Here is a 144,179-nt window from a genome sequence, read left to right on the forward strand (position 1 = left end):
GAGTTAATTAGAAAGGATCATGAAGCAGAGAATGAAGGTATAGTATAGACAAAGGTTGGATAATGAAGACAGTGAGAGAATTCTTTGAAAAGTGCCATTTTACCATCTGACACATTCAAAAAATAAAAGTATAAACTAGGAAGTTATACTGATAATAGGACTTGGAGACAACAAACTATCAGTAATAATTGCTCTAAAGGCTGAGTTTGAAGAAACAATATACCAAAGTTTCTTGGGTGTAGCTATAAATCAGTCTTCAAAGGAAAATGAATATTTTAATAAACATATATTAAGAAAATAGAAAAGATTAATGAAGTAAATAATCATTTTTAAAAATTATAAAACTAATACATAAACCTAAAGTAAGTACAAAGGCTTTTTTTAAAATTTGGAAATAAATCAGGAAAGCAGAAGCTGGTTATTTGGAAAGATTAATAAAATTAAGAAACCCTAGTCAATCTGATTTAAGAGCAGAAACTCAATTCAATAAAATAACACAAGGAAGATTAAATTACATTTTAAACCAGAAGAAATAAAAAGAATAATTAGAACATTATGCAGTTATGTGCTAACAAAGATGAATACACAAATAGAGGAATATCTTCAAAAGTATAATAATGCCCAAATTATCAGATTACATAGATACCTTACCAATCTCAGAAAAGGAAATGGATCTAATGGTAAAGGAACTAACAGAAGATAAAAACAGGTCCTAATGGATTCCAGGGTGAATTCTACCAAAACATTAAAAAACAGTATCCAAACTTAATATATTATTCTTAAAAATAAAGATGAAGGGCAGAGCTAAGGTGGCAGAGAAGACCAACCCTTCATTCTGAGCTCCTTCACTTCCCTCAACCTATTTATGAAATTCAGCCTCTGATTTAGTGCTGGACTGACAGAACCCACGAATATTGGGAGTACGACACATTACCCACAGAAGATAATCTCGAGTTCACCAGAAAAGGTCTGTTTTGGGTGGGCATGGAAGGAGTCTGGACCAGGCATAGGTAGGCAGAGCAGGGATGACAGCTCACACTGAACAGAGGGTAGGGTGTGGTCTCCAGGGGCAGAAAATCTTTGGGGAGGACTCTACCACAGTGCTGGCTACCTTTCTCTGGCAGCAAGCCAGTAGGTCAGCAGAGAAGTTATAAAACATCTAAAGAGTGTACCCCAAAGTGCCTGAGAGTCAGGTCCTGGCCACACTCACAACACCAGGAGTACTCAGCATGATCCCAGCAGATCGCAGCACAGCCGCTGCCACTTCTGTTGTCTGTTGAGGAAGCTGGGTAACCCCTCTCATTGCCCCCAAAGCAGACTTCAATGTTGTGTTTTGTTTTTCTGTTTTATTTTACTTTTTTGTTAAAATGAGTAAAAAAGCAAAGCAGGAGAGCAGATTTCCAGCCCTGAGGAGACTAAAAATAGATTGTCTTTGGATGAAAACCCCAAAGGGGAATATTATCTGGTCCCCATCACAAGAGGCTCTTATAGAAGAAATTAAAAAGGATCTTAAAAGAGCTAGAAGTAGAATGGGGAAAGGAAAGGAAAACTTTGCAAAAGGGCCTTGGATAAAGCATATAACTCATTAAAACATAGAATGGAAAAAGAAAACTCCCTGAAAAACAAAATATATGAATTGGAAAAGTTAAACTATTTGCAGGAAAACAAAATTTGTGAATTGGAAAAAGAAAATAACTCTTTAAAAAAAATTGGTGAAATGGAAAAAATTCTATAGAACAAAAGAACTCATTTAAAAACTCAATTGGACAAATATGAAATTTTAAAATTGGAGAAAATAATTCATTAAAAATCAGAAACAAATGGAAATGAATGACTCAGAGCCTTCAAGAATCAATCAAGTAAAACCAAAAAAAAAAAGAAAAAACATAGAAAAAAATGTTAAATACCTTACTTGGGAAAACAGTGGACCTGGAAAATAGATCTAGGAGAGATAACTTAAGGATTATTGAACTCCCTAAAAAATTATGATGATAAAAAGAGCCTAGACACTATTTTTTTTCAGGAAATCATCAAAGGGAACTGCCCAGCTGTCATAGAATCAGAAGGCAAAATAGCCATTGAAAGAATTTATTGATCACCTACTGAAAGAGACCCTCAAAATTAATACTCTAAGGAATATTGTGGCTAAATTCCAGAACTATCAGACCAAGGAAAAAGTACTATACAAGAAGCCAGAAAAAAAAACAATTCAAAAACCAGAGAACCACAATAAGGATTACTCAGGATCTAACAGCATCCACACTAAAGGATCAAAGGGCCTGGAATCTGATATTCTGAAAGACAAAGGAACTTGGAATGCAGCCAAGAATAAATTACTCAGCTAAACTGAGAATTTTCTTCCAGGGAAGAAGATGGACATTCAATAAAACAGGTAAATTCCATTTATTTCTGATGGAAAAAAAAAAAACCAAAAACAGAACTAAACAAAAAATTTGACCTCCAAATATAGGACTCAAGAGAAGCATAAAAAGATTAAAGGAACTCTTGAGAACTGCATTTCTGTTATAAGTATACATAAAGAGTACATGTATAATTTGGTGTTTACTGTTATAATATAAAAAAGAAACTAGGGGTGGAAAGGATATTGTACCATAAATTACAATGATTTACAATGAGTAAAACTTATAAATTGGTTTTATGGAGGGGAAACAAAATTAATAAACCTTTGGTTAATTTGATTAGAAAAAAGAAGAAAAACCAAATGACAAGTATCAAAAAAGGGCGAATTCACCACCATTGAAGAGAAAATAAAAAGAAAGAAATAGGAGCTATTTTTGCCCAACTATGTGCCAATAAATCTAATATTCGAAGCGAAAAGGATGCACATTTACAAAAGTATAAATTTCCCAGATTAACAGAAGAAAAAATGTTTAACCCCATTTTAGAAAAAAAAATTAAACAAATCATCAATGAACCTCCCTTAAAACAAAATCTCTAGCCATATGGATTCTACTAAACATTTAAAGAACAATTTAATTTCATTAATACAATACTGACTGACTGGGACACTAATGCATTGTTGGTGGAGTTGTGAACTGATCCAACCATTCTGGAAAGTAATTTGGAGCTATGCTAAGGGCTCTAAAATTCTGCATACCCTTTGATCTACCAGTGTCACTATTGGGTCTGTATACCAAAGAGATTTTATGGATAGGGATACACATATGTAATAGCTTTTTGTGGTGGCAAGGAACTAGAAATTGAGGAGATGCTCATTAATTGGAGAATGGCTGAACAAATTATGGTATATGAATGTAATGGAATATTATTGTTCAATAAGAAAAGACCAGGCTGATTTTAGAAAAGTTTGTAAGGACTTAGATGAACTGATACTAAGTGAACTAAGCAGAATCAGGAGAACATTGTACACAGCAATAGCAAGATTATGTGATGATCAGCTAGGATAGATTTACTCTTCTCGGGAATATAATGATTCAATACTGTTACAATAGACTTGTTTTAGAAAATGAAGTGTGGAGACTGAATGCAGAGCAAAATATATTTTTTTCACTTTTTTGTTTGCTTTTTCTTTCTCTTGATTTTTCCTTTTTGTTCTGATTTTCTTCCATAACATGATTAATATGGAGATATATTTAATATAATTGTCATAGTTCTCAATTTACAACAATGTTAGGAGTTTCTATTCATGGATATGAATTCTATTTATAGTTAAGGAATGAGGCAGAGATTATGTGTCATGTCCAAGGTTACATAGCTAGTGTCTGAGGCTGCATTTATCATCAGTTTTTCCTGACTCTATGCCCAATGTTCTATTCACTGCTCTATATAGTTGCCTCAAGAAAATAGAGGATAAATAAATAGAAAAAAATGTTTTTGCATCACATATTTCTAATGAAAAATTAACTTACTAAGTTTACATCTAAAATGCAAAAGAGACTAGTTATATGAGGAAGAATCATTCTCCAACAAGCAGTAACAGTGCATGAACATGAAACCCTCAAAAGAGATGTCATAAAAGTCATAAAAATATTTAAAACTACTAATTAAATGCAAATTTAAACAATTCTGACATTCTGATACCTATTAAATTGGTAACAACAAAATAAAATTGAAAACTCCAGTGTTTATATGAATGTGCTCTAACAATTACTAATGGAATTGTGAAATGGTCCAAACTTTTGGGAATATAATATGGGGAATTTGGGAATTTGGGAAGGTAATTCTTATTACCCAATGAGAATTATAAAACTGCCTAGACTTAGTATTCATCCTATTAGGACTAATCAATTAAATAATAAATATTAAGCATCTACATTGTGCTAGCCACTTTGCTAAGTTCTGAGAATAAGTCATAAGACAGTTCCTAGAATCAAGAAACTCCCAATCTAATGGTGGGGGGGAGACAACATGTAAGCAATTATATATAGGGAAAAGTATATATGTGAAGGCAAATTAGGTCTTCTTTTGCTGCAATTCTTATCTAACCTTTGATCACTGAATGTGTTATCTCAGACAAACTAAGACCTAAGAAAGAATGTAGCTTTAAAAAGCCAAGGTCTTCCCCTACATTCAAGGCCATCACCGGTTGTCCTGACCTATGTATTGAGCACTGTGACTCTTGGTAAGAGACCATGGCTAATGACTTTGCACAGCTCTACCTTATTTCATTTCACTTATAATTTAAGACCTCACCTTCCTGATGTCATTGAGAATAAAGGATAAACAACAATCTGTCGGGTGTAGAGAGCCCAGGACGTCTACGATTAGTGGGTGTGATCTAAATCTAGCAAAGGAGAGAAAAGGAGTGGTTAGATAAGTGGGATAAGAACCAGAAAAGTAGTGTCCCAAAAATCTAGAGTACCAAGGCGGAGAGGGTGATCAATAGAGTGAAGGACCAGCAAGCAACAGAGGATTTGAGGATAGGCCATTAGATTTGACCATTAAAAGATCATTAGTAACTATGGAGAAAACATTTCAGATGGAATGAGGATTGGAAGCTGGATTGCAAGGTTTAAGAAGAGATCAAGAGCAATGATGGACAGAAACAACTACACCCAGAGAAGTAACACTGGCAAGCGAATGTAAATTGTTAGCACTACTGTCTATGTACCCAGGTTACTTATACCTTCGGAAGCTAATAATTAATGTGCAACAAGAAAATGGTATTTATACACATATATTGTATCTAGGTTATATTGTAACACATGCAAAATGTATGGGATTGCCGGTCATCGGGGGGAGGGAGTGGAGGGAGGGAGGGGATAATTTAGAAAAATGAATACAAGGGATAATATTATAAAAAAATTATTCATGCATATATACTGTGAAAAAAATTATAAATAAATAAAAAAACAAAACAAAAAAAAAAAAAAAAGAAGAGATCAAGAGGACAATAGAGGCACCTTTTTTCTCTACAAAGCACAGAAGTTAGGGATGGGAGGACCAAGTGAGGTTCCTTCGGGATTGGGAAGACATGGGCATGTTTACAGTTAGTAATGAATTGTTGAGGCAGGTATGGCCGAACAAGCCACAAGAGCCACAAATGTGTAGTGAATCCAGTCAGAATAATTGTGTACTTTTTTGTATTTTCATTCAGTAACACGTATGTAGCCATAAAAATGACAAATGATGGGAATGAGCCAAGAATGAAACTTCCTGGACATAGTTGGTGATATATGGGTCGTAGGGATTCAAGAGAGGACAGTGTAGAGTACTGAACGGCAGGTTTGTGGGAAACTTTGTAGTGAATCATTTACATGATTCCAGAGTCAGAATTTGTACAAAATATAGTTGCTATCTCACTACAATCTTACTGAAAGTTAACCCTAAACTTTAAAAAAAAATTATTTTGTATTTTATTTTCCTCCAGTTACATGTAAAACAACTTTTATTTGTTTTTAAAATTTTGAGTTCCAGATTTTTCCCTTCCTTCCTCTCAACCTTTTTGAGAATGCAAGCAATTCAATATAGATTATACATGTGCAGTCATGCATACTTCCATAGTCATGTTATAAAAGAAAACAGAACAAAATAACCCTTCAAAAATTAAATTTAAAAAAACTTCAATCTACATTTAGATATCATCAGTTTTCTCTGAGGATAAATAACATTTTTTATCATAAATCCTTCAGATTTGTTTTGGATCATTGTATTGCTGAGAATGGCTAAGTCCTGCTAAAATCACAGCTGATCATCTTACAATATTACTGTTACTTTGTTCCCAGTACATTTTCCTTTGCATCAGCTCATGGAAGTCTTTCCATAACTTTAAACTTCTAATCAGAAGTTCTAAAGGCTTCCTCACACTAGAAATCACCAAGTAAAATTTGAATGATTGGTAGACATATTATAGAGAGGATTAGTGTTTAGATATTTTGATGTTGGATGACCTCAGAGATATTGACAATTCACATTTTGTGACATTGAACAGAGCAGAATTTCCTGCCTTATTATGCATTTTATTTTTTGGTGGTTCTATTATTTCATTACTATGGATATATATATATTATATATATTATGTATATATAATATATATATACATTATACATATCCCTATAATATGTGTAAAGAAGGCATTATCCTCTTCATTTTATAGATTCGTAGTAAAGCCAAGATAGTGAAGCAGATGTATAAAATGCAAGAGTTAAAAAGTAATTCTGACATATCACTGTTCTTCCCCTTTTAAGGACAAGATTATGAGAAAGAAACAAGTTTGAAAGAGCTATTTAAAAGTACTTAGGATGGCTAGATCCCACAGTGTGACTGCCTGGATTCAAGCAGCCCACTGGCTTCCTATGGGCAAAATCACAGGTTCAGAGGAAACCCCTCCATCTGCCAGATAGAAGGGGTCAGAATGAGAATCCACTAATTGGTTCTAACAGGTGGGTGATATGCTGCTGAGGAAGCAGAGCAGATGAGGGTGTAGGCTTCTGATGTGATTTGCAGTATAGTCTCAAGCTTCTTGAAGAGAGCTGAATGCATCTCTTCCATCAATAGGGAAGTGTGGAAATGTAGAATGAGGCATATGGTGCTGGAATTGATCAATGTTGTTTTGTTTATTTGTATTTTTTCATGAGAGAATTTTCTTGGCAAGGTGAGGCGGGACTGAGAAATGACATGTAAAAAACCTTAACAAACCACTACCTTTATAAAGTATTTACAAAAGAAACCTTTAATAAACACGAAGGCCAGTTGGCATTCACAGTTTCAAATCTGGCTGCTCTTGGTGTTTATAAGTTTTCATGAATCTATTTGCCAATTATTTGGGGGAAAGAAGGGATTTTAATGTGCTTTAGGAAACTTGTCACTTTAATAACTGAAAACTGTATAATTAACATAAAGACATTATTTACTCCAAAAGTATTCTCTTTTGCAACATTGTGGTATGGAAAAGAGAGATGGCAGAACATTCAGATCAAAGAGCTTGGAAGTGGGAGGATCCAAGTTTTTATCTTGGTTATTTAAGCTCTTTGGATCTCAAGTCCTCATCTGTAAAATGAAAGAGGTTGGATTAGTCCATTTCTAAGCTTACAGTTCAAATTCTATCATCCTATGATTTATGATTAAATAAAAGCCAAGTTTTTTCTCCTTTTGATAAAAACCCACTCATACATGTGCTGTTATATATAACATACGGATCTTTATTAGGAAGTAAAGTGCTCAGAGTTAGAAAATGATTAAAATTCTTGACTGCTGTAGAAAACCTCAAATAATGAATTTCTTACTAAGACCAATAAAGAGTAGGAGTTAGAAAGAAAAGGAGATGGAAGCAAGATTACATTCTTCAAAGACCAAGGAAAAGGATGGCAATTGCAGTGTAGAAAAAATGACAGCTATTTCAAATTTTTACATTTAAAATACAAATAACATAATATAAAAGTATTATAAAAGTTTACTATTGGCCATGATTACTTTTTGGCACATGGCCAACATACATACATGGATATTCCATGAAATTTATTGCACTTCAAGATGAAGTTTGTTCATAAGTAACATATTATTCTACACACACATACACATACACTCACCATAGTGATACAAATGCATTGATTTCTTATTTACTAAATAGGTTTTTTTGTGGTGATATAGCATATAAAAAAAGTATAACATTAGAAGGAAAATATGTGCAAAAGTCAGGTAAAAGAAGTATTTTGAAGAAATTTTCTCTAGAAACTAATCTGAGGGACCATATTTGCTTATGTTTTCAATTAATGGATGACCAACATGGTAATTCACATAAACAATTTCCATACTCCAAAAATTCTAAATTTCTTTCAACTCTTGATGTTATGATCAAGCCCTGAAATATTTTGCTCTCCTCTTGCTGTTTAGTGATTTTCAGTCATGTCTGACTTTCTGACTCCACAAAATCTTTTTGACAAAGATACTTGGAGTGGTTCGCCACTTCCTTCTCCTTGAAGAAATGGAGACAAACAGGGTAAAGTGCCTTGCTCAGGGTTATAGATAATAAGTCATAGGTACTAAGTGACTGAGATCAGATTTGAATTCAGAGATAAGTCTTTCTAAAACTTCAGGCCTGGCACCTGTCAGAATTTTTTTCTTCAAATATACCATCTCTTCTTCAAAACATAAAGTTCTAAAATTTAGAAACAACAAATTCAGAATAATCCAATCTTTCAGCGATGATATAACTTTCAATATCAAAACTTCCTTTCCAAAAAACTGGTATGTTCTGGCTATATGCTATCCTAATATTAACATTTTAATAAAGTAATTCTTACAAAATTTGAATCTCATAGTAGATTTAGTAAATTAGTCCTGATTTCCTCATATGGTTATATCTTGTTTTGAAACATGTAAAGATCTTTTTCTTTTTCTCACCCAAGTGTACTGAAAATTTTAGTTTGATTTAATTTAGGGAACAACCAGTACTCCACATCCTTTCTAATCTTATTTCATAACTTTGTGGTACAGAAGAGACCACTGTGGGATCTTTATCTGTCCCCATGAATTCAAATCAATGTTCATGTAACTGCTAGACTATGGTTTTAGTTCTATTCATAGATTAATAAACAACACATTAAATGGACGGTGAATATAAATGCTAAATGTGTTAATCAAGCAAAGAAATTCCAAGCAGGACTATTCATCCTTTGGTTTAAGAGTCCCTTTCTCTCTTATCTTTCACATACATTTCATATTGGTCACTGTTGAGACGAAGGCTTTAAAAAAAAAAAAAAGTTAAAAGTAAACCTGAGAACTAAGCTTGATGTGACACAAAATATTCAGATAAATCTGAACTGAAATTAATACTGCTATGTTCCCTCAACCATTCTGCAAAGATGACACAATATTGTTTTTTGGGGGATATGGAAACAATTCTATTTTTTTCTCAAAGCATTATTGCTGCTGGCATAAAAGGCTAATTTATCATCAACTGAAGCGATATAGTAAGATTCACAACAGCAACCTAATAATGCTTTCAATATTCTACAAAAAGATCTGGCCGTTTCTATAGTCAACAAAGAGAAAAAGAAAAAAATATATCTTCCTTTATCTATGAGAAAAATTTTATACAATAAATTAAAGTGCAGTGGGAAAGAAAAAAGACAAATGGTCAAAGGAACCACCAACATCAGACTGTGGCCATGAAATATAAATAGTATATTCATAACTTCAATTTAGCATTTGCTGGTTTCTCTTTAGAAAGGCATAGACTATCCGTGGATACTGGCACCTCCATTTCCTCCTCCACCTTCTACTCCTTCTGTAGACTGAGAGGATGAAGGGCGGGAACTTCTTGGACGTGGCTGACCATTTGGTCCCACAGGAGTTCCTAACCGCTGACTGACTTGAGAAGCTGCATCATCCGATTCCCAGCGTTCCAATTCTTCCCGCACTAGGCGCTCCATCTGCTCCCTGTGGATTTCATTATCACGACCAAGCCTTTCATCCTAAGGGTGAGGAAGAAACAAAGGTGATGATAGGGGATACAGAACCTAGAAGTTATAGGAAGGATGAGTGCTTTCTGAAACATGGAAAAATGTGAATGAGGCTTAGGGAAGCTGGGTGGGATTAAGATTAAGAACAGTCTTATGGCACATCTATAAAATGAAGGTATTCCTTTAAGATCTCTTCTAGCTCTAAATTTATGATTTCATGAATTTATTTGTAGACATTTAATTTATAATATAATTTATTGTTAGGATCACAAAGTGAGAACTCAGGTTGTCTAAACAATTCTCCCTTTCTTTTGATTTCCTTGTAGGATCAAATCAATTGTCTCTATTCATTCCAGTGACTTAGCACCTTGTAAAAATCCTAATATCTCCCCCTTTCTTTTGATTTAGAACATAGGGTGGTCATGGCCTTGAAACATAAATCCATCAATATGGGAGGTATTACACATAATTATATAAATTACATAAAGACATAGTAACATAACACATGCTAGAAGTATGTAACAAATAACATGATCAAATAATCATAAATTGAGAATTTATACATGTCCATAAGTCCATTGTCCATTAGTCTCATCTTGTGTTAGGAAATTCAATGATTCCTGCTGGTTTTAAAGTTCTTTAACAGTCTTCTTATTAGCCATGCTCTTTCAGTGTCAGATGTTTCTTAGATCTTCTCCTTTGTTTTGAGGTCTTTCTCTTTTTCTGTCTCTCTCTGATGGACAAGGCAAATATGACTCGTTTGACACCCATCTGATTCCTTCTCCATCTGAAGAAATACAAGCAAACCCTCTCCCCCAAACAGTTAACCTATCTGCTCCCTTCCATTCACCACTTTCTGGGTCTCTCCACATCACCTGGTGATTATCTAAGGACAGTGGAGCTGCTCGCACTGGACACTGCCCTTCTGGTGGGTTATAAAACCTGTCTGCCGGAGCCAGTGCATATTTGTCAAAAATTAGAAAATTAATGGTATAGAGAACTAAATTTAGAAGTTCTCTAGGGTTACCTGTGGCCTCAGAATTCCAAAGGTGTAAACTCCCTTTAAAGACCCGAACCAAAGGTGTGAATTCTGAGCTAGAGAATTGTTTAGACAACCTGAGTTCTCACTTTGTGATCTTAACAATTTATAAACATTTAATTATGTTTAAAAGATACTATGAAAGACAAATGAAATAAATGATTAAAAATAAATCACATAAATTCTCATTTCTTATATGAAAAAAATTGGATCCATTATTAGAAGTTTTAGTCAATGAATACAGTAATGTTTTATGTGTTATTACACCATTGAACAGATAGAAAATAGGTGACATTTCTATAAAAGAGAAAGAAGTTTTCATAGTTAATTTTCAAACCAAATTTCTTCATATACAAAGATGATTCTACTCATTAATGAGGTGCATTGAGTCAGCAAGTTTGCCACTCTAATAACACGATGGATTTGTGCTAGTCCATTCATAGACTCATACTGTTCTTTCTTTTACCAACAGCACACTATTAGCAAGATAATAACTAGATGTAGGAATGTAAATTATAGCTCTAGAACAGACCTAAGTGAAATAAATGATCCACTAGGACTAAAGTACAGACCTGTACTCTGGGATGGATGCCATAGTGTGACAATTATGATTCCCTGCTTCTCTCTGTGAGCCTATGAAAAATCCACTTTTGGCTTTGTTCTTACATTACCCTGGTGCTATTGGAATTAATACCTGGCCTCCATACTAGGTAGGACCAGTACTAATATTACAGCTATTGAAGAAATGTGATAATGTCACAATTTTTATGCTACTTTAGTTACATCACAGAACCTCTTACCTCTGCTACTCCATCTAGAAGTCTTCCTAATACTTCTCGTCTTTTCAGTTTGGCCCTTTCCATGATTTCCAGTTTCACAATGACAGCATCGATTTTGGAGACCATATCTGCCAATGGAGTGTTCCATCCGGTCTACTCGTCTAACAAGTCTGCAGGAAACCAATGATTATAAGAAGGTGCAGCCATTATCTTCCAACATTTTCTCTAAATTTAGCCTAGTCAATCTAGGGGTGAAGGAGAGGAATGGAAAGGGCAAGAAATATAATAATTGAAAGAAATATTTTATCAGACTTCTCAAATGGTAGTGATGGGAGGCAGTATTTACAGCTGGTAAATAATAAATTTACAAAATAAAATAATAAATATAAATAAAATAAAAAGTAATAAATAATAAATAATCCAAGAATGGATTATCCCATTAAGATTCTCATTAATAAAAACTAAGGCAAACAAAATAAGTTTACACTTGAAATTCTTCATAAGAAACTCCACTAGAGCTGCTACCCCTCCTTCGAGAGCTATGTCCACTGTCCTCATCATCATCCTCTTCAGAATCATCCAGGTTTCGTGGGAAGCTTCGAATGCTCATAGGTCGGGGCAAAGAACTATGATCCAAATCCAGATCCTCCTGCAGAATGGACAAAAATACTGGTAAGTATAAGGAAGCTCGTGGCTTTCTTCAACAATGAGATGATTCAAGGCCAGTTCCAATGATCTTGTGAGGAAAAGAACCATCTGCACCTAGAGAGAGGACTCTGGGAACCGAATGTGGATCACAACATAGCATTTTCACTCTTTTTGAGGTTGTTTATTTGCATTTTGTTTTTTTTTTCCTTTTTGATCTGATTTTTCTTGTGCAGCAAGATAATTGTATGAATATATATGTATATATATATGTATTAGATTCAACATATTTTAGCATATTTAACATATATTGGATTACTTGCCATTTAGGAGAGGGGGTGGGGGAAAAGGAAGGAAAATTTGGAACACAAGGTTTTGCAAGGGTCAATGTTGAAAAATTATTAATGCATATGTTTTGAAAATAAAAGCTTTAATAAAAAAAAAAGAATAAGGAGGCTGAAAAAAGCTAACAAATCAATAAGCATTTATTTAATGCCAATGATAAGCCAGGCACTATATTTAGGCCAAAGATACAAAGTTAAGGCAACAGTCCCAAAATCCTCAAGGAGTCAAATCTAATCTAATTTATTTACTGCCATTGGTAAACCAGGCAATATACTTAGGACAAAGATACAAAAGAAGGGAACAATCCCTGAATCCCCAAGGAGTCACAATCTAATAATGGTGACATGGTCAGACATTCATTGCACTTTAGGAAAATCACTTTGATAATTGAATGGAATATGGACTGGGGTGATGAAACTAATGGCAGCAATTAAAATAAAATAGCCCCCCAAAATAATATCTAATAGCCTAGGGGTGAAGTGATAGGGTCCTGCATCATGGATACTTCAGTGTCAAGAAAGAAAGGCTGTATATGAGAGACATTTGAAAAGGAAAACCAACAGAACTTGGCAAGAGATTGGAGTCAAGAAGTTAGAAAGAGCAAGAATTTGAAGATATCTAGATTGCCCCAGATCAAGTGAGGGGTAATGGCTATTTATGACAATTTCTACTACTGACCTTGCTTGTTTATGGAAACTTTTCTTTTAAATGAAAAAGGCTTCCCAAATAACCAATTTAAATAAACTTCTCAACTCATGGGTACTAAGAGAACATATTTCATCCAATAAGCACTTATTAAATACCCGCTGTATCCCAGGCACATATGATACAAAGGAGACTAGTCTCAGAGATAGAAGAACTTGTCTGATATCTATCACCTACTGGCTATATGTGTGACTCTTGGTATGTCAATTAAGACTATAATTATGGAGCAAGTGCAGTTCTACATTTGAAAACTTTCTTGATGTAGCGTTCCCTATGCTGGTGAAATTGTCTGTTTCTGTGCCTGAATTCTCTCCTTCCATCTTTTTCAATGTTCCTAGTGTGTTAGTTTTTAATATATAAAGACAAAAAAAAAGCTCTCAAAAATTTACATGTTATCAAGGGAGAAAACAAAATTCTATGATTTCGCCAGTAAAGATAAGCTTATTCACCAATACAAATAACCTCTGGATTCATCACTCAATATAAATCTTCTTGTGTGAACATTTCTAAATTTAGCCAGACAAAAGGATATTGAGACAATCAGCGAGTCTATATTTGAAGGCTTTTGAATCTGATAAGATTGGGCTATGCTGCACAGCTTGTGAGAACCTGGGGTCACTTAAACACCACAACGAATTTCATTGTAAGCTTAAGTAATATATATTAATGGTAATCATAATTTAAAAAATAGAATTAGAAAGATTAATCAACAGGGCATATACAAAGAAAAACACATATTCTATAGTCAAATGCACAGAACTTTTAGATTCTCTGCAACAATGCTACCAGAATGAAATGCTCTAGGAAGTTATCCAGTGTCTCAAACTAGACATACCCTCTCTTTTTCTAAGTCATCTCTCATCTGCTGGTGTTCATGTTCAGTCAATTCTTGGTCACCATCCTGATCGTATTTTGTGAATATTGCCTCAATCTCTGCATCTGTGTGGCCCTTCCTAAAAAGAGAAAGCAGAGGTATATTTATTGAGATCAGTGGTCTAGAAAAAGGAAGACACAAAGGAGATGAAGTGAATTACTTAAATAAAGCCAGACATTTTCATAGTAATCACTATAGTAAGATACTGTCCCTGACTCGTTACATGTGCATTTAGACATCACCAGGAACACCATAAAACAAAAATTCACTTCTGGCATTTACTGGAGCTTAGGTCTCAGGATTCTTACCCTTTGAGATCTTGGCGAAGTTCATCAAAGTTTAGCTTGCCACCGCTTTGCTGCAGACTCTCTGAGATGTCATCCACAGTGTTTTTCCTAAGTTTCAGTTTGATCATAGCTTTATGACAGCCCTAAAAAAGTAAGACATAATTGATTTTATCCTGATTTGTCATTTTATTCACTTTCACTACCATGATTCCATAGAGTAAGAGGGCAAAGCAGATAATGGAATGTTACTACCCTGTAACATAACCCTGCAGTAAAGGGTTAAATTCAGAACAGCCTGGGAAGATTTGCACTAATTGATGGGTAATGAAGGGAGCAGGACCAAGAGAACAAAGTAAACAACAGAGTTGTGAAAGTAGTGCAACTTTGAAAGATTTAAGAACTTTAAATAATGTAATGACCAAGTATTCTAGAGGCCGGAGAATGAAATATGCTTCTCACAGAGGAGTGATGAACTCAAAGGGCAAATAAGATATTTTCAGATGTGGTCAAGGCAATGAGAATATTTTACTTGACTACATCTTTTTTACACAGGTTTTGTTTTTCTTTTTCTTCAATGGGATTTGGGGGAAGGAGAACAAAAAAAAGTAAGAGAACAGAATAGGAAAAACAGGGGGATTTTAAAAATGCATGGAAGAGAACAAAAAAAGTCAGAAGGAAACACACACAGGACATCTGAAATTTTTATGTTGATATGTAACCTATATTTAATTACTTATAGTCTAGGAGAGTTGATAGGTGAGGATGAAGGGAGAAAAATTTGGAACACAAGGTTTTGCATGGGTGAATGTTGAAAACTATCTTTGTATATATATTTGTTGAGGCAATTGAGGTTAACTGACTTGCCCAGGGTCACACAGCTAGGATGTGTTAAGTGTCTGAGGCCAGATTTGAACTCAGGTCCTCCTGATGTTTTATTGCCCCACCTAGCTGCCCTACCTTGCATGTATTTTGAAAAATAAAAGGCTATTATTTTTTTTAATTATGTGGAATTTATTATATATTTAATAAGCAAAAGTAAGCTTTATATAATATTCATAGTTTAATATAACATTTTATTTTTTTCTATATTGTAGTAAAAATCACTACTTTTTTGTTATTTCAGAATAAGAAACAAGAAAAAAACAATGATATGGGGAATTCAGAGAAACACAGGAAAAATTATATCAACTGATTCAGGTCAAAATAAACAGAAAAGGGAGCACAAAATATCTTAACTATAATAACAATTCAAGTAAAATGAGCTCTCAAAAAAAGCTGAACTCTGAAGAGTAATGATTAATTTGAGAACAAGCAAGGCACATGGATAGGGACTGTAGCTGGGGAATGTGGTATCTCCTATCAGATGCTATTACTGTACTTGGATTGTTTGTAACAGGAACATGTGTATACGTGTGCCTATGTGTGTTTACAAGGAAGTGATTATGGTATAAAAAACAAAGGCACGTATAAAAACTTAAAAAAAAAATTCCCAATCAGTAGTTCCACAGGCAGTCATTCCCACAAGGTAATATTTAAACTATAGAAAAAGTATTACATAATTTTTATTTCGAAGAATCTCCACTGATCAAACAGTTTAAATAAAAAATTTTAGAAAAAAATTTATAAATGTCTTTTGATTTAGGAATCCAGTCAAAAAGGAAGCATTAAAAAAATTACTACCTTTCTGATGAGATCTGACAGTTCCATTTCAGTCTTCTGCTGAGCCATATCAGATTTAACTTCAGAGTATGTGTCATTGATGATGGCCAAAAACATATTCTATTTTAAAGAAAACAAAGGAAGATATAGCTTAAAGATCATTTTCAAGTAATAATCAGGAAACCCATATGGGCCTTTTTTGTCTTTTTTTTTTTTTTTGCTGTAATCTCGCAAGTATCTGAGAATAGTTTCTGATAGTTTTAGTATCAAATGTTGTAAAGTATTTTCAACTAATCAGTCAGGCAACAAGCATTTAGAAGCACCTACTAAGTACTAGGTGCTAGGGCTAAAGATATTCAAAGTGGGACACTTATACCCCAACCAGTTTTCTATCTACAATAATATGGCTCTCTTTTAAATAAAGCTTAACAACAACACTTTCTGAACAAATGCTGTAAAGCAGATATATAGAATTATCTGTTTTTCCAGACTGTTTTTACAGTCCCTTCAAGTAACATAGAACTTAAAATTTTTTTCTTAAATATTTTTAAGTCTGAATTTTTAATAACTAATAAGGATAAGGAAATACTTTAGCATCTTTAGCATCAAGATTGATTCAGAGAATTAAAGCTGAATTTGATTGAAAACAGCAGGAACACAATAAAGCCTTTGCTAATGATTGGGACGTCCAGTGTTCTTTATGTTGGATATATGGTTTTTTTTTAAACTGTTTTTTAAAAACTGATTTTCACTAAAATATAAGGAAATTAATTACAGCAATTAATATTAGTAACTAATCATTCAGATTAATAATTACAATGAGAGCTATCATGTTCAAGTAGTTTCCTCACAATTTTATGAGATATAAGTATTATATCTATATGTAAGGAAACAGAAGCTGAAAGAAATAAAGTGATTTGCTCATAGCCATCTAGTTTGAAAGTTCAGAGCAAGAAGCCCTGGATTTAAATCTCACTTCTGTTATATACTGGCTGTATGGCTGTTTAACTTCTTAGGGTCCTAGGCAATTAAGATTATAAGTTATAGAGATGGTTTTATGAGTTTTTCATTAATTCTAGCAGTTTCTTGGCTTCTTTTTCATAATCTGTCATGACTATCATGTCCATGCCAGATATGTGGAAAAAGTGGGGTGGCATTCTTTCTTTTAGAAAAAAAATTGATTTTTCCTTTGCAAAATAAATTGATTTCCAAATAATTTGGCTTGACAGACTGCTCTCCTTAGTAAACTATCAAAATGTTTTCTATATATCATTAGTGTTTTCTAAACCTATGCCTACATTGCTATACTAACCAAGGCTTTATCGATCTACTGTGAGGACTTACAGACTTATAGCTTTATTTATTATTTTAAAAATAGTTTCTTTAGGATATTCAGAAGTGTATGTTTCTAAATTTTTGACTGGAATTTTCTAAAATTTTGAGGGGAGTTTGAATGTTACCAGTATAACTCAGTAAAGTTCTTTAGATTTATCTTCCTCCTAATCCAATTACAGAAAATTCCAAGACAATTGTATGTATATTGTCCCAAAATTATATAGGAATCCTTTTAACTATTTTATTTTTAAATGTTTAACAAATCTAATTTCTTATTCTAGTGAATATATCACCTAATTTAAAAGAAGAAAAAAAGGCCCTGAGCAATTTTCTTCATAGTGGTTCCATTATTTGCTTGGCTGAGTAAGTGTCATATTTTGAGATTTTAAAAATACCTATTTTTATTTATTTTAAAAAAAACACTCTTTGTGGATGGTCAGAATTGTCTGGTATGTCTCTTAATTAATTCTAGAATGGTGTGTTTGTGTGGATGCGGTGGGAAAATGAATCAACAGTAGTAGATCTGTAACATACAGCAGCCAAAATAATTTCTTTGGGGGGGAGTTTCCTACACCAATGATATATCCATGATAGATACATAAATCCTTCTCCCTATATCTACCTATCCTATGGTTTAAAAAACCCCCAAAAACCTAAGTTACAAAGGGTTAACTTGCTCCAGTCATACTATAAAATAATTGGCATATCTGGAACTCTTGATTCTTAATCCAATGCAACATCCAGAGGTAAGTCTTGTCCTTTAAATAACTCCTGTTAAAGTGTCAACTACTGATTAAAGGCTTTAAGTAGAGTCCTTTATGGACATTTTATTTTATTTTATTTTATTTTTTTAAATCTTCCCCCCCCCCCCCCGCTGGAGTTAAGTGACTTGCCCAGGGTCACACAGCTAGGAAGTGTTAAGTGTCTGAGACCAGATTTGAACTCGGGTCCTCCTGAATTCAAGGCTGGCGCTCTATCCACTGTGCCACCTAGCTGCCCCCTTTACAGACATTTTAAAAGAAGAATCTTGAAGACTGGAAAAAGTTATAGAGCAAAGAATACCTGAAGTAACTATAAATAGGGAGGAATTCCCTCACCCATTCCCTCCTCCCAACCTTCATTCCATTCACATGACTGTAAAAAATCCAAGATAAGAAAGAGACTCTAAGATGTCTACACTTGGACTTCTGTCTGTTGAAGATGGAGGAGTAACTTGAGGATGGCCCTTCCCCTCATTTCAGTGGAGTAAATACACAATATGTGCTTCGGAAAGAGCATCCTACATGTTGTCTCCCTAAGGATCTTTTTATTAAAAACAAGGAAATACTTCTATTTCTGGTCATATATATACATGTAAAAAAATAGAATTTAGGACCATAACTTGAGGGTTCTTTAAGTCTTTTGTCACCAATCTAATAAAACAAATACAAAACTGGATTAAAAAAAGAAGGTTAGAATCTTTAAGATACTGTCTATTAAATAATGACAGACTTTACAAATGATGATTTTAGAATGATATGTTATAACATATGCATATTATCTGTTGATCTCTAAAATTTTAACTTTGTAGATGGGAAAACCTAAAAGAATTCAAGTACCTGGTCTAAGATTAATTGACAAGTTAACAACAGCACCTGTTCCCTTGAGTCTGAGACAAAAACCAACCATCTGGACCCCTTTTCCCTTTCCCAGGAATAGCCATTCTCGTTTAGCAATTTATTCTAGGTAGGCCTATCATACCTCTTAAGGATTTGTTCTATTCTTATTACTAATTAAAACTAAGTTTTTTTTGACAGTAAAATAAATCCCCGTGATAATGGTTCCAGAAGAGTTGAGAAAATGAACTTTCCATTTATCTTTTTCAGAAACAGAGAACTATGTATGGGAATGGAATATTGCTTATTTGTCAGAAAAGATGAGTAAAAAGCATTTCAACAAAAGTTATCAATACATTAATCTTGTTTTCTATGGCAAACTCTGGAGAATGATCAAATGTTACATATAAAATGATGGATGGTTTATTGGTTACAATTAATCATTGACTCTGAAGAAGTAAAAGTTCCCAAAGAGCAAACAGTCACAGAGGGTAGAGGTATGAAGTTATCTGAACATACTGAAGACCAGTCCTCAACAATTTCATCTCTTTATCCATTTCAATAATAGTACAGTATCTCTGGAATTTTCCTCAGAATTGTTGCTGTTAAAAGGCTACATTTACACTAGTCATATCTCAAAAGTAAAGCGCAAAGTAAAAGAAAAAGCAGGGATAAGAAAACAAATAAACACAAACTACTTCATCAAAAACATAAATGTACATACATACCAAAAGAATGAAGAATGTAAAGAACACAAAGGTAGTGAAATAAATGGGTCCCAAAACTCGATTAGCTTCCTCAAGTTGTGTGAAGTTGAAATCTCCCAAAATGATACGGAATTGAGTGAAGCTACAAAAACAAAACAAATGTCTAGCAGTTGACTTAATATTTCTTAATTATGATTTCACTTATCAGCAATATCAACAACTGACAAACAGCAAAAACAACACATCTTTTGTCTGCTTTGAAAATTATTAGGCACTTTTAAAGGAACCTTACTATTTTATAACAGCAGATTTTTGGAAATAAATTTTTGTAACAAATATGCCACTATATAGTTGGATAATTAAGGAGGAAACTTCACAGATTAACTAACCATAAAGGAGATTGCAAAGTGACATGTACTAAGAATTCAATGGATACCTCTGATAAAGAAATTCTAATAATCACAAAAATCAGGGTAGATTCCATTAGAAAATCTGTTTGAAAACAAACTAAAAATTTTTTATTAAAGGATACCAACACAATGCTAAGTTCCCAAACATCTAAGTGATGAGCTTGAAGATTTACTTCAGTGTTGGCAGTGTGGATCTTAATGAAATCTAACAAGTACTTCCTCTTATCAGTCAGCAATATTAATAGATAACTATTATGGACAAGAAACTTCCTTATTCTTTTCCCATTTCCTAATTATTTGATATGGCTTACTTTTTTCCAGAGCTTGCTCTTTTTGGGGGGCGAGGGGGGAAACTTAGGTGGAACATTCCAAGACTCAAAATACCATCTGAATGCTCTTTTGAAAAATAGCGGTCACAGATAGTTTTATTCACAGAATGATTTGAAAATAAAAAGTAAAGCCACAACTTTCAATGAAAATAAGGAACAGGATTAGCAATCCTATAAAGGATAGCATTTACATTTTGGTGCTAAAAAGTCCTGAGGGTCAAGACTATTTTAGTAGAGAGAGTTTATGGAATTAAAAGCTAATGTTCATTGAGCAATTAATGGAATGAATTAAATATAAATATAAAAAGACTTAGTAATCCTCTTAAAAAAAGATTACTGAAATAAGTGCCAACATGTTAGAGATAATCATCATCTTTCTAATGCTATACTAATACTTCTGTAAAAATCAATTACATCATTACTTAAATTTTTTTAAAAATTTTGGTCACCAAGGAACAATTCTTTCACACAGTCCCCAGGACATAAAGATCATGGTGCACAAAGCCTTTCTGAAAATTGCAGATGTACTTACATACACTCCTGGAACGTGCTAAAGTCATCAACCTGGGTGCCAAAGACAAGGTAGGCTAACTGAGCATATGCAAGAAAAATAATCAAAAACATAATTGCAAAGCCAACAAGATCCTTGGCACAGCGAGACATGGTGGTGGACAGCTGACTCATGGTTCTGTTGAAGTTGATGAATTTAAAAAGCTGTAAAAGAAATATGAATTGGATTTAAGAATTCTATGAATCATCAACTTCCTATGAGTATAACCAAGCTTCATTAAATTTCACTTCAAGTGAAAAAGTATTCCTTCCCAGGGGCAGCTAGGTGGAGCAGTGGATAGAGTATCTGCCCTCAATTCAGGAGGACCTGAGTTCAAATCAGATCTCAGACACTTCCTAGCTGTGTGACCCTGGGCAAGTCACTTAACCCCAGCCTCAGGAAAAAAAGAAAAAGAAAAAGAAAAAGTATTCCTTCCCCTCACAAAGATTAGAAAAGATAAGAATATAAAAAACCTGCTCCTCTTTTCACCATTTGAAATAGTACCTTCAAGCTGGATCACCAAAAAATATTACCCATCTCTTTCACATCCAAGAGTTTAAAGGAGCTAATGCCCTCATATTTGAAACTTCCTATGGAATAATCTTGACCAAGTAACTGAGAGCAAACTCAACTGGCTCACTTCTCCCTTGACTATATACTCTTCATCTTTTGCATCTCTCATGTTGTAAAGGGCTAGAACTGAGAAAATGCACTTGGATAATGGAGCACGTGAGACTAATTGCCAATTAGACAATTCTCTATTAACATGTTTGAAGGTTGACCCTCCCCAACTATTCTGGGACAAAGAAGGGGAAGTGACGTGTGTGGGTAGAGTAGGAGGAGGAAATTGAGGCATTCTCCTGGTGGTGGAGAGAGAGGAAAGTGGTGTGGAGATTGCTAGATTTAATCCCCAAAAGTCCAAGAATAAAGATTTTTGGTGATCCTGACTCCTGCTGATTTCTGGGAAGACAGAGTTCCAGCATTATGTAACAGTGATTTCCATTCCCCTCGGCCTTTTCCTCCCCAATTTCCTGTTCTTCACATTTTGGCCTTCTCCTAAGACCATTCATTATGACAGAACAAAACCATTTAAAGACCTTCATTCATTTTAGTTTTTCTCTATGATCTTTTAGACTTCTGAATATTAAGATTTGAAAAGACATTTGTGTCTAATGCTCCTATTACCATTAAAGAAAAATTAATTTCCATATAATCCCTTTCAATTAAACAAATATAGATACAAATATTTCTTTTGAAGCTTGTATTTCCATTTCTAAATATCCAATTCTGGTCTTTTCATCAGGAATCCTTGGAAATCCTTTGTCCTGTTAAAGGCACATTTCCCTCTTCTTCTTACTTTTGTTCCTAAGGATTACATTCAATTGTGCCAAATAAATAACACTTTCAGAGTTAGCAGCAACCGTATAACCTCCATGACTCTCTAGTCATTTATTGACACATTTATCCCTTGTCTTCAAAAATGTAACATTCCAAGGTCTCCTCTCCTCTTTTGTGGGAGCTGCTAAATCTTGTATAATTCTTATTGTGACTACTTGGTTTTTGAACTCTTTGTTGGCTTTTTGTAGCATTTCTTTTGACCTAGGTGCTCTAGATTTCAGTTATGATATCTCTATAAGTTTTCATTTTAAGGTGTCTTTCTGGAAGTGACTAGATAGTATCTATTTTCACTCTGCTCTCTAATTATGGTTCTGGGTATATTTAATTGAAATAAGATATCCAGGTGTTTTTTCTGATCAGTTTTCAGAAGTTTGATAATTCTTTTGCAAATTTTAAAGCGATATATGTGGGCTTATAATTATTATTGTTGTTATTATTACTTCATCTTGACCTGTTTTCCTTTTTGGTATTGTATTTCTTAGATTTTTTTTCCTTTCTAATCTTTTTATTTTGCTTAAATATTTCTTGTTGTCCTATTATATTATTATTTCCTGTCTGGCCCATTTTAACATTTGGAGCCTGAGTTAGTTTTCCACCATATGTCGAAGGTGTCACTTTTCCTTATTACTCTTTCCTTCCCAGTTTTTCTATTCTGTATCTTTAGTTTAATTTCCTCCAAATACTCAACAGATTCTCTTGCTAGAGTATTACTATCCTCTTCAGGGTTTATTATCCTTTGGGTGTCTTTCAAATCAATCATTTTTTCTTATGGAATTTAGAGTTTTCCATAGTTTGCTCAAGGAGGTTTAGGGTTTAGTTTAGGGACTATTCAGACTGGACTTTTGCCTTTCTTCCACAACTGGGCTTAAGTTACTGATGATCCTTCTTGGTATACAGAAAGGCTGTGCTCTGTGTTAGGCTCAATATGTGTTTAGGTCATGTTCAAAATAGTTCTAAGCCAAATATTTTGGCCTTGTCCTGTTAAAGGCTCTCAAATGTGGCTCTCCCAAAGCCACAGCTTCAGGGAAGGGTGGACTTAGTTTGGGTATTGCTGAACTCAGGCAGGGAAAGTTGGAACTGCTTTCTTCTTCCCACCCAGTATGTCTCTTAATACAGGATCCTTGTAGGACTTTATGGATTTCTGGATTTGGTTGGAAATTGTAGAGGTGATCTTTTCTATCTCTTAGAAGAGTTTAAGCTATGATGGAGTATTTTAGAGTCTGAAATCCTCTGCATCCCAGCAAACTGCCACAATTCTCTTGGTATGCTAAGTGAAGTAATCAGTATGCTATACTTCACTTCCAAATTACCTTGTATTTGTTATGAATATACTTAGATACATGTTGTATGCCCAGATAAGAGTATATCAATCAATCAAGGATCCTTGATTGTAGATATTATTTCTCTTTTCTCTTTGCTTCCCTGGTGCATGATACATAGTGGTTAATCAATAAATACTGATTGATTGATTGAAATTTTAAGTATAGTATAAAATGCTGGATCCCATGATTTGGAACTCTAAATAGGAACTCAGGCTGTAAAACCCCACAGAATATTTTACTACACAGTGAACACAATGGAAAGAATATTGACTCTGGAGTAAAAGATTAAAATCCTGCCACTAATGCTTACCATGTGACCATAAATTACTAAAGATGACGGTATACCTAGTGAGGGCTGCACTAGATAGACTCAGAGGTCCCTTTAAAATTTACATAGCATGCACTCCAAATTAAATTTGGAATAAGATCCTGTAGAATCTAGATGAAAAAGATTTGCTTGTGATCATGTATAGTTTTCTCCTGTTCTCTGCTCCATCATCCTTTTCTGTTCAGCAAGACTAAATCACTTTCTACTTGCATTCCCTGGCCAAAATGGGTCCTCTTCCAACTTTCGCAATCTGGAGAACTTGTATGTTTACTCTAGATAGGGACTGTAGAGTTCCTCATATAGAACAAGACTGCAAGTTTCATTTATTAACAAACACTAAAACCTGCAAGCGTTTAAACTACAACATTAAAATAAACTAGGATGACTGATAATTATCTATCTCCTAATCCCACTGTTTAACTTTATGCTTCAGAATATGTGACACACACAAATTACCTTAATCCAGACAAAGAAGACCATTACAGCTGCCACATTATTAAACTGTATCTGCCAATATGCCAGAGGCTCCAAGTTGGGGAAAGTATTTTGATCTTCAAGGTATTTCAGCAGCAATTCCACATTGGATTTTCTGTAGATGTCAATTCCAATAGCTACAACTGACAGCTAGGAAAAGAAATGTGAGCACTGTTTACCAATTCCGTTGTCTTAAGATCATAAATTTAAAAAAAACCCATTGCTATCTTTTGTTTTTATATCAATTCATTTGCCAATATGTGGCTCTCCATGTCCTTGCTGAGAGTCATACCTTCCAACAATGAATAAAAAAAGAATATAGAGAAGGAAGAAAGTGATTTAGCTACCAATTGAGTTGGACAAATATGGAAACATTCTCCAATTATCATACTCCATTTCTGCAAAGAAGGGAAGGAGGTAGGTGCATTTGTTCTTCCTTCAAATGAGATATTTAAAAAGAACTTAGGACAATGCTTAACACATGGTAGGCACTTAATGCTTGTCCCTTTCTCTCCCTGCCTCCCCATTTTCTTTAGGGCCAAAATTATTCATTATAATTCATACTGTTACATGGCTATCACTCAAAATAAGGCTGAGATAAGGTTTAGTTAGAAAGCCAGATGAGTACTAATCCAAAGAATGTCTCTCTGTGTGTGTGTATGTGTGTGTGTGACATAAACCCTAAAGAATAAATATCTTCAAATGTTCTAAGAATTAAAAAAAAAATTCTAAGACCTCTTCCTAACAATCACATTGGCCAAAACTACAAGTTATTTGCATTTTTCTACTTTGGAAGTTGTATATTCTATGATCATTATAATATCATCTGCTTATTTTGAAGCCAATATGGATGTGTCTATATCTATTTGTCTATGTAAATATAGATATGTGAAAAGCGTGTGTCAACATGTTTAAGATCTGTGGTTTCATTATGAATGTCCACAATGTAGACCACAACCTCTACAATACAGTTGAATCAATCCAGTCTATGAGTTGCTGTAGCAAAGTTATTACCCAGGAGTCAATCTGGTAATAAGCTTCTCTGACTTATTCAAGCTGGCTCTGGAATATCATCATTAGTTGATTACGAAACTTAGAAAGACCCATTAGAGCTTAAACCATGCTGTCACAGGCTTCAAAAAGCTGATCCTCCACACAATGAAGAGGTTCAGGAAGGCTTAGTTTTGATTTTGTACTAAGACTTTATAAACTTAATTTAACTTTAAAAACTTAATAATTACCAGTGTGTGAACAATTTAAAGAAATTTCAAGTGGTAACACATTGCATGTAAGCAAGACACCTGTAAGAGTTTTCTATTTGGAGAAATGTATTATGGCCACTATTGTTTCTTAATCTCTTTCTCTCATAGAACTAAATCTGGGTAGGTAGATGAGATTCACAAGTTTTAGAACTTATAGAAAGAGAGATATTTAGCTCAAAAGAGATATTTAGGTTAATTACAGTTTTAAAAATTTATAAATTAAAAAATATATATATATACATACCAGATACATGTATATAATATAGATTCTATGTTTTAGGCTAAGAGCAGGGGTACAGAAACTTTCTTCTGCTAAGGGCCATTTGGATATTTATAACAATTTGCAGCCCATACAAAATCATCAACTTATAGAACTCAAACAGTGGGAAGTTGTTCTACCTAACTTTCGGATTATAATGACCTTTAATTATATTTATAATTTTTATTATATGTATAATTATAATTACCTTTCAGGTTGATTATGCAAATTATTTGGGAGGTCTTATACGGTCTATAGGCTAGTGGGATCTAGAGCCTGAAGACCTGCTACTCTACTACTTGGTCTTGGGCAAATTTTTTCACCCAAAATGGTTTCAGTTCATTTCTGAACTTTAAATCTATTATTCTATTAAATGTGGAGGCTCTTATATTCTCTACAAGAAGGTGCTAGAAAATCTTTTAATTGATATTTAAAAAGTGAAAAAAAAACCCACGAGTATGATTTATATAGCAACAAGAATTCTTATCGATACAATGACTAACTACAACTCCAAAGGACTAATGATGAAGCATATTATTATGTACTGAAGAGGGTGAATGGACCATGGCAGAGAAACAAGCATTCATTCTGGGCTTTGGAAATTGTGGATTTTGTTTTGCTTTATTATGTTAATTTCTGAAAAGGACTTTGCATTTTCTGTTTTTATGAAGAGGAAAAGAGATCATGATACTGTTGCCAAAGAAAACAAGAAAAGAGGGCTATTGAAAAAATTTAAATTAATAGAAAGGAACTGAAGGACATTCAGAGGGCAATAGACAAGCAGGAAGGTTATGGAAGAAAGTACATATTAAATTTATTTGTACTTTTTAAAAAGGAAACCAAACTGCATAATAGAACTTGTGATTTAAAATATAACGCTCTTTTTCTATTTTGCATATAAAACATGGTCCTCTTTTTTTTTCTTTATGAATTCTGTAAATTCCGAATTAAAAAATAAGTAAATAAGGTTTATGATTATCGTATCCAAACTTACCGCAATAATCATGATATCCAGACAGTTCCAGAAACTTCTGAAATAATGCAATTTGTGAATACGAATTTCCAAAACCTCTTCCACTATATAGTAAAGGATAAAGAAACAAAAGATGATCTCACAGGTCGCCAGAAAGAAATCAAATGTTGAGATGTAGTGAATCAGCTTCACGGGTTGAAACTGCCAAGATGTAATCACTCCACCAGTGGCTGGGAACTCAACCAATAATCTATGTTGCAATAAAAGAAAAAGTCATAAGTGAACATTTTTGAATGAAAATGGCAGCCTATTCTTATCCAGCATATATAGAAAGCATCATAAAAAGTAATGAACTAGATTTCACAAAACACACCCAAAACTGCCTTGTTCATTGCAAGGTCACCCTTGGAATAATACTAACATTGCAAGGTCACTCTTGGAATAATACTAACTTGCTTAATGAATATCTGGAATGCACTCTAGCTCCATAGAGGAACTTTTCAGAATCCCTAGTTTTTTTCAAGCTTAGCTCAAATACCACCTCCCACTCCCAATCCCTCCACCCATAGCAGTCTCCCTTCATAATTACTTCAAATTTATTCACATTTATATATTCTGGCCTCTTGGTATACACAAAGTTATTGAAAGAAAGAAACTGTTTAGTTTTTGTTTTTGTTTTTGTTTCTTCTCTGCCTCTTCTTCCTAGTGTCTGAAACTTATTAGTATTTAATAAAAACTTATTTCATTGACTTGTATCTTTAGGGGCTCAAAAAATATCTCATTATTTGCATGAAGAAAATTTAACTAATTGAGATACTAATGAAAAAATATTTTCTAGAAGTTGATTCTTAATTGCATTAATAGAATCATATGTTTAGATTTGGGAAAGTCTTTTGGAGAAGCATTAAGAAATGATAACTCCATCCATGGCAGTAGACTTTTGTTATCAATCTTCCCAAGCATGAGCTAGTAGAACATACACTTGGTGCAGAAGGATTTGTTTTTTCCTTTCACTGGAATTAAAATTACATAGAAAGATTGGCTTATAGATTGGCCAAACATTGGATCTAATTCCAAATCTGGCAGAACAATTATTAGCACACACAAACAAGCAATGACTGGAACAGTCACCTACCTAGCTATAAATGCCAAGAGTCATCTAATAGCACTGAATCCTTTAATTATCCATTCTGCAAGGACTCATTAAAAGGCTATTTTTGACACTTGTGTACTCAATGTTTCTGATGATGTAAATGAGAATTTGCTAAAGATCTTTCTGATCAGCTTCAAACTACACAAAGTTCATTGCACTAGTGATATGAATGGATGTTGAAGAAAAGAAATCTATTTCAGTAAGAGAAAAAGCAAATAATAAAATAAATATAAATAATAACATTATAAATAATAATAATAATAATAATAAATAAAATAATAAAATAAAAACCATGAACCTGGGATGTAGGTCAGTTTCTCTGGCTACATGCTAAGAGCTCTGAAGAATTTTCACATCTCAGGCTGCTAGGAAAGTTAAAGGCAGCTTCTTCTCTGATTAGCTCTTCCAAACAGTAAAGTTGTTCCTAAAATTAGCTCTTAAAACAACAGGTATAACTGTTCTCTGACCCATTGAAAGGCCTGGTCTTGACCAAAGCTACTGCAGTCAAGCAGGGTCTCTTATATGAGATGAATCATTATATGTACCATTATCTGAATTATGGGTCCCTCTCCCTTTCTTAATTCTTTTAATATTCACTGTCTGTAACACTAATTTAATAACTTAAGATATATGTTATTATTCATTTTCTAAATCCCTACAATGTGCTTGGTTAGATATAATGGCACATAATAAGATGAAGTCATTCTTTTCTTTCCTAATTAAGACTTCAGAGCAAGAATGATGTCTCATTCACTCAACACATATTGATGGCCTCATCTGTATAAGATGCTGTGTTCAGTATCCCTGTACTACAATTATAATATCAATATCTGTAATATCTCTACATATAATTTGAGTGGGGATTTTGATCATTAAACTTCTGATATAAATTAGTCTTATCTTACTTTTGTCAGTGAAAAATAATAGAAATAATAAATAAAATAATAGAAATAATAAATAAAATAAATAATAAAATAATGAAAATAATATAAAATTATTTAATGATGTAGAATCATTAAAAGCTAGAACCAAAACTGACCTAACAAGTCTCTTACTTTCAATGCTATTACTCTGTATCAAAACAGTTTTTCTCTGCATTTGGGACAGAGTTGGGATGGCAGTCTGGAATCTCTGCATTTGCTTTTCACTGATCCTCTATAGTCAGAACCATAATTTAACAGAGAAAAGAAGATGAGGCTTGGATTAAACTGAGACTAAAAAACATGGGGAAACTCTTCCACTCCTTTCATTTTTACCTTTTTTTCTTTTTAACATGATAACATTTTCAGGATGCGTGAGTATGGCGCCTCAATGGAATAGTGTGAATAGCTTCTGTGTATATATGTCCAGAAAAGACACACTCCTCATTTAGTTCCCTCACCTATCCCCTTACCTGGGACATTCTGATCTAGCATCTCTAAAGTGCTTTGAGATCCTGAGATGGCAGTGTCATCATTCATAATCAAAATATGGGAAGGAAAGTTCAAGGGTAGCTTTTATTTAAACACAGACAGTCAATAACAAAGAATACAGATGGAACTATTTGGCTGCTTTTGCCTTTCCTGTCTTCAAAGAAGCCACATACCACTTCCCATTTAGGCATATTCTAAACAGAATTCGGCAGTAATTACAATCAATTCTTTTTTTTTCTTTTCTAAGTAAGTATTATAAGATTTAACATGATATTATTTTTTTCCAAAAAAGATCTAAAAATGTTCAAATTTAGGGATGAAAAAAATTTAGTTGGGCACATCAAAGATGAATCTTACAAATGATGTTATTAAATTTTTAGCACAGTTCTTTGGGATTAGCAACTAAAAATAGCACTTCTGTATCATTCTATCTGGATGCCTGCTGAAGGTAATTGGAGATTATTGATTCCCTGAGTCCTACAATAATCCTGGGTTCATGGACTTTTCTAATCCCCATCTGGCTATCATTTCCTTCCCATGCAGCCTCAGTCTTGAGGAATTCCTTACAATTTTTAAGACAGCTGACAGAACTATCTGTTTATAGCCAATTAATATTTCCCCCCTCCAACTACATATGATTAAAATAACTTTGCAGACACATATGAACTCACATTTTTTCTATAATTTAACTGTTCTTTCAAATAATTAAATAGTTTTTTGAATTTTTGATGATGGATTACCTGGTTGTCAATCTACTGTTGTGTCTTTGAACAGAATAATCATAATACCTTAAAGATAATCTAGTCAATCCCTCATTTCACAAAAGAGCAAATAGAAAACTAGCAAAATTAAGTGATAAGCATTAGTATTAAAATGGACAGTGGGAAAGTCAGAGCATCTTTTCTTGCTTTTAATGAGAAGCACTATTCTTATCCAAAGTTGACCTGTCCTCTGAAATATAGAAGTTGCAAAATGCATTTAGTCTACCTTTAGTCTTTATTTAGCATGAGCTGTAACCTTTGTTGTTTACAGAATATTTACTACAATCCCCATCCTACCTGAGCTCATATGTTAAATGGGAAAGATGCCAGCAGAGGATGACAAACTTAGGGAAGGAAGTACAGACTAAAGGTCAGCGTCATGAGACATGTCTATGGCAAAGAGATGACATTCTCTTAAAGACAGCTGATAGAAAAACACATTTTCCCCCCAGGGTATTACACTAGATAAACATTCCTACTTTTAAGGTTCTAACATTTAATACTTTTAATCCACATAGCCAAAAAACATTCAGTATACCATGAAATCATTCTGTCTTTTCTTTATCAGTATCACAACCCATTCTTTGCTACACATTTTGAATATTATGACTCTTGTTTAATAAAATAAAGTACATTTTTTTACTTGTGAATATACTAAGAATATTATCATCACATACATCCATACACAAAACATAAGTAAACCAAGATTTACAATATGATCACAAAAATACATACCTGACTACACAAAAGAGATTAATGTTGGCATTGTATACTGAGAAGTCAATAAAAGTTGCTCTGGTCCCTCTGTCTAACCAGATGTTTTTCTTGAGACTAGCAATCTGTGCTGCAGTTTCCTCTCTGGTTCTTGACAAGTCCAGATAATAGCCTGCCCCACTGTACGTTGCAATCAATCCCCAGTGACTACTCCCATTTAAGTCTTTTTCACTTGTGTAAGTCCAACTAAGTAAAAAAACAAAATGAAAAAGCAACATCACAGTCAATACTTATTAGCAACTACAAAGACTGACAGAAAATATGTAATAAACCAAAGTCAGTGACAAGAGTACCCAGGAGAAAGCTCAAGCTCCACAGACAAGATCAGTATACTTAACAAAAATTGAGCATAAAGAATTAGCTCTCTCAAAGTTTTTCCATAAGTAGCCCATCATACAAAATTATGTAAAGATAACTTACTGATAAAATTTACAGTTCAGGAAATAGCCATCCTAATGTATAATCAATATAAGATACACTAAAAAAGGTAAACTCATTTTCTTCTTAGTTGATTTATGTAGAATACTCTTCATAATTATGTTCATTTAAAACTTGTGATTTATAATTCCCAATCCTGCACTACATTGTAATTATCACATGCTTTTCTCTTTGCATCATATGCACCATTTATTATAGCGCAATGACATTTTACTAGCTGTATGTACCACAGTTTACTTGTAATGGACTTCTATTGTGTTTCCATTTCTTAGTTATCACAAAAAGTTCTAGTGCAGATATTTTGGCATATGTGAAGACTTTCTTCATAACAAGGACAATCTTGAGGTATAAGTTCAATAATGGAGTCTCTAATTTACAGGGAATGGACATTTTGGTCCTCTGGTCTTCTCGAATAAGCTTTGACTTTTGGTGTACATATATAATATTAATTGTCTATGGTAGCTTTTAACAAAAATATAGTCTTCCTGTTTCTCTCTTTTATTAGCTTTATATTTGCTTTTGCTTTGTTTAAGAACATGATTATTGCCCTTGCTCTTTTTAAATTAAAAAGTATAATAGATTCTGCTCCAGCCTCCTATTTTAATTGTGTTCATCTTTTTGCTTCATGTGTGTTTTTTGTAAACAATATATTTTTATATTTTGGTTTCTAATCCATTTTTCTCTCTTCTATTTCAAGGGTGAGTTCATTTCAGTCATATTCATAATTATAATCGCTAATTGTGAATTTCCCTCCATCTTGTTGTCTTATAATTTTCCTTCCCTCTCCTCCGTTCCCTCTTTAAGAATTTGTTTTGCCAAAAGTATTTCCTAATCCCTTAACTTGTCCCCCTCTTATTCTCCTCTTTCTCTCTGGGGTCCCTGAAGTAGTGTGTGTGTGTGTGTGTGTGTGTGTGTGTGTGTGTGTGTGTGTGTGTGTGTGTGTGTGTATTCTTTCATCCTCTGACTAGTAGATATGAAATTCAAATGTTGCCAATCCCCCTACTCCTGACTTTTTCCTCATTATATAAACTTTCCCTTATCTACCCTATTTCTATGAGATAATTTTCTCCTTTTCCCTTTCACTTCCTCCTTTAGTATACTTTTCTTCCTCACCCATTTTATTCTTCTTTTAAGATAATCAAAACAAAACAGAATCCCTTCCAGGCACTCTCTCTATGACCTCCAATGCTGACAGAGCTATATGTATCATTTCTGCATATGAGAATGTAAAACATAATAATTTAACCTTATGATTTCTTGGTCAGGTTTACTTTTTAATGTTTCTCTTTATTTTTGTATATGTACACCAAATTTTGTATGCAGCTCTAGTCTTTTTATCAGGAAAGCTTGCAAATCCTCTGTTTCACTAAAACTCTATTCCCTCTCCCCACCATAGAAATGTTCGGTTTTGCTGGCTTAGTTGTTCTTAGTTGTAAGCCAACATCTTTTGCCATGTTGAATATCAAATTCCAAGGTTTTTCTCCTTTTATATTAATGGCTACTAAATTTTTGTGACATGACTATGGCTCTTTAATACTTGAATTCTTTCTTTCTGAATGCTTGCATTTTTTTCCCCTTTGACCTGAAAGCTCTAGATTTGGGATATGATATTCCTAGTCATTTTGAGGTTTCTTTCACAAGGTTATTTGTAGACTGCTACTTTGCCCTTTGGTCCTAAAAAAATTGAGCAGTTTTGTGATTTCTTCAAATATACTGTCTTTTGGTTCAGGTAATCCAATGATATTTAAATTATCTTTCCTCAAAATATTTTCCAATCAGATGTTTTTACCGCTCATTTTCTTCTGTTTTTTCCCCCGACTTTGGACTTTAAATATTTCTTTATTTTTCAAGCTTCAATGTGGTCAATTCTAATTTTCCGGAAGTTATTTTCCTGACAAAGTTTTGTCTCTTACTTCTAGCTGTTAATTCTCTTTTAATATATTTCCTCCATAGCTACCATTTCCTTTCATGTTTATTGGGTTTTATACTTATTTTTAGCTCTTTAAAAAATAATTTTAACTCTTCCAGAAATTCTTGCTGGGTTTGTGTCTAAGCTGCATTTTTCTTTGAGGCTCTGGTTCTAGATGTTTTAGAGAATTCTCTTCGAAGTCTGTGTTGTAAATTTCCATGTCACCATAATAGCTCTTTGGGGTGGGATTCTGTTTCTGCTTGCTAATTCTCTATGCCTGTTTCTTGTAATGTGAGTATAGGATTCTCTGTGAGTCTAGGGGGAATGGCTAGGCTAGCTTCTGTTCTTTTGTGTATTGCTGCTTTCACAGGCTGGGGACCTGCAAGTTCTCAGAGCTCGCAAATTAAAGTCATGCAGGGCTAAGCCCACTCACTATTCCTCTTGTTTGAGCTCAGCAAGTTCCTCACTCATGTTTAAGTCTATTGGTTTGTACTTGGTTGGGGACTTTAGCAGACTGCTAATGGATTCAGCCACTATTCATTCATTGAGAGATTTTGCAGGTTCAGAGGAACTCAACTACAAGTTGCCCTTTGGTCTGGGACTCCTGCCATGGTTATTTCACTGCAGGCTTCCTGGCTTTTACTAGGGGTACAAAGAAGTTCCTGCTCTGTTCTTGGAAGCATATTCTCACAGCTACTGTTTTCTTCAGTTTTTGTTCCTCGCTCAGTAGACCAGACCTGACACTGACCACTCTTTTCTACTATTTCTACTTTTGTGCAGATCCTCACTTTAGTCTAATCTGGAACTAAATTGTGAGTGACAGAGTTGCCAAATGACAACTACTCCTGCATTCAATGCTAGTTCAAAGATTCCCTTGGAACTTATCCTGTCGCATTCCTCAGTTTAAAATTTCTGTTCCTGGGCGCTATCATCCTCTTATTTGGCCAGACCATTTCTTCTTAATGTTTGTGGTCCCCTCTATCTCCCTTAGTCCCCCTAAGGCTATAAAAATGACTTACTCTGACTTTTCTTGGATTTCCCAATCAGAATTTTCTTGGGTTTTTGTTAAGTTTTAACACCTTTGTGGAGGAGGTTTCTTGGACGAACAATCTGTACTTCTTCCCATAATGGGAAGAATTCATCTCGTCTCTATCCCTACATGATATTATTTAAAAAGCTGCCACACAAAAGAGGAATTAGAATTCTCCTGTTTGGTCCAAAAGGGCAGCACTACCAGTGATGTAATAATGTATCAAAGCAAGAAAAGTTGAACTTAGCATAAATGCAATGGCAATAAGTGCAAATGCAATCCTATTATTAGAAGTTTTCAAGCATCAGTTGGATGACCACTTGTCTGTTATATTGTAGAGAGGATTCTTTGGTCATTCCATCCTATTTGGGAATTCTATGATTCGATGATTGAATGGGCAACATACAAATTAATCTTGTGAGTGGATGCATTCTGAAAAAAAAAAGTAAGGATTACAAGCACTGGAAAATTACTGACAACATTTTCTAGCTGCTGAAAGAATGTATGGAAATATAGAAGAAACAGGAGAGAAAGCACAAATGCCAGTGAGGAAAATGTACATACGCTGTTCCATGTCGGAGACCAAATGGAGCTCTTTCTTCATTGCTGACAGAATAGACATCATAGCATTCTTTAATCTCCTCTCTAAGGTCTGGGGGGATAGAGCAAGACCCATTTCTGACTTTTAGCTGACGGATTCGGGGCACACCCAAAAGGAGGTTCTCGTAGTAAATGAAACTCCGGTTTTCAGCTACTGTTCTGTTGCTATACCACATCTCCCAATAGAGGCCATCCAACAAGGAGCCCTCTGTGAACTGAAAGGAAAAGAAAAGTCTGATAAGCCAAAATAAGAGTAAATACATTTTCTGCTGCCAAAAATGTCCACATGGCTACCAGAGTACCTGAAGGTCCCCCTTCCTAATACAGAGTGCATTAGAGAGGCACTGAAATAAATCTATGGTAATAATGATTCTCCCATTATTTTTATTTCTGGCCAGTTTAGATCTGCCTCATGTTTCCTATTCTCATCCTAACCAGTTATGGTTCTGACAGTTTGTCTTAGGGGAATAATAACATAGATATGTTTGAGTCTCTTGGTTATGCAGGTGATTTTGTTATGGATATCAGTACTTTTCAAAGTGGGGCAGCTAAGTGGTTTAGTTAATAGGACAATGGACCTGGACACTGAGAAAAGTCCATACGATTCATTTCCTTTTTTTTTCCATTTCCTTTTTTTTTCCCCCCCCTGAGGCTGGGGTTAAGTGACTTGCCCAGGGTCACACAGCTAGGAAGTGTTAAGTGTCTGAGACTAGATTTGAACTCGGGTCCTCCTGAATTCAAGGCTGGTGCTCTATTCACTGCGCCACCTAGCTGCCCCCCGAAAAGTCCATATAATTAAAGCTATGGTTTTGCCAGTAGCAATGCATGGCTGTGAGAGTTGGACTATAAGTAAAATGAATACTTTCAAATTATGGTGCTGGAGAAGATTTTTGAAAGTCCCTTGGACAGCAAAGATATCACATTTGTCACTACTTAAAGAAAATAATTCAAACTATTCACAGGTCAAACACTGAAGCTGAAGATGAAATAATTTGTCCACATAATGAGAAGATGGAACTTAATGGACAAGACTCTGATATTGGGAAAGATTGAAGGCAAAAAGGAAAAGAGGATGGCAAGAGGATGAAATATACAGATACTATCATGGAAACAACAACATGAACTTGGACAAACTTTGAGAAACAGTATTTGAGAAATACATATCAACAGTGATTTCCTTACATACATTGGGATCACTCTTCCTAGTGCCAATACTCATGAATTTGTTCCTCATGCCCTTGTTAGGATTTGAATCTCAAAAGCTAGACTTCCATTAGTTCCCTTGCAATTCTCGACCTTTTATTCTTCCATATGAATTTTGTTGTTATTTTTTCTAGGTCATTAAAATAGTTTCTTGGGAGTCTGATTGGTATAGCACTAAATAAATAGATTAGTTTGGGGAGTATTGTCATCTTTATTATATTCGCTCGGCCTATCCAAGAGCACTGAATGTCTTTCCAATTATTTAAATCTGACTTTATTTTTGTGGCAAGTGTTTTGTAATTTTTCTCATATAATTCGTGACTATTCTTTGGTAGATGGATTCCCAAATACTTTATACTCTCAACATTTGTTTGGAATGGAATTTCTCTTTGTATCTCTTGCTGTTGCATTTTGTTGGTGATATATAAAAATGCTGAGGATTTATGTGGATTTATTTTGTATCCTGCCACTTTGCTAAAATTCTGAATTATTTCTGATAGCTTTTTAGCAGAGTCTTTGGGGTTCTCTAAGTATACCATCATGTCATCTGCAAAGAGTGATAGTTTGATTTCCTCATTTCCTACTCTAATTCCTTGAATCTCTTTCTCGGCTCTTATTGCCAAGGCTAGCGTTTCTAGTACTATATTGAATAGTAATGGTGATAGTGGGTAACCTTGTTTCACTCCTGATCTTACTGGGAAAGGTTGCAGTTTATTTCTATTGCATATTATGCTTACTGACGGTTGTAAATATATGCTCCTGATTATTCTAAGGAATAGTCCATTTATTCCTATACTCTCAAGCGTTTTTAGTAGGAATGGATGTTGGATTTTGTCAAATGAAAAGCTAGACTTCTAAAACTCATTCCTGAGTTTGAGAAAATATGCAATGGGTCATCCACCTAACTCTCCAAGACTCAACTCAGGCTAAATATTTCATTTCAAATACATATCTTTTCTTGACTCTTAAATTCTCTAGTTAAGGAGGTTTCATTTTTCCCAAGTCTTTGGACCAGCAACCATGGGTTTGAGCAGTCACTGACAGAATAGCAATAGAGGATTTGAACCTCCAACATATTTTCTCCTGGGATTATGAAATTGGATTTATGAGAGAGTTCTTGGGTTAATGGAAAACCCAGGCAAAATAAAAAAAAAAATTAATTTCTCTACAAGATCAACAATTCTGATCCCAAGTATTAACAGGGTGTTTGCTTATGGAAAAATAAACATTTTTATGACTTTGAAAAACAATCACAGATTCAAAAAATTTGTTTGAATTTCACATTCTTGTCTTATCTTTTTTCTATGCACCATAATCTTGTTAATTCAAAGTCTTATTTAAACATCTATGATAATTTTGACAAAGCTGAATTTAGCTTTATCTTTGAAAAATGTTTTTGTAAAAACTTTGTTAAACACATTTATCGAAAATAGTTTATAAGGCGAAGATTGGAAAATGCTTGAAGAGGAAAAAAACATTTTAATGCACCTAAAAACAAATATGCTCATTTCAGCAAAGCTTTTACTGTTACCCAGAAAACCTTGGTTTTCAACCTTTGTAGACTTTCTGGTGCATTTTGAATAGCAGTTATTCCAAAAAATTTTATACTAATAAAATCCTTAATTCCCTTCTGGACCTAAGCAAGTAACTGGTTTTTTATTGGGGTCAAGGTCATCCAATGAGACTTCATCTTGCCTGATCTTTACGTTACCAGACTTTCTCCTCATAGTTTTCCTATTGCTCCTCACAAGGAAACACTCCATATGATAAATAATATCTCAAAAAGAATAAAAAAAGAATCAACAAAATTAATAAATATACAAAAAGCCTAAAAACATGCACTGCATCAACCCACAGATCTTGCAAAGGGAAGGGAGCGATGGCAAGAGTATTTTCTCATTTCTCTTATTTGGAGACCATATTTATTTTTTGTAATTTTGCAATATTCATTTTTGTGATTGTTCTTTCCACTTATGTTGTTATGGTCATTGTATGTTTTATTTTCTTGCATCTATTTCACTATGTATTAAGTTATATAAATCTTTCCATATTTCTCTATTCATCGTGTTCAACATTTCTGACAACAATATTCCATTTCTTTCATGTAAAATTTATTAACCAATCCTCAATCAATGCTGATCTATTTTGTTTCTAATTCTTTGCTGTCACAAAAAGGCTGCTCTAAATATGTGGAGTTATACAGAAATTCTTATCAATGACCTCTTGGGGATATAAACCTGAATCTCTGAATTTGGACATTTTAGTCATTCTATTTGCAAACTGCTTTCCAAAATGGCTGTACTGATTCACAACTCCACAAACAATGCATTAAGGTACCTATCTTTTCACAGACCCTCCAACGTTTACAGTTTCTATCTTTGTCATTGTTAATTTTCTGGATATAGAGTAAAACTTCTGGGTTATTCTGATTTGATATTAATGATTTTGAGCATTCTTTCATGTGTTGCAAATACTACTCTGAAATTCTTCTTTTGAGAACTATTTGTTCATATCATCTGACTACTTATTTATTGAGGGTGTGGTTATTACTCCTAATTGTTTGTTATTTATGTTATTTGTTTATATATCAAGGATATCAAACTTTTATTAGAGACATTTTAGAAAAAAAAAATTTTTTCTCATTTGCCTACTTCCCTTCTCATCCAAGATGAATTCATTTTGCCTATGGAGAAGACTTTTGGTTTCAAGTAACCAAAGTTACTTATTTTATCTATCTCTTTTTTGATTAAGAATATATGTAGAACACATAGCTATGAGAGGTATATGTTTCTTTTCTAATTTTTTAAATATTATGATCTTTAAAATAAAGGTCTCATATGTATTAGAATGTATTTTGGAATATAATGTAATATGTTGATCTAAGTTTAATATCTACTAGATTACTTTTCAATTTTCCCAGCAGTTTTTAATCAATTTGTCTATTTAATCAAAATGTCTTTCAGAATCAGACAGATTGCTGTTCTTAGACTGAGAATGTGAGAAGTCCCTGAGGCAGACTCCTAAGCCAGAAGATTTAGGATTACAGACTTATTGTTAGAACAGAAGTCCCCCTAAAATCATATTATATCACTTGCACTTGAGTCAGGATGTTAATTAACTATAAAGGTAAAATACTTTTTCAAAGATAACAGTATCTAGTCCTAATGATTATATCAACTGTTAGGTTCTCATCTTTCATTACAGAAACTACCATTCCCAACACCAAGATGTTCTTCAATGGGACTTTCTCTCACCACTGGCCTGACATTTCTCCTTTTCTCTCTTTTATTTCAAGCCTTTCTTTTGTGACCTCACTTTCTCTTCTCAGCCTTCTTTTACTAAAAGACAAAAATTATTTTCCTTCACTGTTTACACTGACTTGATGAGGGCATGTTACACATTTCATTGTATTTATATCATCCTCTTTCTTCTTTTATATATTCTCCCATTCTGCAATTAAATCTCTGAAAAAATATTGATTCACTTGCACATGATGTACTATGAAGTATAGTCCAGGGTATTATAAGCCTTATCATGGGTTCTTTTATTTGTTATGCTTTTATCCAAGTTTCTTTTTGTACTTTTATAAGAAAATCTTTTTATGTGTTGGTTGTACATTTCTAAATGTCATGGTGTTTTTCTCTTTCTAGGTTTCCTTACCATTTTTTCCTGGTATAATTTATTTCATTACTTATTCATTCCTCAACTGTCATACTTATTTGTCTGTCTGGTGTTTCTGTTAAAGGGATAGGGGGAATACCAAAAAAAAACACCCAAAAACAAAAACAAATGTTCATATATGATTTCTTCATAGAAATGCTTTCAATATCTACTTTATTCAATGTCCCCCTTCTTATTAACAACTTAATAAAAGTTTGCAGAGTATACTATCTTAGAATGTAAAGCTCCTTTTTTCTTCAGAACACTATTCCATTTCCTTCTGAAGTTTACAGTGGGTGTTAACTTTAGCCAGTGGGTGTTTTGTAGTTTACAGTATAAGGTTGTTTCTTTTGTTTTTGTTTTTCCTTGGAGAAAATCTGGTATTCTTTTGATAAACACTGTGTGTGTGTGTGTGTGTGTGTGTGTGTGTGTGTGTGTGTGTGTTCCTAAGTTCTAAGTAGTTTTTCTTGTACAATTTCCTACATTAAGGAATTCAAGTTTTTTTGATATTTCATATCTTCTGGTAGACTTATAATCTTAATTTGTATCTTCAAGATCAATATGTTTTACTTGCATAGAGATTATATATTATTTTACTTCAATATTATCTTCATTTCTCTATATTTGTATCTCCAATCATTTGTGCTCTCTTTTGCTTATATCTGTGATTTGCTATGATGGATTAATTTTATTTCATTCTGCCAATAATTTCTGCTATGAAGGTTAGAAATTCTGTTTATGAAAGCATGAAAGAAATTTTTTCTTGAAACTTTCAGAATCTTGAACATTCTGCTGTGTCGCTCTCTTAGGAATCCCCAGACTCTTTTGCTTTATCAGGTGTTAGTTTAATTTCCTTTGTCTTGAAACACTGAATCAGACATGTGCAGACTCCTTTAAATGTTCTGATAATCCTCTTTCTCATTGTTATTATCTTTCCTGGTGATTTTTCTGCTTGTGTTCAAAATTAACTGAGTTTTCTTCTAAGATCATTAGCAAATTTTCTTTCCCCCCCTTTATATCTCCTTATAATTCAATTTCTTTTTTTTCTTTCTTTTTTTAAGCAAAGTTTTACTTTTATTTTATTTTTTATTAGTTTTATAATTATAAATTTTTGACAGTATATATGCATGAGTAATTTTTTATAACATTAACCCTTGTATTCATTTTTCCAAATTTTCCCCTCCCTCCCTCCCTCTACTCCCTCTCCCTAGATCACAGGGCAATCCCATACATATTAATTGTGTTATAGTATAACCTAGATACAATATATGTGTGTAAATTTAATTTTCTTGTTGCACGTTAAGTATTGGATTCTGAAGGTATAAGTAACCTGGGTAGATAGACAGTAGTGCTAATATTTTACATTCAATTCCCAGTGTTCCTTCTCTGAGTGTAGTTGTTTCTGTCCATCATTGATCAGCTGGAAGTGAGTTGGATCTTCTTTATGTTGAAGATGTCCACTTCCATCAGAATACATCCTCATACAGTATTGTTGTTGAAGTGTACAGTGATCTTCTGGTTCTGCTCATTTCACTCAGCATCAGTTGATTTAAGTCTCTCCAGGCCTCTCTATATTCCTCCTGCTGGTCATTTCTTACCGAGCAATAATATTCCATAACATTCATATACCATAATTTACCCAACCATTCTCCAACTGATGGACATCCATTCATCTTCCAGTTTCTAGCCACTACAAAAAGAGCTGCCACAAACATTTTGGCACATACAGGCCCCTTTCCCTTCTTTAGTATTTCTTTGGGATATAAGCCCAGTAGTAGTATGGCTGGGTCAAAGGGTATCCACAGTTTGATAACTTTTTGGGGATAGTTCCAGAATGGCTGGATTCTTTCACAACTCCACCAGCAATGTATTAGTGTCCCAGTTTTCCCACATCCCCTCCAACATTCATCATTATTTGTTCCTGTCATCTTAGCCAATCTGTGTGTAGTGGTATCTCAGAGTTGTCTTAATTTGCATTTCTCTGATCAGTAGTGATTTGAAACACTCTTTCATATGAGTGGATATAGTTTCAATTTCATCATCTGAGAATTGTCTGTTCATATCCTTTGACCATTTATCAATTGGAGAATGGTTCGGTTCCTTATAAATTAGGGTCAGTTCTCTATATATTTTGGAAATGAGACCTTTGTCAGAACCTTTACTTTTAAAAATATTTTCCCAATTTGTTACTTCCCTTCTAATCTTGTTTGCATTAGTATTGTTTGTACAGAAACTTTTTAGTTTGATGTAATCAAAATCTTCTATTTTGTGATCAATAATGATCTCTAATTCTCCTCTGGTCATAAATTTCTTCCTCCTCCACAGGTCTGAGAGGTAGACTATCCTCTGTTCCTCTAATCTATTTATTATCTCATTCTTTATGCCTAAATCATGGACCCATTTTGATCTTATCTTGGTATGTGGTGTTAAGTGTGGATCCATATCTAATTTCTGCCATACTAATTTCCAGTTTTCCCAACAGTTTTTTTCAAATAATGAATTTTTATCCCTAATGTTGGTATCTTTGGGTTTATCAAACACTAGATTGCTATAGTTGTACCCTTTTTTGTTCTTTGTACCTAATCTGTTCCACTGATCGACCACTCTATTTCTTAGCCAATACCAAATGGTTTGGGTTACTGCTGCTATATAATTTAGCTTTAGATCAGGTATACCTAGACCACCTTCATCTGACTTTTTTTTTTTCATTACTTCCCTTGAAATTCTCGACCTTTTATTCTTCCATATGAACTTTGTTGTTATTTTTTCTAGGTCACTAAAATAGTTTCTTGGGAGTCTGATTGGTATAGCACTAAGTAAATAGATTAGTTTGGGGAGTATTGTCATCTTTATTATATTCGCTCGGCCTATCCAAGAGCACTCAATTTCTTATTCCTTTTCCTTTAGTGGAGATTCCAGCTAAGGTTGGCCCTTAAAACTATCTTAGCCTCCTTCCAAGTTGGGGAAATCCCTTTTTACTAGCCTTAATTCCTGCTCCACATGAGTTCTATGGGTTCAGAACTGGCTCCTGATACATGCCTCCTTTCCTTCAGGCTTGATGCAGCCTCCAAATACCCAATGGTATACCCATTGTCCCTGTTCTCTCTGAACTCTGCTTTCCCAGCAGATTTCTGCTTTACTATACCTCTTCAGCCAAGTTAGTGATAAGGGGCAGAATAGAGATCTGTTGCTTTCATGGAGTGTGATGTTTCATGGAGTGATGATGATGCTCCAGAATCATGGGATATGAGTATGAATGTTAGAGCAATGACAAACAATACAGTATTAGGAAAGGAATTTGAGTGAATTGAAGAGGCTACTATAGTAAAAGGCTGGGGTAATTAATTACAAGAGGAAAAAGTGACCCTTAGACAAGTTTCTCCAGAAAGTAAGTGAAGGGTAAAGTTATAAAGGCAATTTAGATAAAGGAGTTTAGTTTGTAAAAGAATGTAGTTAACCTAAGTCAGCTTGACTATGTCTTAGAATTAAAACCAATTTACAATTTTAGATCTCATTAAGCTGTTATGGGCCAGAACTCTGAACTTGAAACAAGGATTCTTACAAGGTACTAAGTGGAATTGATGAGATAATGGTTATCTAGTTTAGCATGATGCTTAATAGTTCTCTAAGTTCAGTATGATTGATTTAATCTTAAAACAAATAATGGTTTCCTAGTGATATCCTAGTGATATAATGATTAGTTTATACTCAGTGTAGAACATATAAGCTAGGCGACTCAGCCAGGTTCATTCAGGAGAGAGCTAGAGAAGACAAGCAAACTGGAGGTGGAAGCACAACTCCTCGGACTCAGATTCATTCATCCCATCTCACACCACCTTGGTGGTAGGCTCTTTTTCCTTCATTTTCTCCACTGAAACCAAACCTCTGGAAAGCCTTTAAGAAAATTAACTGGGCCCCAGAAAAGGAGACAAGATTTTGAAAGAGATAATAAAGGATTTGGACTTCAACCCCTGACTATTCTTGTGGTGATTACTGAACTAAAATGAAGGCTGCTCCAGAGACCCCAAGAAAATCGAACAGAGAACATTACATTTTGGCACCTAAACATGAGACCAAGGACCTACATTTGTGACCCAGAAGTTAGAGTGAGTACAAGAAGGAAACTTTGTAAAGAGCTAAACCAGTGCTTCAGCTAAAATGGGACAGATGTTTAGAAAGGAGCCTTCTTTTCCACTTCAAGGAAAATGTGTAGACAGCATTGTCAGACTTATAAAAATCCAAGGTTTGATTGTAACTTAGGAGCAGATCATTGAACTTTTAGAAACATAACAGTACACATCTCCTTGGTTCTCTAAGGAAAAAGAATTAGATCCTGATGAGTGGAAATTATTAAGGAGAACAACTATGTGAATACTACAATGATAATGGATCTGACTCAATTTCTAAAGAAACATTTTATACATATAACTTAATACAACTGGTTTTAAGAAATTATATAAGTATTAAGAGTAAGAAAAAAGAAGAAAAAGTAGGAGGGGCGATACAGACAAACTAGGTGAAAAGTATGAAGAATTAGGTAAGAATTGAGTTAAGTATAATTCTGATGAAATTAAGGAGTGTAGTGTTTCACAGCAGGAACTATTAAGGCATTCTCCAACCCCTGACCTACCCCCCCTCAATTAAGGGGAGGAGGGAGAATGAGGGAGCAGGGGCAGTGACACAATCAGCACCACCTATGGAGCAGCCTATGACAAGATTACAAAAGGCATTCGTTAAAGCTAAAAAAGAACAGGATATATCTGATTTAAAAATAAATGCATACCCTGTGATTGAAGAATTTGATTCTTCAGGTCAAGCCAGGAGAAGATACACTCCTTTTGATCTGGAAAAAATTAAGGATTTGAAAAAGGGTTGCACTCTAAATTTATGGGGCAACATCATCTTATGTTAAGATGTTACTAGAGAATTTGGCTTATGAAATCTTAACTTGTTGTGGCTTTAGGAGTATAGTGAACTCTGCAGGATACAAGCCCAAGATACAAGCCCAAAGCAATAAGCAAACTGAAGTTAATATATGAATCACCTTTGACCAACTAGAAGGTAAAGGCCAGTATGCAGACAATTCAGCACAGATTAATTACCCTTTGATAGCATATGAGAAAATTGCTGCTGCTATAAAAGCTTGGGGTTCCCTCCCAAGAAAAGATCAAGGAAACCTTCACAAAAATAGAGCAAGGTCCCAAATGAACCCTTTGTAGATTTTGTGGGACATCTGCAAACAGCTGTCATATGAATGATTGGAGAAAATGCTGCAACAACAATAATGATCAGACAACTGGCTAAGGAAAATGCCAATGAGGTTTAGAGAAGAATTATATGGGGACTACACAAAAATGCTCCGTTGAAGATCATAAAACACTGTGCCACAGTGGGCACAAATGCTTATGATACCCAGACTATGATGAACATGAGAAGACAGGGTCCCTCTTGGCAAGGGACTTCCAGAGAGATTTATCTATGCTTTCAATGTGGAAAAATAGGACATCTGAGAGCTCAATGTAGGCAAAGAGATAGAGTGAGAGGACAGAGTGAGAGAATATGACCCAAAACCCTATATCCAAAATGCAACTGAGGTTTCCATTGGGCCTTAGAATATAGATTAACCCAGGGAAATGAGAGGAGGGGCCCAGCTCCAAGACCTCAAACAAAAAACAGGTGGGGCATGATGGCAGCCCAGGTTACACCCAGAGAGTCTTTAGAAGTTCAGGACTCTGATATGATCAATCAGCAGAGAAGCAATTAGATGGGAGAAAGGGATTACAATTGGGAAGAATACAGGCTTTTTAACCTGACAGAAGGGCAGTGTCCAGTGCAAGCAGCTCCAATGTAATTGCCATGTGATGAGGAGAAATCCCAAAAGTGGTAAATGGAAGGGACTAGATAGGTTAATTGCTTGGGGGAAAGGGTTTGCTTGTATCTCCACAGATAGAGAAGGAATCAGATGAGTGCCAACAAGCACATGGAGAGAGACAGAAAAAGAGAAAAACCTCAAAACAAAGGATAAGACCTAAAAAACATCTGATACTGAAAGAGTATGGCTGATAATGAGAGTGTTACAGAACTTTAAAACCTGCAGGAATCATTGGATTTCCTGAGATGAAATTATTGGTAAGATTGTTGTAGAACTTCAAAACCAGCAGAAATCATTGGATTCCCTGAGATATGATAAGACTATTGCAGGACTTCAAAATCTGCAGGAATTACTGGATTCCTAGCACATGAAATAATGGACAATAGATTGGTTTTGGACTATTTCTAGGATTTATGGACATGTATAATTCCTCATGTTGATTCATGTTATTTATTACTTCATTACTAGCTTGTGTTACTATGTGTTTGTGGTAATGACTCCCATGTTGATGGATTTATGTATACCTATTTCAAGTGAGACCCTTCAGAAACCCGCTAATTTGGTTTCATTCCCCATTTCCTTTGGTGTTTTCATCTCCTTTCCTGAGATGTCAGGGAGGGTGTGACCACCTCCTTTTATGGTGTTTTCAACCCTTTTTTGAGGAGTCAGGGAAGGTGTGATCACTTCCTTTTTGGGGTTCTCACTTCCTTGAGAAATCAGGGAGAGTGATGTTCTAAAACAAAAGAAAGCAGGAGATGTTATGGGCCAGAACTCTGAACTTGAAACAAGGATTCTTACAAGGTACTAAGTGGAATTGATGAGACAGTGTTTATCTAGTTTAGCATGGTGCTTAATAGTTCTCTAAGTGCAGTATGATTGATTTAATCTTACAACAAATAATGGTTTCCTAGTGATATCCTAGTGATATAATGATTGGTTTATACTCAGTGTAGAACATATAAGCTAGGCGACTCAGCCAGGTTCATTCAGAAGAGAGCTAGAGAAGGCAAGCAAACTAGAGGCTGAAGCATAAGCCCTTGGGCTCAGATTCATTCATCCTATCTTACACTACCTTGGTGGTAGGCTCTCTTCGTTCATTTTCTCCACTGAAACCAAGACTCTGGAAGGCCTTTAAAAAAGCTAACTGGGCCCCAGGAAAGGAGACAAGATTTTGAAAGAGATAATAAAGGATTTGGACTTTACTACCTTGCTACTCTTATGGTGATTACTGAACTGAAAAGAAGGCTGCTCCAGAGACCCCAAGAAAACCGAACAGAGAATATTGCATTTAGCTTCTTGGTGTCTTTAGCCACTAGAGACCACTGCAATGAGTTCATCTTTTGTGCACAGCTCTGATATTTGACAGAATATTGAGAAACTACTTAGACTTCCAGCTTCTTCTATAACTTCTCTTTAACCATATTTTTTTAACTTCAGATTTATTTCATATTTTTGCCCATCATCTCTTCCTGACTTCAGTTAACAGAGATTACTAATTTCATTAAAAAATGGTAACCCTAAACATTTTTATATCCAAAGGATCTGATAAAGGCCTCATTTCTAAAATATATAGAGAATTGACTCAAATTTAAAATAGTTCCATTCTGCAATTGATAAATGGTCAAAGGATATGAATAGACAATTTTCAGATGAAGAAATTGAAACTATTTGTAGCTACATGGAAAGGTGCTCCAAATCACTATTGATCAGAGAAATGCAAATTAAGACAACTCTGAGATACCACTACACACCTGTCAGATTTGCTAAGGTGACAGAAAAAGATAATGATGAATGTTGGAGGGGATGTGGGAAAACTGGTGCACTGATACATCGTTGGTGGAGTTGTGAATGAATCCAAGCATTCTGGAGAGCAATTTAGAACTATACTCAAAAAGTTGTCAAACTGTGCATACCCTTTGATCCAGCAGTGTTATATCCCAAAGAGATCTTAAAGGAAGACATACAAGTGGCAAAACTATTTGTGGTAGCCCTTTTTGTAGTGGCAAGAAACCGGAAACTAAGTGGTTGCCCCTCAATTGGATGGGTGAATAAATTATGGCATATGAATGCTTTGGAATACTATTGTTTTGTAAGAAAAGACTTGGTCTTCACTGTACTTAAAGTACAGCGAAACCCCTGGGGCCTGAAAGGAAAAACTGCTATTTCACCATAGCCTGTATGACTTAACTCACCTGCCCTTAAGGACAACACAAGACATTTTCTTGACCCTATGCAAAAACCCCAATAGTGCCACTTCAACATTTATTTATTATTTTTTTTTTTTGCTAAAGTTAAGTGACTTGCCCAGGGTCACACAGCTAGGAAGTGTCAAGTGTCCAGGACTATATTTGAATTCAGGTCCTCCTGACTTCAGGGCTGATGCTCTATCCACAGTGCCACCTACCTGCCCCTCCCCCAATATCTTAATCTAACTCTATAAAGTACAGTGAAACTCCTGGGGCCAGAAAGGAAAAATTCCTATTTCACCATAGCTTACATGCCTTAACCCACCTGCCCTCAAGGACAACCCGAGACTTGACCCCATTCAAAAACCCTGATAGGTCTCACCCCCTCATGCACAACAGATAAGCACAAATTTAGCAGACCCTTCTCAAAGCCCCTGTAGACCTACCCTGTTGCCCCATTTCAGAGAAATTACAATAAGCTCCCTCTTCTCTTAGGCCACTAGAGATTCCTTATCAATCAGCCTCTTCCTTTGTTAACTTCTGAGAACATCTTAAAACCTAAGGCCATCCCCAGATAAGGAAATAATGGTTAGCTTTTTGCTTCGATATAACTATTGCTTAAGAACCCTCTCCTTCATGGTTCTTTGCTCCTTATAAGCATGACTCTCCCTCCATTCAACCTGCTCAATCTGGGACTTGAGTTCCCCTTACAGCAGCCCATTACAATAAATCTTCATATAAAATTTCCGTTTTATCTCATATCTGTTTTAGCCTCTTTCAGTTTCAGGGGAGCCGGCCCTGTTTTCAGGACCCTGGAACTGAACAGTTCTAGTCTTAGTATACATTCTCTCCTGACTCAGTTCCCCAATTGGCGGCCATGGAGTTGGGTAAAATCCTCTGGAGGTAAATACAATCTTTGGTTCTGTTTCTGGTTTAGACTTCTGGTGAGAGTGGGGAGGGAACTTCAGATATGATAGTGACCCCGCTTTCAGGGTGCTCCTGAGACATCAGTGGGCACATTTGTGTTTAGGACAATGGAAATAATACCTTCTGCTCTTCCTCCTTAGGCTGCCTTTTGAGCCATTTTTCAGGAAGATTTTAAAGATGGTATTGACTATGGAGTCAGACTGGCTAAGTCTAAATTGATCCTGTTCTGTCAAAAAGAGTGGCCAACTTTTGGTGTAGGCTGGCACTTGCAGGGATCTTTTAGCAGAGAGATGGTGACTTCTGTCTGGTGGATAAGTTACTGGGAGACTCTGGACATCCAGACCAGTTCCCTTCTATTGATATCTGGCTGGATCTGGTCCGCTAATCCCTACCTGGCTTAGAGCTTGTTCTTTGAAATGGGGAATTTGTATCCTTGTGCCACAAACTGCACCCTTGTCAAAGAAAAAGACTCAATCACCCCAATCTAAAAACAAAAATAAAACTTGTCCTGTTCTACAAAATCCCCTGGAGGATACTCCCAACCTTACCCTCCCTTGGGTCGCCTCTGCCTTGAGCTACCACTACCCTACCTGCATTGCCTCCATTGCCACTCCCTGATGCCTTAAGACTTGCTCCCTCCTCTATGGCCCCTCCCCCATACTAGGGGAAGCACTCATTATGGGGGGAGGAAAGGACTCCTGCGCTGGTCCATCCACATCAGCAATTCTTCTCCTCAGGGAAACTGTTAACCCCAAAGGCAGGACCCCTTTGCTAATCTATGTCCCCTTATCTATTAGTGACCTATGTAATTAATTGGAAGGCCCCAAATCCTCCCTTCTCAGAACCTCAAGCCCTAATTAGCTTTTAGAGTCTGTTTTCCACACTTATTGCCCACATGGGATGAATGCCAGCAGATCTTTACCACTCTCTTTAATACTGAGGAGTGTGATCAGATCAAATGGGAGGCCTGGAAAGCTGTTCTGGGCACACTGAGGATCAAAGGGGTCAGGTGGAAGGTTTATTCCCCTCAGTTTGCCGGCAATAGGATTCTCAATTCTCAACAGGACCGAACTTCTTTAGATATGTACCACCGATTTCTCCTCCTTGGTTAAAGCCGGTGTATACCAACTTGTCCTAAGTCTCTTTAGTCCCACAGAGCCCCCAGGAATCCCCCCGGTGCTTTCCTCAAGAAGCTCTAAGAAGGCATACTGTATCTGTACTCTCATAGACCCTGAGACCCCTATGCAAGGGCCCTGAACATTGAGTTCAGGCTGATCATCCAATCTGCCCCAGATATTAGAAAAAAATTGCAAGGAAGGATTTGAAGGCATGGTTATATCTCAGTTACTCAAGATAGCCCAGAAGGTTTTTCCATACTAGGCATACTCCTGATAAATAGGCAAGGAGGTGGCTAAAGTCCTTGTGGTGGCCCTAAGAGACTCCTTGCAAAAATCCAGGCCACCCTTGTGTAAGGACTACTGCGTCTACTGCAAAGAGACTGGCTATTATTCCCCAGAATTCCCCAGAAGAGAAAGGGGAAGGAGCTCTGACTCAAATCACCCCCAAATATTTTCTCTTGAGGATTGAAGGGCCCTGGGTAAAACTTAAAGTTGAGGATTATCCTGTGGATTTCCTAGTTAATATGGGTGCTCCTTATTCAGTCTTCAAGAAACCTTTGAATCACCTCTCATCCAAAGTCTCTCCTATCCACGGAGCTACAGGCAACCCTGCCATGTATCCTTGGACGTATGAACACCTGGTGTTTTTGGGTTCTAGTACCATCATCCATTCCTTCCTGGTCATGCTGGAATGCCCTTATCCCCTTCTAGGCAGAGATCTTCTCCATAAGCTCCAAGCCATCATTTGCTACCCTAGGTATTCCCCCTCATTCATTCCCTGTAATGGTTACTCTTCCTCTGGTCTCCAGATATGTCTTGACTGATTCTCATGCTATGCTTTTCTCCTCAGTCTCCCTATCTGACCACCTTTTTAACTGACTTCCTCTCCAACTGGGTAGAATCAAATCCTCCTGGACTGACCTCTCACCATCCCTCACAGTTGTACAGCTCCTGGCCACTGCTTCCCCTGTCTCTGTTAGACAATATCCTATGTCTGACCAGGCCAAGGAAGGGATCTTATTCCACATTAAGTGTCTCTGAGACGCCGGCATCCTAGTCACTTGTCAACTGGGAACACCCCTCTCCTCCATGTTTGCAAACCTGGCTGCCAGGATTTTAGGCCTGTTTAAGATCTACATGAAGTCAATTAGCACGTAGAGATTATTCACTCTACAACACCCAATTCATACACTCTCTTAAGCCTCTTGCCCTCTGACCATATCTTTTATACAGTTTTAGATCTGAAAGATTTTTTTTCCCCTCTATTCTTCTGTCCCTGAAGTCAACCCTTGTTTGCCTTTCAGTGGAATAGACCCTAATGACTGTTTCTTGAGCCAGTTTACCTGGACCTGATTTGCCTCAAAGGTTCAAGAACTCTCCCACTTTATTTGATGAGGCTCTTCACAAAGATTTATGACCTTTTTGCTCCTCTAACCCTGGTTGCTTGCTTGTTCAGTATGTTGATGAAATCCTGTTGACCTCATCTTCTTAATCTACCTGTCTCCTGGTCACCTGCTCATTCCTGTCTCTTGCAATCCCTAGGATACTGGTTATACAGCAAAAAAAGCCCAGCTATGCTTATCATGAGTTACTTATCTAGAATATCTCCTAGAGATATTCTTTCCCTGGCCAGAATCAACTATTCTTGCTATTCCCACCCTGATTACTAAGAAACAAGTTAGGGAATTTTGGAGGACATTGGGCTATTGCAAATTGTGGATTCTAAGTTTTGCTGAAATCACTAAGTTACGGTGGACAGGGGAGAAAACATTAGGCATATACAAGACATATCTAGAGTATATTAAAGGTAATCTCAAAGGAAAAGGCAGCTGTGGGAGATGGAGAAAGGTTTCCTGAAGAATGGGGGATTCAGACTGAGTCTTGTAGGTTTTCTCTTGGTTTCTGCTTTATCATACATATGTCATCCACTTTCATACCTCTAACTTGTATGTAAATGACTAGTACATTTTAATTTCTAGCTCTGATATCTCTTTCCCCACAATCAGCTCTTTCCCTTCAGATTTCCCTATTCTTATCAATAGTACCACTGAATTCAATGCATGTTTGCTTCTCTAAACACTTATTTACTTAAAGGAAGATTATAATCTGTCAATTCTTCCAAGTGCATATCCAGCAATTTACAAACATTGTCATTTTCTAGTTAAAGCCAAATTTTCCTTGCAATACTTGTAACAGTCTGCATGTGAGAAGAACTTTCAAAATTACTATTTGTATAATTTGTACAATGTAGCAAAATGTGCTTCTATATACACAAGCAAATGTTGATTACAATAATTGTTACCATTTGCAGTGAATGTTTTTGATTGTATCTTTGAAGCTATAATTGTTCTATAAGTTACTTAAGGAAATTGAATAGATGCCTCTAATTTTAGCACTTGTTTCTTCAAAAGTTTTCCTAAAGTAGTAGATCTTAAGTTGCAATGACTCTAAGGATTGCAAAAGATGCTGTATTTAGTGGCAAAAAAAATATTTTTACATTCTCACTCAGTGAACCATGTGTAGTTGGGTGTCTTGGACATAATCTAAAATCAGTAATACTTGTAAAATACAATAACACTGTCCTTGTATTTTTAACAGCTGTACTAAAATAAAACTTCAAAAACTTTTAAAAAGTTTCAAAAACAGTTTTGTCATACTTGCTTTCTTATGTGGCCATGAAAGAACTGAGTTCAAGAATTTTTAAGGCCAACAAAACAAGCACTGGTTAAATTTGAAAACCTACTCTCTGGTACTTTCCAATAAAATCATTAGGTGGATCTAATACTTTACACCCACATTTACTATTTTCTTTCTGAGAAATATAAGTTCTAGAAGACATCTTTTCCCAGAATAAGTCTGTTTCATTAAAAATTTATTGGTCAATATAACTACCACCTTCAATTATTTTCTTAGAAACATCAGGATATTTAGCTTGTGTCCTTGACTGCACTAACCACTTGTTCAGGAATTTCAACATTTTGTTACTGAAGTGTTTCAAGTGAAAAAGAAAAAAAAAAAAAAAAAACACAATGCTTGCAATAAGATCTTAACTTTCCATTTCACTTCACATTTTCATTCACTGCCTTAAATAAACTTGAAGCTTTTGTCTGAATGACTGATCTGCTAAAAAACAAAACAAAACAAACAAAAAAAAAACAACGAAAAAACAAAACCCTGCATTTTTGATTGCCATATTTAATCCATATAGCTAAAATACATGCTATTTCTCTCACTGTAACACTATGTTCCTTGCAAATTGTTTGCATATCACAAAAAACTGATGAGATTTTGAATCTGAATGGCAGAAACTAGGCATGGACCCACATTTAACACCACATACTAAGATAAGATCAAAATGGATACAAGATTTAGGCATAAAGAATGAGATCATAAATAAATTAGAGGAACATGGGATGGTTTACCTCTCAGACTTGTGGAGAAGGAAGGAATTTGTGTCCAAAGGAGAACTAGAGATCATTATTGATCACAAAATAGAAAATTTTGATTACACCAAATTAAAAGTTTCTGCACAAACAAAACTAATCCAAACAAGATTAGAAGGGAAGTAACAAATTGGGAAGACATTTTTACAGTTAAAGGTTCTGATAAAGGCCTCATCTCCAAAATATACAGAGAATTGACTTTAATTTATAAGAAATCAAGCCATTCTCCAATTGATAAATGGTCAAAGGATATGAACAGACAATTTTCAGATGATGAAATTGAAACTATTTCCACTCATATGAAAGAGTGTTCCAAATCACTATTGATCAGAGAAATGCAAATTAAGACAACTCTGAGATATCATTACACATCTGTTAGATTGGCTAAGATGACAGGAACAAATAACGATGAATGTTGGAGGGGCTGTGGGAAAACTGGGACACTGATGTATTGTTGGTGGAGTTGTGAAAGAATCCAACCATTCTGGAGAGCAATTTGGAACTATGCCCAAAAAGTTATCAAAATGTGCATACCCTTTGACCCAGCAGTGCTACTACTGGGCTTACATCCCAAGGAAATACTAAAGAAGGGAAAGGGACCTGTATGTGCCAAAATGTTTGTGGCAACCTTTTTGTAGTGGCTAGAAACTGGAAAATGAATGGATGCCCATCAATTGAAGAATGGTTGGGTAAATTATGATATATGAATGTTATGGAATATTTTTGTTCTTTAAGAAATGACCAGCAGGAGGAATACAGAGAGGCTTGGAGAGACTTACATCAACTGATGCTGAGTGAAACGAGCAGAACTAGGAGATCATTATACACTTCAACAATGATACGGTATGAGGATGTATTCTGATGGAAGTGGATATCTTCAACATAGAGAAGAGCTAATCCAATTCCAATTGATCAATGATGGACAGAATCAGCTACACCCAGAGAAGGAACACTGGGAAATGAGTGTAAACTGTGAGCTTTTTTTTTGTTTGTTTTTCTTCCCAGATTATTTTTATCCTCCGAATACAATTCTTCCTTTGCAACAACAACAATAAAATTCGGTTCTGCACATATATATTGTACCAAGCATATACTATAAGATATTTAATATGTATGGGAATGGCTGCCATCTAGGGGAGGGGGTGGAGGGAAAGGGGGAAAAATTCGGAACAGAAGGGAGTACAAGGGATAATGTTGTAAAAAACATTACCTGTGCATATGTACTGTCAAAAAAAGTTATAATTATAAAAATTAATAATAATAAAGAGATTTTGAATTTGAAAAAAAAATCTATTTTATTTTTTCCCAATTACATTTAAAAAATTTTAATTTGTTTTTTAAAAAAATATTGAGTTCCAAATTCTATCCTTTCTTATTTAAAAAATGCCTGCATGTTTAATAATATTCCATGTTATATATTCCAACATTTCATCCTATTTTAGTGTTATAATATGTGATAATAAACAAATGCAGCCTGATGACATAGCAACATATTAAAACCCTCAACTAATTCACATATTTCATTAATTGAATTTTGCCTTATATTAAATGTGTTCTGATATCATTTTATAATTTACACTAAATCTAATTTTGCATTATTTGAAACATATTAATTACAACTCAGTTATATCTTGTTCCAATATGTCAGTAAACCTGGCTTTGATTCCTGGAAAAAATTCTAGAATATATTATTTAAGAAATGGTATGTGAGCAGCTAGTTAAGAAAATTACTATTAGCATGGCTACAGGAAATATTTTAAAAGCTCATACCAGACTAATTTCACTTTCTTTTGTACCAAGTTACCAGACTACTGGGGAAAACTAGCTGGTGCAAGTGCTCAGAGTATTGGCCCTGGAGTCAGCAGGACCTGAGTTCAAATCACTTAACCTTGTTTGCCTTAGTTTCCTCATTTAGAAAATGATTTGGAGAAGGAAATGATACTCCAATATCTTTGTAAAGAAAACTCCGAATGGGGTCATAAAGTATTGGATGTGACTGGAAAATGATTGAATTTAAAGTCCCATATTGGTTAATTGTGACATGGCAGCCAAAGATACTTGTTTGATCTCTATCTGGCTGCATTGTAAGGTTACATATCCAAAACAAGGAACTTTTTTTATAGTCCCTTTCATAGGATTGTATTTTTAAACCATGAGAAACTTTTAAAAAAGTCATCTATTTTTATTTCTTCTTTTTAAAGATAAAGAAATGAGCTTCAGAAAAGTTAAAATACTTATTCAATGCTGTGTGGACCTCTAGAGAGATTTTTGACAAAGCTGAGATTGAATGCTGGTCCTCTGACTTCAAATCAAGTTCTTTCTACCTTACCATCTACCTCAATGAACTTTTCAGTGACAAAGAGAATACTTTTCAAATACCTTCCAAAAGTCTTCCATTGTGGAGAGTGTCTTGAAATTCGTTTTCTCCATTTTAGACACAGGTGTTTCTAAAAAAAGCTGTGACATCACCCTTGTGTAGTAGTACATGCTGGAGCTCACCATCCCGTAGGTCACTGCAAGACACAAAGGAAATGGTATTATAAATAAACAAGCAAATACTATCCAATCATCCAGATTAATTATCTACCTTGTGGTATTCTGAAAAATTTTCACTCCATATTTTGGGACCACTTATGGTTATAGGAAATATTAATTTCCTGGCTGGCAGAAAAAAAGATAATGAATACATGGCTTGCTTGTTGATGTGACCACCCTCAAAGTCACTTACAATCATCTCTAGCAGTTGTTCCACAAGCACATGACTTGTTTCCCTAATGAGAATGTTAAGTTTCCCAAGGACAAGGTTCATGCTTTATACATTATACATTCAAACCTATCTAGAAGCCAAAGGCATAGGTATATGTATATATACTTTTTTCCCTTGAGGCAATTGTGGTTAAGTGACTTGCCCAGGGTCATACAGCTAGGAAGTGTTAAGTGTCTGAGATCACATTTGAACTCAGGTCCTCCTGACTTCAGGGCTGGTGCTCTATCTATTGTGCCTGTGTATATACTTTTGACATAAATAACATCTCTTTGGATAGAATTTTAAGTGCTTTGAGGACAACTTTTCCGTCTTGCTTTCTAATCTTTCTATCATCAGCATTTAGTGCCTGCCACATAATAGGGGCTCAATAACTCATAAAGCCAAAGAATTGAAGTAGAAGTTGAAGGGACTTTAAAAGGCATTTTTGTCCAATTTTATTATTAAAAATAAAAATTTTATTTTTCAAATGAGGAAACTTAGATCCAAAAAAGTAAGTTATTTGTCCAAGGTCACACAGGTAGTAAGTATTAAGACTTAGGTTTTTGAACCTAGATGTTGACTCCATATCTAGTGCAGCTATATTATGCTGGTGGTTTAGATGATAGCTCAGTCTGATTTTAGAATCTTTTTAAAAGAGGTATTCATGACTTTTTTATTAAAAAATGTATGATTTAGTTACTTAAAGAATTCAATGTACTGTCAAACGTATAAAGAAAGTATACAGAGAAAGGTCACTACAGCACACATATGGCAGGTAATGACACAGGGGGCTGATGGACCTACTTTTACCAACTACTTAATGACCATATAAGACAAGGAATATTCAGAATCAGTATAAAAACAAGACTTTAACAAACAGAAGGAGGCACTTGACCATTTCTCATTTCTATTTTCTCAAAGAGACAAACATTTTAAAGTTATAATTTGGTAAAGCAAATCCAGCAAATTGTTGATAATTCCTGTCTTGGCTCTGAAGAGAGCCCGTGTTTAAAGAAGTGGCTAGTCAGGCTCTGAATGGCTTTGAGATGTGAAACTACTACTCTAGGACTCATATCTTAAATGAGAAGTTATCTCAACCTAGTTCTTAACTAACATAATGTTAGTTGTTACAATAATATCTTGCATTCAATGAACAATATTTGAAGATGATCAAAAAAGGTCAGAGTGTTGAAAAATAGGAAAGACCCCAAAATAAGGAAGGAAGAGAAGAAAAGATGCAATCTAGAAGGGAAAAAAGGATTTGAAATAGAAGAAAGGAATTATCAAACTTAGAATACATCTAGATTCTATGAAAAAAAAAATTCCACTAAACAGGCAATTTCGACTACAAAAAAGAAGTCTCTGAAAATTCTTCCCTCTACAACTCACCTTATTGGGCTCTATTGTCCATAATAAAGGAGAATATTCAGACAAATAAACCCTCACTTATAAGAATGCCAATTTGCAGATGAACCTTCAGCTGCTCTTTAGTGGAGTGAAAGGAAGAAAACATGCATTTATTAAGCACCTATTTTGTGCCATCCACTGTGCCCAAATACTTTACAAATTATATCATTTGATCTTCCCAATGACCCTGAGAGGCAGATGGTATTATCACCATCATTTCACAAGTGAGTAAACTGAACAGGCAAAGGTTAAATGACTTGCTTAGAGTAACACATCTACTAAGTATCTGAACTTATGTAAAAAGTAACCATCCAAGAAGAAAAAGAATATACTTCTGAGACTAAATAATGTTACATTTCATATATAAATTTTATATTATGATCTGCTATTGATATGGGAAATAATTTGAGAAACTTTTCCAATTGTGGATATGGATTTTGGCCCCTCTGCTTCTTAGGCTGAAAAGAAATTGATAAAAGGAAAGATCCTGAGATGATTATGTCCATTTCCTATTGAAGTTTAACCAATATAAAGCAGCTGCCATAATGAACAGGCTTAAAAAAACCAGAAAACACATTAGTTAGCAAATCCAGATTCTTTTTGTTAAACTGAGAAACACAGCAGCCAAAGGTAATAAAAATTTATATCTTAATTCCATTTGCAAATTATTAAAGTGAAGAATGGAAGAATATTATAACCACTATTGCCTCACAAAACATTGAAAATGAGTTTGCAGAAAACTTGCCAAATCATCCAAGAGCATTCACAGATGGAACTAGAAGGGGAAAAAATAGATGGAAAGCTCAACTTAATTCAATAAAACAAATATTTTTAAGCCCTTAAAATGTGGTAAGACACTAGGATACAAAAACAAAAAAATTAAATTGACCATCTTCAAAGACACATTTTCTTGGAGGTGGGGGTGGAGAGGGAGGAGAATGATGTGGAAAAGCTAAGACAAAATAAATCCAGAGGAGAGACATAAGTGGAGAAATAATAATTGCTCAGGGGTAAATAGAGCCAATATAACACAAAAGACCAAATGACTGAAATTAATTTACTTATTCAGTGAAATCACAATAGAACTACTAAAAGATTTAAAGTTGAAAAAATAATAAAATTCATCTGGAGAACAAAAGGTCAAGAATCTCAAAGGAAATAATGAAAAGGAGTGGTAAGGAAGGGAACTTAGCAGCACTACAGCCATGGTACAAAGAAATAATTATTAAAACAATTTGGTACTGGTTTTTAAAAATACGTTGGATACACAATGTGCAGAAGCAAGAGAATACATCAGCTTCATGAAAGAGAAACCCAAAGATACCAATTACTGAGGTAAGGACTTAATTACTTGACAAAAATGGCTGGAAATAATGAAAAGTGATCTGGCAAAAATTCGATATACATGTCACATCATATACCAAGATAAAATCCAAATGAATACATAACTTGACATTAAGGATGACACCATCAATAAATCAGAGGAACAAGAAATCTTTTTTAGAAGCAGTATCAGACAGGATAACAGTTTGTGACTAAAGTGATAGCAGGTGTCAGAAAATAAAAGACAATTTTGGTTATACAGAATTGAAAAAAATTTGCACAAAGATAATCTAGAAAAATTAGAAGGGAAATAGATGTTGGGGATACAAATCCTCGCAATATATTTTTTAAAAGTGTCTCATATCCAATATTCATAAGGAACTCATTCAAATAAAAGCCACTCACAACAGATAAATGATGAAAGGATATGAAGAAGTTACCACTAATCATATGAAAAAAAGTTCCAAATCACTAATAATTAGAGTAATTCAGATTAAAACAAGAGGTCCCATGAAAAAAAGAGAAAAATAACAAATGTTAGGAGAATTTCAGGAAAAAGAAACACAAGAATTCATTATTGGTGGGGATATGAATTAATTCATGCATTCTGGAAAGTAATCTGAAATTATGCATACTCTTCAATCCAATTATACTACAATTAAATGTATAGCCAAAAAGATCAAAGAAGGAGGAAAAGGACCCACATGTACCAGAATATTTATAATTGCTCTTTTTATAGAAATCCCAAAATGGAAACTAGGGATTTGCTAACTTAATGGAGACTCTCTGCATAAATTATCATTTATGAATAGAATAGAATATCACATCATAAGAAAAAACAAAATGGGTAATTTCAAAGGGAATTGGAAAAAGCAGTATGATCTGAAACAGTATCAGTACTAGTTTTAAAAAGTATACAAGGTGACAGTACTATGAAAAAACAACTTCAAAGACTTTAGAACGCTGATGAATATATTTATAATTATGAGTCCAGAGGACTTTAGATGAAACCAGCCCTTCACCATTTTTCTTTTTTGTTTTTATCACTAGGAACACTCTTTATTCTAGTGTTGCATATATATGTCCAACTTAAAAGAAACCATTTAGTCTTTTTCTGGATCTAAAAAATTAAGTACAAATAATATAACTTTTTGCTCTTTGTTAATACAGTAAGAGTTTAATTTTTGCTCCTTTTTAATAATATTAATAAAATTTTAATATAATTATCATGATCCAGTAAAGCAGAAGCACAAAGAGATATTACATGGTTGCTGTTACCTCATTGCTGTGCTTATTTAATAATTTTTAAAATGAAATAAAGTTGAATTTGTATACTGTACTATAAGTATAGTATAGTGCCTCAGTAAAATTTTCTTTGATACTCTTCCATTTCATCAGATTTTATACATATATCTACATACACACACACATTATACTATACTTGTTCAGTTGTTTCTGACCATGTGACTTCATGGACTTTTGCCCATGGGATTTTCTTGGCAAAGATACTGGAGTAATTTGCCATTTCCTTCTCCAGTGTGTCCCCATTTTACAGATGAGAAGCTAAGGCAAATAGGGATTAAGTGACTTGCCCCGAGTCTTAGCTAACAAGTGACTAAAACTGGATTTGAACTCAGATTTTTCTGACTAGAGTCTTGACTGGCACTTTATCTACTGAGCCATTCTAGCTACCAATCAACAATATTAAAAAAGGCATAATATAAATTGTCACATATAAATCAACAAGCACAAAAATAAAGTCATTTTATTGATATGGAAATTCTTTTCACCAATACAGATTGACAAGCTATCTATAAAAGGATGTCCTTGAGTTAACTGGCCTTGAGGGAGCTGGGTGGCTAAAGAACTGGCCCCTATACATACAGATACTATGTTAGAGAAATACCTTGAACTCTTATCTTGCTGAATTCAAGGTCACTCTTGTTCTGCTGTTTCAGCCATACAAGATATCACCCAGGAAACATACAGTAGGACTGAAAAAGGAGATGTTCAAGGACCCATTCATGGATTGAAGAAAGGAAATTCACTTGTATTTATTCATAAAGACTTCTTTGTTTTTTCTTTTGGATCATGGCTTTCAGGGAGTTCAATAATTCTTAAAAGATCTCTCCTCAATCTAATTTTCAGGTCAGTTGTTTTTCCAATAAGATATTTCACATTTTCTTCTATTTTTTTCATTCTTGATTTTGTTGGCTTAATTCTTGATGTTTCACAGAGTTATTATCTTCCACTTGCCCAATTCTAATTTTTAAGGATTTATTTTCTGCAGTTAGCTTTTGTTCTTCCTTTTCCATTTGGCCAATTTCTGCTTCTTAATAAGTTGTTTTCTTCATTGAATTTTTATACATATTTTCCCACTGTTTGTACTTCCCTTATCAAGCTGATGACTTTTTGATTCTCTTGTATAACTCTCATTCCCATCTACCCCCCCACAAGTTTTCTTCTCTCTTATTAGATTTTTTAAATTCTCAAGCTCTAGTTGGTTTTTTTGTTTTGTTTTGTTTTGTTTTGTGGGTTTTTTTTATCCTTGAGACCAATTTATATTTCTCTTAGAGGCTTCACTTTCATAATATTGTTGTCTTCCTCTAAATTTGTGTTTTGATCTTCTCTGCTACCATAGTAGTCTTCTATGGTCAGGATTTTTCTTTATTTTTTGCTCATTTTCTAGCTTATTTCATGACTTTTAAAAGTGAGCTCTGTCCCTGAGATACAGGGGGTACTGTCACAAGCTTCTTGAATGGGGTGCCAGAGCCTGACCACTGGTCTCTTGCACCAGGATCTCTCAACCTCGCTTCTCATCTGCTGCACTGGAAGTTCTACAGCTGGCCCAGTGGTCTGCTATGATGGAGCTACAAAGCCTTAGCTACTGATCTGTGCTAGGTGAGGGGCCTTCTGCTGGTTCACCTGCACTAAGCTCCTCTTTTATCCAGAGAAACCTTTCCTATAATCCTATTAAATTATCTTGAGCTGGAAAATTATTTCTGCTACTCACATAATTAATTTTAAGGCATGGTTTAAAGTTATTTGGAGAGAAATCTGGGAGAATTCAGGCAAGTTCCTGCCTCTTCCCCTCCATCATGACTTGGATATCAAATTCAAACTTTCTAATCTAGTTCTTCTTACAAATTGAGACCATGGAGATAAATCTGAGGTATTCTATACAAAAAACAAGGAGAACCTAACTGAAGTCATACTGCTCAAACCCAGTGTCCATGCTGCATCAAAATAGTGCTCTGGCCAACTGAATTGGCCACATTTATGGCTATTTACATAATGCAGTAAAAGCTAAAAAGTCCAGTATAACTCAAGACCAACTTTTACAAAAGTAACTTTTCTATGGAACTATATGTGAATACTAAAGAAAAGAATTATATATATATATATATATATATATATATATATATATATATATATATATATATAATAGTATAAATTATACTATTAAATGAAAGGATACTAAAAGTATATGTTAAAAAACCATAGTAGAAAAAGTAAAGCATAACTTAGCCAAAATTTTGAGCTTCTGAAATTTAAAAAATGTAACATTTAAAAATGCATTTTAAAATAATCCCAAACAGATACATTCATAATGAGATATATGACTTTGGTTAAGCCATTAATCTCATTGAACTTCAGTTTTTCTTTTTTTTTTAATTTTATTTTTAAGGTATTTTTTAAGATTTTCAATTTTATAACTTCACCAAAAAGAAATTGAAAAGAAGGAAATTTTAAGTGGATAACACTTTTTATGTCCATATTCTAAGGCATACATCCTTTTGCTTGAAAACTGTCTAATGGGAATTTTAATCTGGTTGTTCAGCTGAGTGATCTGTACGAAAAGGGCTGCCACAAACATTTTCATGCATAGGGGTCCCTTTCCCTTCTTTAAGATCTCTTTGGGATATAATCCCAGTAGAAAGACTGCTGGATAACCAAATATGTATTGTTAACTTGAATACCTAAAAGTAAGCTAAGACTTTTATGTATGCTTGAGGGATTCTGAACATGATTTATACCCAAAGCTATCTGGAAGAAATTGTAGATTGAGCAAAATGGATCAAAGAGAAATGACTTTTTGAAAGGTCCCCAAACTGGACAGGTACAGGATTGACCAGATATTTTTAGGGTAAGAAAAAGCTATGATTATCTCTATGATTGTCATTGGACACTGCTAGAATGCACTTCAAAATGTTGTACCATGCCATATCCATACTAACACTGTTTCCCTGCAGTTCACCAACAGTGATTTTTTTTTGAAGGAAAGCATTTTTGCCATTAAAGCGGATATAAAGTGATATCTTATGATTATCTTGATCTAAATATCTATGCCTATTAAATAGTTTGTACATATTTTTAATGTGGTTACTGTGTTTCCTTATTCAAAAATTATCTGTTTGTATTTTTTGGCCATTTCGCCAATGGAGTGTGAATATCTTCAAGATATTAAGATCACAATCTAAGAAAGAAAGGAAACTTTAAAAGATGCTCTAGTACAACCTTTGTTATTTTATAACTGAGGAAACAGAAGGCTGGGGAGGCTGAATCACCTACCTAAAGTCACACAGGGAGTCAATTCAAAAGTGAGATTTGAATCCAAGATCTCAGAATTCAGTACTAGGATCCCTTCTACTTTCTCTAAGTGCCTATTTTGTTCTTTGTTGTTCAGTAATTTTTTCAGTCATGCCTTACTCTTCATGACCCCTTTTGGAATTTCTTGGTAAAGATATTGGGGTTACTTGTCATTTCCTTCTCCAGCTCATTTGACAGATGAGGAAATGGAGGCAAACAGGATTAAATAACTTGCTCAGGGACACAATAATAATAATAAATTATTAACTTACTAATAAATACCTGAGGCAGAATTTGAGCTCAAGTTCTTTTCTCCAAGCCTATCACACCTCAGAGCTATCCTGCCTAAATTTTTTTTATTAGAAAAAAGGTTTAATATAAGATTTCATTTTACAGTGTATGTTTTTCTGATTATTTGCTGTATTGCTATTAATTAAATTTATAACTGCCAAACTAAATAAATTATTTGTGCTTTAAGTTATGTTTACAATAATTCTTTTTAGTTTTTCTTTTTGTTCAGTTCTGTGATTTAATCTGTGAGGAAATTCTCTCCATGGAGGCAAATGGGCAACTCTTGTATAACTTAAGAGTTTTAGAGATATATTTGGGGTACCATTAAGTCACTTGCCAGTAATCACACAGCTAGTATAAATGGGAATCAGAATTTAAAAACTAGGTTATTATAGCTCATGGCTGGATCATACCAATCTACTTCTTATAGTAGCTAATAAAAATTTTTATCTCTGCAGGTTTTATAAAGACTACAATTATCATTATGGCAGGCTTACTTGATTTAATTAGCATGCACTAGTCAATCAGAAAAAGCCAAAATATTACTTAATGTTTAATAATGACCAGTCCCTGAATAAATTTTGAATCATAGTGAAAAAAATGACTAATTAGAAAGCACTTTTACTCTGACCCTTTGAGTGCAAGCATATACTTTTTTAACCATGCTTTTGAGGGAGCATATAAACTTTTTTAATGGAAAGAAGTGGTCTACTTACAGATACACAGAACCACAAGAAAGAAGAAGTAGGTAACCAATTCTCGCAAAACACTTTTTAGATATTTTTCTCGGCTTGTATTACTTTCTTCCATCAGTCTTGTTCCCCAGAGACCTTAAATATTAAAAAAGGAAAGAAAAAAATAATGTCAATTTGTTTCATTCACATTTTGAAAATAACATATTTGACAAAGGAAAAAAAAAACCTAGAAAATCTTAAAACTACCATTAATGTCATTAACTATTTTTCATTACAAAATCTGCTAAAAATTATATAACTAACATGTTTCAAAATTTTTCAACTTAAAGATTCATAAAATTGAAATTTATAATGTTAAATGTATTGGTCAAGATAAAAATCATTTAAATTACTAATATGGTATTTAATACAAATATACTAAATACTACCACCATCACTTGGTTTAAAGCTTTTTTCGGATAAGCTAAAAGTGTTTTGAAGGCATCTTTTAATCAATCCAACAAGCTTTTATCAGGTGCTTTGTGTATGCTGAACAAAGTTTCTTAAACTGGGTTGCAACCTTATGTGGAGTTGTGAAAAATCTAGCAACAGTAAAAGATGTCAAATATTCCACCAATATTTAATTCTTTATGTAAAAATAGACAAGCATATCTATCTCACTTGCCTGCAAATTTAATTTCTAATAAATAGTAAAATTATGTGCATACCAAAGAATTGTTTTAAAATTACTTTCTTTATGATTTATTATCAACAAATGTTTGATATCTATATTTATATGTACCTACCTATTGGGTGAAAAAGAAAAAGTTTAAGAAGCTCTGATGTAGAATATGAGGTAAAATAGAGAAATAAACTTGAGGAAGGGAAACTAATCAAGATAATAAGTGGGTGATTAACATTTAAACTAGGATGGTGACTGTGTGAGTGAAAGTTTTTAAGAACATTGTAGAGGAAATGAATTTGAATATGAAAGGGCTGGATTGTAAAGTTAAATGGAGAAATTATCAGCAGAGAGATTATAATTGAAACCAGGACAACTAATGAGATCTCCAAATGAGATAATGTGGATAGAAAAAAAGAGCTCAGGACAGAGCTCTGTAGAGACATCCATGGTTCTGGCTACAACAGAAATGAACTGGTCAAGGAGACTGAGGAGTTATTAGAAAGAATGGGGGACAAGAAAGACTAGTGGAGAAAGGAAGAAAGGAATTTCTGGTAAAAGAAAGGCTACTGAATGTCAAAAAGGAGGAAGAAAAGGATGGAGAGGAGGAAGAGGCCATTAAATTAAGCAACTGGTTCACTTGGTAACTCTGGAGAAAGTAGCTTTTGTTAAATAAGATTAGAAGCAAGATTGAAGAATATTTAGAAAAGAATGAGAGGAGAACAAGAAGAGGTACTTGTAGGGCAGTTTTTTTCAAGGAGCTTAGCTGAAGGCAAAGACTGACAGCAAGCAAAGATGGTTGGATCAATTGGAAGATTTTTTTGTTTAAGAATGAAGAACATACTATTGTTCTATAAGAAATAAGGAATTCTATAATTCTATAAGAAATATAGGAAGGATACTCTCAAAAAAACTTTGAAATTCCTATACCCTAATACACCCCTAATCCCTATACTAATCATTATTGAAACAATTAGCCTGCTTATTCAACCACTTACCTTAGCAGTAAGACTAACAGCTAATTCACCTAATTGGCTTAGCTGCCTTAGCATTCATCTCCATGAGCTCATGCAAAGTACAATGTATTGCATACAATGTTAACAGCAATATTGTAAGATGATCAGCTGTGAATGACTTTACTATTCTCAGCAATACGATACAAGTCTATGCTGAAGGACTTAATGATAAAAACATTATTCATAACCAGAGAAAGAACTGATGGTATCTGGATACACATTGAGACATACTTAATTTTTTACTTTGTTTTTCTGGGGGGGGGGGGGGTTGTGGGGAAGAGGGAATTTAAGTTTTCTTCCACAACATGACTTCTATGGAAATGTTATGCATAACTTCACAAGTGCCTTCTCAAAGGAGGGGAAAGAAAGGAAGGGAGAAACTCAAAGTTTTAAAAACAAATGTTAAAAATTGTTTTACATGTAACTGGAGAAAACTATTAAATAATTTGGAAAAAAACAAACAAAGAGTGGGGAAGATATATGCCTATTTGTAAACAACAGGGAAGTAGCCAGAAAAGAGAAATGTTGAGTGGTATTGAGAAAATAGAGATAATATCAGAGGCAATTTGTTGTAGAAATCAGAAAGCAATGAAATCAATGGTCTTGGAAAGTGCGTTTCCCCCCCACTTCTACATGGCATCTTCACAAAAATTGGCCATATGTTATGGCATTAAAAATTTCACAAACAAATGCAGAAATTGTACTTTACAGATTATGATGAAGTAAAATCACATTTAATAAAGAGTCTTGGAAATATAGATTAAAAATTGATTTCAAAGCAAATAATCTTATCCAAAGAATGAGTGGATTAATGAACAAATCATAGAAACAATCAATAATTTTATTAAAAAGAATAATAAGACAACATTCCAAAATTTGTAGGATACAACCAGAGTAGTACTGAGGGGAAATTTTTTTCTCTCTAAATGCTTACATCATAAAGAAGAGAAAGAGTAGATAAATGAATTGGATATGCAATTTAAAAAACTACAAACTTTTAAAATCCCTGATTAAACACCAAAATAAGAATTCTGGAAATCTGTAAAGGGTTAGAACTGAGCAGATGCACTTAACTGAGATAACCTATCACTTAAGGCTAATTACCAATTGGACAATGCTCTATTAACATGCTTGGAGGATGACCCTACTCAACTCTGTCCTCAAGGACAGGCAATAGTAGAGAGGAGAAACAGAGACCTCAAGACACTCCTCCAAAAACAAAAGAAAGGGGGAGCCACAGGTAACCCTAGAGAATTTCTAAATCTAGCCCTTTATACTATTAACTTCTTGATCTTTGACAAAGATGCACTGGCTCTGGCAGACAGGTTTTATAACCCACTGGAAGGGCAGTGTCCAGTGCGAGCAGCTCCACTGTCTTTAGATAATCGCCATGTCATGTGGAGAGACCCAAAAAGTATTGAATGGAGGGGACCAAGATAGGTTAACTGCTTGGGGGAGAGGGTTTGCTTGTATCTCTACAGATGGAGAAGGAATCAGATGGGTGCCGATGAGACATATTCCATGTCCATCGGAGAGCAGACCCTTGAAACGAAGGAGAAGACCCAAAAAACATCAGGTGGTTCAGTTGTTGATTGTGCCCACCACTGAAAGAGTCTGGCAGGTATGGTGTTTGACTCATGGACATCAAAAATTGTTGGACTTGAAAATCCTCAGGAATCATTGGATTCTCTGAGACATCATAAACTGTTGTAGGACTTGAAAGCCCTCAGGAATCATTGGATTTTTCTGAGACATGATAAGACTATTGTAGGACTTGAAAGCCCTCAGGAATCACTGGATTCCCTGAGACATAAAACTGTTGCAGGACTTCAAAACCTGTAGGAATCATTGGATTCCCTGACACGTGAAGCAATGGAGAATAGATTGGTTTTGGACTATCTCTTGGTTGCTGAAGAAGGCATATGTGTGACTGATGTTTACATACCCTCCTTCTAAGACTTCTGGAAATCTTTTACAGGACCATATTGATTGATATTGTTTGTTATATCACTACTTGCATGTACAATTCATGTTTGTTATCCTCATCAAGACTGCACTGACTATGGGGAGAGTCATCTGTGCCTGTGCATTATTGCTATGTGCTTGTGTAATACCTCCCATGCTGATGGGTTTGTGCACACCTGTCTCTAATAAGACCCTTCATCCCAGAAACCCGCTAGCAATCCCCACTTCCCTTTAGTGCTTTTCATTTTCCTTCCTGAGATGTCAGGGAGGGTGTAATTATCACCTTTTTAGTGCTTTCATCTCCCTTCCTGAGAAGTCAGGGGGGGGAGGGTGATCACCTCCTTTTTGGGGTTCTCATCTCCCTGAGAAGTCAGGGATGGCGTGACCACCTGTGTTCTAAAACAAAAGAAAGTGAGAGATGTAAAGGGCTAGAATTGAGCAGATGCACTTAACTGAGATAACCTATCACTTAAGGCTAATTACCAATTGGACAATTCTCTATTAACATGCTTGGAGGATGACCCTACTCAACTCTGTGCTGGCTGGATCTGTGGGTGTGGACAAAGAAGGGGAAGAGAGATCAGAGGGTAGAAGAGGACAAGCAGGATCATTCTTTGGCAGTAGAGAGAGAAAAAGGAGGTGTGGAGATTCCTATATCTAATCCCCTGACAGCGACCCCAAAAGACCATACAGACTTTTGCTTATCCTGACTCTGGCTGATTCTAAGATATCCAGGGTACTTATGTGGGCACAACAGAAATCAAAGGTGAGATTTAAAAAATTCAAAATAAAATAATTTAAGCTAATAAATAAAACTCAGATCCAGTTTTATAAGAAAACCCCCCAATAAAACAAACCATTGATAGTGACATTATTAAAAATGAAAAATGTGACACAAAAACAAGTATTAGGAACTATTTTGGCCAATTAATGTAATGCTGGAGAAACTGAGGCAAGATGGAATTGTTTTTGTTGTTGTTGTTTTTAATATTTTATTTGGGTTTCTGAGAGGGAGAGAGCAGTATCCATTCTGCTTCCAGGACTGAAATGGACTTTCATCTCAAAGAATCCAAAATGAAATGTGAGATTCCAAGGATTTTTATATTGTGGTTCTAAGATCAGGGGAAGCAAAGGCAAGGGGTGGAGTATGAGCATTGGTGAGCACGGGGATTTCCAGAAATGGACCATTAATCCCATTCTGACAGGGTGTGGGGTGAGGACCATACATGTTAACTTAGGAGGATTTAGGAGCCTAGAATAGCCAGTCCTAAATTATATCAGTCCTAATGGTCAGGAAGGAGTGGGGGTTGCCACCAGAGGGATTGAGGCAGAAAAATTTAAGGAAATGAGACAAAACAATTAAAGAAACTGAGGTAGAGCAATTTAGGGAAACTGTGGCACAACATCACATGCCAACTAAACTGAGAATCTAAATGAATATTTACAACAATATGAATTGACCAGATTATCAGTTGAGGAAATAGAACACAAATCATTCTATCTTAGAAAAAGAAATTGACCAAGCCATAAAGGAACCCCTTTAAAAAAAAATCCCCAGGGTCAGATGGATTTATAAATGAATTCTAAACATTTAAAGAATACTTATATCCAAAACTACATTATTTGAAAAAAAAAGAGGTAAAAAAGGATTTCTACCAAATTCCTTTTATGATACAAAAATGGAATTAATACCTAAATTGAGGGCAGGAGAAAAAAAAAGTGCAGATCAATTCTCCTTTTGAATGTTGATGTAAAAATTTAAAAAAAAAAAGCTAGCAAAGAGATTACAGAAATATATCATGATATACATATATATACATATATATACATATATATATATATATATATAATGAGCAGATGGGATTTATACTAGGAATGAAAAACTACTTCAACACTAGAAAAACTGTAAGCATAACTGTCAATAACAAAAACAATAAAAATACAATTATCTCTATAAAAGAAGAAAAAGCCTCTGACAATACAATACTCTTTCCTATTAAAAACATTAGAAAATATAGAAATAAATGGAGTTTCCTTAAAATAGTAAGTAGCAACTAACTAAAACAAAGAGCAAGCATTATTTCTGACTTTGATTTTGAACTAGAAACCTTTCCAATAATATCAGGGATCAAATAAGGATATCTATTATCACCATTATTATTTAATATTTTACCAGAAATGTTAGTTACAGCAACAAGACAATAAAAAAGAACTAAAAGAAATTGAAGACTTAAGAATAAGCAATGAAGAAACAAAATTATTACTCTTTGCAGATGATATGACAGTATACTTAGACAACCCTAGAGAATGAATGAAAAAACTTGAAACAAATTTTAGCAAAGTTGCAGGACATAAAACAACTCATATAAATGATTGGCATTTCTATGTATCATCAACAAAGCTTGGCAGCAAGGGACAGAAAAAGAAATCCCATTAAAAAGGACTGTAGAGAATAAAAAGTTCTTTGGCATCTACTTGCTAAGACAATCTCAAGACTATATGGACACAATTACAAAACACTTCTCATACAAGTTAAATCATCTAACCAATTGGAAAAATATTAATTGCTCATGACTATAATAGAGCCATTATAACAAAACTGACAATTCTTTCCAAACTAATTTGCTATATAAATCTATATAAATCAAACTACCAAAGAATTATTTTATAGAGCTAGAAAAAATAATAACAAAACTATCTTGAGAAACAACACATAAAGAATATAAAGATATTAATGAAAAATATGAAAGATGATAGTCTAGCAGTACCTAATCTCAAACTGTATTACAGTAATCATCAAAACAATCTAGTAATAGGTAAGAAATAGTGATAGATCAGTGAACAGATTAGGTACATGATACTAGTATTAAATGACCATAGATATTGACTGTTTGATAAACTCAACGGTCTAAGCTTTGGGGGAGGGGAGAGAATTCTTCATCTGACAAAAATTTTGAGAAAAACTACAAAGTAGTTTGGCAGAACTGCAACTGGACTATAAATTTATAAATGAATTTTACCAAATATCTAAAGAATAATTAATTCTAATATTATACAGACTGTTAAAAAAATGAAGAAGCCCTATTATATTCCTTCTACAACACAAATACGGTTTTGATACTTACACTACAAATCAAAAAACAGAAAAAGATAAACATAGAACAATTTCTCTAATGAAAATAGATGCAAAAATTTTAAGTAAAATATTTACAAGGTGATTACAACAACATACCACAAAATTCACATACTTTGGCTGGGATTTAAACCAAAAACACATAACTGAAAGAACATAATATTGTTTCAATATTAAGGAAACTATAATTATAATTGAGCATATCAATAATAACAAAAATCCTGATTGTCTCAATAATGCAGATAAAAACTTTTTTCAAAATACAATGTCCATGCCGATTAAAGACACGAGAAACAAAGGAATTTAAACTTTTTTTAAAAAAAGATTAGTATCTACCTAAAACCAAGAGCAAACATTATAATGTAGTGGAAATAGTCTAGAAACCTTTCTGAATAAAATAAAAATGAAGTAAGAATATCACCATTATTGTTCAACATCATCTTAGAAATGCTGGCTATGGAAAAGACAAAAAAAAAAAGAAGTGAAGGAAGGAGCATAGATATAGAAATAGAATTAATAGCTTTTTAATAGATGCTACACTTCCAGAACCATTGAGAAAGCATCTGAAAAACTAGTTTAAACAATAACTCTAGCAAAATTGCAGGATATAAAATAAACTCACACAAATCATCAGCATTTCTATGTTACCAATAAAATCATCAGTGTGATAGATTAGGTATACAATATAGAGAAGTAAATAAATACAGTGGACTAATAATGTTAGATAAACCCAAAGATCCTGGAATTCATTATTTGACAAAACAAAAACAAAAACAAAAACAAAAACAAAAACAAAAACAAAAAAACAAACCCTGAGAAAACTGGAAAGCAGTCTGGCAAAAACTAAGCATAGGCTGACATTTCACAAACTATGCAAATGAAAGCTCAAAATGGATACATGATTTCAAAACATAAAGGGTAATATAAGCAAATAAGGGGAGCATGGATAAATGTGTCAGATTTATGGACTAGGAAAAATTCATAACTGTACAAGAGACAGTGGGGATAGAAGACAAAATGAGGGATTTTTCATGATGTTTTTATGGAATGAAGCAATATAAGAGAGAAAAGTTTGAAAATAAGTGAGAATGGGGATGATAGATAGGGCAAACTATTGGGAGAGATGAGATAAATTGAGATTGCTTAAACAAGTGGTTGGATTAGCCTTGACAAGGATAAAAATCACTTATTCAAGTAAAATAAGGATAAATGAGAAGACAGGAGCAGAAGGCAAATAAAAAAGGGAAGTGAAAGGAGATAAGGAAGAGGAGAGAAGAAGCTCATTACATATATTCTCAATTTTTTTATGTAAATAGGAGTCAAGGTTCTTAGTTGGGGGAAAGCCATGAGTCATTTGAAGATGAATGAAAAGGTTTGGAAGAGCCTGTAATAACAGGCATTGTTTTAGTAGTGAAGCACAATGGAAAAGAGGAATCAAGAGGGCAAGCTACAAAAGAGAGTAACAAAAAGTACTTAAAGGGGATAGCCTAGAATGTATTGGATACCCTAGAATTTTGATTGCATGAGCAATACAGAGAAAGAAGAGAAACTAGATAATTATAAGGATCATGAATCAGAGAATGAAAGCCTAGAAATAGACAGAAAGAGATGGTGGCTAATGAAGAGGGTTTTTGGAAAAGGTTGCAAAATTAAAGAAAAAAAAAAAACAACCACTAAGGAATAGGGCTAGTTGAAGGGAAACAAAGAAAGGGGGAATTGAGTTAACCAACTAAAAAAAGAGGGGAAAAAGAATTATTTAAATAGGAAAAAAATCAAGAGAAAAGAAGGAACCAATAATAACTATAAAGGGAAGGAACTGAGAAAACAAAAGTAATAGAAAAATAACTTCAAATATATAAAATACCTTACCTATCAAAAGACTAAATAGGTAAATTAAATAATCCAATCTCCAAAAAAGGAAAACAAATCTAGCAGTAAATTAACCATTAATGGGGGTGGGGGGAGAACCATCTTTGAATCCTGAAGAATTGAGAATTCTATCATATTTTAAAAAAATAATTCATATCCATAATTTACAGATTATCCTCAAAAACGGAAAAAAAAAACCCAACAACTCCACACCCTTATGAAACAAATAGTTTTAAGACCTAAAATTAAACAGAAAGAAAACTATAGGCCATTATCTTTCATTAATATCAACTCAAAAACTCTAAATATAATCCTATTACAAGATATGCCACTAGATATAGACTAGATATAGTGACATATCTCTAAAAAAAAAGTTTCATATGAATCAAGAATTGTTCAATATTAGGAAAATAAGCAGGCCCAGAAGCTGCAGACTGCATAAGAATTAAGCCTTGGCAGCGGCAGCCAGAACAGTGGGAGCTGGCAAGATAGGTTCTATTTTGGACTACATCTTAGAACAAGAGGACTAAGACTAGGGCTACCACAGCAAATCTTCTCTAAATATCTGCAGGGCTGGGCCCTGGGGCCATTTGTTCTCAATCAGTATAAAACCCAGTGCCACACCAACTTTCCTTTTGGAACCTGAGTTCAGCAAAATCTCCAAAAAAAGAAAAGAAAAGAAAAGAAAAGAAAAGAAAAGAAATCAGTATGTGGAATGGATGGGAATAAATGGGAATATAAGGATTCCTATTTCATTTTCAATGCTGAATTGATTAGGGAAAGAAACCTTCTTACTGGCATATTTCTTACCAACTTTTAAAGAATGGTTACAAAAACCTCTTGGACTAAATGTGAATTATGTCTAAAACATGTGTAAATGCTAGTGATCTATCTCCTGTTATAAAATAATTTTTTTCTAGGTGGAGCCAAGATGGCAGAGAGTAAATAGGACTTTCCTGCCTTCCCTCAGAATCAACACTAGATCAAGTCTCTGAATAGATTTTGGAGTGACAGAACCCACAAATATTTGGAGTATAACAAATTTCTAGCAAAAGATATTTTGGAAGGACTTGAGGAAAGATCTGTCTCAATTGGACAGGGGGGAGGCAGTATAACACAAGTCCAGGGAAGGGATGGATGCCCAGGGCAGAGAGGCCTCATGGAAATAATCTGCCAAAATATAGCAGTGTTGGCTACTCTGTCCTGGTTCAGAAGGCCAGTATATCAACAGACTAGCTTTGAGATCTTCAACACAACTACAGAAGGCAAATAGTGAGCCCCTGAATCCCACCATAACAAGTGGGACTTGGTCAGGCCCCCACAGTGCAATGGGGAAACCTGCAGCAGCATTGCCCCAGAGCAGTGTGAAGTTCCTGTTGTCCTGTAGAGAAAGCTTGAAACACTCTCCCCTGTGCCCTAGGAACCGACCTCAAACTTTTAAAATGGGCAAAAAGCAAAAAGAACCCTGAACATAGGTAGCTATTATGGAAAAGGGGAAGAACAAAACTCAAATGCTGAGGACATTAAAAGTAAAATTCCTCTAGATGAAACCTCAAAGGGGAATATGAATTGATCTCCAACTCAAAAAGCTTTCTTGAAAGAAAAATGTCTTGATATCCTTAAAGAAAGTAGTATGTCATATTCACAAAAAAAGACGATAAATATTCAGAGCACCTGGTCATAAACATTTTTGCTCAAGAAGTGAATATTGAATTCCTTACAGTATTATGGATACAATGTTATGAGGATGAAGACTGTAATTATAATCTTTGTATCATCCCAATTGGTGGAAGAACAAATGTTCATATGGACTGATATGTCTTGTAGATGAGGAAAGAATAATTACTGCATTGGACATTTCACAAATGACTCAAATTCTCTGGGTTGATAAAAATTGGGGAAAAAAAACTGACTTCTCATGTAGGTGACATAACAGGACAAGAACCCTAGAAACAGCTTAAACAAAGTTATCACAAGGATCTCTAACCAGATTCCTTGGAGTTTAGCACCATGGGAGTATAGGAATCAACTTGAGCAATAGGCATAAGAAAAATCTATGTCAACGAAATTGTTATTTTTGTTTTGTATTAAAACTAATTATTGAATCAAGACCAAAGTTTTTCCCTTTTCTACTTTCTCATCCTCAACCAACTAAGGTGGGAAAACTTGGGCAAAGACTTAAGGAGGTTAAGATATAATTAAAGACAGTTTAAAAAATTCTAAACTTTGGTGAATTAAAAGATTCCTGCTCATTGTGTTTATTTACATAGGTTTGGATTTTCCCTCTTTTCAGACAAGTGATATGGAAATTGTTAAGCCTTTTTAACTAAGACTTAAGAGATTCAAGTCTCCTAACCCCAAACTCTCATTGTAATATAGCCTACTTCTTATTATAATATCCATTCTCTATTATTACTTAACCAATCAGAGTTATTATCATTCTTAGGCACATCCCTTTTTTCAAAAGACTTTATAGGTTACTTAAGATTTGACAGGTTCAATTTCTTAGCTACAAAGGGGATGATGAGCCTATCTTGTTGACTGCCTTCTACAGGTAGTCAGTAAAATTGATTTTAACTTTCCTAGAAATTATTGTGTCTTGGAAATTTTCAATTATCACAGCAATATTAAAGACTTGTCAGCAGTCACCAAAACCATTTGGTATTGGCTAAGAAATAGACTAGTCGATCAGTGGGACAGATTAGATACACAGGACAAAATAGGGTACAATTGTAGTAATCTAGTGTTTGACAAACCCAAAGATACCAACATTAGGGATAAAAATTCATTATTTGGAAAAAACTGTTGGGAAAACTGGAAATTAGTATGGCAGAAATGAGATATGGATCCACACTTAACACCATATACTAAGATAAGATCAAAATGGGTCCATGATTTAGGCATAAAGAATGAGATCATAAATAGATTAGAGGAACAGAGGACAGTCTACCTCTCAGACCTGTGGAGGAGGAAGCAATTTATGACCAGAGGAGAACTAGAGATCATTATCGATCACAAAATAGAAGACTTTGATTACATCAAACTAAAAAGTTTCTGTACAAACAATACTAATGCAAACAAGATTAAAAGGGAAGTAACAAATTGGGAAGACATTTTTACAGTTAAAGGTTCTGATAAAGACCTCATTTCCAAAATATATAGAGAACTGACTCTAATTTATAAGAAATCAAGCCATTCTCCAATTGATAAATGGTCAAAGGATATAACAGACAATTTTCAGATGATGAAATTGAAACTATATCCACTCATATGAAAGAGTGTTCCAAATCACTACTGATCAGAGAAATGCAAATTAAGACAACTCTGAGATACCACTACACACCTGTCAGATTGGCTAAGATAACAGGAACAAATAATGATGAATGTTGGAGGGGATGTGGGAAAACTGGGACACTGATACATTGTTGGTGGAGTTGTGAAAGAATCCAGCCATTCTGGAGAGCAATTTGGAACTATGCCCAAAAAGTTATCAAACTATGCATACCCTTTGATCCAGCATTGCTGCTATTGGGCTTATATCCCAAAGAAATACTAAAGAGGGGAAAGGGACCTGTATGTGCCAAAATGTTTGTGGCAGCTCTTTTTGTTGTAGCTAGAAACTGGAAGTTGAATGGATGTCCATCAATTGGAGAATGGTTGGGTAAATTGTGGTATATGAAGGTTATGGAATATTATTGTTCTATAAGAAGTAACCAGCAGGATGAATTCAGAAAGGCTTGGAGAGACTTGCATGAACTGATGCTGAGTAAAATGAGCAGAACCAGAAGATCACTGTACACTTCAACAACAATACTGTATGAGGATGTATTCTGATGGAAGTGGATATCTTCAACATAAAGAAGATCCAACTCACTTCCAGTTGATCAATGATGGACAGAGGTAGCTACACCCAGAGAAGGAACACTGGGAAGTGAATGTAAACTGTTAGCACTACTGTCTTTCTACCCAGGTTACTTATACCTTCAGAATCCAATTCTTAACGTGCAATAAGAAAATTGGATTTACACACATGTATTGTATCTAGGTTATACTGTAACACATGTAAAATGTATGGGATTGCCTGTCATCTAGGGCAGGGAGTAAAGGGAGGGAGGGGAAAATTTGGAAAAATGAATACAAGGGATAATGTTATTTTAAAAATTACTCATGCATATATACTGTGAAAAAAATTTTATAATTATAAAATTAATAAAAAAATATTAAAGACTTGTTAGCTTATACAAAAATGACAACACCAAGAATCATAACAGAAAAACAGCTGTCAAGGACCTCATGTCAACACACCCTAATATTTAACTCTTGGTGCAGTTACAGAAGCTACATATAAAATCAGACTAGTCCCTGGATTCCAAAAATATAGCTTAATAGGTTTCTTTAATTTTGAGCAAGCCTGCTTAAGAAAAGTGTGGAAGTATAAAAGGATGTGTAGATTAATAGGAATGGGATATAGAGGGAGGGAAAAGGTGGAGAAACAGAATAAGCGAAAGACACTGGAGATGGGAAGGATAGGTTAAGTCAAGAGAAGTCAGCAAAAACAGGAAATTTTTTTTCTTTTGCATTTAAGTTTTACGTAATTAAAAAAAAGTGAATGTAACAAAATTATAAAGATCAAACAGGACAAAAATAAAGAGCTATGAAAGACTACTCTTAACTCAACCCTTTGTGGAAACAGGAGGTCAATAGGTATTTCTCTGCACATCAACAAGATATAGTATTGTTCCATCATCCTTATTAGCCAATTAGCAAATTTTCAGAGAGCTCAGACAAGTAGATGAGAAAAATTTCTAACTAGATTTCTTCAGGCAATAAATTACAATGAAAGAACCAATGTTCTGTTTTATACAAAGTGTTCATAAGAACTTATATTTTTTAAATCCATTTTTGATCATAAGAAGAGAGAAATGTCGACAGGGTCTAGACCTATAATTTGATTGGTAAAGAGAACCCTAAGTTGAGGAAACTCCCTTTACCAACATAACTGGCGACTTTCTAGGTCATCTAGATAAAAGAATTGTCTAGAGCACTGAGACCTTAAGTGCTTGGACAGAGTCACAAAGCCAAGATGTGTCAGAGGTGGGACATAAGCCCAGAATTCCTGGTTTTGAGGCTGGTTCTCCAGCCACTATCCCTGGCTGCATTTTATAATAAAATACATCATTCCTCAAATCATTACTGTCTTTAATCACTGAATTCTCCTCCATGGAAATGGTAGGTGGACTGAAGGGCAGATAGGGATGACTAAGTATCTTTGCATGTAGAAGGAATGGAAAATTATCTCCTCCGGAATTTTTACATTACAACATATGATCCGTGTTTAGCCAACTTGAGCAACACTAAAATCCTGAAAATATTTCATAAGTGCTAGCCTGAATTTAAAGCACAGCCTTCAGGCTAGAAAGAAACACTTTTCAGAACACAAAATCTCCTGCGTTTCTCAGCTGAACTCCTTGAAAAAAGCTGTCTATATAAGCAACTTAGTAATATTTAATAATCTGATACCCACAATTACCAAAGGATATATGCTATCCAATACCTTATAGAGAAAGGTGATTAGCTCTACATATAGACTAAAGAATAAACATTTTGAGAACAGTCAATAGAGGCATTGATTTGGCTAAGTAATGTACAATGTAGAAGAGTTTTCTTTTTTTCAGAAAAAGTTAAGTGAGAGGAAAAGAAAATATATTTTTAATTGAAATACATATATATATATATGTATGTATATATATATATATACATATACATATATATATTGACCAAACTTGGACCTAAGGAAGAGATAATGAAAAGGCATCTCTTTCCCTCTTCTTTATGTAGTAAACAATTGATGTGAAACACTTAATTATTCCAAACTTTAAAAAAATAAAAACATAAAATTTGTTATCAGGAGGGATGGGTCTCTGGTACCACTGGAGGGAAACACTGGGAATTGGAGATGATAAAAAACATATCAATAAAAAAAATTTTTATAAAGAAAAAGTTGTCTGCAGTCAGCATCTTCCATCCTTCTTGCAAACTCTTTAGCTCTCTGTAATCTGGCTTCTGACTTCATCACTCAATCAAAAGCCTGTTTTCTCTAAAATTACCAGTTTCTTAGTGGCCAAACGTGGTAATGTTTTCTTTAGTCCTTGTCTCAGATGGGGAAGGGGGGAGAGCGGGGGAAGAAGAACTCACTGTAATTTCTAAGTCCAGATTCCTTTGGATGGTCTTTGGCAAACATTTTCTGTTCATTTCCACCTGAACCTTTCTTCCTGTCACATTTTTGTATACTAAAAAATTAGGCCTGAGTTCTAGAATCATTGAACTCAAAGCAAATGACAAATGTTCATTTTATTTCCCCCAAAAGTACAGCTTCTGATTTCCAAATTTAATTTGATTTCTAAGTTGGAAGTAAAATAACTCATGAATATTCAGCAAGAGAAATATAAGAATTCCTTATGCATGTGAGTGATTTAGGACCAAGCAAACATAGTATGTGTGAAATATTTTTGGATTCTATAGAAGATTCCAATTCAGACAGAGAATGGACATAGAAGGGCTTCAAAATGCCTTCCAATTCTAAGGTTCTGTGATCTCTGTCCTTCAATTATTTAATCCATTTTGCATATTCTTTCTAGACTACAGTCCTCCATTCTTCAGCTCAAAAGTTGTAATCTCAAGGTTTACAAAAAAGTTCAAATTCCTAAACAATACAACCCCAATTTATCTCATTTCCTACAAACTCTCAAGTATATGCACAATTTGAGTTGGGATTCTGACCTAAGTACCATGTAGTACAATCTTAGTTTAGAGTTGAGGAAACTGAAGGAGAGTAACTTGCATAAATTCACACTAATATTAACAATCAGAAGGGAGACTTAAATCCAGGTCTTTCAATTTTACCAATATCATGAAATATATAACTAACTATTCCTTTTACTATTAGGGAACACGTTAAAACAATGTTTAAATACTTGAGATATTTAAATGTCATTTAAAGTTGAGACTCCTACACTTCTGTACCATACACTTCAATTGTACAGCAGGATTTAAATTCAACATGACCCTGGAGGAGAGAAAATATTCCAGAAAAAGTAAATTTGATAAAATGTGTTTCCCTAAAAGAAACTTTGAAATATCATATGATTTTTCATGTGGTTAAACTCATAATGTACACCAAAATCCACTTCATTGTTGGTTGTTTAAGGTAAAGCTCAAATCTAACTTTGGGGGTTAGTTTGTTTGTTTTTCCCAGACTGCCCCCGACAAAACTGTTCTACCAGACTAAAGTGGATCTGATCCACCAAAGAGAAAACTCTCACCCTGTATACCTTATAATCTCCAAAACTCTCCACTCCCTGTCCTCTACCAATTGAATACTCAATTCCGACTTGTCAGTTTCAGCAGTCTAACCAGAAGTCAGACTAGGAAACTAAGCTATAAAATTTATCTTTTTCTTCCAGCAATTGTTTGTGTGAGGGTCCCTCATGCCCCTCCCGTCAGAGTTAAAACTTTTTGCAATATTGTTTTTGCAATCCTGTAAAATGTGCAAATGCTGCAATGGTAAATATGTATTTCCACACTACAGCGACACATTCATTTTAAAAGTTGTTGACTTTCAATATTTAAACAAAGGTTGCAAGAAGTGGAGGAAAGTGACCCCAGACTGGGGAAGAGCCTTGGAAGTAGAGAAAGACTGGGCTGAGGAAGGGAAAGAGCGCTCCGAGCCCGAGGATAGCGGCATCAGCGCCCCGGACACCGCCCTCACCTCTCAGCGCTCGGAGCAGTCTCTTGGCCCCGGGCACCCGGGGCGGCGGCGGCGGCGGCTGCGGCCCGTCTAGGGGGAGGTGGCGGTGCAGTGACTCTCCCGGACCCGCGGGGGTGGCGCAGATGGGGCCCTGGGTCTCCCTCCTCCTCCGGCGGCCGCTCTGGAGGTTAGTGCCGTGGAAGCCGCCCAGCCCTAGGCCACTGTTGCAAGAAGAGGTGACCACGGAGGAGGCGGCGGACCTCCGGCTGCCGGGACGCCACTCCACGTCCATCTCTACCACCATGCCGCCTTCCTCCCCTTCCACCTCCTCCTCGTCGTCGTCCTCGTCATCCTCCTCCGGCTCGAAGCCCGGATTGTCCCGGCTCCACGCCTGCCTAGAGCACGCCGAGAGGGGCGGAGAGGGCGACGCCGAGGCTCCGGCCGGGGGATCGCGAGCCGCCGCCTGGCGGATTCGCTCCATCTCGATCTCCAGCCCTCGCTGCTCCCGGAGGCCGCCCGGGGACGAGAGGCCCGGGGCCGCGAGGCCGCCGCCGCCGTCCGCGCCGGGGGCTGGCATGGTCAGCCTGCCCCGGGCCGCTGCTGGCTCGCCAGAGCGCGGTGGAGGCAGCGGCTGGCCTCTCCTGGGCGTCCCCGCCTCCAGCTGGGGCTTCACGCGGCTCGGGTTCACCATGGCTGGAGGGCGAGCGGTCACTGCAGCTTGGCGCGCCGGGGCTCGCCTCGCTCCGCTTTGCCAGCTGCAGGAGCCATGTTCCTTTCTTCTCCAGGCCGCCGCAGCCCGCCGCTCCCCGCCCCCGACCACTCCGCATTCCCGCGGCGGGCTCGGCTCCTTTCCCCCGCCCCCGGCCGCCTACGCCCACACCCCCTGGCTCGGTGCTCGGAGCCCCGCCGCGGCCGGGTCGGAGCTGGAGGAGGGGCTGCGCTGCCCGCACGCCCGCCTACCCAACGCAGGGAAGATGTTCATCCCAAAGGATGCTCCGGCCTGTGCTTCGGGGAAGATTGATTGCCAGCAATCAATCTGGCTCAGTCAATAAATATTTATTAAGCGCCAATTTGTGCCAGATACTGTGCTAAGCGCTGAGGATACAGAAAGAGGCAAAAGAAAGGCAGTCCCTTCCTCAAGGAGTTTACTTAATGGGGGAGGTAATGCGCAAACAAATACAGACCCGGCAAGCAATATGCAGGACGAATAGAACACAATTAGCAGGGGGAAGGCACTGAAATCAGGAGGGGTTGGGACTGTGACGAAGCCTGGCAGGTCAGAAGTTAGAGCGGAAAAGGGACGTTCTTCCAAGAAAACGTTCTGACCCGGAACCGAGGAGAACTTAGAGAAGAGTGAGATGGAAGAAGCCTGGAAAGGCCCGAGAGGAATAGATTATGAAGGGCTTTGAATGCCAAACAGAACATTTTGTTTTTTATCCTGGAGGCAACTGGGAACCACTGGAGTTTACTGCGCGTCATGCTTCGATTTAGGAAAATGACTTTAGTGAAATAGAGCTGGGGAAGAGTTGAGGCAGACAGACCCAACAGCAGGCTATTGCAATAGTTCAGGCAGGAGGTGAGGAAGGATCTGCACCAGAATGGGGCAGTGTCAGGATGGAGAGATAGTGCAAAAGTGAAACCACCAAGTCTGGACAGTAGCTTGGGTATTACGGAAAAGAGGACTTGAGATTGTGAGGATCCAGGATGACTCTTGGGTAATGAACCTGCGAAACTGGAAGGATGGCATCATTTACAGTAAGATGTCTACTGGAATTCTTAGGACATTAAGATGTCTGAAAGGCCGTTGAAGGGCAGCTGAGAGCTTATTTGAGAATCATCTGAAGAGGTGGCAATTAAATTCATGGGAGTTGATGAGTTCACCAAGTGAAGTAATCTAGAAAGTTAAGAGAAAAGGTCACCTACAAGTAGAGGATGAGAATCTAAGGAGACTTAAATAGATCATATAGGTAGGAGGAAAACCAGAAGAGTGTGTCACACAAGAGAGCATCAAGGAGAGAGTGAGCAGCAGCATCATAGGTTGCCCAGAAGTGGAAAAGAATGAGGATTAAAAAAAAGTCAATGGATTTGACAATTAGTAGATTATTGATAATATTGATAGTAGATAGAAGCAATTTTAATGGAACGATAAGTTCAGAAGCCAGATTGTGAAGAGGCTAAGAAGAGAATGAGAGGAAAGTGGAGGCACCAATTTTAGACAATTTTTTCAAATTTAGTCACAGTGGGAAGATAGATATAGGACAATACTTAACAGGGATGAAAGAATCAAATGATTTTTTTTTTCAGAATAGGGGAGATGTTTTGTACGGAGTAGGGAATGAGCCAGGAAAGAGGAAGAGATTGAAAGTAAGTGAAATCATGTTCAGTGAATTATTTTCTAAAGTTAACTTTTTTTTTAACCTCTTTTTGCAATTGGCCAATTGTACTTTTACAGGAGTTGGATTTTTTTTTATTTCACCAATTGTATTATTTAAGGATTTGTTCCCTTTTTCCATTTCACCAATTCTATTTTTCATTTTTCTTTTTCCATTTAGCCAAATCTAATTTTTTTAAGAAGTGGTTTTCTTCAGTATATTTTTTCCATTTCACCAAATGTATTTTTAAAAGAGTTGTTTTCTTCAGTCAATTTCTGTGTTTCCTTTTCCAACCTCTCCTCTTCAGAGCTCTCATTTCCTTTTCCCATTTTTCTTCTCTTTTAAGATCCTTTTAGAATGCTTCCAAGAGAGCCTTTTGATTTGGAGACTAGTTCATATCCTCTGAGACTTCATGTTGAAGTATTTTGCCTTACGTGTCTTTAGAGTTTGAGTTCTGTTCTTCCTTGTCTCCAAAATAAATATGGTAAGAAATCTTTTTGATGTCTGCTCTTAGGGCACAGGAGATATTGTCCCGAACTTCCTCTACAGGGCAATATGGGCTTCATGCTGTGCTGGGGCCTGTGCTGCTTCAGGCTTCCTCCCAGCACTGGGTGGGTCTGGCCAAGTCCCACTTATTATGCTGGGGTTTGGGGGCTCACTATTTGCCTTCTATAGTTGCATTGAAGATCTTACAGCTAGTCTGCTGATACACTGGCCTTCTGAACCAGGAGAGAGTAACTATTACTGCTGTGTTTTGGCAAATTCTCCCTCTCCACTCTGGGGCTCCCTGCCATGTACCTGTGCTATGCTGCCTCCCCCCTGCCCAACTGAGACAGACATTTTTATGAAATCCTTCCAAGATATCTTTTGCTGGAAATTTGTAACACTCCAAATATTTGTGGATTCTGTAACTCCAAAATCCATTTGGAGGCTTGATCTAGGTTGATTCTGAGGGAAGGCAAGAAGAGCTTAGGCAAAATCCTATGTATTCTCCATCATCTTGGCTCTGCCCCACCATGTTTAACCTATATCAGATTTCTTGTTGTCTTGAGAAATTGGGAGGGAGGGGAAAAGGAGAAAAATTTGTTATACAAGGTTTTGCAAAGGTGAATGAATCTTTACATATATTTGAAAAAATAAAATTATATAATTTTAAAAGGGGGGAAAGAAAGTAAGTAAAAGAGTGGGAATGACAGAATCTGGAGAAGAAGGAGTGGAATTTCAGCCTTCCATATAAGGTTTAGATGATTTCACACTTTCCTTCCCTAAGGTTGTTATGCCTACCAATTTAGGTTGGAATCTTATATAGTTATACTTAGTAGATATTTTGGTTTTGGTTCCAGGCTACTGAAATCAAGGGAAAATGCTATAAAGCAAATCACGCACATATTTTGGTTTCCCAGTGTGTATAAAAATTAAGGTTATATATACTGTAGTATTGTAGCAATAGTAGTCTGTATGCATTGCAGTAGTAGTAGTATGTCTAAAAAACATGATATACATGCCTTAATTAGAAGTACTTTACTGTTAACAAATGCTAAACATCATATGAGCCTTCAGCAAATCATAATCTTTTTTGCATTTTAATATATTTTTTATTTTATAATTATAACTTTTTTGACAGTACATATGCATAGGTAATTTTTTACAACATTATCCCTTGCACTCACTTCTGTTCCAATTTTTCCCCTCTCTCCACCCCCTTCCCTAGATGGCAGGCAGTATGCTAGATATGTTATATATGTTAGATATGTTATAGTATATCCTAGATACAATATATGTATGCAGAAGCGAATTTCTTGTTGCACAGGAAGAATTGGATTCAGAAGGTAAAAATAACCTGAGAAGAAAAACAAAAATGCAATTTACACTCATTTCCCAGTGTTCCTTCTCTGGGTATAGTTGATTCTGTCCATTATTGATCAATTAGAACTGAATTAGGTCTTCTCTTTGTCGAAGATATCCACTTCCATAAGAATACATCCTCATAAGAAATTGAAACTATATCCACTCACATGAAAGAGTGTTCCAAATCGCTACTGATCAGAGAAATGCAAATTAAGACCACTCTGAGATACCACTACACACCTGTCAGATTGGCTAAGATGACAGGAACAAATAATGATAAATGTTGGAGGGGATGTGGGGAAATTGGGACACTAATACATTGCTGGTGGAGTTGCGAAAGAATCCAGCCATTCTGGAGAGCAATCTGGAATTATGCCCAAAAAGTTATCAAACTGTGCATACCCTTTGACCCAGCAGCGCTACTACTGGGATTATATCCCAAAGAAATACTAAAGAGCGGAAAGAGACATATATGTGCCAAAATGTTTGTGGCAGCTCTTTTTGTTGTAGCTAGAAACTGGAAGATGAATGCATGTCCATCAGTTGGAGAATGGTTGGGTAAATTGTGGTATATGAAGGTTATGGAATATTATTGCTCTGTAAGAAATGACCAGCAGGAGGAATACAGAGAGGCCTGGAGAGACTTAAATCAACTGATGCTGAGTGAAATGAGCAGAACCAGAAGATCACTGTACACTTCAACAACAATACTGTATGAGGATGTATTCTGATGGAAGTGGAAATCTTCAACATAAAGAAGATCCAACTCACTTCCAGTTGATCAATGATGGACAGAGGTAGCTACACCCAGAGAAGAAACACTGGGAAGTGAATGTAAATTGTTAGCACTAATATCTGTCTGCCCAGGTTGCATGTACCTTCGGATTCTAATGTTTATTGTGCAACAAGAAAATGATATTCACACACATGTATTGTACCTAGACTATATTGTAACACATGTAGAGTGTATGGGATTGCCTGTCATCGGGGGGAGGGAATGGAGGGAGGGGGGTAATTTGGAAAAGTGAATACAAGGGATAATATTATAAAAATATATATATATAATAAAAAAATAAAAAAAAAAAGAATACATCCTCATACAGTATTGTTGTTGAAGTGTATAATGATCTGGTTCTGCTCATTTCACTTAACATCAGTTCATGTAAGTCTCTCCAAGCCTCTCTGTATTCCTCCTGCTGGTCATTTCTTATAGAACAGTAATATTCCATAACATTCATATACCACAATTCATATACCATTCTCCAATTGATGGGCATCCATTCATTTTCCAGTTTCTAGCCACCACAAAAAGGGCTACCACAAACATTTTGGCACATACAGGTCCCTTTCCCTTCTTTAGTATTTCTTTGAGATATAAACCCAATAGTAGCACTGCTGGATCAAAGGGTATGTACAGTTTGATAACTTTTTGGGCATAATTCCAGATTGCTCTCCAGAATGGTTGGATTCTTTCACAACTCCACCAACAATGCATCAGTGTCCCAGTTTTCCCACAGCCCCTCCAACATTCATCATTATTTGTTCCTGTCATCTTAGCCAATCTGACAGGTGTGTAGTGGTATCTCAGAGTTGTCTTAATTTGCATTTCTCTGATCAATAGTGATTTGGAACACTCTTTCATATGAGTGGAAATAGTTTCAATTTCATCATCTGAAAATTGTCTGTTCATATCCTTTGACCACTTATCAATTGGAGAATGGCTTGATTTCTTGTAATTTAGAGTCAGTTCTCTATATATTTTGGAAATGAGGTCTTTATCAGAATCTTTAACTGTAAAAATGTTTTCCCAATTTGTTACTTCCTTTCTAATCTTGTCTGCATTAGTTTTGTTTGTACAAAAGCTTTTTAATTTGATGTAATCAAAATTTTCTATTTTGTGATTAATAATAATCTCTAGTTCTTCTTTGGTCAGAAATTCCTTCCTCCTCAACAAGTCTTTATGCCTAAATCATGGACCCATTTTGATCTTATCTTAGTATGTGGTGTTAAGTGTGGGTCCCAAATCGTAATCTTAATCAAGTGTTGGTGGCAGCTGAATGATTAAAGTAGTGGTTGCTGAAGGGTTAGGTGAATGGCAATTTCTTTTTTTTATTATTATTATAGCTTTCTATTTACAAGATATATGCATGGGTAATTTTTAGCATTGATAATTGCAAAACCTTTTGTCCTAATTTTCCCCTCTTTCTCCCCACCCTCTCCCCCAGATGGCAGTTAGACCAATACATGTTAAATATGTTAAAGTATATGTTAAATATGTATACATATCCATACAGTTATTTTGCTGCACAAGAAGAATTGGACTTTGAAATAAAGTAAAATTAACTTGTGAAAGAAATAAAAAATGCAGGCGGACAAAAACAGAGGGATTGGAAATGCTATGTAGTGATTCACACTCATTTCCCAGAGTTCTTTCACTAGGTGTAACTGGTTCTATTTATTATTGAACAAATGGAAATGATTTGATTCATCTCATGGTTGAAGAGGGCCACATCCATCAGAATTGATCATCTTATAGTATTGTTGTTGAAGTATACAACGATCTCCTGGTCCTGCTCATTTCACTCAGCATCAGTTCATGTAAGTCTCTCCAGGCTTTTCTGAACTCATCCTGTTGGTCATTTCTTAAAGAACAATATTATTCCATAACATTCATATACCACAATTTATTCAGCCATTCTCCAATTGATGGGAATCCACTCAGTTTCCAGTTTCTGGCCACTACAAAGAGGGTTGATAACTGGCAATTTCTTAAGAAGATAATGAAGATTGCTAAATAGATTGATTCTTCCTTTCATTTGAACACTTAGATGCCATTGTAGTATTATTAAGTGGCTTAATTTCAATATTGTAGAGTCTCTGGAAATAAATAGAAAGAGGAATGACCAGTGGGTGGAGTAGAACATACAACATTTATTGATTAAGTCCATCATCTTAGGTGGGCAAGGTACATGGTATCCCCAAAACAATTACAATAGTAACATCAAAGATCACTGATTGCAGATCAACATAAAAATTTAATGATAATGAATAAGTTTGAAATATTATAAGAATGACCAAAATGTAATTTTGCAATGTGAGCATCTGCTATTGGAAAAATGACACCAAAAATACTTGCTTAATTCAGAGTTACCACAATCCTTCAATTTATTTTTTTTTAATGCAAGGAAGCTCAAGTAGAGTCAAAAAAGATTTATGCTTGTCTCATTTTTTGTCACATTCTGGCTTTGTTACCTGGCACAAGTCTCATTTCAGCAAGCTTAACCAACTCATTGAGAATAAAAATTTCAAAAGATCACAACTTACATTAATAGATAGAATTTCCTCCTCTGGGAGTTTCTATTCCAATAAAAGCTTAAGTCCAATCCCTCACCCTAATAACATATTGTTTCCCCCAATTAAATATAAGATCCTTGAAGTACTGTTTTCCCAGTACTTCACACATAGTAGGCACTTCTTACTTATTGCTTGTTGCTTATTATACTTTATATGTACCTTATTATACTTTATATTTTATATAGTTCACTATCTTTATAAAAAATATATATCACCCTATTATAATAATTATCATATCAATCCTAGGGACATTAAGAACCAGTGGTTCCTTTTACTGCTTCTTTGAGGAGTTTGTTTTAAATGAGAAGTTGAATTCATGTTTACCTGCAATCTCTCCAAGACCCCAGATAGGAAAATTTCAAACATTTATTCAGAAGTTGTGCTGTCTGGCTAAATTTGCATTTATATCTTTATTTAATTATCCCTTGGCCTCTTTGTGATTGAACTAAATTCAGGTTACAGGAAAAGTTTGGGTACTGAAGCAACAGATTCTAATACAGGGCCCAGGAGTGGAAGAGTATGCCTTTCCTTTGAAATTCTCTCCAACTTTGAGGAAGGGGGTGTGGTGGTAAAAGGCTTCATCAGCTTTGATCTTCTGCTTCACAATATCTTTTCTATCATACCTCAGTTCTTTTTTCTCTTTTTGCTTCCAGTTTCTGGCTTAGCACTATATGACTGTTCCTTTCTATCAGAATCTCTATATAGTTCTGAGATAACTCTTCCCCACTTTAAAAAAATGAATTCCTTAGTGTTTGACTAAGCTTTTCCCAGAAATAGCTTTGAGTGATTCAAAGAGGTATTTTAGCCTGTTCATATAGTTAGATTGATTGATTTCATCGAGAATTCTTTCCTAAAAGTTAAGTGCTTTTAAGTGGGTGAGGTAATTAATAGAACCCTGACTTCTGATACAAAATTAAAAAGAAAAAAAAAATGTGTCGTAGTATATAGATTAAGTAAATCAAGATAGAGATTAATTTTTTTTCTTTCCAACTTCCCTTCATGCACACAGTAAATAGCTACTCCCCTATTATGGGCCATAAGAACAACTATGCAAAATTATTTAAAAGAAAAAGAAATACAATCCATAAAGAGATCCTCAGGTTCAGAAAAGATCCCATATGCCAAAGCTTCTTTGGCAAGTATCTTGAGACCAAAGCTATCTTGATGAAAGGTTTTATTGACTTTTAAAAAATTATTATTATTTGTTTATTTTACAAGAAGACATTTTCCCACAGAAATAATGTAATAAGTTGGTTAAACATTTCCTAAAATAAATATGACCTTAAGAAACCTCTGATGAATCCACTGGATTATGCTATTTCCTGTGTTGCTCCTGTCTAGATGGTTGGGAATAGGTTAAGTACTGGGGAACTTTCTACTGAGAGGGAAGTTAGATTCCAAGTTTTTTTATTCATTAACTCTCTTTCACTCATTAATCCCCAGCCCAAGGCTTCAAGAGAAAATTAACTGATCTCATGTCTAAGGTTTCCCCAAAAAGGAAGGATCAAAAGGTACTTAATGTACTATATAAATCAGATATGGTACAGACAATTTGTTTCTCTATCCAAAATAAGTGCTAAACATAAGAATCATAGTATGCATTAATAGAAAGACTGAAACCAGGATTCATTCATTTAAAACTCTTGCTACAGTTGAGAGAAAGGCAAATACTTAAACTTCACCAGAACACAAAGTAATTTTCAGGATTTCCTTTCACCTTGACTCTACATTGTCTAGATAATTTCCAGGACACATTTCTGGTTAAACATGGATTCATGCTCTAGTTAGTCTCTGTTCTCTTCAAAAGCTCAGGAAGAAACAGAAGATAATGAGACAGGGGGAAAAATACAATAATCATAATTGTGAATGTGAATAGTATGTATTCACCTATAAAATGGAACCAGATAGCAGCATGGAATAGAAACTAGAATCCAGTAATATGCTCTTGTTTTTTAAGAGACACATTTGAAACAGTTATACATATATTATGCAGAGTTATATTATACAAAGTTAAAGCTGGAATAAAATCTAATATACTTCAACTGAAGTAAGAAAGGCAGAGATAGTAATTAGAACCTCAGGGAAAGCAAAATCAAAAATAAACCTAATTAAAAGAGACAATGGGAAACTACATGTTGCTAAAAAAATGTAATAGACAAATAATATTTTTAAAATTATAGTTTCTCTAATTAAAACTTCATTTCTCAGATATATCCTAAAAATAAAATTGAATAAAATTTGTAAAAATAAGAGCCATTCTCCAAATGATAGCCAAAAGGTTTGAACAGATAGTTTTCAGAAGAAAAATATATAATATTAAATGTTCTAAATAAATATATATGTATATAAATATAAAAATGTTCTAAATCATTATTAATTAAAGAAATCCAAATTAAAAACAACTCTGAAGTACTACCTCACATCTATCAGCATATGCTAGAGAGGATAAAGGGAAAATAAGTAGGCTGATGAATTGTTGGTGCAATTGTGAATTGGTTCATTCATTCTGTAAAATAATTTCAATTTGCCCAAAGGTCTATAAACCTGTGTACAACTGTTTGACTCAGCAATGTTATTATAAGATCTCTATCCTAATGAGATCAAAGAAAAAGAAAAATGATCTATTTGTACCCAAAAAAAAGTTATAGTAACTCTTTGTGGTGGTAAAGAATTAGAAATTGAGGGGATGCTTATCAATTGGATAATGGCTGATCAAGTTGTGGCATATGACTGTGATGGAATATTATTGTGCTATAAGAAATGAAGAGGGAAATGGTTTCAGAAAAAAAATGGAAGGCTCTAAATAAAGTGATATAAAATGAAATGAGTAGAATTGGAAGATCATTGTACACAGTAACAGGAACATTGTAATGATCATCACGATGAAAAATGTGATCTACCTCCAGAAAGAGAACTGATAAACTTTTAGTGGCAGTTAAAGTATAATTTTCTCTCTTTCTCTGTCTTTCTTGCTTTTTAAAATATATGGCTAATATGGAAATATGTTTTACAATATTTCATATGTATAATTGATATATTCTTTGCCTTCTTAGTGTGTGGAGAATTGGTAGGATGGAGAGAATTTGAAACTGAAAATTTAAAAAGACAAATTTGTTATAAATAATAATTTTGGGGAGAAGTCATTTTAAAATGTTTATAATTAATGAAATGAGAATGTTAAATGAAAAAATGAGAAAAGATGAGAATTAATGAAGAAAGAATTGGGAAGAGAATTAATAGCTTGACACAAGAAATTTCTTAAGCAACAAACTCCTTGAAAATTAAAATGGATCAAACAGATGTCATTGCCTCCATGAAATAACAAGATATAGTAAAACAAAATCAAAAGACTGAAAAAATAGAAGAAAATGTAATATTTCATAGCATCAACAACCCAGAAAATAAATTAAGGAGAAAAAAATTAGGAATCACTGGACCATCTCAATACCAAGACAAAAAAAGAAGGATCTTAAACATCACAAAAGAAAATCCTGATCTTTTAGAATAGAAGACAAAGTGAAAACAGAAAGAGTTCACTGGTCACCTCCTGAAAGAAATCTTAAAATGAAAATTCCAAGAATATTATAACCAAAATGCAGAGTTCCCTAGTCAAAAGAAAAATAATACAAGTGGTTAGATATAAAAAATTCAAACACCAAAGAACAACAGTCAGAATCACCCACAATTTAGCAATTACCATTATAAAGAAGCAGAGAGCCTAGAATGTGCTATTTCAAAAGACAAAAGATCCAGGCTTACATTCAAGAATTACCTACTCAGCAAAACTAGATATATTTCTACATGGGTAAGAAAAAATTAGATTTTTCATGAAATAGAGTACTTCCAAGTATTCCTGATGAGAAGATAAGAATTGTAAATAACTTTGAAGCTCAAACTGAGGATTCAAAAGAAGCATAAAAAGGTAAAAATGAGTGAGCAATCATAAAGGAATAAATAAGAATAAATTGTTTATAGTCTTATATGGCGAGATAATACTTGTATCCCTTCATAACTCTATGATCAGGATAATTCAGGAAGTCTCTAAGTAGACAGAAGGCTATCATCCTTTATCTTTTCTGTGTATCTTCTTTGTAACCAAACTCTTCAAAAAGATTGTCTATAATGAGTGCCTCTACTTCTCATTCATTATCTTTCCCTTACCACTCCTCCCCTCTTACTATAGAAGAAAACACCATCCTCAGGCTCACAACTTAGAAGTTCTCCTGAACTCCCACTATCTTTTACCAGTGATATTTAAACTATTTCCCAAGTCTGATGATTTCACTTTTGTAATGTCTTTCAAATATACCTTCTCTCTTCTGACATTGCTACCTCTATAGGCAGGTCCTAATCACTTTATGCCTGGATTATTGCAATTGATTGTTGGTAGGTCTTCCAGTTTCAAATCTCTCCCATTCCAATTCGTCCTCTATTTAGTCACTCTACTAGAGTGATTTTCCTTTAATGCAGGTTTGATCATTCCCCTCTCCCCAAACCCTAACTTAATAAACTTCAGTAGCTTCTTCCAGGAGCAATTATAAAGTACTCTGGTAGTCAAATGCTTTTATAACCTAAGCCCGTTGTACATTTCCAGTTTTCTTACTTCCTGAGACATACTCTTAATCCAATGAAACTGGCCTGGTCCATGAATATGACATCTGACACTCAATTTCTTGGCTCCAGGCATTCTCTCTGGCTGTCTCCCATGCCTGGAGATGCTCTTCCTTCTCTTCTCTAATTACTGACTTTTCAGGCGTCCCTTAAGCCCCAACTAAAATCTTGCCTCCTATGAGAATTCTTCCTTAACCCCCCTTAATTCTAGAGTCTTCCCTCTGTTGATTATTTCCTATTTATTTTATATAGTTTGCCTTGTCTATATTTATTTCTATGTTGTCTTCCCAGTTAAGTAAACTCTTTAAGGACAGAAACTGTCTTTTGCCTATTTATCTCTTTTTATCTAGCCAGCACTTGGCACATTGCCTGGCACAGCATAGGTGCTGAATAAATACTGCTTGCTTGGAGGAAAAGGAATTATCTCACATAATCAGCATACACAATTAAAATCCATACAAACAAGGAAGAATTTGGGAAGAATGGCTAACATTTGAACCTCACTCTCATTTGGACAGCTTTGAAATACTTAGGAACTGGGACAGCTAGATGGTGCAGTGGATAGAGCACCAGCCCTGAAATTAGGAGGATCTGAGTTCAAATTTGATCTGACACTTAATACTTCCTAGCTGTGTGACCCTGGGCAAGTCACTTAACCCCAATTGCCTCAGCAGGGGAGGAAAAAAAAGGATCAAAGAAATATTTAGAAATTGTGATCAACATAACGACCTTCTTCTCTGCCTCATTCTGTCTCTCTTTCTCTTTTTTGTCTCTTTCTCTTTCTCTTCCCCTCCTTCCTCTTCTCTCCCTCCTTTCCCCTCTCTCTGTGTTTCTCTCTTTGTCTCTCTGTCTCTCTTTCACTCATGTGGAAAGGGATGAAAAGTATCTCTTTATGTGAGGTGATCTAGGCATGCTCAGACAAACTTCCTTGCACATTTTCCCTTGTTTGAATTTTGCCTTCCCAGGGATTTCCCCTGTGCTTAAAACAGCCAATGTTGCAGGATTATATACAATCCCTTAAATCCCAACTAAAATCTTTCCTCCTATGAGAAGTCTTCCCTAATTTTGATAATCTACGATATTGTGGCTGTACTCCAAATCTATGAGATTTGTTGTAGGCTGCCTTGATTGAAGCACTTTCCCTCCTACCCATCCAACCATGTCACTCCTACCCTCTTGATTTCTTTATGCAATTCTTTTCTTCTGTGTTCCACTCTAGTATTATTAATAAATGTTTTTATATCAACCTGCTCTCTCTCAATACCAACTTATTTTGTACATGTTTTGTATCTAATTTTCTATTTACATGTTGTATTCCTCCAATAGAATGTTGACTCATTGAGGGCAGGACATATTTCATTTTTTTTTTGTTCTGGACACAGCAGGATTCAGTAAATGTTTGTGGAATCAATATTCACCAAAGCACATGCAATATATGAAATAAATCTTTGCTCTCATTTTATCTGAGAATTTTTTCTAACATTTTATTTAAAATAAAATCACATCAAAATATACATTGATTAAAAAAACCAAAATGTACAGTATCATAAAGGTAATATTTCACTGGTATATGCATAAACCATTTTCATTTGCCTTTATATATTCTCTTCAAAACAGAAAAATAAACACTAATGTCCTTTTCAGCTAAGAAATGGAAATGAAAACTTTAAACTTTCATTAACCTGGTTGATACCACTTAACTACAATTAGAAATCAAACCCATTATGTTTCCAAATGCCACAAAGACTTATTTACTTAGAAAGCTTAGAAATAAGTATTAGAAATTCTCCTCTTCCCTCCTCCAGCCATACTGCAATATTTTTATTTTTTTGTCCTTTCTAAAAGCACAGTTGAGTATTCCTCCCCCCATTAATGAGTTTCAAAAGATGCACTATCAACTTCATGAGAATGAAGTTTCAGAGGTTTAATATTTTCAACACTCTCAGGATCACTGACTAGGTGGACTTCTTGGCTGTGATATTCTTGGCTGATTTTGCCAACTTGTTGTTTGTGAAGTTCTTGGCTATCTCTGTCAACTTCTCGATTGTGAAATTCTTGGCTGACTTTGTCATTTTCCTGACTGCCATGTGAGTCACTTTGCTGCTGACTGTCATAAATATTCCGTTCAAGTTGAAAGCTTTTCAATTGCTCATGACTATGGGTTTCTACACTGTATTCATCTGCCTGGCTGGCTTCATTACTTTCCTGGCCATTACTTTCCCAAGATGAAACCCTAGAAAGGGTTTGTGAGAGAGGGATCACCTTGTGTGATTTTTCAGATTCATAGCTTTCTATCTGGGATGTAAGATCTTCTTCTGTAATATCATGCACCTGTGTCAAAACAACAAAGAAAGATTTCAAATTATTATTTTCTTCAGTGAGTTTTTGTACCTTCTTTCTCACTTGACCAATTCTACTTTTAAGGAGTTCTTTTCTTCAGTGAATTTTTGTGCCTCAGAAAGATTTCAAAGTACAAAGGCATATGAACCAATCAATCAATAGTTCATTATCTATCAAAAACTGTCATCCAAGATAGACAAACAAAAATAAAATATTTTCTCTCTTTTTTTTGAATCTCTGAACTTTCTCTACCACAATACAGGAGCTTCCTAATTCAGAAAATTCACTTTAACCTGGTACTTATACTGGTAGTACATTTTGCTCCTACATCCTCTTCTTCTGATTGGCAACTTCTTTCCAGAATCAAGAAAAGTACCAAGCCAAATATATCTTCATACCTCTTTAGGCTCTACTCCTGACTGTAGGATCTTTCTATATAGGACCTTATCCTCCCTCTACCTTCTTTAGCTCTCTTTTACATGTTATCTCTCCCTTCCCCTCTATAAAGCAAGGTTTTCAAGGGCAGGGACTGACTTTATATTTGTATTCTCAGCTCTTAATTCAGTATATTGGCACATAAGAGCATAATAATGTTTGTTGCTTAACTTGCCCATGAGGACATCACATTTTATCAGATAAGGGACACACATATAGGTATATACAAAAGCAAATTACAAAATTATGTTCAGGGGGAAGGAATGTAGCAGCAGTCCTTGGAGAATCAGAAAAGCTTAATGTAGAAAATTAACATTGTTTCCCCAGAAACAAGGGATTCCAAAAGACAGAATTCAAAAGGGAATGAATTTCTGCCACAGGAAAATCTATGAAGAAAACTGTTCAGTGACACTGACATGGGTGAAGGAATGTTATATGTGTGACTTGATCATTTAGCATATGAAGAGAAATAATGTAAACCATATAAAAAAAACTTTCTGCATAGCTCAACTTGGAAAGTAATTAATTTTAGCTAAAATATGTGTTTTTATAGTTATTCTATTTTTTGATTTTTTGAACTTAACTTTTTTTTTGTTGTTGAATATGATTGTCCTGCTCTAGAGACTTTTCTCCCACGAAAGTCTAGATAGAATAAGGGGTTTGGGACCATGATTTTTAAGTAAAAATGTGCTGTGTTTGAGAAGGAAAAGTATAGAAAGCTTTGAGACCACGATTTTTAAGTAAAAAGTATGTAAGGAAAAGTATAGAAAATTATATAGATTTTCCAAAGGCACTAAGTAAAACATTTTAAATAGTAATTTTGGTATTGGACACTTCTTTCATTAATTTCTTATTTCCTAAAGAGAAGACTTTTTCACAGTCATCTAAAATTTTTGTAAAAGGAATTACCTGTTCTGATGAGCTGTAGGGTGCTCCCAATTTTGACCTCAGTCCATAGGCCACACTATCTCCTCTGCCACCATTATCACCTCTTGTTGGTTCATCAGGTAGAAAATTTGGTGTTGTTGGGATATCAGTAGGAAAATCAGTGACTACCTCATCCGATTCATCTGAATCATCAGAATCAATACTTTTATGTCCATCATCTCCATCATCATCATCTTCATCATCAATGTCATCTGGACTTTCATTGGAGTTTCTTGGGAGTGTCTAAAAGCCAAAAGAGTTTTTGAAATTTAAACATCTACATAAATGTTAGCTACTAAATCCTACATGAAAATTCACATCATAAAATATCCTCTTTTCAAAATTATCCACAGTTTATAAATTTTGCAAATAAATTATTTTGCTATACTACTACTCATTAGTTTAGATAATTGAAATTTGACTGAATACATATCTAGATATATTACTGTTTTAAGTATAACCTGCATTAACTAGTTAATATCTATTAATAAGAAAATACATTTGTATTGACACTTCTCATTCCATTGGCTTATTTAGCTTCCTCATCAGGAATTCTTGGTATATCAAAATGGTGATATTTAAAAAAAAAAGTTACTAGGGGCAGCTAGGTGGTACAATGGATAGAGCACCAGCCCTGAAGTGAGTTCAAATTTGGTCTCAGACACTTAACACTGCCTATCTGGGTGACCCTGAGCAAGTAACTTAATCCCAATTACCTCAGGAAAAAAAAAAAGTTACTGTCACTGTGATAAAATAATTAATATTGCTTTGACATGTTAACAGCTCTAATAAAGACAGTATTTATTTTATAAACAAATTGGAATGAAAATATCAATGTAAACAAAAATATTAATTTGGTTATTGTTCAAAGGCATTAGTTTGCCACTTGTTGAATATGAGATTGTGTGTATTTCTAGGATTTCAAACAAAGTTTTAAAGCCTGATATTAATGAATCTTTGCTTTAGGACTAAATAGATAGGAAATATGTTTATTTTTTTTCCTGATGAATCTTTTTGAAAATATGTGATCATATTTTACTAATCAAGTTTGAGGTGTACTTTTGAATCAATACCGTGTAAACATTAAGCTTTCATGCCTGATTTTTATGCCAACTCTGAACAAACAGATCCAATTTATATAATACTTTAAGTTTTACCAAATACTTAGCAAGTCTAGAAGGAATTTTTCAGTGTATTATCAGAAGTAGAGTATCTAGCCCAGTCTTATTAGGAGAAAGAAGCTTTATAATTTTTTTTACACCCATTGAATTCCTTGTGTTGGGAAATGTCTCAAAGTTGAGTACTAACCTCTTGTAAGTCTTCTGTGCTTTCTTCAGAGGACACTGAATTCTAAAAGGGAAGAAGGTCAACATGGGATAGATTATCTCTTTCTGACTGTGGCATTCAAATGAAAATGTTTATTCATCAGTATGAAAATGACACATCTTATATAACATAAAACACAGCAGGACATCCACATTATTTATTTTATATTTCTTTTTAATAGATCTGTTGTTTCATTAATATAGAGGATTCCAGGTAAAGAAACACACACATGTATATATTATAATAGTTTTTTATATGCATGTTTTGTCCCTTGTTAAATATAAGCTTATTGAGGGCAGAGATGTTTTTTTATTTTGTATCCCTGAATTTAACACAATGTCTCCCCATAAAAAAAGACTTAATAAGTACCAATAAGTTGATTAGTTGGAATGATAAGTAGATATATGCATTTATTTGTACCTGAATACAGAGATAAACACTTGAGTTAAGCATTTAATCATAAAAAGTTTTAAAATACCTGTGTAGCTAATAATGTTTGCTTCTGAGAAGGGTCAGCATTCAGCCATGTTGCCACAAAATTTGGATGTTTGCTATAAAGCTATAAAAAATGCAAGTCTATCATTATTAAAAAGGAAGCATATGCACCTACAAATGATGTTAAATGAATTAGGAAGCTTTAATAATTTGAAATGCATAAGAATTGAAGACATAATTATCTAAGAATCCTGTTATCGTTGTGTCTTCCATTCAGGACATTTTTGGTAAGAGCTGCTTCTTTGCTAAATATTCCAATTCACTGACCTTTCTGTTAAAGCTCAACTAAAAGTAAAGATAACATTAAATAATTTTGTTCTTCACTCTCTCCATAGAGAGTTGGGGTACCAAATATATCATTAAAATTACATTTGCTATGTGCCCAACATTTATATGGAAAATCATAATGATTATGATAGGGATGATGGTAGTGATGGCGACAGAAGGAAGAACTTTGAGTTTATTTACATCCTGAATATAATTTCCACTACCCAGGTAGTAGTTACAGCTTTAAATCTGTTTTTCTCTTACTTCTTCTAATCAAGAGCACTTATTTGGATGCTTTCTTGCCTTCTTTTATGCTTTCTGATAATGATAACCTTATCTGGCTAGAATATAGGAATAATCTCTAAAAATTCTGGTTTTCCTATTTTTTTATGATTTTAAGTTATCTTGTACTCAAGAAGTAATTAGGAAAAAGCTACATGTTAAAAATTCTGTTGATTCCTTCATTAAGCAATAATTGCAATGATTCCAGGTAACTCTATGTTGGTTCCTACTCCATCTAGAATTTTACATTGTATTGTATAGGTTTAGTTTCCAGAAGCAATGCCTGTTTGCTGTTAGGCTCAGTTTTATCTATGGCAGTGGTTCTTTAAGTGTGGTTTAGAGAATCCTGCCTGAAATCCTTTCAGAGGATCTGGCAAATTCAAAATCAGTTTTTATTTCTAATATTATAAATATCTATAAATATAACCCACATAAATAAAAACTCTTTAGACAGATCCTCAGCAATTTTTGATAGTATACAGATACTGAGAACAAAAGTTTGAGAACCACTGATTTTGGAGACCAGTTGCAATTGGGGTATTATCAATCTAATAGTAAAATGTATATGACTTGGATTGATGTCCATTTTACTTGGGAAATGTGATTTGAAATCAGTTGACAAGCACAATAGACATAAATGTTATCCTTGGACAATGGCTCAGCAGCAAACATCTAAGGAGATACTGTATGTGCTTTTGCCCATACATCTAATCTTATATACTAATATCAGAAATGTATTTTAAACTTTGCTTTCTATTAGAGACCTCAGACAATGAATTGAACTATTTATAAAACAATATCTTGGCTCACAAAAGAGCAAGTCACATACTTAAAGAGGAAGGATCATTGTGGTCCAGAGAATTATTTGCTATTTTAAAAAGATGTAGTTTGGTTTTAACTTTACAAAAGAAAAACTTTGTAGTCCTAAACAGATGGTAAACTCCTTAGCCAGGCTTTGAGTGTAATATGCTAAGGAACATGACAATATTTTATCCTTTTCCCACAAGCCTAAAGCAAGCTTGGCAAAAGTTAATGCTCATTTATTAATAAGTTCAAATTAATAGGAGAAAGTTTATGTTGTTATTGAGCAGATATAATCATAATAAATATTTTGCACCGTGAATTTTGTAAAAGTTAGTATAAAAGAAATTAATAAAAATATTTTTAAAGGAAACTCACCTGCTTTTCTTCTGAGCTACCAGAATTGATCTGCTGCTTTACCTTTGAAACAAGAAAGATGAAGAGATTACAGTACAATTTTATTTCTAGCACAGGCAGAATATACACAATTGGTTAGATTTAGCTATGTAATGAAATGTAACATTTACTTACAGGTAATGCAGAGACAATGCCAAGTAAGCAGAAACAAATCACTGCAGTCCTCATCATGGAGTCTTCCTCAGTCTTTCCAGTGATACCTTGCAATACCGATTTAATCACAGTGATTTAATATTCTGAAGAATTTTTCCTTTCCATTAACATTTTTAAAATTTTTGCTCTTTTCAGTTGAAATCTGAAAAGGAGTTCTAAAATCTTATGTCATTATTTTTCTCTATTCCTGACTGCCAAAAGAGAATAAAAAACTGAGTCATCCAATACTGAAAAAGCATGGATACATTTTACCATTCTATAAGTTGTTTTAATTCTCTACTTTAGAATTATTCTTAGCTGATATCACTAGATAATCACTTAAACTTAACATGAGTAAGATCCAAATGCCAACCATATATGCACTACATATCTTTCTCCAAATATAAGAAAGACCAGCCACAAAATTGTTTTTATAATCTTTTCAGCTTGCATTTTTAAATAATATAAGTAAAAAACCCTATTTACATTGTTTCAGCCTAGCTTTAAAATATGATGAGCTTTGATAGGAGATAAATAATTCATGAATTTAGAACAGCTTCATCTAATCACCCAAGTGGAAATTTTAAGAAGCAAAGTGGTAAAGCAAACAAACAAAAAATATAATTACCTGATCTGGAGTTTGAGCCAAAAGGTGCAATTAGCAAGAAGATTGTTCAGGTCTCTCTTCAAGATGCTCCTCTTCACACTGTTCTCTTGTTGTGACCAGCTAGAATTTAAATGCTGTCCCAGATCTTATTAGCCAATCACTGAGAAGTGGAGAAAAATGTCATGAGTTTATGCCACTGTCCAGCCCACCTTCTCCCACACTTTCCTTCTGGTTTTGTGGTTTTTATAAAGCAAATACAAACTACCCTATAGTTAAAACATAACTTACATACTCTGTAATTTCCTAGCAGTTTCCTCTGAGGGTTTAACACATCATCATATAAGAGACTCAAGAGTAGGTGTAGGTAAAATAAACAATATAAAAACAAAGAAGATCAGTTTCTGGAAATGTTTAGTTTATAACTTAGGGATTGGGAGATCATAGTTTTTCATGATAATAAACCAGCAACAAATGATATAAGTAAGTTAAGTGAATTTTTATTTCTTTCAGAGTAAGTGAAAATTTAAAATCAGAAAATGGAAAGGAGTTAGATTGGAGTCAGGGAATCTGGTTTCAAATACTGGCATTTCTATTTACTACCTGTAACACCTTAAGCAAGTCCTTAATCTCTTCTGACCCAAATTATAGTAGGAAAAAAGGTACTAGACTTGGAGTTAGAGAACATCTGGGGTTGAATCCTTCTTCTGTCACTTAGTAGCAGTAGCAAATCATTAAACTTAGCTGAGCCTCAATTTCATAATAAAAAAAGTAATTTTATCCACTAGCACATTCTGCTACACATAGCTGAGGTTTGGTAAATCATAGAGCACCCCAGGAACACATGTTCTTCTTATGAACAATGTCTCAGAAAAATGGAATTGACAGACACACTAAGAGCTCACAATTGTGAAAATTCTTAATGCTTAAGAGCCATTCTATCTATATTCGAAGATAAATACTAGGTTGACAATAAAATGTGTATGTTTCATACACACATATCTACACATGTATACACAACATACATGAACACACATGGGTACATGTGTATATGAGTATATACAGGCTAGAGATACAATTTAAATATTGGAAGAGAAGTTTTAAAGTTTCACTTCTGGCTACAGTATTTGTCATTTGAGGTCACCTAGCTTCACATTGTATTGTATATGTATGTGCAGTTGTGTATGTGTATACACACACACACACACACACACACACACTATATTCTTGAACCTAACAACAACTTTGAGGGAGATAGCACTTATGTTGCATTATTGAAACAATATGAATCATCAGGGCATGCTTGTATATCAACAGAGATCTTATTTTTTGTCATAAAAAAATAGCCTACTCCAAATGTTGCTAAAATAAAGATCTATGATCCTGTAAAATTTTGCTTGATTGTGGTATTGTCATTTGGCACCATTCATATTTAAGATTTTTAATTCCAAACAACAAGAATATCACATATACAAAAAATGGAATTAAGTCATACTTTCACAGCTCAAAGGAACCTCCAAAGCACTGAATCCAAACTATACATATAATAGATGAGACTGTTAAGGCCCAGGGGAGTTAAGTGACTTTCTCAAGTGATACACACTGGAAGCTTAAAATGTAAGATTTGATTCTAATTCCTTTGACTCCAGAGGAGAGGGGAGGAAAAGAATCAGCATTTATACAACACTTACTAAGTGCTAAGTTTTTTTAGAAATATTATTTCATTTGATCCAGTCAGACTGTACCAGTCAGACAGGGTTTCTGTCCCACAATTTGTGTCTCTTTGTGTTCCACAATTTATATAAATGTTAATTTAATTTAATTAATTTGTGAGCCTTTTAAAAAAATATTCATGTACCTAAAAATGTGAAAACTTTTAAAAATCACACTTGTGAAAGAGCAGGTCAGAGATATAATTTAAATGTAGGAACAGAAGTTTTAGAGTTTCATTTCTGGCTACAATATTTAATTGTCATTTGAGGTCACTTAGCTTCAGTCACATTTTTCCAATTGTGAAATGTGGATTTCAATGCTCATTTACTCACAGAATTGTTTAAAGGATTGTGTGCAAAGTGAAATGTAAGATAAATGGACCTCTTTATTAGCATTTTCACAGGTCAATTCCTTTTTGACTTGAACTTATGCCAAGTAGTGTTCAGAATTTATTCTCAAGGTTAATGGAAAAATCCATAGTTTTTTGTTTTGTTTTGTTTTAGTGATGTTAGAACTAGGTGCTATTCCAAATGAGTTAATCTTGTTGTCCATAGTGGATTATATATATACATGTGTTCTAATATTATATATTTTATAAATATGTGTAAATTCTTAAGTGTTAAAAAAAATAAATTTGTAAAATAGTTCTCTTATTGCTACATTTTAAATAAACTTGTTGCTTGAAAACATTACCTACACAGGTCTGATATGTTATGAAATCTATGGAGTAAATTCATATATTCTAAAAAGCACCATACAGATACAGTAAGCATTGAAGTTTACTTTGTGCCCTCTACTACAGTTTAATATAAAATTTTAATAGGAATAAAATTCTGCAACACAGCTTTACTAGACTGAATTTTGCAGACCCTCACCTATAAATTTCTTGGGCATAACTATAAAGTTCCACAAGATGGCAGTGTTTTAAAAAATGATCTTTCAAACAAATGACAGTGATTTGTTTAGACTGAATTTCTTGTTAGAAAAGGTACACATTTGAGTGTCTAAGGAAAAGGCCAAAATTAATGTATACTACCTTCCCCTGGTGCTTACTGAAAGAAATTTTTCTCAACAAGAAAATCAGTAGAAGCACTGGAAAGGCTACACAAAAATATTTTCTCTTCTGCATGCAATCTTGAGTCTCCATAAGTTGAGACTCCTGCCACTGCAATATTTCCTGCTACTTAACAAAAATGGCATCAGTTCTGAGATTCAACAGAGAATATAAAAATTTATGAGTTTATGGTTAAGGAGTGTGTTTAAGATGCTTTATTGTTTGGGAAAGTAGAGAGTATGTTTTTGACACATAACCATGAATTGGATTTTCCTGTCCACAGCACATGCATGCTAAACAAAAGAACAGGGATTGGCTCTATAATTCTAATTATTTTTCTAATGAGGAAACATCTTCTACCAATATAGGTCAGCATCTTCTCTATCTCTTTTGATAGGGAATACAACCACAGCAAGTGTTTAGCAATCCAAACAGTCATGGATTGTTCTATACCCTACATCAATTTCTAATTATTGGAAACATGATGGTCCCAGGGCAAGAAAAAATGAAAATATGTGTGGTATTTAGAACAATGACTTCAATTACTAAATAACACCAATATGTCAGTATTAATATAACCTCTTGGTCAATAGGATTAGTGGACCTCTTCCTCAAATTGTTTATACAGAAAATTGTAGAATGTACATTTTAATAGATACCAAAACCCAGAATGTACTGTTGTTTATATTATATCTTTGAGCACACACACACACACACACACACACACACACACACACACACACATATATATGTATACATCTTGTACATGTATATGAATAATACGAGAATATAGAAGCTAACAATGTGGAAGATATATTTATGTGTATTAAATGATATATAATGGAAATGACATATATGTGTATATATATATATATATAGATAGATACAAACTAATCAATAAACATGTATTAAGTACCTACTATATGCTTATACTAAGCACTGGAAATACATTGCAAAGGTGATAAAGTCTCTGCCCTCAAGAAGATTATATTCTTCTGGAAGAATTTACACAGTGAGTAAGCAAAGAAATATAGTATCTCTGTATCTTTATCATCTCTATATCTGTCTTTAAATCTTTTTCTACCCACATTGATTGGCAAAAGACAAAGAATAGGATAAAGATAAAGATAAAGAATAAAGATAAAGATTAAGATTTTTAAAAAAGATAAAGAAATAGGAAAAGCTCTCTGATATAGTCGTTTCTTAGTTTTAGCCTCCAGGAAGTTTTACCTGATAAAGATGGCCTCTTTTTAATAAATATTTTTATTTGTATCTTTTATATTTACATTGACTAAATTTATCCCTTCTCCTATCAGGGAATAACAAAGAACATTTTTTAAAGAAAAAAAAGGAAGAGGGAAAAAAATCAGCAAAACTGATCAACACATGGAAAAAGTCTTAAAATACATGCAATGTTCCACACTTAAGAATCTCTCACTTCTGCAAAGGAATGGGGTAGGGCTGTCTTTTCCTATCTCTTCTTTGGAGTCATGCTTTAGTTTTCTTTAGTTTGTTTTTTTTTTTAATTGTGAAATATTCACATACTTAAAAAAATTATTGATGTCTTTTGTTTTTTATACAGCCAAACTTTTTCTCTGTATTTCTTGCTTTCTTCTCCCAAGAAGCCACTCATATAACAAATCATTTATTTATTTTTTTTCTGAGGCAATTGGGGTTAAGTGACTTGATCAGGGTCACACAGCTAGGAAGTGCTAAGTGTTTGAGATCAGATTTGAACTCAGGTCCTCCTAACTTCAGGCTGGTGCTCTATCCTTGCCCCAACAAATTTTTTAAAGGGAAAAAAAAAAAAAAAAAAAAGAAAAATTTGTGAAATTAATAAATTGAAAAAATCTGAAAATAGTTTTATATATATATGTATATACATACTTATACATAAATTCATATTTACATCTATATATACACATATACTCAATATATGCATCTCTCTAAAATTCCCACATCTGTAAATATGGTAAAAGTGTCTTCCAATACATTTTCTTTGGAGTCACATTTGTTTCTTACGCTTTTAAAACATTATCTTTTGACGTTTTTATATTTGTTCTTTCCATTTACAGTGTTGTAAAGATTGTGCACATTATTTTACTCGACTTTATTTCACTTTGCATCAAATTGTGTTTTTACATATTTTTAAAGTGATATTATAAATATTTTGGGGATGTATCTTTTTATCAGTTACCTCTGTGGTAGATAAGAACAGTATTTCTAGATCAAAGGATATGAATATTTTAATCACTATATTCACATTGTTTGAAACTCCTTTCTAAAATGATTGTAGTAAACCATTGTACAACAATGTATAAGCCTGTTTTTCTGTAATCCCTCCAAAATTGACTTTATCCCTATCTTTTCCCCCATTTTCTGGGTGTGAAGTAAGACTTTACAATTGTTTTGACTTTCATTTCTATTATCATTACTATTGTTATTTGTGATTGTAGAATGTGGAGTAAATTGTTGGTATGAGCCTAATTTTGGAATGCTTTCTGGTGTTTTTGTTTTTTTTTTCAACAAGATATTTTTTTCAAGTAATTTTTTACTATCCAGCCATGAATACTAAAAATTACTCTAGCTATTTTAATTATTCTTTGATTCTTTAAGAAATACTTTAAAATTGAGTAATAGATTAATATTTTATATGTTATTTTGAATGGCATTTCTCTTTCTTTTGTGGTCTCGGATTTTTTTATTACTTAGAAATACTTTTGTTCTTTTTGTGGGATTATTTTGCACTTGGAAAATTTGCTTAGCAATTAATTATCTCAATTCGTATCTTTACTGATTTCCTAGGATTTTAAAAATGCATCATGTCATTATCAAATAAGATTAGTGTTATTTCTTTTTTTCATTTTTTTTTTTTTGCCTTTAATTTCTTTCTCTTCTCTTACTGCTTTTGCTAGCATTTCTAGAACTCTATCAAATAATAGTGGGGAGAATGGGTATCCTTGCTTTCTTCCTGGTTTAATTGGGAAAATTTCAAATTTGTCCCTGTTATATATGATGCTTGCTTTTGGTTTTATATAGATAAATACATTTTATGACACTAAAAGATTTGCCTCTACTTTCTGTTTTTGTTTTTTTTTTTTAATAAAGTCGATCTTGTACTTAATCAAAGGTATTTGGTTGGTTTTTTTTTTTTATCTATTGAGCTATCACATCATTTTGGAGATTTTTGTTTTAATATGATTATGTTGATTGTTTTCTTACTACTAGATCATCCTTGAATTTGTAGTATTAAAACAACTTGATCATAATGAATGATTTCGTGGATGAATTACTAAAGTCTGTTTGACAGGATTTAATTTAAAATTTTTGAAATAGTTCTTAATGTCAATATCCTTCCCTTGTTTAGGTATTAGATATTTGTCTCATTAAAATAGTCTAGCAGAGTGCATTATTTCTTAATTGTTTTTTTTTCTTTTTTATTATTAATTAATAGTTTTTATTGACCAGATATATGCATGGGTAATTTTACAACATTGACAATTGCCAAAACTTTTGTTCTAATTTTTCCCCTCCTCCCCCCCCCCAAGATGGCAGGTTGAGCAATACATGTTCAATATGTTAAAGTATAAATTAAATACATTGTTTTGCTGTACAAAAAGAATTGGACTTTGAAATAGTGTACAATTAGCCTGTGAAGGAAATCCAAAATGCAGGCGGACAAAATTAGAGGGATTGGGAATTCTATGTAGTGGTTCTTAATCATCTCCCAGAATTCTTTCCCTGGGTGTAGCTGGTTCAGTTCATTACTGCTCTATTGGAACTGATTTGGATCATCTCATTATTGAAGAGGGCCTCGTCCATCAGAATTGATCATCATACAGTATTGTTGTTGAAGTATATAATGATCTCCTGGTTCTGCTCATCTCACTCAGCATCAGTTCATGTAAGTCTCTCCAGGCCTTTCTGAAATCATCCCGCTGGTCATTTCTTACAGAACAATAATATTCCATAATATTCATATGCCACATTTATTCAGCCATTCTCCAATTAATGAGCATCCACTCAGTTTCCAGTTTCTAGCCACTACAAAGAGGGCTGCCACAAACATTCTTGCACTTACAGGTCCCTTTCCCTTCTTTAAGATCTCTTTGGGATATAATAAGCCCAGTAGTAACCCTGCTGAATCAAAGGATATGCACAGTGTGATAACTTTTTGAGCATAGTTCCAAATTGCTCTCCAGAATGGCTGGATGTATTCACAATTCCACCAACAATGTATCAGTGTCCCTGTTTTCCCACATCCCCTTCAACATTCTGCATTATCTTTCCTTGTCATTCTAGCCAATCTGACAGGTGTATAGTGGCATCTCAGAGTTGTCTTAATTTGCATTTCTCTGATTAATAATGACTTGGAGCATCTTTTCATATGGCTAGAAATAGTTTCAACTTCTTTATCTGAGAATTGTCTGTTCATATCCTTTGACTATTTATCAATTGGAGAATGACTTGACTTCTTATAAATTAGAGTCAATTCTTCTTTCTTAATTGTTAAGAACATTTTATGTAGTACTGATACTAATTTTTCAGATGTGTTCCAACAATTCAGAGGAGCAGATTTAATCTGGATCTGGTCATGATGTTCATTATTAATTACTCATCCAACACTAAAGCATGCTAGAAATGGACTTTAGAACAGCATGATACTTGATCCTAGACGAATTTATATATTTTAAACCTCCTCTTCTCCCCAGTATTGTCCCTATAACATCAGCCTAAGAGGAGAAATACTCAGACTTTAGAACTGCTCATGCAAGCAACTGCATTTCTCCTAGGCCCTTCTTTGCTCTTATAACATTAATCTTCCCATATGTTCTATCCATCACAACATATTAATTAGTTTGATCCATATTGGCCTCCTTCCCATTATTTAGGTCCCCAAATAATACAGAAGTAGTGTTACATTAGTCTTTGCCTTATTCTACTGTTTCTTGTAGCAGCTACTATGTGGTAGTTCCCGTAGGACTTGCCTACATATGGTTTTTTTATGTCTTCTACTGTCTCTTGGCATGAACCATTTTGACTAAATTAATTATAATATTTTCCCACTAAAGTCCTACTTTGATGTCTCATTATGATCTCATCAGGGTGACCCTGAGTATTAAAAGGCTTTACAAAGAATTATTACTTTCAGCAAGACTTACAAACTAGAAGGTTTTGAATATAAACCTTCAGCTAAAGCAATTAGTGAATTTCATTTGGAGGGACTATGATTTGCATCTATGCAAGGAACATCCATATTGTTGAAGTGGGATCCTTTAATTACATCATTCTTATATACAGAATTAAAGTGTGAATTCTTTAGCTATAAGTACATACTATCCATGTCAGTCCATCTCTTATTTCACTTGGATGACAAAGTTATATGATACAACTCTGAAATTGGAGTATTTTATTTAAAAAAAATAGTGTGATAGAAAGAAACAAGAAACCAAAGCACTCATCTGCACATGATAAAAAATGATTTTCAAAATAAAACTCTAAATTGCTAACAATCATGTTATTCATAACTTCAGATTATTTCTGATGCTTTTCTATAATTTTAATGAATTCTGGATGTGTGTGTATGTGTTTTTATAGAGTTCAAAACACTGGATATGTGTGGCCTGTGTCCTTAGTCTTTTTTCAACAAGGATATCACCAGGGTTAGACATTATGTAGCTTGTGTCACATTTATTATGCAATTGCATATTTTATCTATTTAAGGAAGAAAATAAATTAATAAATGCTTATGAAATTTCTTAAAAGTTAATCAGAAGAGAGAACTAAAAGGCCAATTGTGGATTATCTGTGATGATGTTCTCATTTTATAAATGAGTACATACATTAGAGACTCATGTTACTTTGACCTTGAGTGGAATTACTATAATGTGCTTCTCTTGGACTTTAGCAATCTCTGTCCAGCTTTGAATATCAAGTTTCCTGGGCATGAAATCAGGAACTCAGTCTGGGGTATGGGAAGCAGAACAGCTCTGTTCTTGAGAAATGAAGACTCAGCAAGGTCTATATGGCTAATATAATCTGCCCTTCACTACAAAAACTAAGACAAAAGGAGAAGAGGGATCCTTTTTCCCTCTTTTATGTCCCTCAGTATGCATGTTGTTCTTTTTGGTCCTCAAGATAAGCTTAAATTTCTTTAAAATTATTTAACCTATATAAAGATGTTAAGTGTAAAGACAGGGAAGAAGTTAGCAGAGAGGTAACTTTCAGCTGTTGGCAAGTAAGAATCCATCTTAAACATTTAATATCTTCTTCAATATTTAGCAGTGCCTTGATCATAAGAGTCACTAAAAACAAATAAAACAAGGAAAAAAATATTTTTCCTCAATAGTATTTTATTTTCCAAATAAATGTAAAATAGTTTTCAACATTTATTTTTATAAGATTTTGCGTTCCAATTTTTTGCTTCTTCCCTTATCTCTTCCTTCCTCAAGACAGCAAGCAATATAGATTATACATGTACAATACTTTAAAATATATTTCCATATTTGTCATGTGGTGAAAGAAAATCATATCAAAAGGGAGAAAAAAACCATGAGAAAGAAAAAGCAAACAAACAAAAAGGTAAAAGTAGAATGCTTTTATCCACATTCAGTCTCCATAGTTCTCTCTCTGGATGCAAATGGAATTTTCTATCCCAAATCTATTGAAATTGTCTTGGATTGCTGAGAAGAGCTAAGTCTATCACAGCTGATCATCACAATCTTGCTGTTTCTATGTACAATGTTTTCCTGTTTCTTTATGTCTTCCATATTATGTCTTTCCAGGCTTTTTTGAAATTAGCTTGCCTATCGTTAAAGAAAAAAAAAAAAAAAACCTTTTGCTGAATAAGTGGTTCAGGATGTTATAACCTTAAAAGAACAGTTCTAATTTAAAATATTTCCTGATATTAAATCTAACCAATTTAATAAGACATAAAGGCAGTAAGACTTTCTCTTTTAAACTTTTTATTTATTTTAATATTATCTTTATTTCCAAAATCTTTCTCATTGCCCTCCCTAAGAGCTAAGCTTTGTAGCAAAAATTGAAAAAGAGAGATGAAGGGGAAAACCAATTTAATACAACTTCTAAGAATCTTATCCCAATTCCCACTCTCACAGATGAATCTCAAGTACTAGAGTAAGATTATCCCTTTCCTTCAAATAGTACCTCTAAGGATTTTGGGATGACTTTCTAATGTCATTGACCCAAAACCCTACCAGTGGGCTCCCCCTTAAACATTATCAGTTGAGAATCATTTTATTCAACCAGTCCCAAATATATTTCTTTTTAAAAGGTATGATTACTAAGATAAAATAATTAGTGCAAAACATACTCCCAAAAGTTTGTGATATGATATTCCATAATTATATAGTATCTAGAAAAAAGTGGCTCAAGCTTAGCATATATGGTAAAAAGCTCCTGGTTGCTAGAAGTCCTTTTCTTTCATTTGTAAGATGTTCAAGAAGATTCCCTTAAACATATTGTAGTTACTTTGCTGGGATTCTTATGGAACTATAATTCTTTTATTTCCTTGAATTCTAAAGGAAACATTGCCATTCAATTTTAGGGAGCTGCTGCTAGGACCCTGAAAGGGGGTTGAGAAAACCAATATCTTCCATATTTTGTGGGTCCATATACCTTAATGACTGCAGCATCCTCCTTTCAAAGGGGAAGAAAACCCAGGTAAAGACTAAAATGAGTTTTCTTCTTCCTTAGGCTGTTCTTTCTTAAGGATTTATCAGAAAACTTATATCCTATCTTGTCACTCTGGAACTCAGTGTTTTTATATAGAAGAAGGAGGGGTGAAATTCCTTAGTCAGACTTCTTATCTGGTATCATTTCAGTTCATCCAATGACTTTCAAAGACTTAACAATGTACAGACTATCATTTAGAATAAGCATCTTATTACATAAAAGTGAGGTGGAGTAACTTGATCAGTGTACTCAATTCACCTTTACATAAGCAAAACTGAGTCAAAAGTATGCCAAAAGTGTATGCAATGTTCTATGCCCTTTGTCTTTTCATCTCTGCAATGAAAAGAGGAAAACACATCTCTTTTCTTTAGGGCCAAGCTTGATCAACACTGTTCAATTTTTTTTCTTTCTTTTTTCTTTTTAATATTCTTTCTATTTACATTGTTTTAAAAAATATATATATATGTGTATATGTACACATATATATATATACATATATATATGTAGCTTTTCTTTATTGGATGCCCCCTCTTTTGTAATGGGAAATAATGTCTACTGATAAGCTGGCATCCAACCTGTTCTGAGAAGGAACCACATATACTAAGGAGGATTGACTCTGCTTATATGTCTACCACTCTGAGGGTATTAAAAAAAAAAATTGTGCCTTTTGTCTCTTGCTCTCTTAATCTCAAAATGTTTTGTTTTTTTTTTCCTACTATTTTTCCTAAGTTTTTCCTTTTCATGTAAACTGTATGTGTCACATTACAGGTCTCTCTACCTGGACAGGTATATTACATCTAAACAAAATTTCACTTGATCCTTGTGCAGTAGAAATTGAACAATGCATTGAGATCACAGGAATTGTTAAAGGTCAAGTTTGTTCCTCTGGCAAATGTATTTCTCTAAGGTTAGTGTTATCAAAATTCCCTGTTTTGGCAGCAATATCTGTTGCTCTTCTTGACTTTGACTCTAGAGACCATTATGGATAATCCATCAAGATAAGCTGGTTACCTAAAATTTAATCATCATGCAATTGACTCAATTTTTGATTTGTTATTCAATTGTTTCACTTGTGTCCAATTCTTCATGATGTCCTTTGGGGTTTTCTTAGAAAGGTTACTGGAGTGATTTGCCATTTCCTTCTCTAGTTCATTTGACAAATGAAGAATTGAGGCATACAGGGTTAAGTGATGTTCCCCAGGGTCACACAACTAGTAAATGTCTGAGGCTGGATTTGAACTCAGGAGTCCTCCTAACTGTATTCACTGAGCCACCTAGCTGCCCCATCAATTTTTGTTACTTGACACTTTTCAGCTCCTTTGGCTGCCTGTCCCTTCTGACTGGAAGGCTGGAAGGTAGAATAATAAACTCCTCCCAAAGCCTTTGTTTGGGGCCGTTAGATGACTTAGTGGATAAAGAACTGAATCTGTAGTCAGGAAGACTTGAGTTTAAACTTGGTCTTAGAAATTTAACCATATCTGTGACTCTGTACAAGTCACTTAACCTGTTTGTCTTAATCCACTGGAGAAGAAAATGGTAAACCACTACATTATCTTTGAAAAGAAAACTCCATGGACAGTTATGATCCACTGGCTCATGAAGAGTCAGACATGACTGAATAACCACAAAAACTTCCTTTCTAGAGGGCTAAGAATTTTCTAGGTAACTCTCCTTTTTTTCATCAGCAGCTCTGCTTGTTTTCTGCTGTCTCAAGCAAATGTCTTGTCTATGTATTGGGTACAGAGACCCTTTTCAGTTCCCTTTTTTGTATTTTCTTCATTCATTAGATTGCAAGCTCCTGAAGGGCAGGATTATCTACTTTCATGATGAATGTTAATTGAGTTGAGGGATGTCCTTTTCAGGAATAGTGGCAGAGTTTATTCATGATTCAAGAACTGTAGAGTGGGAAAATTGAAGGTTAATGAAATCAGGGGGAAGAAGACTAGTCATCCAGCATCAAAGTTGTTAAGGTGAAGTTGTTAATATAGCCAGGAAGTAAGAAGTGAAGTGAAGCATGACTGGGTCTACCTAAAATAGTAGTCATCATAAGGGCAGTAGTATTCCAGTTTCTGGTATTTTACAAAGTTTCTGGCAGTGTTGTTAAGATTTCTTGGAAGTGGAGATCGATAATTAAGATTACAGTTAGCAAAATTCCCTTAAAGCTTCTGCATTTCCTACTGGTCTGCCTTTAATAAAGAAAAACAAGAAAATCATTCTTGTGATCTTTTAAGATTACTCCTTGATTATTTACAAAATGTCAAATTCTTTTACCAGCATAAATCATAAAGGCTTAAACTGATACCATGAAGTAACTCCTGTTTCCCCTTTTTTCTTTTTAAAAAAATTTTATTAAAGTTTTTTAATTTTCAAAACATATGGATGGATAATTTTTCAACAGTAACCATTACAAAACCTTGTGTTCCATTTTTCCCCTTCCCCCGCCACTCTCTCCCCTAGATGGAAACATATATTAAATAATTCCCTTCCTTTCCACCTCATTTCATAGACAATGCAGTATTCAATCTACCAAAAGACTTTTGGATCAATTTAACAAACATTTGTAAGGTGATTAGCAAATGATTAACAATTAGGATCTCCTCTGGGGAGACACAGGAAAAAAAAAAATCATTTCCTAGTTCTTCAGTGTATCTTCCTGAAAAATCTGTTTTCCAATGAATGGATGTCCATCAATTGGAGAATGGTTGGGTAAATTATGGTATATGAATGTTATGGAATATTATTATTCTGTAAGAAATGACCAACAGGAGGAATACAGAGAGGCTTGGAGAGACTTACATCAACTGATGCTGAGTGAAATGAGCAGAACTAGGAGATCATTATACACGTCAACAATGATACTGTATGAGGATGTATTCTGATGGAAGTGGATATCTTCAACATAGAGAAGATCCAACTCACTTCCAATTGATCAATGATGGACAGAATCAGCTACACCCAGAAAAGGAACACTTGGAAATGAGTGTAAACTGTGAGCATTGTTTTTTTGTTTGTTTGTTTTATTCTCTTCCCAGATTATTTTTACCTTCCGAATACAATCCTTCCTTTGCAACAGCAACAACAACAACAACATCTGTTTTCCAACCAAACCTGTAACATTTTGCATAAGACTCTCTTAACCGATAGAAAGAATGCTAGCATGATGCTGCATGGATTTCTAAGGGTTAGAGTTGCTGTAAGAATTTTGGAGAGGAGCAACATTTGTCATTATTTCTTCTGGAGAGAGACACTTTTGGTTCTATGCTCTCTGGAGACAAGTTTAGGGAAAAGAAAGGTAAGGTAGATTTCTTAAAATCAAGTGTAAGACTTCACATTTATCCCTATTAAATTTCATCCTATTAGAATCTACTCTGATACCTTGGTCCAAATGTGGGAATGAGGGACCTTTTACAAATTCTCTTTGTATCAATCCTGGATTTTAGAATCTCAGAGACTAAGAGTATGAAGTTCAGAGACTATTTAGTTTGAATAAGAATCTTTATGATTTGTGCAAAAATATTTGTGACAGCCCTGTTTGTAATGGCAAGAAACTGGAAACTGAGTGGATGCCCATCAATTGGAGAATGGCTGAATAAATTATGGTATATGAATGTTATGGAATATTATTGTTCTGTAAGAAACAACCAGTAAGATGAATACAGAGAGGCTTGGAGAGACCTACATCAACTGATGCTGAGTGAAATGAGCAGGACCAGGAGATCATTAAACATGGCAGCAACAAGACTATATGATGATCATTTCTGATGGGCATGGATCAACAACGAGATGATTCAAACCAGTTCCAATTGTTCAGTGATGAAGAGAGCCACCTACACCCAGAGAGAGGACTAAGGGAACTGTGTGGTTCACAACACAGCATTTTCACTGTTTTGTGGCTTGTATTTTATTTTGCTTCTCTTTTTTTTCTTGTGCAACACAATAAGTATATAAATATGTATACATATATTGGATTTAACATATATTTCTACCATGTTTAACATATATTGGAGTACTTGTCATCTAGGGGAGGGCATGGGAGAAGGGGAGGAAAATTGGAACACAGGGTTTTGCAAGGGCTAATGTTGAAGAACTGTCCACTGTTTTGAAAAAGAAAAAGCTTTAATTAAAAAAAGAGTCTATGTGATACCTTATTATGGGTCATATAGCCATATTGCTTAAAGACTTTCAGAGAAGGAGGAAATAACCAAAATCATTTCATTTCACTTTGGGGGCAACTTTCTCAAATTTGTCTTAACATCAAATCTACTCTTCTCTCTTTGCAATTTTCATGAACTACTCTCAGTTCTGTTCCCATGAGTCAATTGGGTCAAGTTTATTCCCTCTAACATATACATGAGAACACTTCAAATATATTTGAAGATAACTGTCATGCCCCACTAAAATTTCTCTTTTCTAGGCTAAACATATCAAATTCCTTCAACCTATTCATATTACATGAATCCAAGGTCCTTCATTTTTCTGATTGCCTAGAAACATTCTATAGCTCATCAATTCCCTTCTCAAAGCATGAGACCAAGAGTTGACTACTTCAGTGTAATGACAGGGGCAGAATACAGAGGAACCCCATCCTCATTATCTCTCACTTTAATCTTAGGACTCATATTAGATTTTTTTTTTCTAGCACATCACACTACTTGGCTCATTAAGTTTACAATCCACTGAAGCCCCGGATCTTTTTCAGACTACTCTTTGATTATACCATCTCCTTCTTGCACTTGTGGAGTTAATTTTTTTTTAATTTTAGGAATATAATCAACACTATTGAAATTCATCTTGTGAAATTTCATCCAATGTTATATCTGTCAAATTTGTTTTGAACACAGGTGTGCATGCACAGATTGTGGGCCAACTGTGCTAAATATCTGGTTGCCATATTCTATTTGTGCCTATATTTTTGAACCCTGAATTTGTTATTTTATATATTAACTGTCCTCTAAGCTTTGTGCTGTTTACAAATTTGAAAATGATGCCATCTATAGTTTTATCTGAGACAACTAAAATAAAATTAAACAAGCACTGATTCCTGGAGAATGTTGCCAGGAACCTCTTTTCAAATTGGCATTAAACTATTAATAACTATACTTTAGTATAGTCATTATCGATTAATTAATTGATCAAATGTTACACTGGGAGCATCAGAATTTGGCTCACAAAAAGGGTACTCAATTTTCCTGCAAGCACAAAGGCTTATGATTATAACAATACAATTATACTACAGTACTATTATGAGTATTATCATAATAATAATAATTGTTGAATAAAGGACAGGTTTTTTTTAAAATCTGACATAAAATTCAGAATGAGCTCATATTTAAGCCCCTAAAAAGTTGGGAAAATTATCTTCCCTTTTTTGGATATCAAACAAGCTAACCTCAGTTGGATTCCACTTTTCCATGGGATCTCTATAGTTCATTTGAATCAGACTACCAGTAAATTTGGATTGCATATGAACACACAGCTCTTTGCTTTACTTATTCTTCGATTGTAAACTCCTTGAAAGTAATGACTGTTTCATTTATTATATTTAATGCTTGGCACAAAGTGGGTGCTTAATTGACCTATTGGTTGATTATGCTTCTTTTTTAGGAATATGCTTATAGTCTAGTCTGAAGCCTTCTTTCTAGGCCCTGAATCTGAATATATTTGTCTCTTTTCTCACTTTTTCTTCAGATTCTGAATCCTTTTCTTCCTCTCTATCTATAGCTATTCATCTAGGACTAACCCCAAATAGATCTTTTTTCTTTATATCTCTGTATATCTTCTTTAAAATATCAAGCCCAGAGGTCATATGTATGTGAACTTTATGATTTTATTATATGAACAAAATAATTCTCATTGCTACCATAAAAAAGAAACTATATACTTATATTAATGCAAAAAAATGACCTTCTTAGTAAGGCAATGAGCACCTAGAATAAGAAGAATTCACACATTATCTAGAAAATTCACATCTTGTCTAGAGAATTCTCATCTTATCCAACTTTTCACATATCAACCTAAAGTATGTTTTTCACTTTTGCTTTCCTCATTTATCCTAGCGTAAATGACCAAAGATTCAATTTGTTTTTCTTTCCCTTGTGTCCTCAATTATATTCTCAAGCATCGCAATTGTTTTACTTCATGGTTGTGTCGTCATAAAGATACATAACTTATAAAAGTGTTTTTCTCTCTACTGAAATTTCTAAATGAATGGGCCCAGTTAAACGATGTCTTTGTCTGATTTTGCTTATTAATGTCTACCCAAGTAGCTTTCCTATTAACTGACTAATTTGTAAGGGCATTTTTCTCAAGAACATGTTCTTAAAGGTAAACATAGCCAGAGGGTGAGTGGCTAATGAGAGTCACCAAAATGACTCATATGTCTAGTGTGGCAATAGTTGCAATTATGAGAGAAATTCCCAGACTCAGTGATTTTTTATCAGAACTTAAGAAAAAGTCAAACTTTAACTATCCCAGCACTGACCAAAATCTATTTTCAATCTGCTTTGTTTGGGAAACTGACAATACCCTTGGGTTCAAGCAACCAGCAGGAAATGCAACTGGCAAAGCAATCAGCCATAAGTAGTAGGAGTCTGTTTTTGTTGAGCAGAGTGTATCTAGAAAGAATGATGTTTTTCTAAGGTTTTATATAGCTCTGTGTTGATCTATATAATGTCCAGCAATAAAATGAAACACTTATTGGTAGGCATCTACAAAAGAAAAATAATTTAAGGAAATTTAAGAAAAGAAAATAAACAAATCTTATCACTGTTTTGTTTTATTTTGAGTAGGATGGCAAAAACACACACACACAAAACTTTCTGTTTGTTTAGGTATGACATTACAAAGGTTATATTAACATATTTCTCCACTTTTCTAAATGAATGTAAGGTTTTAAAGGAAGGGTTTGGGTATAGTCTGTGGTTCCAATGAAGAGGTGTTTACCAGCATACAGCCCTGTCCTTTTCCCACAAGCTCTCTCCCAAAGCCAATTCTCTGGATTTGTTCCCATAGTTTCGGCCCACGTTTGGTGTCCCAACTTCCCATACATTACAAGTTTAGTTCAAGTAAAAAACATTTCCATAAAGTGATACCTAACATTTCTTGTAGCTTAGTGGTCATATTTCCCAATATTTTGTGCTTTTTATATATCAATTCTGTGTTGTTTTACCTGAATAGTAGGATGTCCCTAAATATATGTCTTTATGCTATCTAAATAAGGATTAGGATATGCTGCATCACTGAGTGTTCTTTAAATATTTTCTAATGAATTATTAAGATTATTCCTATCATTAACTCCTTTTGGTAGGCATACAAGCTTGCTGACCAAATTAGCTTTGATTCATGGTATTCCCCATCACTGCAGGTATTCCAGGAAAAAAAAATGTATATACAGTACTACTTCAGCAAGCTGACCTTCATTTGCCAGCCTAGCACTCTTTAATTTTGATTACAAATCTTATTCATGATACTTTATGTTAAGAAAATCTTAAAGGACATCTCTGATATATAGGAAGAACTTCACAGGACCACTGACCTCCATAGCTTCTTATCTCACCTTTTACGGAGAGTCTTCCCCAGACTCTTTTAATTCCAGGTCTTCTTTCCATTGGTTATTATTTTTTTTAATTATTCTTTATATAGGTTGATTTGCATATATTTGTTTATGTGTTATCTCCCCCATTACACTGTGAGTTCCTTGACTGCCTTTTGTCTCTTTTTGTATCCTCATACTTAAGTGCCTAGCACTTAATGGATGCTTAATAATTGTTTGATTGATTGACCACTCACAAGTTCCCACTAATAAGTTTCCATTTGTCAGTGTATGAAATAGTTCAAAATAAAAGATATGTATCTGGTCAAATAGCATCACAAACAAGGTGAAAAGAAAATATGCACAGGTCCATGTACACATGGATTACTACATGTGGGGAAAAGCATAATATAATGTTCATGGTTAGAGAACATGTAGAAAGAACATACATGTAGGAAATGCTTGTGGTCAAGGGATATATCCTAGGCTTTCATCATCAGGATGTTTTCAGAAAGGGCACATCTCAGGACCCCAAGTATCCCGAGTCCACAAGTGTCAAGCACTGATATAGTACCATATGTGGCTAGAGTACATATGTTGCCCAAGTAACTCTCTACTTCTGACACTGAAGTGCTGCCTCTGACAACTATCTCTTAATCGTAGAGTATCCCAAGATATATATTAAAAGTTTAACTTCTTTTCACAATGGATACCAGTAGCAAATAGAAAATAAAATCCATTTATCCAAACTGATAGCAAATAGAAATCTGAGGGAGTATATACACAAGAATATACCCAGAATAAATAAGCTCTTCCTTTGAGAGTGATGTATCTCAGTTTAGCCTATAGAAAGGATCCCAGATCTCACCCAAGGGGAAAAATTCAAGGGTTCATAAACATATTCTATGAAGGGTTAAATAGTAAATATTTTCTGTTTCATGGATCAGGGAAAAATAGAGGATGATAAAAAATATTTATTTAACAAGAGAAAAAATATTCATTGACAAAATTCAAAATCCAAAAATAATAATAATAATAGAATCCAAATTATTGTTATATAGGTATACTAATAAAAATGGAGCTGTGAAGGGAATAACTACCTCAAAGTCCTATGATAACAGACAAGTGATGAAATAGTATGTGGAGATACACTAGGCACTGTAGTCTTGCTCTTGTTGCAAGAGAACTCAGTAGTTATCACATCCACACCACAGGCCTGAGTGAAACAAGACTAGCAAATGAAGACCAGCTTGCTGAAATTAAAGCTGAATGCATTTTGTTTTCTTACTTGTTTTCTTTCCTTTTTGATCTGCTTTTTCTTATGCAGCAAGATAATTGTATAAATATGTTTACATATATTGGGTTAAAGATATATATTTAACATTTATAACAGATATTGAATTGTTTGCCATCTAGGGAAGGGAGTGGGGGGAAGGAGGGGGAAATTTGGAACACAAGGCCATGAACAACGGTCAATGTTGAAAAATATTCATGCATGTGTTTTGAAAATAAAAAGCTTAAAAAAATCAAAGCTGAATACACCATTTTTTCCTGGAAGCAGCTGCAGTGTTAGCAGTGACATGAATCTCACATAGGTTTCATAATCAACACTAATTTGGCTCATAAGCTTATAAGCCTCCCCAAAGGAGTGAACAATAGGCTCATGACAATATGATTGCCACTTACAGGACACTCTCTACCAAAATCATTCTATCATGATGATCCCTGATGAGTTAAAAGAAATTTTTATAAATACCTGAAGACCCTCATTGTCAGAGTGCTAAAAAGGGCAAGATAATAATTCTGGGTGACTTTAATGCAAGAGTGGACACAAATATGGAACAAAATCTTGAAAAGAATGGAGATGGAAATAGCAATAATCACTTATTACTGAAGATTTATGTATTTCATAACATCCTCATCACCAGCATTGTCTTCCTAAACACAAAAATCTTTGCAGATATACCCTTGCAGCAAACATTGGCATATAATAGACTATGTCATTATAAGGAGAAGAAATGGATAGCATGTGAAAGTGACTAAAAGGATAGGTGGTCCAGAGTGCTGGATAGATCACAGATTTATTGTCTCTAAGCTGAATATTCAAATTCAGCAAAAGTAGTGGCAAGATGACTACCCAAAGACTTTCAACAGATTAGAAAGCTTCTCTTATGAGGAACAGTTTACAGCTAACTAGTAGGGAAAACTAAGTTAACTACCATTGGCAGCAGCAGACAGAGAAAGAGTAGACAACTTTCAGAGATTTGCTGAACAGCTCTCTATTTGCTCATGTGGGTCAAAACACTCACAAACATCAAGAGTGCTTTGATGAAAATGATGGGGAAATTCAAAAGCTGATAAATGAAAAATGAAAACTACATAGGATTTACCAGGAGCATAGTTTATGTGTCTCAGAGAAAGAAGCATATAACTTCATTAAAAATAAAGTACAAGTGAAGCTTAGACAGATGCATTATTCTTGGCTCAGTAAAAAGGCAGATGAAATTTAGTTAAATGCTGTTAATAACAATCCAAAGTGCTTTTCTGATGTTCTTTATGTACCAAAGATGTATAGTGCATCTCAATTACTTAGTGCTGATGAAGCTATATTGATTTGTGATTAGTGATAAGGACGTGAACTTGGAGAGAGGGATTCAAAACTTCTATAGTGTTCTCATTAATCAACTGTTAACAATCAATACTGAAGCTATTAACCAGATTCCTCAGGTTGAAGTCAATCCCTCTCCAGTGAAGCTTCTAATTGAAGAAGAGGTTTTGATTGCCATTTGGCTCCTCTTATGTGATAAAGTGCCTGGTGCTGATTTTACCTGAGCTGAGATTTACAAGGTCCACTACTTAGACAAAAACTGACTGAAATCTTCTCGGTTATATGGTAAGAGGAGTTCAAGGGTGGCAAGAATCCTGATTATCACAGGACAGCTTATTTCCTTTACCTTTTTGGATAAAAGAGACCCTTGAACTCCTGAGGGGGTCAAAACCTCAGAAGATTTCAGTTGCTTTTGTATGAATTATGGACCTTCTGCCTTGTAAAGGCCTTTGACACTATCAGTCATGAGGACTTAGAGAAAAGTATGTCAAAATTTGGTTACTCAGAGAAATTCATTCATTGGCACGCTTGCCCAGGTTCTGGATAATGGATGAGGCTCTTATGCTTTCTAGCTGCCAATAAGGTATAAAGCAAGATTGTGCACTTGCTCCCTTGCTTTTTAGCATGATGTTTTCAACAATGTTGTCAAATGCCTTCAATGAGAAGGAACATGACATTGGGGTCAGCTACCTCATTGATGGTAAATTATTTAACTTGAAAAAAATGACAGGATTAAAGTAGAGGGAGATTTGGTGTGGGATTTCTTATTTGTAGGCGATTATGAGCTTAATGCAATATTTAAAGCTGAGATGCAGCAAAATATGGATCAATTTTCTAGGGTTTGTATCGATTTTGTTCAAACAATCAATGCCAAGAAAATAGAAGTTTTCTACCAGCCAGCACCACACTATCAGTACATGGAACCATTGGTTATAGCAAATGGTAAAGTTTTGAAACTGTGGATGAACCAGAGATGTACTCATTGATAATGAGACTGCCACATACATTGCCAGAGTTAGCTCAGTATTTAGGAGGCTCCAAAGGAAATTGTGGGAGAGAAGAGGAATTAGACTGACTATCAAACTGAAGATGTACAGAGACATTGTGCTGATTTCTCTGTTGACTGTGAAACCAGATCATTATACCATTACCCTTGCCTCCCCTTGCCAATACAATGTAATGAAATTGAGTTGCTTCCATCTGAATTGTCTTAGGAATATTCTGAAGATCACCTGCAGGATAAGATATGAGACACTGAAGTCTTTTCTCAGACTAAACTGCCAAATAAATGTTTTTTACTGCAGAGAACACAGCTCTGATGAGTTAGTTGCCCACATTGTGCAAATACCACACATACACTTGTTTGAAAGACTATTTAATGGAGAACGTATATAAGGGAATCTGAGCTCACATGGAAGTCAGAAGAAGCAATACAAGGATACTCTCAAGGTCTCTAAAGAACTTTGGAATTGATTTGTTACATGGGAGACACTGACACAGGGTTGTCCAACATGGCATGCCATCATCAAAGAAGGCACTGTTCTCTGTGGACAAAAAAAGAAGTGAAGTAACTTTAAAGAAATGAAAGATGTTCAAATTTAGAGAATCCTCTCCAAATGTTCACTTGGATTATTTGTGTCTGATTTGTGGTAGAGCATTCTGAGCTTGTACCGTCTGAAACACTATAACTTGACTAATAATGTCATTTTGATCTTCTTCAAGAATAAGGGACAACAGCCATAATAAGATTTATTTCATATTTAGATTTTATATTTATTTTCATATTTTATTTATATTTTAAATTTCAATTCACATTTTCATATTTAATTTATCTTTTTTAAATATGATAAGGCAGATCAGGACCAGAAAGAAAGAAAGAAAGAAAGGAAAGAAAGAAAGAAAGAAAGGAAAGAAAGAAAGAAAGAAAGGAAAGAAAAAGGAAAAGGAAAGAAAAGAAAAAGGAAAAGGAAAAGGAAAGAAAAGAAATAGAAGATGTTCAAATTCAGAGAATTCTCTCCAAATGTTCACTTGAACTAGAAGTCCAAGAATCTTTTTCACCCTTCAGAGATGTAAAGGGGGTCTGGAGTTTTCTCAAAAGTGTAAGCCAGAATCCTTGAATCTATCTTATTTACTCCCTCTTTTAGTTGGTGATAATAGCTCCTGTGGGTTCAATTATCATCTCTATGCTGATGATTCTCATTTAACTTCTATTTGCTTCTGGTTATTCAATAAACTGTAAATTGGAAAATAAAAAATTATAAATTATAAAATGAGGATAATAATAGTATTTGTCTCCCATGTTGTTCTGAGAATCAAATCAGATAATATTTGCAAAGCATCTAATACAGTGTCTGGCATGTAGTACAAGTTTAATAAATTCTTATTCCCTTCATTTGAAATAATTTAATTTTTTCCTTCTTGAAAATTAAAGAAAATTTTCGTATCTATTAACATTGAGGGCATGATTGGTAACTTTTGATCTTACTTAAAAACAAAGGAAATTGAGCTAAAACTCAAGGAGATCAATATACATCATTTATCTTCAATCAATCAATCAATAAGTATTTGTTAAATACCAATTTTGTCAGGTACAATTCCAGCTAGGGAAACAAAAATGTGATTTCAATAGACTCTAACCTAACTATCATTATAGCAGAATAAGTTACTTATATCTTGTTGATATTGGGTTTGCTTTCTTAGTATAAAAATAATAGAATTTTATAGGTTTGTGTAGCAAACTTGGAAATAGAAGATTTGGTTTCTGTTCTGCTATTAATTTTTAGTGAGAACATGAAAAAAGTATTTTCCCTCTTTTATTTTTTTTCTTTAGACTTCAAATATAATAATGTAAACACTCCTTAAGTTTTCAGGAAGTTAAAACTACTTAGAAAATGCTGTGTTGATATATTAATTATAATTTATGAAATTCTTTGAGATTCTTGAAATAAATACATAAAGGAATAGAGATAGAGATAAAAGTGTATCAATAATAAATATGTATTGAAATTAGAGGAAGATTTGAGTGCAAAAGTAAAAGTCTATTCTGAGTTCTACGTGGGTGACATTGGACTAGTCAGTTTACTTTGTTAAGCCTGTTTATTCATCTATAAAATGAGATGTTTGCATGAGATAATGGCTAAGTCTCCTTCTAGTTCTGATACTCTGTGATTCAGTGTAATTGTTGTTATTTCATTAAAGGGACAGCATTGGTATTATCAACCCCTACAGCAATATAACTATATAAAATATGTACTGTCATTGGGGATGTTCCTGAACCACTGGGCACAGCTGACCCGTTTTCTTTTAAGATCTCTATGTAGTGTTTTCATAGTTTGAGTACTTTATATTTTTAATATTCTTCTATTTCTTTTTATTTCTTCTAGTTTTGTTGTATTTTCACCTTGCACATTTGCGACATTGATTTTATTATATGTCAGTTTTATTAGTATTTTCAAATCACCACTTTTAATTTTACTTATCATTTCTAAGGTTACCAACTTTGTGCAACTCTGCCTCATTTAAATATAAATCATGTGAAAATCAAAAGGCATCACCCAAACCATTTTACTATTTTTTTTACCTACCTCAAAGTCCTGTGGTAACAGACAAATGATGAAGTAGTATGTGCAGATACACTAGAAGCTTAGTCACAATCTTGCACATGGGCATCCCAGGCCAGAGAGTCATCTTGTCACTGAACTAAAGCATCACTGGAATTTAGCAGTTCCCTGGGTGTCATAGCAGCATATGTATTTATTTATTTATTCATTTATTTATGCAATAGTATTTTATTTTTTCAATTACATGTAGAGATTAGTTTTCAACATTCATCTTTATAAGATTTTGAGTTCTCCCTCCCTCCCTTGCCTCCCCTTGCCAATACAGCAAGTAATCTGATATAGGCTATATATGTACAATCATTTTTAACATATTTCCATATTACTCAGGTTGTGAAAGAAAAATCAGAACAAAAGGGAAAAACTAAAGAAAGAAAAGCAAACAAAAAAGTGAAAATGTATGCTTCTATTTGAATTCAGTTTCTATAGTTCTCTCTCTGGATGTGGATGGTATTTTCCATCCCAAGTCTATAAGAATTGCTGTTTATTACAGCATTGTTGAGAGAAGCCATATTCATTATAGCTGATCATCACACAATCTTGTTGTTATACTGTACAATATTCTCCTGGTTCTGCTCACTTCATTTAGCATCAGTTCATGTAGGTCTTTCCAGGCTTTTTTGAAATCAGCCTGCTCATCATTTCTTACAGAAATTACAGAAAATTCATATAGCAATTCCCCAACTGATAGGCATTCACTCAATTTCCAATTCCTTGCCACCACGAAAAAGCAGTTACAAACATTTTTGTACATGTAGTTCCCTTTTATGATCTCTTTGGGCTACCGACACAGTAGTGAGACTGCTGGATTAGAGGGTATGAACAGTTTTATAGACTTTTTGGCATAGTTCTAAATTGTTCTCCAGAATATCTAGATCAGTTTAAAACTCTACCAACAATAAATTAGAGTTCCAGTTTTCCCATATCTTCTTCAACATTCTCCAACATTATCTTTTCCTGTCATCTTAAATAATCTGTTAAGTGTGAAATATTCAGAATTGCTTTAATTAGAATTTCTTTAATTAATAGTGATTCATAGTATTTTTCATATGACTATAGATGGCTTTAATTTTTTCATCTGAAAATTGCTTGTTAATATCCTTTCACTATTTATCAATTGGGAGATGACGTATTCTCTCAGTCATTTCTGGCAAGATTTTTGTCATGGTCTTCCTTAATAGGTTGATCGTTCACCTGAAAGCCCTGAGATGCTGGGCTCTTTCCAATGGAATTAGTGAACTGTCACATGGTACCTTCCTACTTCCAATTAGTGTCCATATGGATAGCTGAAGTTGCTTTATTTTTGTGCGTGATTTTTCCTTTACAAGTTTTAAAAAATCATAATGAATGAAAGAAATGTCTATCCTTTTTTCAACTCTATAGTAACTATTTTGTTGAATAATATTTTTATTCAATCCATCATTTATTAATTACTTAATCATGTCTTAAGCAGTGGAGATAATAAAGATAAAAACAAAACAGTCCCTGCTTTCAACAGGTTTATATTCTGGCCAGAGAATACAGAGAATTCCTACTTAATGCTCTTAGATTCTTATGTTTTAGATTATCTGGTATAATCAGCCATATGGGTGAAGTCTTGCTTCTTTTTTTCAACAATCTTTTTTGGTTCAGAGTTTTTCCTTAAGGAAACCTTTCCACTAGGTCTTACAGTAGAGTTTCAATTCAGCCAATGATGTGCTTATAATTGTTTAATATCTGAATCTCTGAAAAAAAAGTATGCATAGATGCATATATTTATTATAAATTTTACTGATACAAAGAATGTATAGTGTACAATTTACAAATAATAAAATACACTATTTTAACTGATTCTTACAGAATACTTTTATTGATTTTTGCTGAACTCTTTATCAGTAGCCAATATTTAACCATGACTTGACAAATGGCCTTGTGTTCCAATTCTCTAACTTTTCTCCCAATGTTGTCATTAATCTGCCATATGACTTACTCTTAAATTATTTCTCTCATGCAAATTATATTTCTTAAGTTGAAACCTCTTTCATTTTTAGCACCTCTGCATGTAATTATGTGAATGCCATTGAACTTAGTACATGGCTATAGGGACTGGAACATTGATTGATTCTCTGGTTTTATCTACAAAATTCCCCAAATAATTAAAATCAATTTTATGTATTAAAATTTTACTTAAATGAAATTATTTTTTTTACCAGCTATCCATGGTAAACTTACTAGTTCTTCACATACTAGGTAGATTTCAAATAAATTAAAATAATTAAAGTGCTTTCATCATTGTTTTTGTCTGATAAAAGACATAAGTTAAAGTTTGAATTATATTTTCATAATATAATATAATATAAACATTTCTAGGAAAAACATTAAAGAAGGAAAGAAACAAGAATTTATTAAGTGTATCTACTATGTACCAGATACTATATTAAGTGCTTTATAATTCTTGCCTCATTTGATTCTCACGACTAATGTGAGACTATTAAAATATATAGGTACTATTTTGATAACCAGTTTACAACTGAGGAAAGTGAGAGAAACAAAGGTTAAGTGGCTTGGTCAGAGTCATATAGCTAATTCAAACTTAAGTCTTTCTGATTCCATACCCAGAGCTCCACTGGCTTTGACACTTAGCAGTGGGCTACTATTAAATAGAATATATTTATACATATCTGACATAATTAAATCTTCCACTTGAGATTAATGCTTTCAAATGCCAATCTTTAAATTTTCAAAAGTTTTCATTAATTTTACTTGATCCTAACTGCAATTCCAAGTTAGAAATAATAAAACTTCTTCAGGAATGGCAATCATTGAAGCAAAGTCTTGCTAGAAATTGTTTTTTCTTACATGTTTGCCAATCCATAATAAACAGAACTAAAAATAAATTTATAATGCAAGTCACAGACACCGTACAGGTCATAAATTACATGCTGCCCATAGCAAGATATCCAATATTCAATTTTAATAAATTCAATTTCAAGTTTTTAACTCATTTTGATTTTTATTAGATTGATGATAAATATAATAAAATTTCCCCAGAAATATTTTGAAGTAACTAATTTTATTTCAGATATTGAATTATTAAATGATAATTATAATATTTGTTGCATTTATTCTATAAATAGTGTCAAATGGTGATTTAAAGCAAATTTTCTTTTTTTTATTTAGAATTTTTTCCACAGTATATATGCATGAGTAATTTTTTTATAATATTATCCCTTGTATTCATTTTTCTGAATTATCCCCTCCCTCCCTCTACTCCCTCCCTTTGATGACAGGCAATCCCATACATTTTACATGTGTTACAATATAACCTAGATACAATATATGTGTGTAAATACCATTTTCTTATTGCACATTAAGTATTAGATTCCGATGGTATAAGTAACCTGGGTAGATAGACAGTAGTGCTAACAATTTACATTCACTTCCCAGTGTTCCCTCTCTGGGTGTAGTTATTTCTGTCAATCATTGATCAACTGGAAGTGAGTTGGATCTTCTTTATGTTGAAGATATCCACTTCCATCAGAATACATCTTCATACAGTATCGTTGTTGAAGTGTATAGTGATCTTCTGGTTCTGCTCATTTCACTCAGCAACAGTTCATGCAAGTCTCTCCAAGCCATTCTGAATTCATTCTGCTGGTTACTTCTTACAGAGCAATAATATTCCATAACCTTCATATACCACAATTTACCCAACCATTCTCCAATTGATGGGCATCCATTAATTTTCCAGTTTCTAGACACTACAAAAAGAGCTGCCACAAACATTTTGGCACATACAGGTCCCTTTCCCCTCCTCAGTATTTCTTTGGGATATAATCCCAATAACAGCAATGCTGGGTCAAAGGGTATGCACAGTTTGATAACTTTTTGGGCATAGTTCCAAATTGCTCTCCAGAATGGCTGGATTCTTTCACAACTCCACCAACAATGTATCAGTGTCCCAGTTATCCCACATCCCCTCCAACATTCATCATTATTTGTTCCTGTCATCTTAGCTAATCTGACAGGTGTGTAGTGGTATCTCAGAGTTGTCTTAATTTGCATTTCTTTGATCAGTAGTGATTTGGAACACTCTTTCATATGAGTGGATATAATTTCAATTTCATAATTGTCTGTTCATATGCTTTGACCATTTATCAATTAGAGAATGGTTTGATTTCTTATAAATTAGGATCAATTCTCTATATATTTTGGAAATGAGACCTTTATCAGAACCTTTAACTGTAAAAATATTTTCCCAATTTGTTACTTCCCTTCTAATCTTGTTTGCATTAGTTTTGTTTGTACAGAAACTTTTTAGTTTGATGTAATCAAAGTCTTCTATTTTGTGATCAATAATGTTCTCTAGTTCTCCTCTGGTCATAAATTCCTCCTCCTCCCCAGGTCTGAGAGGTAGACTATCCTCTGTTCCTCTAATCTATTTATGATCTCCCTCTTTATGCCTAAGTCATGGATCCATTTTGATCTTATCTTGGTATATGGTGTTAAGTGTGGATCCATATCTAATTTCTGCCATACTAATTTCCAGTTTTCCCAACAGTTTTTTCCAAATAATGAATTTTTATCCCTAATGTTGGTATCTTTGGGTTTGTCAAAGATTAGATTGCTATAGATGTACCCTTTTTTGTCCTTTGTACCTAATCTGTTCCACTGATCTACTAGTCTATTTCTTAGCCAATACCAAATGGTTTTGGTGACTGCTGCTATATAATATAGCTTTAGATCAGGTACACTTAGACCACCTTCCTCTGACTTTTTTTTCATTAGTTCCCTTGCAATTCTCGACCTTTTATTCTTCCATATGAATTTTGTTGTTATTGTTTCTAGGTCATTAAAATAGTTTCTTGGGAGTCTGATTGGTATAGCACTAAATAAATAGATTAGTTTGGGGAGTATTGTCATCTTGATTATATTTGCTCGGCCTATCCAAGAGCACTGAATGTCTTTCCAATTATTTAAATCTGACTTTATTTTTGTGGCAAGTGTTTTGTAATTTTTCTCATATAATTCCTGACTATTCTTTGGTAAATGGATTCCCAAATACTTTATACTCTCAACATTTGTTTGGAATGGAATTTCTCTTTGTATCTCTTGCTGTTGCATTTTGCTGGTGATATATAAAAATGCTGAGGATTTATGTGGATTTATTTTGTATCCTGCAACTTTGTAAAGCAAATTTTCTAACAACTTTGTAGCAACTCCAGACTTTCTTTTCAAAATTGAATGAGCACATCAGAACAAAATGCAATTAAGCTTGCTTTCATATATTCAATATTAAAGTCACAGTTATTTAAAGCAGATAATAATGAATTGAAACACTCAGCTGATACTTTTGAAGCAACAAGTTACACTACTACTTTAGAAAGTAACTGAACTTCACACCTGAGATAAATTACTTGAAATGGTGGATTTCTAACTAATTATGATGCCAATTTAGCCATTCTCTTCTGTAATATACTTAAAATGTCCATTTAAATTTCTTTTAATATGTCCTAGTATTTTTGTTGCAATTTATCATATATTTAAATAATTACCTGTATCCCATTTTTCTCTTGTAATTTTATTGCTATCCTCAACATCAGATAAGGGCCTATTATGTTTTACTAAACTTGAAACAATATCAAAAAAACCTTTTACAATAGCATTAATAATTTAGGAATATTATGTTCCCTAATTTAAAAAAAATTGACTCATAGTTTTATTATTGCCATTTGAGATTAGTAAAAGTCCATTCTTGAACAGATGGATATGCTTTTTCTTCTGTCACTATTTCTTTTACTCTTTTGTTGCAAAAATAATATAAATAGTTTTGTATTATGTCAGTAAAATTCATGTTGTCATTTGAAGGATGAATATAAAAATTTCTCTGGATTCTTTGGTTTGTAATTTGAAGCTTGTACTTAGCTCTGGTCTTCTCATTAGAAATGCTTGAAAGTCTTTTGTACCAGTAAAGGTCCATCTCCCCTATATAACATTATAATCAACTTTATAGGATTATTATTATTACTCTATAAATTTTATGCCTTATAAGGTTTATAAGGTAAATTATACTTTCCTCTCTCTTGGAATATTGTATTCCAGGATCTCCTCTTATTTAAAGTAGAAGTTTCCAGGTCCTGTGAAATAGTGATTATTGTTTCTTGGCAATAGTTTCTTTCTAGATACTTAGATTCTTTATAATAAAGATGATAATACTACCTAAACTAATCTATTTAGTTAGTGCTATACCAATAAAACTATTTTACTGAATTAGAAAAAATAACAACAAAATTCATCTGAAAGAACAAAAGGTCAAGAATTTTAAGGGAACTAATAAAAAAACATCAAATAAAGGTGGACAAGCTGTACCTGATCTAAAACTATATTATAAAACAGCGGTTATCAAAAATATTTGGTACTGGCTAAGAAATAGACTAGTTAATCAGTGGAATAGATTAGGTTCACAGGACAAAATAGTCAATAACTATAGCAATCTAGTGTTTGACAAACCCAAAGACCCCAGTTTTGGGGATAAGAATTCACTATTTGACAAAAACTACTGGGAAAATTGGAAACTATTATGGCAGAAAATGGGCATTGACCCACACTTAACATCATATACCAAGATAAGGTCAAAATGAGTTCATGATCTAGACATAAAGAATGAGATCATAAATAGATTAGAGGAACATAGGATAGTTTACCTCTCAGAGGTGTGAAGGAGGAAGAATTTGTGACCAAAGAAGAACTAGAGATCATTACTGATCAGACAATAGATAATTTTGATTATATTAAGTTAATAAGTTTTTGTACAAACAAAAGATAATATTTGAAGGGAAGCAATAAACTGGCAAAACATTCAAAGGTTGTGATAAAGACCTCATTTCCAAAATATATAGAGAATTGACTCAAATTTATAAAAAATCAAGCCATTCTCCAATTGATAAATGATCAAAGGATATGAACAGACAATTTTCAGATGAAGAAATTGAAACTATTTCTAATCATATGAAAAGGTGTTCCAAATGACTATTGATCAGAGAAATGCAAATTAAGACAACTCTGAGATACCACTACACATCTGTCAGGTTGGCTAAGATGACAGGAAAAGATAATGACAAATGTTGGAGAGAATATGGGAAAACTGAGACACTGATGCATTGTTGGTGGAGTTGTGAACAGATCCAGCCATTCTGGAGAGCAATCTGCAATTGTGCTCAAAAAGTTATCAAACTATGCATACCCTTTGACGCGCAGTGTTACTACTGGGCTTATATCCCATAAAGGAGGGAAAGGGACCCACATGTGCAAAAAATGTTTGTGGCAGCCCTTTTTGTAGTGGCTAGAAATTGGAAATTGAATGGATGCCCATCAATTGGAGAATGGCTGAATAAATTATGGTATATGAATGTTATGGAATATTGTTGTTCTGTAAGAAATGACCAACAGGATGATTTCAGAGAGGCCTGAAGAGATTTACATGAACTGATACTAAGTGAAATGAACAGAACCAGGAAATCATTATATACTTCAACAACAAGACTATATGATGATCAATTCTGATGGACGTGGCTCTCTTCAACAATGAGATAATTCAAATCAATTCCAATTATCCAGTAATGAAGAGAGCCATCTATACTTGAGAGAGGACTATGGGAACTTAGTATGGACCACAACATAGCATTTTCACTCTTTCTGTTATTGTTTGCTTGCATTTTTGTTTTCCTTCTCAGGTTTTTTTTTTCTTTCTAGATCTGATTTTTCTTGTGCAGCAAGATAACTGTATTGTATACATATATTGGATTTAACATATATTTTAACATATTTAACATGTATTGGACTATCTGCCATCTAGGGGAGGGGAGGAAGGAAGGAAAATTTGGAACAGAAGGTTTTGCAAGGGTCGATGTTTAAAAATTACCCATGCATATGTTTTGTAAATAAAATGCTATAATAGTAATAATAATAATAATAATAATAATAATAATAATAATAAAGAAAGACACTTAGATTCTTTTCTTTGAAATGGATATTGGTTTTTTTTCCCCTGGGACTTTTCCTTTCTGAGTTCCTTTCAAGTCATTATTTGTGGAGTCTTTTCATATTTTCTTGGTATTCTAGTTTTAATAAATTTGGGGAGTTTTCATTTATAATTTCTTGAAATATAGTATTCAGACCTTTCCCCCCTTAATCATGGTTTTCATGGAGTCCAGTGAGTCTTAAATTTCTCACTTTCAGTTGTTTTAAGGTTAATATCAGACATTTTACATTTTCTATTTATTAATCTTATTAAGGTTTGTTCTAATATTTCTCTCTGTTTTCTAGAATCATTGATTTATTTTTTATTTCAGTGATTCTATTATTTGGTAAAGTTTACTACTTTCTCTTTAAGCTATTTATTCTCTTTCTGATTTTTTTCTAGAGCTTTTATTTATTATGCTAAAAATCCTTATTTTTGCTTTTTGGTGATTCTTGTAAAAAAAAAAAATCCATGTTTTCCCTTTCAGTCTTTGTTTTCATTTGTTATGGAATGACTCCTTTTGAGGGATCTTTCGATTTACAAAAAAACTTTGAAACAAGTCAGTGTTTTTTGATTTATCCATTTCTTCACCTGTAGTTCTTGATTTGTGCCTTTGTGCCAGCTTTTTACCTGCTGCTAGAATTTAGATGATTTTGATCCTGCATGATCTTTCCCTGTTAGCTGCATTTTTTTTTTTTTTTGGTTAATTGAAGCTCCTACAGTGAGACCTGATTGAATCTTGAGTTTCAAGGAGGACTTTGGGATCCTTTCTGGCTTCTCAGAACAGAATGTTAGGAAGCTCCCTGGCCTGGACTGTCTAGGTCTGAGTGTCTCCCACAACTCATTGCCATTTACTGGGACTTTCATGGTTCCCTCTTAATGCTGTTTTTCTGATCATCTTGGGGCTTTCTGATTTTCCCAGAATTTTTTCAAGGGATTCTTAGATTCTCACTGCCTGAAAACATAGAGTCTTGCAAACTACATATGACCCTGGTCCATGTCTGCCCATGCTAGGAGGATATTCCTTACTAGTCTGCTGCAGTCCCTCAAGCTTCTTGATGCTCTCCTTTCCCATTGTATCAGATAAAGGAAGTTGATAATGTAGTATTTAAAGTGATGGGTCTGGAGTCAAGAAGATTTGAGTTCAAATTTGATCTTAACCACTTATTAGCTATGTGGGAATAATTCAAATTCTGTTTGCCTCAGTTTTCTTAAGCAAAATGGGAATAATAATAGCACATAAATCCCAGGTATGCTATGAGAACCAAGCACTGTTTTGTTACACTATAAAAGTACACTCCTTTCGCTTCCATGGTAGAGGTTAATTGCTATAATTTCTCATTGAATTTCTTTACCATTATTCCATCTGGTTTTGCTGAATGTGGGAGATAGATGTTCTATGGTCAAAAGTCTGACAGAGTAGGCACTTAATAAATGTTTTTAATCTGAAAATTGTGTCAAATTTAATACGTTAGGGGGTTTTAAAATTAGTCTTTCATGGATGCCTTTTCAATGCAAAAAATAAAATTAAAATTCTTTTTGAGCATTTCTGATTCACTGTAATTATTCTTAATTCTTACCATCATCTAGAGTACTTAATGGTACATCAGTGCTGCAAAACAAGCAATAAGATAGAATATAAAGAAAATATGTATAGAGATATCAACATATTTATATATCTATAAGCTGAACATTGTATTAATAATGTAAAAACATAATGGATATATTGTACAAGCTTAATTAGTTGATCACATTCATAAACTGGAGAATAAAGAGAACTCAAGTTGCTAGTTTTAGGAAAGGTAATGTGTCCTTTGCACGTGGGAGTAGAGAGAAGCACTGTAATTTGCAATTTTTGCGACTTGAACAAGTAGCACAGAATGTTCCCGAGGCAAATGTCATGAAATAAAACCCCAAATATTTCTTTTGAGTACATGGAATGCTGGGCAACAGGCCTATAGACCAGACAGGACCTCACCTGTTGTGTGGCTGATGGGTGGGCAGGGCTAGGATAGCAGCTTGTAATATTTTATTTTTATTTTTTAAATGGGAGTTAAAAAGCATTTTAATAAATGTGGTTTCTACACTGGTAAAGTACTGAAAGTGCTGTCAGCACTTTCCAAATTTTGCCTTCTTAAGGCAATGTCTTCATTACTCTATCCAGGTAATTAATCACAATTTTCTCCTTTGATTGAAAAAAATTGTTTAGAGGGGACAATGGGTAGCTGAATTTAATAATCTAGTGGAATAACAGAAAGGAAAGATCTTGAAGAGCCCTAAGAGAGACAAATTAAGAAATAAGGCACAGCCAAGAAGCAAAATGAGAGAAGGAAGAATCATCTTGGAATGGCAGACCTGAAGTACAGTGTGACTAATTTTGTTTGGGGTAACCAGAGGATGTGGACAATGACTTGTCAATTGGACAACTTTGCTCATATTGACCTAAATCTCTTATTACTTCTTTCTCATATTCCATCATGTGCCATTTAGTAGGCATCATTCTCTCCTCCTAAATATTCTTTTTGGCATACTCAGAAAAAATTAAATTATAGCGTTGGAAGATACCTTGGAGCTTATATAGTCTTGTCAATACCTTCATTTTACAGAAAAGAAAGAAAAGTAATACATTAAATGATTGCCCAAGTTAATACAGCAAGTTTGTGGCAAGATAGGTACTAAAATCCAGATCTTCTGAATCCCAGTTAAGTGTTCTCTATTAAACAAACTTGCTCTTTTCATTTGTTTTTCATAGTCAAGAAGGCTTTCCCCAAGAAAAATGGCAGGATGATTTTTTTTCCTTACTCCCACTCTACAAGGGTAGAAATTGTTTAGAACAAAATGTAGGTATGACTCATGTCTAGGACCTGCCTAAAAGATATTATCAAAACATCCTCTCTTCCAGAGAAGGTTCTCAATGTCTAAAAGAGATATCAAGTATAGGTCAGTTATTTATTTTCTCTATCACAAAAAACATACTTAAAATACTATAGAATCATGTATTCATATTAACAAATAAATACTTAAAACACAATACAATTACCCATCATATCTATTAGATTCCTAGAAGTAAAGACAATTTTGCAGGAGCATTGAACAGATATTTTATTTTTACCTCAGATCTATGCTGTATGAGTAAATTACAAAGTCTTTATCTCCTGTCCAGGAAGGCTTGACTCTTTAGTCCCTTCAGGTTCAAAATGATTCTGTTAGTAATCATCTTCTCTGAGAAACAGTATAGTTCTTGCTAGGCAGTTGTAATCACCTTAGGAGCCCAGGAATTTTCAAAATCATAAAGTAGTTATCAAGGCTGGAAATGTTCGTTTCACAGAATCTCTGTTTGATGATATATGCTCAGCTAAAGAAACACAAAAAAGAAGATAGGAAGTAATTTGAGGTCTAGTTGTAAGCTCATCTAGGAAAGAAAACATACTAAATTCCACGCACTTATAGCTGCCATTGCTAACAAGCAAAATAAATCTTCTTGGTTATTTAGATTTATAAGGAAGAACTGGCAGGGTCCCAAACAATATGCTCAAAAAAGAAAGGGTAGAGCCTTTCTACATCTCTTATAGTCTTCTGAGACAAATTATTCTTGGTTTATTAAGTTGTTACTCATAACTCTGATGGTAGGAAATAAAGAAGAATTGAGACCTCTTGAAGAAAGTGGAAAAGGAGAGGGTAAAAACTGGCTTGAAGCTTAAAAAAAAAAAAAAAAAAAAAGAACTAAGATCTTGGCAACTGGTCCTATCACTTTCTGACAAATGGAGAAGAAATGAAAGCTCTGTCTTATTTTATATCTTTGGACTCAAAGATCACTGCAGACAGCTCCTTGCTTACTTGCTCTTTGGAAGGAAAGCTATGGCAAATCTGAGCAGCATATTAAAGACCATAGATATCCATACTAAAAACCAGAGTATCACCTTGTCAACAAAAATCCACATCACTAGTCAGTACTATGGTTTTTCCACTGCAATGTATGACTGTGAGAGTTGAACCAGAAAGTAGCTAAACATGCAGAATCAATGTTTTCAAATTGAAGTGCTGCAGAAGACTTTTGGAAGTCTCTGGATAGCAAAGAGATCAAATCAGTCAATATCTAAAGAAACTAATCCAGAAACAAATTCCTTAGAAGGTCAAGTATTGAAGCTGAAGATTCATTGGAAAAAAATCTTGATGCTGGGGAAGATTTGAGGCAAAAAGAAAAGGAAATAGCAGAGAATGAGATGGATAAATAATGTCATGGAAACAATGAACATGAACAGACTTTGAAGGGTCACAAAGAGTTGGACATGACCAAACAATTAAACAGTAATAACATTAATCACAACTCTTCAATCATGAGGACCAAGGATCCAACTATGCTTGTCAAGTATGTTCCTTTATTAAGAGGTCAGGTCACCTGGAATGGGCCACAGTGAATACCTAACTTCTTAGGAAGCACACTAGTAGAACACCTACTGCAGAACTTTTATATATTTGGTAAGAGACTACTCTGGCCCCCACTGCCTGAAGGAAAGGCAGGTATGTTGCATTTCACCTCTCCTAAGGTTATTTGGTGCCTTTAGGGGGAATCTAAATTCTTTGCCAATAATTCTAGCTTTCATCAATGGTTCTTCAATTGTAGGAAGTGGTCTTCTTGCATCTGAGTTCCATATAGCCATTAACAATTGAATTCACTTTTACCAAAAAGTATTTACTTCAAAAGACATTGTCACAAACATAAAACTCTACTCCCCTAATTCTTGAAAGGCATAATCCCCTTCCTCTACACTACCTTAGTCTCAAGGAGGGGAAGGGAATAAGGTTCAGAGTTTAACTTGGTTCTTATAAAAACACAGCCCCAAATCCAAATCAAAAACTCTTCTCAGGTTCAAGTTCCAGCTTGCTCAGCTTACCTCTTACAACTCTGGATTCCAGATTGTCATGGCCTGAGCTCTTGAGTGTGGTAGAGATCATCTCCACCTGAAACTGAGGAAAACAAACAACATAGAAGAGAAAACACGTGCTGAAATCACCATTTCTCAGAATTAGGGGTAAAAGAGGAAGGAAGTCTTTTTTCTTTCATAAGTTCAGTTCATGGCTCCCATATTATGAATGAACTGTGAACTTCACCTAGAGATGGCAGTTAACAGTAGCTGATAAGAAAGCATCTGAAAGAATGGAGGAAAATCTGGCTCAGATTTTACAGTTTCAAGGATACAGGTAGGCAGAGGCAGCTAGGTGGCAAAGTGGATAGAGCACCAGCCCTGAATTCAGGAAGACCGGAGTTCAAATCTGGTCTCAGACACTTAACACTTCCTAGCTATGTGACCCTGGGCTAGTCACTCAACCCCAGCCTCAGGAAAAAAAAAAAAAAAAAAAAAAAGGATACAGGTAGGCAATCAAAGGAGGTCACATCTACCCATATGGTAGGGAATGCAGAAACTTCCATATTAGGTTATCTGGACGTGTTCCAAAGGCCCCCATATTAAGTATGACATGTCATAAATGTGTTCAAATTCTATCAGATCAAATACTCATACTACATTCCTTTTTATACCTGGCAGAGCTTAGGTGGTGTTATATCAAGTCAAGTCAAGTCAACAAGCATTTATAAAGCATCTGCTATATGTCAGGTATCTTGCTAAGAGCTGTGGCTAGATACAAAGAAAAAAGAAAAAAGTCTCAGTTATCAAGAAGATCATAATATAATTAAGGAGACAATTTATAAACAACTGTTTACAAAAAAGACACATACACATGTACACATATGCTTATATAGGAATATCTATGGAGATATATATGTGTAGAAAACACTCAGGAAGCTAGAAATGTCTGTAACTGGGATGTTCCCCTCCTCCTAAGATTAATAAAGAGTGTATTTAAGCTTGAAATCATGAGAAAACATAAGGTCCTGGGGCATTGTGAACTTTAAATAAGATTGAGTCTCTTGAAACTAACAACATGCTTCAGAGAGTTAGATCATAGAAAACAGAAACCAGGGCTGGTCACAATGTTTTTCATAGTAATATATTGTTTTAAGATATATAAGCAACATGATTTCTCTCATTAAATGGCTCTGTTGAATTATCAACAACCCTGTCTATTTTCAACTGCCACTAGCCTATTTGTGATGTGCTGGCCACAACAAAACATACACATGTACCCATATGCTTATATATTAAAATCTATGGAGGTCATATATAATGTAGATATATGAATACATATGGAGTATATATATTACATATGTTTGATGTGTGGGTATGTGTGACTAGAGATTAAGCACTATCATTAAGGGAGACTAGAAAAGATTTTTTTAAGAAGTTGGATTGTCACTACTGATCAGAGAAATGCAAATTAAGACAACTCTGAGATACCACTACACACCTGTCAGATTGGCTAACATGACAGGAACAAATAATGACGAATGTTGGAGGGGATGTGGGAAAACTGGGACACTGATACATTGTTGGTGGAGTTGTGAAAGAATCCAGCCATTCTGGAGAGCAATCTGGAATTATGCCCCAAAAGTTATCAAACTGTGCATACCCTTTGACCCAGCATTGCTGTTATTGGGATTACATCCCAAAGAAATACTAAAGAGAGGAAAGGGACCTGTATGTGCCAAAATGTTTGTGGCAGCTCTTTTTGTTGTAGCTAGAAACTGGGGGTTGAATGGATGTCCATCAGTTGGAGAATGGTTGGGTAAATTGTGGTATATGAAGGTTATGGAATATTATTGTTCTGTAAGAAATGACCAGCAGGAGGAATACAGAGAGGCTTGGAGAGACTTACATCAACTGATGCTGAGTGAAATGAGCAGAACCAGAAGATCACTGTACACTTCAACAACAATACTGTATGAGGATGTATTCTGATGGAAGTGGAAATCTTCAACATAAAGAAGATCCAACTCACTTCCAGTTGATCAATGATGGACAGAAATAACTACACCCAGAGAAGGAACACTGGGAAGTGAATGTAAATTGTTAGCACTACTGTCTATCTACCCAGGTTACTTATACCTTCGGAAGCTAATAATTAATGTGCAACAAGAAAATGGTATTTACACACATATATTGTATCTAGGTTATATTGTAACACATGTAAAATGTATGGGATTACCTGCCATGAGGGGGAGAGAGTGAAGGGAGGGAGGGGATAATTTGGAAAAATGAATTAAAAAAAAAAAAAAAAAAAAAAGAAGTTGGATTGTTACTTAAGACCTAAAGGAAGACAAAGGAAGCTAGGTGGTAGAGATGAGGAGGGAGAGAATTCCAAAAGGAGTATAGTTAATGAAAGTACCCAGTCAGGTGAACATCTTGTGCAAGGAACATCAGGGATGCTGGTACCACTGGATCACAAAATATGTGGAGGAAGACCAAGGAGTTAGAAGACTGGAAATGGAGATAAAGTTTTAAAGAACTCCAAAAGCTGGAGGATTTTTATATCTCAGAAGCAACAGGGAGTCAGTCCTGAAGTCTATTAAATAGATGTGTGATATGGTCAGATCTGTGTTCTAGGAAGATCTGTGTGACAGACAAGTGGAGAATGGACTGAAAGAGAGAGAAGTGAGTGTGAGGTGATTGTAGCTTGCAGAATGGTGGTGGCAGTGGAGGAGGAGAAGGACATACACAAACATATTTGGAAGGTAAAGTCTGCAGCAATTAGCAATTGATTGGATTTAGGGTGTGAGAGAGTGAGAACTTAAGTCTGACACCTGAGAGTTTGTGCTGGGGAATATGGTGGTGCCCTTGATAAGATGATATGGTGATAAGGAAATTGGGAGGAAGAGAGGCTTTTCAGGGAAAGATAAATTTAGTTTTGAACATGCTGAGTTTAAAATGTAGCTAATAATCTAATCCAGAACATGGCTCTTCCCATTGCACAAAGCTGCTTTAATGGATTTATGATTTTATCATTTTTTTGGATGACCTTATCATTGTTTACTATTTTGACTGTCACAGATCATCACTTATTTCCATCTTTTATCCTGTATTATTCTTGCACATAGTTTTAAAAAACCAACCCTCCATAGAATAACAATACAACATTTAATTTTTTCTCTTTTTTAATAGTTTTTATTTACCAGATATATGCATGGGTAATTTTCCAACATTGACAACTGCCAAACCTTTTGTTCTAATTTCTCCCCTCCTCCCCCTCCCATTTGGCAAGTTGACCAATACATGTTCAATATGTTAAAGTATAAATTAAATACAATATATGTATACATGACCAAACGGTTGTTTTACTGAACAAAAAGAATCGGACTTTGAAATAGTGTACAATTAGCCTATGAAGGAAATCCAAAATGCAGGTGGACAAAATTAGAGGGATTGGGAATTCTATGTAGTGGTTCATAGTCATCTCCCAGAGTTCTTTCTTTGGGAGTAACTGGTTCAGTTCATCACTGCTCTATTGGAACTGATTTGGTTCATCTCATTGTTGGAGAGGGCCATGTCCATCAGAATTGATTTTCATACAGTATTGTTATTGAAGTATATAATGATCTCCTGGTCCTGCTCATTTCACTCAGTATCAGTTCATGTAAGTCTCTCCAAGCCTCTCTGAAATCATCCTGTTGGTCATTTCTTACAGAACAATAATATTCCATAACCTTCATATACCATAATTTACCCAACCATTCTCCAATTGATGGACATTCACTTAGTTTCTAGTTTCTGGCCACTAAAAAGAGGGCTGCCACAAACATTTTGGCACATAGAGGTCCCTTTCCCTTCTTTAAGATCTCTTTGGGATATAAGCCCAGTAGTAGTACTGCTGGATCAAAGGGAACAATACAACATATTAAAGATCTGCTCTTAGATCTTTTAGTATTCATGTACCAGTTTAGCACTCAGAATATTTATGATCTCTAATTGTCACCACCTTGGATTGGTATGGGGCAATAGCATGGACGACAATTATGAAGGAAAGATGGGACTCTATTGAGATGCCATTGTGATAAGAACTTGTTTTGGGATAAGGAATAAGCTCCTGCTGGTATTATGGAGTTGCTAGAACCCAAGGGGGTAGAACTTGACAAAGGAGAAAGGAATACTGTGTAAGACAGAGATAGTGAAACACTAAGGAGTAGGGGCAGCTAGGTGTGGCGCAGTGGATAGAGCACCAGCCCTGAATTTAGGAGGACCCGAATTCAAATCTGGTCTCAGACACTTAACACTTCCTAGCTGTGTGACCCTAGGCAAGTCACTTAACCCCAGCCTCAAAAAAAAAAAAAGAAAAGAAAAAAGAAAAAAGAAACACTAAGGAGTTTCTGTGGGCCTTGGTAATGGAAATTGTAAAGAAATGTATTCTGGGACAAAAAAATCCATATATATATATGTGTGTGTATATATTACATATATATGTGTGTATATATATGTATGTATGCATATATATAAATATATAAATATATATATATATATATGTATATACCCTGCTAGTTATCAGAGTTTTGATGGCTCCACCCTGATTAGAGCTCTATTATCTCACCCCCTTTTTAAATTATGTATGCTTTTGATGGGAAGCTAGGTGGCACAGTGAATGGATAGATTGCCAGGCCCCGAATCAGAAAGACTCCTCTTCCTCGGTTCACATCTGGCCTCAGACACTTACTAGATGAGTGACTCTAAGAAAATCATTTAACCCTGTTTGCCTCAGCTTCCTCATCTGTAAATGAACTGGAGAAAAAAATGATGAACTACCCCAGTATCTTTGCCAAGAAAGCACCAAATAGTATTATGAAGAGTCAGATATGACATGTTTTTGATAATTTCCTTTATGACACTTCTTTTGTACAAGAAATTGTTGGTAATGAGCTGCCCCTTCCTTATACACATTATTAGTTTTACCTTTTTCCTTTGGATTACCTAGAATTTTTATTCTTTTGACACTGGTTTTCCATGGTTCCTAGCCATATAGCATTATTTGGAGAACATAGATGGGGAAAAATAGGTTTCTTTGGAAAGGAGCATATTAATGACATTAAAACATATTATTTATAAGTGAGAGTGAGGGTGGTTTGCAAAACAGATAAGTGAACTTAAAAATTTACAATGGTATTTGGGTAAACACATCAAGTTTCATGGGTGAATCAATCTGTCGGCAAGCATTATTAAATATTACTCTATGCCAGGTAATTAAGATACAAATACTCAAAATAGTCCCTGAACACCAGCAGTTTATATTCAAAGGAAAGAGTAAACATAGGGGAGTAGTGACCAGAAAAGGGAGAATTTATTCTGGATAATCATAGAGATTACTAGTGGATCTGTGAGGTATTCACATCATCACATTCTTTCCTACTATTAGCAATGGATTTATTATTGTTCCCAAATCAAAAGCAAGAGGTGGCAACTGAAGAGGGAGTGGTGATAAACATAACATGGATGGCTAGACATCAGTGTTTTGGTAGACTCTGGTGTCTTGGTGGATGGCTGGGTGGATGTTAAGCTTGTTTTGGGGACAGTTAAATATAATGTGGCAAGAGAGTGCTCTTACTCACCAAGTAGTATAGCTTGACTTTGAGACAAGTGTCCCAAAGCCAAATGAATACAACAACTCTGCCAAGATTGAAGGGTGGGGAGGAAAGTGTGAGCTCTTACTAATGGGAAGAAGGAGACAATTAATTTAAATGTGTGAGTTAGTTTATTAGGTATAGACCCTAGTGTTTGTGTTA

The 144,179-nt window shown here is 34.4% G+C and overlaps 2 protein-coding genes across 2 annotated transcripts; both read right to left on the reverse strand.

The window, feature by feature from the left end:
• Positions 1-9,519: 9,519 nt before the first annotated feature.
• PKD2 (polycystin 2, transient receptor potential cation channel) lies at positions 9,520-81,898 on the reverse strand. Its single transcript, XM_074275406.1, is given in 16 exon segments — positions 9,520-9,896; positions 11,724-11,831; positions 11,833-11,872; positions 12,188-12,351; positions 14,233-14,350; positions 14,580-14,701; positions 16,239-16,337; positions 19,876-19,996; positions 21,126-21,307; positions 24,648-24,815; positions 27,181-27,409; positions 31,221-31,445; positions 35,201-35,451; positions 56,025-56,158; positions 64,719-64,832; positions 81,110-81,898. Coding segments are annotated over 16 exon segments (2,982 nt in total). The 5' UTR covers positions 81,780-81,898; the 3' UTR covers positions 9,520-9,659.
• A 12,832-nt stretch (positions 81,899-94,730) lies between these two features.
• SPP1 (secreted phosphoprotein 1) lies at positions 94,731-101,523 on the reverse strand. Its single transcript, XM_074273494.1, has 7 exons — positions 101,324-101,523; positions 100,678-100,763; positions 100,525-100,566; positions 98,780-98,860; positions 98,284-98,325; positions 96,958-97,218; positions 94,731-95,604 (listed from the first exon to the last, which is right to left on the reverse strand). Exons 2-7 carry the CDS (start codon positions 100,732-100,734, stop codon positions 95,143-95,145), a joined length of 945 nt encoding a protein of 314 aa, XP_074129595.1. The 5' UTR covers positions 100,735-100,763; positions 101,324-101,523; the 3' UTR covers positions 94,731-95,142.
• Positions 101,524-144,179: the final 42,656 nt, after the last annotated feature.

This window comes from Sminthopsis crassicaudata, chromosome 6, assembly GCF_048593235.1.
Source record: "Sminthopsis crassicaudata isolate SCR6 chromosome 6, ASM4859323v1, whole genome shotgun sequence".
NCBI classification, from domain to species: domain Eukaryota; kingdom Metazoa; phylum Chordata; class Mammalia; order Dasyuromorphia; family Dasyuridae; genus Sminthopsis; species Sminthopsis crassicaudata.

Coding starts and splice junctions, on each gene's coding strand:
- SPP1 (XM_074273494.1), bottom strand. CDS start 100,734: ATGATGAGGACTGCAGTGATTTGTTTCTGCTTACTTGGCATTGTCTCT. Junction 97,219..98,283: donor GCACAGAAGACTTACAAGAG/GTTAGTACTCAA, acceptor TTTGGCTTTTAG/ACACTCCCAAGAAACTCCAA. Junction 95,605..96,957: donor CCTACAGCTCATCAGAACAG/GTAATTCCTTTT, acceptor GTTTTGACACAG/GTGCATGATATTACAGAAGA.